The following is a 144179-nucleotide window of genomic DNA, read 5'->3' as shown; positions in this document are numbered from 1 at the left end:
AATGACAGAAAGTGAACACACCAGAACAGTAAATTGCCCCACTTCATTGTTTAGTCATTAATTACTGTGTTTGCTGTTGTAAATTAATTATATAGTACATAACATATAATTAGCTTTAGCAAATCGTATTTTTAGCTGAGTTGATTCAGTCAATCTTTCGTTTGTTTTTGTTGCTGCGGTAACAAGTCGCACCATCGTGCTCAGCGCGGATTTTGAAATCAATAAATAGGGGAGAAAGTGGTTCCCTGGCAACTTTAGGGAACAGCTTGCATCCTTGTCATATTGTCATGTGAAGGATAGCTGAGGGCCATCTCAACAGTCTGGGGTTGTGTGTCTGAATTATTCATCAAAGAAAGAGACAGTGACATTTCTACACCCTGTGAGAACGAGAGAGGGTGATGTCTCTCTCAGTGTTTTTCCTCCTCTGAGGGGTCGGTTTAAATATTTAATTCCTGCGTTTACAAGTTCAGAAGATACAGCGGTTTTCACTTTAAATGCAATGTATATAGGGCTCAGCGTGGAGCTCCGATTTATCTCCTCAGAAAAGCTGCTGAGCCATCCCATATATTTGCTCACCCCGAATGCTAAATATATTTGAGCAATAAGGTAATGCTCACAAGTTTTAGTGTTTACCATCGCTGTGTCGAGCCATTCAACACTGCTCCGATTGCTCCACTTTAGAGTTCTTTTGTTTTTCACGATGATGGGGCTTCTGCCGCGTGTAAAAGGTTGAATTTTTTTCCCCCGCAGAAGAGCTCCTGTTGAATTGTGAAAACATATTTGTGGAGTTGTTATGCTGCACAAACCGCTCCCGACAACACGGAATAAGACAGACGGGCTGTTCCATCGTCAGACATCAAGAAGCACGTTGAGTCTGAGCACCAGCCTCAAAGCTGCAGAACACAATGAAAGATCCTGACTCCCCAAGGTCACGAGCGGCCCCCACCGCTGCTGCTCTTTACTCAATACAGCCAGCACAATCTCCTGGTTACCACAGCAACTCTGAACGACAGGCCTCCTGTATAGTCAATCACCACATTATCAACACAAACGCGCAGATGGCGAGCAAAGGGTGGCTGCAGACGTGCATGCAAAAACACTGTACACTCTCTCCCCGTGTGTGCTTGCTCATTCATACTCTTGCACAAACGTGTGTGCATCGGCACGATTACCAACACTGTTCTTTTGATGCATATCTGCCAAATGCTTTTCTGTTTCCAGTGCGAGTGGCGTATCCTCTGCCGCTGAATGTTCAGCGTTGTCTCCTGAACAATCAGTCATTGTTATCTGTAAGCAGGTGAAAGCCGTGGAAAGAAATTGGCTCAAGAATTGTCTGGTTTTTGTTTTTTTTGAGTAAAGTTGGCTGTTCTCATCGGGAAAATCGGTGCACGTAAAAGTCTCAGAGACCTTTTTTGTCTGCATCCTCATCATCAGGTGTTTTTGTGCAGGTGGTGCCTGGATATCATATGATTCCCTTTCCTTTTATTCCAAAGAGTAATGACAAACAGTAATCTAATTATAGGGAGAGGCGAGAGGGATTTCAGGGGCATTTTATTGATGTCTGTATCATATCCTGCTCTGGAGTCACTGCACATATAGGTGGGTGTTGCTGACACGGTTTCAAACTCAGTTTTGCCACTTTCGCACTTGAAAGGTCACATCTTATATTGTGACCAAATAAATATTAGGAGGCTTTTTATTACATTTCCCCACTATGTGTCTTGAAAGCTCCCATATAACCGCACCCTGGGAGGCAATCCATTGTGATTTCCGCTCCATTCTTTCCCAGACACTTGACTGAACAGAATTCCCATAATACAAACTTTTTCTTTGTGAGACATGAATGCAATTTATTTCTGTATACGTGCATCTGGTGTTTGTGACATTTGAATAATTTGTCATGAAGTGCTAATGTCTGACTCATAACTAATAAATGCCTCGTTTGTTTTTCCAAGGTCATCACAATAAATAAAACAACGTCTTAGCTAAAATGAAAAAAGCACTTTGTTCAAGTTATCTGAGTTGTGATGAAGTTATTTGTCCCGCTATCTCACAATGACGGCAAATCTCTATTGCATCTGTTGTATTGTATCTCTAGTAGACAAAGAGTGGAGGACACAACGGGGGCTTATTTCAGTTATTACTTTTCTGCTCCCATTGTCATTTCTTCTCTTCGAGCCCCTCCTCCTCTTCCCTTTACCATTTCCTCATATGAATGTCAAAATGTTGAAGGTTAATGATAAGTTAATTGTGGGCGAGGAAGCTTTGATGCAGGACTCACAATCATGTGGCTTGACAACAAAGTAGAGGAACGTTTTTATTTTGGATCCGGGCCATGGCTTTTCAATTCCTAATGTCTATGATTCAATTACACATCCATTAGATCGCTGGCAATCATGTCTTTGCCAATAGATCAGAGTTTTTTTTCCTGGTGCGCTCTGTCGTAGCTCTCCAGTATTACCGTTCGGTGTATTCCTGATCCACCACTAATGAGACAGAAAACACTCCAGGCATGTAATCCGAAGGCAGGTATAGTTAGGATGTGATGAGGCTGCACCATGTTCATTGCTCTCCAAGTTGCAGCTGCAGATTTGTGTTATACTGTGGAGATAAAAGAATCACTGGAGCATGTTTCGCTCGCTTGATCTGGCCTGCTCGTTTCAAGATGTTTCTAATGCAGTTGGGAGAGAAAAAGAGCAGACTTTTTTATTAAGTATATTCTATGAACCAGTCGCTTTGTTTTGAAAATCTATTAGTTGCGGCCCAAGATTTGGTATTCATTAGCGCTGCAATATAACTATTTTTAAATAATCAATTGCTCTCCGAATTTCACAAAATAGTAAACCAATTCCCAATTTTAATATCCCAGTGCCCAACAGTCCAAAACTGCCAAATAATAATTGTACTATAATATATGGCAAATAAACATTTAGGAAGCTGGAACCAGGAAATGTTTGGCACTTTTGCTTGAAAAATGATTTGCTGTTTAATTTTCTGTCAACTGACTAATTGATGAATTGACTAATTGCTTTAGCTCTAATGATAATCATCGCTCCGTACATAAAAACAGAAATAATTACCTTCTCTTTCATGTAAACAGTCTCAAGCTGGAGTTCTGGGAAGAACGTCAATCTCTTTTGGCAAGATTTACTTCGATGCCAGAATTCATTGTTGTTGTGTGAGGATATCCCACTCTAAAAATAAAAGTCATGTCATATTCACTCAAGCACACACTGTATCATGCAGCACTGAGAGGGATGAAGGCTCGGTTTGTCAACAGCGTCTCAACACCGAGACCTCTGAGGTCTGCGGCTGACAGCATACCGATAACCGGTAACGGTGCTTCTCAGCTGCTTCTGAAACAATCACCTCCTCCGCACAACCTTCATCTCCACTTTTTTTACGGGATTTAACGCTCACAGCTGCAAGCTGAGATCTTCCACTTATCGGTCAGAACTGCCGCCTTTCTCTCCTGTCGTCTTGTTGTGGCCAGGTATCACTAACACCACTGTCTCTTTTGTGTATTTCAGATATTCACGCGCTATGGGAAGTGCTACACCTTTAATTCAGGCAAAGATGGACAGCCCCTCATGGTGACGATGAAGGGTGGGATGGGCAACGGCCTGGAACTGATGTTGGATATCCAGCAGGATGAGTACTTGCCTGTATGGGGAGAGACTGGTAAGCTTACCTTGAGGATGCAGCACATGAAACATCCCGCTCCCAGTACTGAAGACCTCAGCTAAAACCACAAGATTGCGGTTTGTGTTTGCCCTTAAGTGAGGTCTCTGAGTTTAAAAGAGATAATTCTTTTTTTATACCAATTAAACACCAAAGTAACTGGTTATTTTCAGTGTTAGTGCTCTATCCTCTCAGGGGGGAAATCATATCCCAGGGCTCTCTAATCCCTGAGCTTGAGGCCTGACTGGCTGCTGTATTGCACTATTGATGTAACTGTGAAACCCTAAATCCATTTAGTGTAGCGAACATGCATACTTGAGACCAAATAGGTTAAAGATAAATTGTATTTATAGCAAATGTATGGTAAGTTATGGAACCTGAAATATGAAATATTCTCTGAAATGTTCTCCACACTTTCATTAGTTATGACTGATGAGCTTGAAAATGACACGCTCTGAATATTTGAAATGCACTCTGTTCACTGGATGTTATTGACTAATCTTTATAAGGACAGATGGATATTGATCAGGAACATTTTATGTCATTGTAGGATAATTGTATCACTTGTCAGCTCGGCTTCAAGTCCACATGAATAAACCAAGAGCAGAACCATTTGCCAGATATGAAATCAATAGAGGCTACAGGCTCTTCCATTTCAGAGTCGACCCCTCATCCATACAGTTGACTCCTCAGTGACGCTCCAAGACCCCCTGAAACTTTGACTTGAATGCAGCTGCATATGCGGCTGTGTGTTTGTATCAATATTTGATATACTCTAGGCAATGAATGAAAAGAGACAGCTCAATATGGTCACAGAAACACACTGCACATGATCATCATAAAACATGAAGCAGAACACTGTGCCTCTAATATATGAATATAAAGCTGCATCCAAGCCTAAATGATTTAAAGATATTAATATTTAATGCGCTTTATGTAAGGTTATTTAATGATTAAACTCTTTTCCAAGAGAGGGTGTGATGGAAATCTAAGGATGCAATAACTGCAATGCACACACATTTACTTTACTCCCTTTTCATTATTCAATTTATTTTAATATTATTTAATGATTGTTTATGTTGTTGTCAGAGTTTATTTTTTTAAGGGGATTAGTTTGCAGGTTTTGTCATTATGCCAAAATGATGCAGATTGGCCATTGATTAGTCCTATTATAACAGCATTTAGTACCTGTTAGTTTCATCTGGCTGGATGCCGTGTCATGCATAACATGCCAGTTCAAACACCTGGGGCCTCTTTCTCAAAGCATGGAAGTTCTGAATGTGTGCGTAAGAGCCGTGCGTATTTATCCAATAAGTACACGCACAACTTCACATAATGAACAATGATGAATCTAACCTATTCAACCACGGCCTCGTTCCTGTAGAGGCTCATTTACATACAGAAACACCTCCAGAATGCCAAATATGGTCAACACTTCCCTCTGTAAGTCGTTCTAGCCTTAATAAAGAATTACTTTAATTTAGAGTTACTGTGAACAACAGCAACAAACAAGAAAGCGCTGCCCTTGGAAAGGATTTTTGATAAATGAATAAACATGATTAACTTCAAACATAGATTACAAATTTACTCTTAATTTGCTTCAGTTTCAGTATATCAGATACAATATGTGTTTGTTAAAACAATGGATGGATGGAATGGAGGATCAATGATCTATCAGATGATGAGGACATTTACAGACCGTGTTGAAAGCACCGCAAGCAAACATGGGCTTGTAAACTCGGTACGTGTTCCCTGACCGTGACGCTGTACTGCTCTTTTGAAAGCTTTTTGTTCCCCATTACCCCACTATGTACTGCCCACCTGTGGAGTTGCCACAGTGACAAAAAGGCAGCATAATGAATAATAATAATAAAATGTTATTATTTTTCTGCTGGTTCACCCTCCTCGGCCTGTTGCCCACTCTCTCGCTCTCTCTCTCTCTTCATCCGCTCATCAGTCTGTACGAGCTCTTCATCCATATACTCTTGCTCAAATATACAGGCGGCCATTGAATTCAAAGACCTCCTTTACGTTGTTCAAATAATTCAAACAATTAGCCATGACATTGATAATCCTTTAGATAACTCTCTTTACTGGCAGGCACTTGCAATTTCTGAACAAGACTTCTCACTGAACAAGACTTTTTCCATAATGTTATCAGACACTTTATATAATCTAAGAAATGTACTTCTACTTATGATACTTACATACTTATTCTTATGATAACAATCAGGGTGGAGAAAGCCTGTCAGTGGCAAAAACAAGCACTTTTAGTGGATGCAAATTAGCGCTGCCGAAGTGCCCAAACATGATAACATTACAGTCCGTGAGCTGCAGCTCTCTCACTCAACACTGCCGTCCTTATTAGTCAGTTTGACACAAAAACATGGGAAAATAAGGCTCAGGTTGAAAAATATCGGAGTTATCCTTTAGAGCTCCAAGAAGCTGCAGCGCAAGCCAAATGTAATATGAAAACTTCTATATAGATGTATATGCAGGTTATGTAATTCTATAAACGGTATTATTTCAGCCCTTCTCCCTTGCTAAGCTTTTCCATCTCCCTACCTGTTAGATGAGATGGAAAAGCTTGGCAAACTAAGATGCTAATTTAACAGCATGATTGGGGATATTACAGTCGAGCAAAGTTAATGTATTTTTTACAGACAGATGCACAGTCTCTTGGCACACCTATATAATATTTTTATTTTTTTTACTTTTTATTTTCTTATTTCTTTGTTTTTGTATTTTTTTTGTATCACCGACCGACCCCTCCAACCCCCCTTAATATCATAAACAGATCCTCTGGATCTCCTATAAGGTTCCACAGTTAAGTGAGAAACCAGTGGACAAAACAACATTAATAGGCAATAATAAAATAATTCATAAATAGTTTATGAATAATAATACAAATATGTTGTGGATGTTTACAATCTATCAATTATTTACAAGTGTGTATTTGTGTAACACAAAGGGTTTGTTGGTTCTCCTGGTCAGAAGGGGTTCTAAATGTACGCACATTATATAGCACAGGAAGAAAGATTAATAAAACAGATTCTGTGTGATGAAATCAGTGTACGCATGGTTGAAGCGCAAAACTGTGAGTGATTCCATCCATCCATTTTTCATGCCCACTTATCTCCTTCAGGGTGCCATGGGGCTGGAACAGGTTTCAGCATGCATTATGTGAGAGGAAGGTTACCCAGGAGCCTATGAGCGTTTCTAACACATGTCGACACTAACTTTCACACATACAGGCGATGTAAAGCTTTTACTTCACATGAAGTGTGAAAGGAAACAAGAGCAATCAGAGGAAACCCAGGCAGACGTGCAAACTCCTCACAGAAACAACACAGCTGGGCGCTTCGATTTCAAACCCCATCTTTCTGAGGCAACAGTGGCAACCCCTGAGACCCTGATCAAATAGTTCCAAGACCTCAGCGTGACGATTACATAGAGACATCCAAGAAAATGTAAGTGCGCAGGTGTAATGATGTAGTTTGATAAGAATGGGATTCCCTGCAGTCTTTCACTGACACGCTTGGGATTTTCTTGTGAAAACCATAGCAACGCTATGTCTCCAGGCTACATTTACTTTTTTTCTTTCAGATTTAATGCGTAATTGTTGCATATCTGAAATTATTTCACAGCAAAGCACAGGCCATGAAATAACTTTGAGGCAGCGTGACATGCTTGCACAGCGTCAAGTCTGATTTCCATTTTGTTGCAAGGTTCCGCCTGAATATCATTATTCCAATTGTACAAAGATGACAGATGGCAATGACTTAAAGATGACATGCGCGTTTGCGAGCAGGAGCTTGGGCACTGCTCGCGTATATGTTGCTGCTCCAAGCCTCAAGCATTAGTCTTGGTATCGGCGGAAGATGGCTTTGTGTCGAGTCTCAGAAGAGCGATGTGTAACAGTTAAAGTCTGTCGCTCCTTGTCGTGGCTCTCGTGCTGAATTTCCGTCGCATCCCTGAGCTCCTTAATTGAAAACAGCAAGAAAGCCTGGCACTTAGAGGACGAGGCCGTGTGACAAGCAGGGAGGAAAGATGGCAGGAAACAGACATTCCACTTCATCCCCGAGCCAACACTCAAAGGAACTAAATCTCTTGAATCCAGCCTGCCATGATAAGCAGATCCAAGCCTCAGACAACGTGATAGAAATATGTTTGCACAAGTATAGACTTGAGTCGCGATGTCATTGTGATGTTCCCCCGATGTCAGTATCAAAGAGGCCCATCTGCTTCATTTAAAATCTATACAGCAGTGCTGTAGCAAAGGAAGCTGTCAGCTGTATTGATTTTCCCTTTATCCTCATCATCATTTATTTATTTATTTATTTATCCATTTACCCCTGCAGTAAATATGATTTCTGTGGGGCGTAAATTGTCATCAACCAGTAATTATTTATCATTCCACTATATATTCCAGCAATTTCGAACTCCTGAATGACCTCAATGTGATCGTCATCCCTCGGAGAACATAGATGTAGCGAATGTATATTCCACTCCAGGAATGTTTCTTCTTCTTCTTCTTCTTCTTCTTCTTCTTCTTCTTCTTCTTCTTCTTCTTCTTCTTCTTCTTCTTCTTCTTCTTCTTCTTCGTCAGTGATGTTTTATAAATTCACATGTGTTTATTTCAATGTTTTTAGATCTTGTTTTTCACTCACTGACTGAAACATATTCCACCGCTGCAAAGCTTTGTCTTTGTTTGATTAGTAACAACTGCTGCTGGGTAGATCATGTGGGCCGATGTGTGCATACAAATCATCATCCCTGTTGTAAATGTCCTAACCTCTTCTTGTCAACAGACGAGACATCGTTTGAAGCGGGGATCAAAGTTCAGATCCACACCCAGAATGAGCCGCCGTTCATAGACCAGCTGGGCTTTGGAGTGGCGCCGGGGTTCCAGACCTTTGTCTCCTGTCAGGAACAACGGGTAGGTCTTGAGAAAGATGACAGAAATGAAATATAGAAAGTGCGAGAATGTATCTCAGCACATTTTGACAGGGAGAACATGTATGTCAGTATTGGCCTTTTAAAGTTGAGGGAGGCGATATATATTTTTTAAAGTCTCCTGTCATCATTGGACAAAAATACCATAATAACCTTTTCAGCATACTTTAATTCACGTAGTCTGAGAGAAAACTAGACTTCTGCACCTCTTCTTAAGTCTGTTTTTAGGCGTTAGAAAATCTAGACCATTACGGGAGACCAATCACAGATCATTTCAGAGAGAGGGCGTTCCTATTGGCTGCCCTACATATACAGATGTGTGTGCACAAGAAGACAGACGTATCAAAAATATTGAGAGAAAATGTTGCTCATAGTTTAGCCTTCTGCTCAGGGCTTCTAGAGCAGTAACTCATGGCATTCATCCATTTCTCACCATCTTCCACATAAACTCAGCTACGGGTAGAAGACATTTTCTCTCCATCTCTCTCGCTTAACTTAAATTGCCGCTTAATGGGTCATAATGGGGATGATGTGTACAATAAAGGACTGGTACTCGTACAGATTACTGTATGAAGCATGTCTCGGGTGGGAGGGGTTTAGGACGGGTGTATTTCCACATTTTGGTGTGTGTTTTGTTTTGCACCCCAAAACTGCCCACCTTGGGGTATCACTTGAAATGAAATATGCTGAAAGGTTATTATGGATTTTTTTTGTCAATAACCCCCATCTTTAATCTAATTTTGAGAAATTCAAAGAGATTAGTGTCTGCAAATAAAATACTCACTTGTATACTCCCAAAAGTATACAAATACAATACAAATAACAACAACAATAACTTAAAATATTTTGTATAGGTTGTTTTTCCAAAACATTACAAAGTTCTTTTTGAAAAAAAAACATAAGAAAAAGAACATAACAAATGAACAGTCTCTCAAGTTTTAAATCGAGATCATGGGACTGATAGCGAAAGTTTTCTTGCAACTGAGTCTGAATCTGAGGTTCAGGGCAGTTATATACCGGCACAAAAACCCACAAATGTATAAAGAGTTATTGGATACATAATGTTGTATGTTATCGCCATTGACATGAAATAATATTTATATTGTTCTGCCAAGCTTTCTTATGGCTGTGAGCCAGGTCTTGAAATAGAAACTGCCAAGAGTATATGTGTAGGTAGCTTTCTGTGAATAATTACTTCAATAGCAATGCTGCTCGTCTCTCTTCAGTCCTGATAGTATTTACTAAATAGGAACAAGCAATTGAGACCATAAACTCAATATACCCTGCTTTAGACTGTACATCCCCGAACAATTACCGCCTGACAATGCTGCCAGTTTTTCAATGGTCAAAAGAAATCTGATAGCTTTTTGATCCCAGATATCTGGGAACCACCTTGTCTCGTGTGAACATACATCAACTCATAAAGTGAGTGATCTATCTTTGGATCATTGTGGGTGTTTTGAGGCTTTCAACTTCAGACATCCCGCATGGCCCAGGTGACCTTACCGGGCTTGATCAAGCCCTGGACTAGGTCCCAGTACCACTCACACTCTACTGCTCACTCCCCTTGATTCTCAACCATCTGGAGGATGTGATGCCTCTGAGGCTCTCCTGATGGCTCTGCCCTTGTCTGCCCTCATCACTCCCAGCAGTACTGAACACTCACAGTCAGTAGCTCAATCATTTAAAATTAAACAGTGAGCACAAGCTCCTCAGTCAGTGAGCTCATCAGAAGCCCCCTCTGTGGTTGAATCCGTGTTGAGGCAAATGGGACACATTCAGAATGTAGCTAAAGCTCCACTGAGGGATATTTATATCAGAATTTTGACTCAAACGACTCCCTGTAATGTGAAAAAGTGGCTCGTGCTGAAACCCTTGAGATTTATAACCCATCTCTCTGCTCTACACAGACTTGCACTTCCTGGACCAAACACAGACTGCATGGTTCATTATTTCTTCCTCCATTACAAACATATCCAAACATTAACCTGATAATCAAACTGATCATAAAATGGAAGGTTACAGAGGATAATTGAATACCTGTACTTTACTTTAGCATTTCCACTAATACATCACAGCAGTTCAGAGGCAAATATTGTACTTTTTACTCCAGTTTGACACCTATAGGTTTACATAAAAACATATGATAAGCTATAAAAAAACAACGCATCGTGAAAGATTAAACCAGTTCTCAACCTTTTGGGCTTGTGACCCCTTTCAGAAACAAGCAGTGTTGAGTTTGGCCCCGTTGTCACATTTCAGAAGTCTCTGAGTTGTTAGCAGTTCAACCAAAAATTATTTTACAGTATTTTACAGACAATTCCAATAATGAATATAAATTTGTGAGCAGATCTCTTTTAACCATTTCTCGAGCCCTGAGACTTATTTTGTGACGAATAGTTTACGAATAGTTAGGAACCATTGAACTAGTTAAAACTAGCTCCACCTCAGCTATAGCAGTTAAATGCTACTTCATCATTGTTGCATCATAATTAACAATTTAATAGTAGCATATAATAATCCATCACAGAGGACATTTTCTGCAAAATGTTGACCTATTTTTACATGCTTAAATGTTCAAAGAACAAAATATCTTTTGCATGCTGTCTGTTAATATTCACCCGTTTCACAATGTATTATATTGACTACTTAAGCTCTGCTCCTTAAAAAAACTAGCCTGCTTTAAATGGCTTGAGAAACAAATATGGTGGACCTTTGCTAAGGTAGCAATAACGCCATCAGATGATATTGCGTTATCAGCTGTAACGACGGTATGAGAGCAGTGCAAAATAGTATAATATATCTGGATACTTCTTCCACCACTTAACAAAATGTTTCCTTAATCTGGGTGTTTTACAATTGTCAGGTGCAGGTGCATGTGCCTCCGTAATTGACCCACGGAGGCACATACCCGAGGGAGTTAGCACCCTAACCGGCCCTGTTCAAGGCTCTTATTGGCCCCTTGGGAGTTGAAATAAGGCGTCCCAGCGCAGCACTCTCAGGGCTGTGATGGGTTCTGAAGGACAAATGCTTTTCCGCCTTCACGTAAAGAAGGTTAGAAACATAATTCCAGCTGGGAATCAATCCTGTGTTTCACGGAGAAGGCAAAAAAGTCTGCCTCGGACCCATCAATAATGTGACTTTTCTTTCAGTTGAAAAGGCTGTTTTGTGAGCCGGAAATTGAACACTGAGCCCTCAGACATTAACCACCTATTTACCAAGCCCAGAGTGCAACTGAAAGCCATGTTCATGTTTGTGGGTCCTCGGAGACCTTCAAACATGAATCAGTGTGTAGTTCTGATCGTTACTAACTTGAGGCTGTAACATTATTATAGATATTCAAACTTTCTCCAGTCAGCTTTTGGAAGGCTGTTTTGCTCACTAAAAGGAAATGTATGTCGGTTATTCCTCTGAAGTGTGAATAATTCTGCAAGCATACAACCAGACAAATCATATACTCTGGCCCCTAATATGCTACAGAACCATGCATAATGAATGGAGGACAGAAAGGGATTTGGGAGTGATCTCAGTCCTTCCACGTCCACAGTACCAGTGAGTGTGTTCCAGTGTCGCCGGGCTGCAGCAGGATTTTGCATGCTGCCAATGTAGCGTCTGCAGGAAACTGGCCCTCTTTGTTTTTCTCTATTTCTCACAAGCTCTCTTACTTTTTAACTTTCTAACAGTCATTACAATTTCTCTAATACGATTCCTCTCTCTTTAATAAGATCCCCCCTTCTCTCTGTCTATCCCCCTCCCTCTCTATTTATTTCATGGGCTGGCAGGCTCTCTCTTCATTAATCTAATGCAGTTTGAGCCCATTTTTTCAACTGCCGTCTTCAGCAGTCCTGTAGTGTAAAACTGTCCAGTTCTTTTCAGCCTGCCAAACTGTCACTCACCATGTTCCCACAAAAGAAAAATCTGCAATTTCTCCCTACTTAACATAAAAAGCAAAACGAACAGAATGTTTCTTCCCAATTTTGATTGTCCGCGGGGACTCTTTTGCCTTTACCTTTTGTTTCTACAACCTACCCTTTCTTTTGCACTCTCTCACGTTAACAAAAGGGGGGATTGTTGTTTCAGTCATGAACATGATTCGTTTTCTTCATCGTGGTTGTTACTCAGCATGCCGACATGTCCTAATATCTCGCACACCAGGCTCACTTTTGTCCACACTTGCAGAATTAAGCTTTTGCAGGAGTTTAACCAACGGGAAGTAATGATGCCACAAGGTGGTTTAGGATGGCTGAGTAGAGCTTTTGAAAATAAGCAGAGAAATAGAAATAGCACAAGAGAGCCATTTCCCAGCCACATCGTCTAGTCCACGTGATGAGGTGAATAAATACACACGCACCTCCAATTGATTACCACATTTTACCCAGCTCTGATGGTTTTTATGTTCTGTTTGACTTTGTGAAACGTCCTTGAAAATAAGCAGAGAAACCGTCATAATCTCCTGATTAGATTTCATTCAGATCTATCTGGCTTACTTGAGTGTGCTGTACAGTATGTTAATGTGTGTGAATCCTGTATGAGCATGTTGAACATCGCCTTGGGTTATTAGTAACCCCCGCGGTTGCCTCTTGCACTTCAGTACAAATTGTAAAAAGCTGATCCCTAAATCATAACAGTAGCCTTTAATTTATTGCTGTGTGTTCACCCAGTGATGAACCCATGAGGTGGAAACACACAGGGGCTGTTTTATAGCATTTAATGCATCCCATTTTATAATTTTTTAAAGATATGTACATTTCTAAAAAGTGCTCTTTTTCTACATAAATAGTATGATGCAGTCTGAAAAAGACTCATTGGAGCTTGTTTTGGATTTGGAGGTTTATATGTTTACATTCGTCCTACTTTGTGTATTTTCATTTCTGCATTAATTCTTTGCTCAGTATTTTTTGTCTATTGCTTTCTGTCATTTTGATTCTAAAATGCTCAAATGCCCTGATGATGGAGGTCAGGGACTAGCAATGCCTCTGGCTGTGATCACTTCAGTATTCAAGTAACATGCACATCATTATCTCATCTTTATTCAATTGTATTAAGTTTTCTTTTTGAGTGTTGGGAATGTGCCGTTTTTCCGACCTACACTTCTATTTTATTGGTTTGATGGTCTATGTATATGCTGCTTACATTAAATGAAGCATTATGCTTTACTTTACCATGTGTTATGCATATTGTTCCAACGTGTTATTACTGACATTTAGAGAGAGCTGAAACAATTAGTCAGCTAATTAATTAATTAAGCAATTCCTTGAGCAAAAAAGCCAAACACATGGTATCAGCTTCTTTCGTGTGAATACTAGCTTGGTCTTCTTTTCCCTTTTATTAGTGTACTTTGATTAGTTACACAAAACAAGCAATCTGAATATGTCAACTTGGGTCTAAGGAAACTGTATTGTATTGGATTTGATATGCAAAACAATTAATAGAGAAGAATAACCTGCAGGTTAATCCATTATCAAAAACATTGTTAGATGCAGGCCTGGTAACATGGTCATATCATATTTTTTCGGAGCATTTTAATTGCCTCCCAGCAGCTCTCAACGTGACGACAGCTTAGCCAGCGGCTCCTAGCTAACGGTACGACCAGCGCTTGCAGTGCAAATTTAGGGGAAGTGCTGACAGAATTCACAGTGTTTACCTGAGGAGTAACCGAATGGAGGGTGCTACGCTTTAGCGACGACGCTGTGAGTCGGCGTTATCAGCTGTAACCACCGTATGAGAGCCGCGAGCTAACTAGCAAGGCACGCTCACATGCAATACAAGCACACACAGCTGGCCTCGCTATTGTCAACAAAGCACGGAAAAGGGGAGAGCAACTTCCATCTCTTTCCGTAGCAAATAGTTGTTTGCCGCCATATTTATGCTCTGAATCCCATATTTCCCACACTTTTAAAATGAACGGTGATATTTTTAGGACTTATGAAGATGTTATTAGCCTCTAATTTTAATTGCAGACTCAAAGGTGATAATGTCAACATAATTATGAAATGTGATTTTTAAAGGGTTTTCAAACTCAACATTTCTTTAAATTAAGAAAGTTTACTGAGTATATAACAGCAGACTAATTGCACATTTCTCCTACGACCCCCCCAAAACTGTGTTTGTACCTCAGAGAAAATACGAAATACGAAAAAATTATTGAATGTGGCTAGTTCTCCTAAATCACTCCAACACGCCACTTAAGAACGAAATTGTCCGTAAGAGCTTCTTGCGTGACGTCCATTGTGTGAAAAGTTCACCGTCCTCCAAAAGTTTCTCTGTATTTGACTGAGATGTCTATATATCCACATAAAGGATATTTTACGACAGCTTGCACCAGAGTCATAGAGAATGTACATTTGCGGATCAAAACAAAAGCAAGATGTCACCATGCAAAGCTATTTTAGAATGTAAACTTCAACATCACAGCTCCATCACACAGCCGATACTATTCAGTTACTGCCTGGCGAGTGGGCAGTACAATGAAAGCATCGAGGGAGACTGGAAATAGCAGAGGCGTAGGAGAGAAGCTCCCACAATAAGCACCACTATACACATGCATTTACCATGGATAAAGAATGGGATTCATATTCTGTGCCAAATACAATAAATGTGTAATGGCTTCTAATATATTAACAGAAACTACAAGGTCAAACGACCGCATTAACGGCACAAAGGAAATGAAAATATGCTCCGCAGCTAAATTGGTGATGCTCTGCCGCTTCTCTGTCTCTCAGCTGACGTACCTGCCTCCACCATGGGGGGACTGCAAGGCCACGGCGATGGACTCAGACTTCTTCAGCACTTACAGCATCACGGCCTGCCGTATCGACTGTGAGACGCGGTACCTGGTGGAGAACTGCAACTGCAGGATGGTCCACATGCCTGGTAGGAACCAGAAGGGCATCTCATTGCTGGATGCAAAGACTGCATATCTACATTTATTAATCGAGATGTTACAGTGTCTGTTGTCGTTGTTGAAGGTGCTTTCATTTGAAATCGTGGCGAAGACAATTTTGACGGAACCAACAGCCACTGCAGATGCATCAGATACTTTCACACTCCAATGGATCGGAAAAAAACTCCACTATTTTCACTTTGTGTTTATGCAGTGATTACAGCTGGCATTTTCTGTCTGCCTCCTCCTTTAAATCGCCCTGTGGCATCTCAGACGGAAAAGATGAAAAGCAGTTGGGCTCAGAGGAAACACTTGAATGTGAAAATGATTGTTAATGTCTGTCTCTTTAATCAGGGTCACTTTCAGCTCTGTGTTTGCAGACAATCTACCTGCGTAATAATCAGGATTAGCTGCTATCTTCTAGGGATTGTGCAGCGGATTAATGTGAGTCCAGAGAGAACTCCCTAGCTAAAACACTCCTATTCATCTCTGTCATTAGCGTGATTTTAAAAGAGTATGAAGCACAATGCAGTGAATACCTGGGGAAATAATTCCCTCTACATCTAGGACATATATTTTTCCTGTGTTGAGGCAGAGAATGGTTTAACTGCCACTGCAGAGAATGATGGAGAGGGTGACAGACTGAAAGCGCTGACGAGAGACGGCGAATGTACCAAAGATTAATGAAATCAATTACGAGATGAGATCACATTTGTGACGAATATCCAGTCCTAATAAGGACAACAATGACGTCCTGAGACTAAATAAATTATATGCGCAGATCTCATCATCCTTTTTTCCTCTTTCGCCCTCTTTTTGTTGACATTGAGAACATTGTGTTTCTCCTGCCTATCCTTAGGAGATGCCCCATACTGCACCCCGGAGCAGTACAAGGAGTGTGCAGACCCGGCCTTGGGTAAGTGTGTGTATGTGCGTGTGTGTGTGTGTGTGTGTCCTACTGTTGCTGATAACAGATAATAGTGTTCCTTCAGACTGATCGTAGACATTATCAAATGGTAAACCTCAGGCCTGGCGCTGCGGCGCTCCTTTTCACACTCCCCTGTCTCTCCATCAACTGATACCTTTCAGACCATTCATGTCTGTTACTTGTATTCTTATTGACTCGCAATCTCTCGCTCTCTCATGACACAGATTCACACGTCGGCCTTTGGCTGCCGCTGTCTCTCCCACTCTGTCGCCGTGGGGTCTTATATCTTTTATATTTCTTATAAGGGTCTCGGGGGTGTCTCCTTGTGGCGTTTTTTCACGAGTTTTCGACGCCTTTCACTCCACTGCCGTTGTGTTTGTCATCCTGGGGGTGACGTTAAATATACGTGTCTCCTCTCTTTCCATCTCCCTGTCCCCCCGTCTCTCTCGGCCTCTCTTTCTGCCTGATCTAATTTACAGACTTCCTTGTTGAGAGAGACAATGACTACTGTGTGTGCGAGACGCCGTGCAACATGACGCGCTTCGGTAAAGAGATGTCCTTTGTCAAGATACCCAGCAAAGCATCAGCCAAGTACCTCGCGAAGAAATTCAACAAGACAGAGCAGTACATAGCGTAAGTCCAGGTCTTGTGTCTTATTTATTCAATGATGAATGCAGATTCTTTTATCCAGTTTTACACATTATCACCGTGGTAGCATTCTGTGTAACCAGTCTCTTACTGCTGGCTGCTAAGCTGCTCCACATAAAGCAGGTGGACGTTATACTTGTAAATGTCTTTTAGGTCTATTTCCATAGTTGTGATTAAAGAACTGCCCATGTCTTAAGACATGTTTGATTAATAGTTTGTGTCCGATTAAAGGTATTCAATTATCTTGTATTCTTAAAACATATCCACTCATTTTCCCTCATTGGAAAAAACAGAATCTACAAATATTTAAATGTGTTTTTGTTTCAAAAGTGTATTGGTCGTGCACAAGATGACTCCTACTTCACTGTAAAGTAAACCATTATCAGGGTGTGTGTGTGTGTGTGTGTGTGTGTGTGTGTGTGTGTGTGTGTGTGTGTGTGTGTGTGTGTGTGTGTGTGTGTGTGTGTGTGTGTGTGTGTGTGTGTGTGTGTGTTGGATGTTTCAGGTTTTCCCATCATTACATGTTCGGCTAAGACTGGCTTACAAACTAGCTATGATGTTACAAAATCAGGTTTGTTCATACAACTCATACCAACTCATATTAAAGCTGAGCCCAGATAAACTTCAGCACATGAGACTTTTAGTGTGAAATACTCGGTCGGAGGGGGACTTTATGTGTTACTACCTTTTCTGGTGCTGGGGGACGATTCAGGAATTCAATTGTTGCTCATCAACTTTCTGTAGAATCATATTGAGATAAATGATACTATCACGTTATGGTTTTACAAAACTAATTGTGATTGAAGAATTAGTTCCTTAAGTTTTTGCTTTATTAGATGAAATGCGTGCATTCATAATGAGATTTATAGATATCCATTTTTATGATTATGTTTTCAGACATGATTCAACGACCCCGAGATGAAAGGAATCATTTGTTTCTTCCAGCTTTTGGTCATTTGTTTAAATTAGAGAAATAATTCGCAAAAGCGGGCCAAAAGGTAGCGTGTTGTGTCGCCATCATATTATGGCAAAATGTTGCTGCCGTTCAATGCTGATGAATCTCAAACGGCACTTTTGATCTTGTTTGTGAGGAACTTGGAGTAAAACCAGATGTTTTGTTCGTGTGTTTTTTTAAAGTGTATCAAACCTTGACAGAAAATGAACACAATTAAAGCTGCATTGGAAATCTCTTAAAACAAGGTTGCATCATGTGTCAGCGATCTACTGTATGCAGCAGAATTTAAGTGTTTTGAAGTTCCCTTCAAGCAGCTCGCTTAAAGGCTGAACAATAACTGCTACTTCACTTCCTCAAATTTGGATATTTTTTAGGCGCTTGCAGTCAGAGGATGATTTGATTAATCGGCCAAGAATGTACTCTTTCTTTGCCTCATCTAATGAAAGATCAATGGTAGTTCAAGTAAATGAGTAAAGGGTGCAATAATAGTTGAATCTTTTATCTATCCTTCCCGGCGGAGCTACTGAGGATGAGATAATTACACCATATGTAGTCAGAGTGCTGCAAAAACCTTTCACTTCTCCCTGCTGGAAGTTGTATTTAATTCCCGGTGGATAGATGTGAGTCTATCCAACTCGTGTTTTGAGAGACCATATTTCCAAGCAAAGTCAGTCAGATAAGCATTAGCTGGGAGTGTTCTGGTGTCTGGACTGCACAGTGTTTAGTGGTGTGAAACTGAAATCTGTGACAATGGACTGTCCTTCTACTGGGAGCCACTAATGCAGAGGGAGAGAGAGACTTTGACACACAGAGACAGCTTCACAGGCTGTTGACCACAGCTCTGATCTGACGTATTGAAGGTTACTCACTAAGCAAGGAGAACATCTGACAGTGAAGGAGCGTCATTCAAGCTGCAGGCTGACGCCTCAAACAAGTGGACCTACACCCAGAGAAAACACCCGGTAATGTCAGCAATAACCAAATTAAAAATTAAAAAACACCTAGATCAGTGATTCCCAACCAGGGGCACTATGTACCTCAGGGGGCAACTCCTTCTGCAGTTGCCAAGGATTACAGGGAAGGATTGTAGAGAAGGCCAACTAAGTACAGTGACATTGAAATAAATAGCTAAATGTGATGAATAGACAGTAAAACATAGATAGAGTATGGGTTGAAACACTGTAGTTAGGTAAATGTAACAGACAAATATATATAGTGTTTGATACAGACAGCTTTAAGTAAAGGAGCAGTGTGTAGGATTTAGTGGCATCTAGTGGTAAGGTGGCAGATTGCATACAACTCCACCGCACACCTCCTTTTCTTCCCGTGTCGGAGAACTACGGTCGGCTTTATGTAGCGTAATAATGCGAAAGGCTCTCACAGAGCCGGGGTTTGGTTTGTTCGTTCTGGGTTACTTCAGAAAGATGGCGGACTCCAGAAGAGGACCCGCTACCTAAGGAGATAAAAACGGCTCATTCTGAGGTAACAAAAACACAATGATTCTTAGTTGCAGGTGGTTATTAACTAATAAACACATATGTATGAATATTTTATTACATTTCGGTCAATAATCTTCCTAAATCCTACTGTAATAAATAATCAGTTGAAATAGCAAAAAGTAATTGATAAACAGTTAAAAAATAAAATTGTTAGCGTTTAAAGTAATGGATAAACAGTTGACATTTTTTTGGGGGGATAAACCTATCTTTAACTTGGAGGGACCCATTGAGATCAAGATTCACACAACTCATTCTCTATTGTACAATAAGAACTTTGATATCAGGCAGAAACCAATTCCCTTAGTTTCAAATCTTTTTGAACGTTATACCAAGTGAGAGGAGCCGAGCACTGGAAGTGTCATTCCCAGTTCAGTCCCTGCACTTGGAAGAGACAACAGTGATCTCAGGCTGTAACTACAGTCAGATTTCTGAACAAGTGCAAATGTCTGATGGGACTTTACCCAGAATGACTTCATAAATGGACGAGTACCAATAACTGAGCCTTTGAAATTATGTTTTAACATTAGCTAACCATTTATATTTTCAATTAACACATTTGTACTTTGACTTGCCAATGGCAGAAATTCACAGATATAATTAGCATTGATAAAGTCTATTCCATTTAGGTGAGCCAGGTCCAGGGTCCTGGTTTTGTACGTGCGTGTATGAGCCTGTGGACGTATGACAAAAAATACCACCTCACTCTGCGAGTAATTAGTGTGCGATGATTGTTTTTCATGGTGTTTACTAGGGATGTTTTTTGTGCTTTTAATAAAGTCTGTGCAGTCAAACTGCAGGGGCTGAACGTATATTTCTTACTTTGCATTAAACATTTCTCATTGGTACCTCCATCTCTAAATTATCAGCTGTAATTTGCATCTCAACTTACCCTCCGGCTTTAGCAGAGTTTCCTTTAAAACAGATCTTCACTTGTCTTGACTTAAATGTAAGTAATAAAGCAGTGCACCAAGAATGAAAAAAAAGAAAAACTACAAAGTCGAGTTACGGTTTTGATCTCATCTCCAATGGGGTGTGAAGTCTGATTTGTCCCACAGAGAGGATATTCAGGAATCAAAATAATAGTCTTTGCCCTGGGCCTTTAAACTAATCCCCATTCTTTTTCACTCTGCGGAATTCCCGAGTTTTAGACATTAACACAGCATGAAATCAAATAGCTGTCATAATCTCCCTTGTTTTCCACGATTATCGGTGCGTAAAGCCTGCAAGCTTTTGGTCAAATAAGAAGCACAGCTGCACGACTTTTCGGACGCCAACTGGCTACGGTTTCATAATGTAAGACTGGAAAACAACAACAAAGAAGTTCATATTGAATTCAAGAGGAGAACCATTAAAATGACATTTGTTTTAAAGCAACATCATTAAAACCAATGACAATTCACAGAATGAAGTCTTAGCTGTCAGGGTTGATACAATGCTGCGAGAAAAAAAAAGCATTAGGACAAATCCATCCCAAAAGCATCAACGACGAAACCAAGCAATTCAAAAATATTTGTGGCAAACATCCTCTTTTGTAATTGATGTTGCTGATGTATCACAATATAGATATGTTAGCTCAAAGGGAAATCCTGCAGATGAATCCTCCAGAGAAACTAACAGCGGGACGCTTCTTAAGCTGCCAGAGATGGGACAAGGGACCAGAGTTTCTCTGTAAGCCAGACAGAGAATGACCAAAACCTCACTTGGAAATCTCTGCGAACAATCCAGAAATCAAACAAGACATCACAATGAACCTCTTTCTCAACAATCCACTGAAGCGCACAAGGACTGTAGTCGACTATTGTTTGTCTTGGAGGAATCTGAAAGACTGCTGAAGCTCGGCGTCTTAAAGTAACAACATCACTCTTGCAGCGGATATGAAAGAGAAAAGAGAGTCAGAGTGTTCTGAGCAGCTTTGAAAAAGATCCTGGAAAACTAAAGGTTGAAAAAGAGATGCAAGACGAAAAAGCTAGACGCTGAGGACAGTGTTTATGTCCTGAGTATCTCATTCAGGCAGAAGGAGCAGTAGTTTCTTTCGATTAAAGACAAAGATTTAAATATGAAATATCAGTACTCATAGCTGGTATGAAGGGGTTTCAAAAGTAGCAATACTTTGTTCAAACTGTATCTGCTGCTGGATAATGGACTTCTGAGAGTAAGTGGCCTGAACAGATCCAAACATCCGATTATTCTCTCAGAGGACCTTCACACACCCACACTATTGTTACGACATATCCATGAACAACTCGGACATGGAGAAATAAATCACATGCAGGACTATCAAAGCTTACTTCGCTGCAAGACAGATCTTAATAGACTGTGTTGAGTGTTACAACAGCAGGGAAGGATTTGAGAATAAATAAATGGCAGACTTGCACCTGGAGAGGATTCTACCAGAGAATCCATTTACAGATGTGAGAGTAGACCACTTCGATCCTATAGAGATCAAGAGAGGTCGAAGTCTTGTTAAAAGGTATGGCGTAATCTTCACTTGCACGACAAGCAGGCCGGTACGTCTTGAAGTTGCAAATACACTTGACCCAGACTCCTTCGTCAATGCATTACGACGATGTATCTGACGATGAGGTCAAGTTTCCTCTTGAAGATCAGACAATGGCACAAATTATGTTGGACCGTAAAGAGAATTCAGAGAAGCACTTAATGGCTTGAATCAGGAGAAAATCCAGGGTGCTATGCTTCCGCGATGGATGAAGTGGTACTTTAACGTCACTTTAACCAACATGTTCTGGAAGATTAAATATTGCAAACTTAAAATGTGTGAAATTGAAGCAGTTTTAAATGATCAACCCAATACCAATATGTCCAATTATCCAATCCAAGCACTCACTTCCAGGTCCATCTTACTGAGCACTATATCTATGGAGACAATACATGACAGGCTTATATTGGAAGCAGTGGACACAGGAATACTTTGCCTCTAATCCAAGAACAACAACAGTGGTTAAAGGCAAAGAGAAGCTTCGCTCCAGCCAGGTGACATTGTTCTGGTGGCTGATGCCGCTGTACCACGAGGCTCCTGGTTAATAGGCAGAGTACTGGAGACCAAACTAGATGCACTGGGTCTTGTACGCACAGTTCGTCTTAGAAAGACCGAAAACAAGGATTTGTCTGCTCCAAGAAGCTGAGACCTAAGTGCAGCAAGGACTAGTAGCTCTAAAAATACAAAACAGAAGAAAAGACTATGAATTGGCAACACATAGTTCATACCTGTTTTATTGTAATATACACATTTTGTGCTGTATATAGCTCCTTTTATTATGTATTGTTAACTGTTTTGTTATAACCTGAAGACAAATTAGGAGCGGGTGTGAAGAGCCATTTGTGTTTGTTGATGGCATGTTATATATTTTGTTTAGATATACAGTATTGTGCAGTATTAGTTTGGACACTTGGTGGAATTCATTAGATGCACAATATTGTCGGCTTTATGTAGGTCCATAAATAAATGGGTGTGTATACAGAAAACCAGAAAAGGGAATTGGGAAACCCTGTTACGTTCATCTCTGAGTACAACTACAGTACCTCAATAAACCCCAAACTAAACTGCAAATAACGACTGTAAAAGTTGGTTGTATTTGGTCTGTGTAAGACCACTCCTACCAGTGGATTAAAGGCAACTGAAAAAAATGACATTTGCTATTATTTATGTTATTTTTCTTCTTAAATGTTCTTGTACTGGTGGTTTTGAAATTAAATGTTTAATTAAAGGACATCAAAAGTCAAAGTCATTACACCCACCTTGGAGAACTCTTTGACGGCAGATACATTTTCTTTAACTTGACGCATATGCTCTGCTATCTGCAAAAAGTAGCAGACTGACTTGTCATCTTCTCTGCCAGAGGTATAAACAAGTTTATAGAATATAAGCGACATTTGAATATGTGACTTAAGACTGTGTGCTTTTTTCTCTGTTTACAGTGATAACATCCTGGTTCTGGATATCTTCTTTGAAGCACTGAACTATGAAACCATTGAACAAAAGAAAGCCTATGAATTGGCAGGCCTTCTGGGTAAGGAAATAGCTGTCAAGTATTTTCATGGGAATAGATAATATGCAGTATGCAACATGACAGATGCCCTTTATTCAAAGTGGCAGTAATGCAAGCGCTTGCAATTTTATTATACGTGTTGAGATCCCAGAAGACACACAGAAGTGTTTCTTTAATCTATTGTGGCTTTTCAACTCCTTTTTTCCCCCAAACATCTATGTTTTCTGTCACATTTCTCATCTTTCAGACCTTAAAAAAAAGATGAAAAGTACATTTCAAAGCTGTATGAATGCACAGAAAAGTCATTCCTGTCTGTTTTGTGTGACGGTACATTTTGTGCTTTTGTATTCGTCATTTCAGGTGATATCGGAGGTCAGATGGGTCTCTTCATCGGAGCCAGCATCCTCACTATTCTTGAACTCTTTGACTATCTATATGAGGTAAAATATCTCCCATCATCATCATCATCATCATCATCATCGGGAGGCTCTCACTGACATGCGGTTTAATATATTGTGTATGGAAATGTGTACTGATCAGTATTATTTTGATTACTTACTCACAAACTGGAATTTTCCACACAATTTTACCATCTGCACAAGGACACGTTCCTAGTGAGCGTGACGAACGCTGTGCCCCTCACAACCTTACAGTCTGTCTCTGTGTGACACACACACACACACACACACACACAGCTCAGCAGCAGAGATTCTGAATACATTGACATTCTGGATGTATTTTATTTTAGATTAGTCAGGATGTCTTTGTCTGTTCTCATTAGAGTAACTGTTTGTTTCTTCCGCCATGCGTTCCCTTCTACCGGCAATGCAGAACGATATTTTTTCTGTGTGTCTATTTGTTTCACCTGCTCTTGTGTAGGAGGAAACTAATTTATAGATGCATAAAATGAATCTCTTAAATTCCCCTTTGCCGGATCCTTCAAACTCCAAACCAAAAAAAAAGCTGAATATTGTGTTTTGATCGCAAAAGGTCAGTAATGGCTGTCCTCGTCTATTTCCAGGTGATCAAGTACAAGCTGTGCCGATGCGTGAAGAAGAAACACAAAGGCCGCAACAACAATGACCGGGGAGCTGTGCTGAGCCTGGATGATGTGAAGCGCCATGTCAGTAGGCTGCTGATAAACTCTTTCACTGTGTCACACTGCATTTGTTTGTCAGGGACCTTCGCTCTCTTCTTCGTCTTCTCTGGTCTTAACAGCGGCCGGAGTGAAGGCGGGAGTGAAGGCGGGAGAAGCGGCGGCGGCCGTGGTGGTGATGAGGAAGAGTTAGTGAAGAGATGGAGGAAGCTATAGGGCGGGAAGGACTTGAGAGACAGGAAAGGGAGTGAAAGGGTGATTGGGTTGAGAGGGAGAAGAAATTGAGAGTGAGGGAGAAATAGGAGAGCGTAAAGTTGCTTGAATTAAATGAAAGCTGGTGGATGGCAGGGACAAGCTGGAATTAGACCTCTGGATGGTGTGACAGCTCACTTATTTCCAAGTGTAAATGAAGCCAGCTCACTTTAATTGTAAGTCTGAGCCCCGAGAAAGAAAGGAAAGGGAAAGTTGTGCTCCTCCTCTGATCTGCTCTCCTGCTTTACGTGGTAGTCTTTCCATCCAGGTTTATTATTTCCATCTTTCTTTTTTATGTCTTTGGGATCTATATTCTCTCCGGCCCAGCGTGTTGCTCATGTCATATTTATCTGGGAGTTTATGACTTTACGGATTTTCTCAAATGCATTTTATTTTCTGTTTGACTCCGTGTGATGACTCCCCCTCTGCTTGTTTGCCTCTCCTCTATCTCAACACTTCCTCTCCTGATGACCATTTATCTCCTCTATCTTTACCCTCCTCTCTACTTCACCTTGCTTGCCTTCGTTCTTTTTTCTTTTTTTCTTTCTCTCTCTCCTCATTTCTCTCTCAGGCTCCTTGCGAGAACCTGCGTACACCATCAACGTATCCTGGCAACATGCTACCTCATCACCCGGGCCAGGCCAACTTTGAAGACTTCACTTGCTGAGCAGACCCGAGTGAAGCATCAAAGTGCGTGTTATGCAACCAAAGCCAACCATACAACAAGAACTATCCAGCATGGGGGGGTTGTGAGGAGCTGATACAAAATCTAACAGAGGCACTTTTTACATGGAAAGAGAGTAAAGCGGACAAATCAAATATGACGAAGAACTGTCACCCGAGGCCAAGTGGAGAGGATATCCCAAATATAAAAATATCTGTTAATTTTTCCGGAGAGCATTTCATGCAGCACTCGAAACTCTTCTATCTCTGTGTTTTTCTCTGGAATACTGCCGCAAAGGATGCTCATGGAGGAACCTTGCCAACACGGACCTCTCTTTCAAAAGACGAAAAACACATAATGTAAAAATAAACAAGGGAACATGTACAGCTATCGCACCATAGACGGCAGATCATCAAAAGAGCCCCCATGCCTTTATATAACACAGCAACACGCGATGGTTTCACACAACACCGGCCTGCTAGTGGGACAAACGTTCATACTGCTTATTCCACTGTACATGTAGCAACATATGTAACTGTTGCAGCGCTCCATAAAACAACAGCTGGACTCTGTGTCGTCTGTACGAGAATGTATCCGCGTTCAAGATGAGGGTAGTCGGGTGTGCAGGGAGGTTTTCGAGGGGCTTTTGGTGGCAGTGGTAGTGGTGGAGGTGGAGGTGCATCATCTACCATTTAAAATGTACTGGTGAAGATTTCAGGTCTCATTATGTAAATGCATGCTTGTATTTGTCCAGTGCATGATTTTCATTTCATCTATAATTTAGATTTTTGTTGATAAATATATATATATATATATATATATATATAAATATATATATATATATATATACAAATATATATATATATATATATATATATATTTATATATATATATATATATATATATATATATATATATATATTTATATATATATATATATATATATATTTGTATATATATATATATGTGTATATATATATACACATATATATTACCACATTTGCCTCGATGATATACAGGACAAGGAAGATCATACTGTACATGATTCAATATATTTCTGCGTATGTGTGTAGCTGTGTGTGTGTGTGTGTGTGTGTGTGTGCGTGGGGGCTCACATGCCAGCATCACTGTGCAATGAATGAATGAGCGCTGCACTTAATTTCATTTTCTCATCCGTTCATTTTTCTATTTTCACGTGTGCCCGACGAGCCGAGGAGTTTTCATTCAACCTCTTTAAACTCTTTTCTCGACCGCAGGATGAAGGTGAGGTGAAGTTTTGTCTATCGGAGAGTTGATCGCTGAAATCGTTTTGCTTTTCATGGGGCTGTTAAAAAAGAATTTCTGTATCTGTGTTCTAGTTGCAAAAGTCTTATCAAAGCACAATACCGCCAGTATGTAGAGGTGATGTAAAAGACAACGTACTATTCTTCTTGATATATTGTCATATTATTAATATCGTGTTGATCGGACTGTTTTTCGGTTGTTTTTCTTTCTTTCATATAAAACATACTCGATATTGCCTGATAATCCTGTCTCCATCTTCCAGGTAATAGGCTGGTCTATTTAGTTATCAAAGCATTAATAAAATCTAAATATCATTTTGGAAATTGTTTTTCTTCTGAGTTTTATTTTTATCAGTTATTTGCCTTCTGAAGCCTTTATTTGTCATTTGATCAAAAGGTAATCAGGGAAAGCAAAGCATTTTTCAACTCCACATGCTGTAAAAATGTATATTTTGAATCACGAGTAGCTCTCATAAAATCTGCTTAAGCATTCCGTACTCCTTCTACGGGCATTGTGCTCTCTCCCTTTTTTCTAATCAACATTTTAACTTGTGTTTGGCTTCGTACAACATTTTCTTGGAATTTAAATCAGCATTTAGGTTTTGGGGGCAGGAGCCTCTGTATTAAAATAGATATTACTTATCTGCTTCAACCATTCATTTTGGCTGCAGTTTAGCAGCTGCAAACGCCACAACATTGGCCTTTTTGAGCTCCACACTCTTGAGATGTAATTACAATTTTTGCTGCAGTATGACAAAAGGATGGATGGGAAATATCCTGCACAGCCAATACAAGTTTTATCAAGATTGTCAATCAGCCAGCAGCCACACATTCTGACCGGCTTGCTCTCCTCTTCTACTGTACATCTGGTGCTGCCATCTGCCACACTTGTAATAGAAAAGCAGCCTGGTGATGCATGACTGTGAATATTAGAGCCCAGTTATGCACTCCTAAACATGGTCTGCCTTGAAATCATGTTTGTTGCTCGGCCGAAAGCGCGTCAGAGTCCACTGCTACCAGACACTGAGGGTTATTTGAGGACAGAAGTTCACTTTTGTCTAATGATTTTTTTCATGACTTTCTTTTAGTGGGGAAACCAAACATCAACTTAGTTCAACAAATGCAACTGTGCGTTCATTTTTTCCATCATTCAGAGGAGTGACCACAGCTGGTAACCGCACATTAATATACAGGTGTTAAAGCTCCCGGGAACCAGCTCCAACATCTGATGAAGGCTTTTCTTTTTTTGAATGTCTGAAACATGATGGTGCCCTCTGATGGTTTTATCATTTTGTGTTGTACCTGCCAAGAAGACACACATTAATCAAGACAATAAAAGACGATGCTGTTCATGTTTGTCTGAGCGACAGTCCTCAACTCACAAGAAAGCAGGGGAGGGGTCAGAATACAAGAGATAAATCCTGCAGGAGATGCGAGCTGCTTCCTGATAAGGCTCCGGGGCAACGCGGGTGTATGTGGGTTTACCAGCGGGAATTCAGATAAAACTTAAATATCTCTCCAAAAATGATGGAGTAGGAAATATTCCCTGCAGTTTTCTGGTCTTATTTCTGTTTCTTGTGATGTTAGCAGATCCAGAAACCTTGGCAACAGCGTCTCTCCTCTCTGAATGAGGTTAAATCACTATGTGCCCTCATTTAGCCCCCCAATATATGAAGATCAGAGTGGACTGCTCCCTCCTTGCTTTCACCTTGATGGTTGACTCGCAGCCAGTCTGAAGACAGTATAAAAGGAAGATGAATCTTTACTGGAGTCCGTCCCAAACTGCCTGCCCTTCTTAAATGGCTGTAACACCCTCGGCTAATCACTCCCAGGCAGCAGGATGTGATGGAAAGGAATGCAGGCAACCTCTAATGTTTGTTGTTTTATTTTAATGAGACTCGTGCATGTGCGTGTTTTCGCCCACATCTGCCAGTTTTAATCGTGCCTTCTGCTGTCACTGAACATGCACTCGCTCTAGATCTTTTTTTTTTGCATCAGAGTTAATGTCCTCCTAATCCTTTTATCACATCTCATTATCTACATCAACAAGGAGATTACGTTCTTTTTTAACAGTTTCTTAATGTGGCGCACAGTGTGTTGTCATTTCCAATAACTAGATTAACACACATAATTAAAATCACTGGGCCAAAATCTGTTCAGTTTTGTGCCAATTCACTGAAGCAGCAATGGATTCAGTGGTTGGCCTTACTGAGTACCAAAGGGTTGTTTTGACCCAGTGTTAGACAAATTCAAGATTTAACTTAAAACTGTTTGGAACACTAGGTAACATCCGACAGTGGTACATTTACTCATTGTACTGTACTTAAGAAGACATCTGAGGTATTTACTTCTGTTATTCTATTTTATGCCACGGCACAGCATATAAAGAAGTTAAAATTACCTCCACCTTCACCAACTGCAATATTTAAGTGGTGTTTACTCATGTATCAATAATAATCCAATAATATATGTTATTCCAAAAACGGCTATTTTGTATAATTATTTCCTTTTTGTAGTTAAATTGAAAGCAAGACTTCTGAGTACTTGCACACTGTGTTATTACTACTTTTGCTCCAGTAAAATGTCTGATTAGCTCTTCCACTTCTGCCCAACATTTGGAAAAATAAGACTCAAAACACCCCCATTGTTTTGATGTTCTCCCAAGAGGTTCTGGGTCGAGTTAACCCACATGTTGACCCAGAATATGGGATTTGTAGAGGCCTTTAGATTGTTTTTTGCTGCATCTTTACTGTACAGAAATGAATTGAAGCTCCAGCTTATCTCCGTGCTCTCACTCCTCCCAGTATGTCAGATGAGTCACGTTTCTGGTATAAATTTATCCTGTCAGATCTCTCAGTGCAATTAGGATGCTCAGCCATTTGTCATCGATAAAGCTGCAGCTCGGCTCTTCTGGGCTCCACTTTATATTCTGCTCATTAAGAGGATTGATAATTACAGCGCAACATTCTCAGCACCGAGAAACGCTGTATTATATTTCAGACTTGAGTCTGCCTGATTGGTCCTTTCACTTGTTTGAAGTATGAACCCTTATAATTTAATATCCAGCTGTCAGCCGGCTTGTAGGATAGACATAATCACCTTCCATCTATCTCACACACACAGGGCGTAAAATCTTCTCTGGAGATTTAAATCACAATGGAGCGGATGTGATACTTTGTTGTCCCATGAATGAATATTTTACCACATCTTGCTCCAATGTAAATAAACAACAACATAATGTCCTCCCTTGTATGCACTCACACAAGCGCACTCTGATCAAACACTAGCATGCTATGCAAATAGATGGAATTACATGTTTTGTGCTGTTATAACTTCATGCTAATTTGGGTGTAATGACATTAAAGTTCGGAAGCAAGAACGTGTTTGAGCCCCTGGCTGATTTACAGGACGTTAACCAAGCCAGAGGTTTAACATCCTTTCTCCAGATGAATAATGATTATATGCACTCAGAGTAGGTCAACTAATCCTGTCTCAGTTTGGAGGTGCTGCGGTTGTGAGTTAGATTATCTTAATAATCAAGAAGGGAGCTGATCTACTTATTCATGAACCCCTGCTGTGTTGAAAGAAGATATACTGTCTGTGATTTTTGTTATAAGTCAGACAAAGAGTTGATATTTAGGGGGAATACATGTGACTTTCAAGGCTTTAATTGATCAGTTACTTAAATAAGAGCTCCAAATGTTCAAAGTAATAATTGTCATCGATATAGTATAATATATATTAGTATTTATATTATCAGGAAATTTGGTTGTGTGTTTGTTTAATATCTTTCAGACTTGAATAAAAGAAAGATACTGTAATGTTGTTGTTGTTGTTGTTTTTAAACCTTTTTTGTTGTTATGGCTATTGATTGTTAAGATTGCACAGGTTAAAATACATACTTTTATTTCATTCATCCCACAATCTGATACACATTTCTTTGACAGTTTTCTGTAGGATCTCAAGATGCAGTTTTTTGTTAAATCAAGTGTTTTTGCAGGCAATGAACAGACCATATTTGCCACATAAAAAAAGTATGTTCAGATAAAGTGCAATTAGCAAAGTAAAATGAACGAAATACTTTATAGTATATATACATATACATTTACACAGTTTGACATCACTATAATATCGTAATACATATAATATAAATTGACTGTCTTCGAATGTGATCCAGTTAGATATTTAATGTATTACAAATGTGCTGTGTTTTGTATTCTTAACTTAATATATTTCAGGATCCTGTTATTTCACACAGTTTGGAATATTATGGTTTAACTGCAGTACCGCAGACACCCAGCAGGAGACGCTGTGTGATCGTCACCACCCTCCCACGAAAACTCTGTTCTCGCTCTCGCGGTAGCTCCGTGCCTCCACCGGCGGCGACATTCAGAGAGGAGATGGCGGCCAGAGGGGGGTTTCAGTCAGCACCGACTGTTGGTGGTGGTGGAGCAATGGGACCCGGACCACCGGTACCAGGCGCAGGACCAGGCATGGGACCCGGGACTCCCTCCGGAAGGATGATACCATCGTCGGCCGCGCAGAACCACATGTACCGCTCCCCGATGCCAGGGCCCGGGTACCCGGTGAGATATCACTCCATCTTTGCTGCTGACGCGCGAGCCAGTCCGCTAGAACAAAGCCTCTTACCGCTGCTTTGTCACGAGCGGCTAACGTTAACCGCCGACACCGGCTCACGGTAGCCCCGCCGGAAAGTTCCTCCCCTTCAGATACGTTTAACCCGTCCGCTCCGAGTGACAAGCTGCTGTTAGTCAGTTTGTTGTTTGAATTCGCAAACCCTCCCGCCCGCGAACGTTATTGTCAACTAACGTTAGCTAGTTAGTCACGGTAGCCAATTAGCTTAGCATGCTAACAGCGCTAACGTTAGCTGGTAACTGTGTTTCGCTAAGTTTACTCGTGAAAACATTATTAAAATAGCTTTGGGTGGTTAATAGACGATCCGTTGATTGGAGCCTTTAATGATAAACGACGAACATGAAAAAGTTCAAGCTTTGTTTGAATTCAAAAGTTAGCTTTTACAGTTCCCACGTCTGGTCCACTTTTGAATGAATCGGCTGCACGAAGCCACAGTTTGTATCGTTGTAGATTCTCTCGTGTATCAGATGATCACACCTGCAACCTGTGTGATTAACATTAGTTTGTTTGTTGCATCCCCCCTCCACCCCTACAGAGGCAACTTTGTGTGTCCTGGCTGGTAAAGGTGTTACACAACGGAATAAGTGAACCCAGGTGTTTTCTGAAAACTCACCTCAAACGTGGCAACCCCCCCCCCCCCCCCATGCATTGTGGTACAATGTTGATGATATAGCGTTAGGTCTGAATTTGAGATCATACAATTATAGTTAACCATGGAGGCTGTGGTCTAGAAGCACAATGTTTAAATTATTTGAAACACGGGAAGGTTTTCCATGTTACTGATGTCTTATATGTGGTGGTCAAACTAAAGGTGCAGCCAACAGTGATTTGAATTAATATGTTGATAGTTTGATTAAGTTATAAAACATTAAATGTCACATTGTTGGGTAATTCCAAAATGAATGCAATCTCTCAGTCCATATATTGTTGAATGCTTTTAGTATGATGATATAGCTCCAAGTGGTTGTTATAGTAAGAGTATTATACACTATCTAGAATTATGGAGGCTCCGTCTGATTGTTTCCAACTTGTGTGATCCAAACATTTCAAATAACTCCAGAATTTTTTGAAAAACAGATGGAATCATTTACAAAACCCACAATATTTAATTATTTAACAAGATATTATCCTAAATCCACATTTATTGGTGTTTAGCCTTTCAAAAACGTTTTCACTTCATTCAAAACCTGCTTGCTCCCCGCTCCTGCCTCACACAGTCAAGCACCTGCATTGACAGAGTGCTCTTGCAGCAATCTAACTGAAAAATCACATTTACATAACCACAACAGCAAAAACTGATATAAAACCATCTTTCAAAAACCTCAGTTGAAGCTTCAAATGTAAAAAAAAAAGAGATCTGGAACAGCCAGAGTTATCCTGTCATGCATGCTGCTACTAATTGATTTTGTAGATTTGTGAATAGACCCATGCAGATAATAATTTTTTTTAGTAATCCAATCTGTGGCTGTGTATTAGTTCAGTACTACCCTAACTGTATCTGATCTTGATAAAGATGTAGTCTAAAGAGACATTTAGCGTATATCCACGGTAGTTGAAGTGTGTGCTGCCTAGCTACTGGCAACCTGAAACAGTTTAGTGAAAGGATGTTACATCTTTTTTTCTCCAGTGTCCTTGACTGCTTTCACTCACACAAGCAGCCTTTCTCTTCATGGTCGAAGCGGCTTCATTTTCTCAATACTGCAGAACTCCGGTTGTTCTCCAGTAAACCAAGGTCGTACCGATTTATAGTATAAAGAGCACTAAATGATCGACATGCGGTTCCTCTGCCCACACTGCGACTGTGTGGAAAAGGCAGAGCACATTCATCTAGCTTGTATTGTTGACAAGTCAATGTCCGTCACTCTTCCAATCCTCCACCATATGCTGAAGCTGAAAAGTGTTTTGCCTTCATCTCACTCATTTGTGGAACGACTGCTGGAGGGAAAGCTACAATCAGTGATTTGTCATTTATCTGCTTTTCTCACCTGCACTCATGCAGTCAAATACGCGAAGTCGCCTGTTTGAGTTCTTAGCGCTGGGCTTGGTGAGTTGGAGTTTGTTCTGTATTGACTTGTTTGAAGGAGCCGGCGTGCAAATTGTTGCTATCTCTTGTAGGACGAAAGTATGTGGATCTGATGATTTAATAAGCAGGGTCTGTTTCTTCTGTAAACAGTACAGAGCTGCAATTTGTTTTCTTGTACTTGAACATGTCTAGTGCAAAATTTGTTTGGATTAGTTTCGTATGAATAGATTGACATCAGGGTGTAGCAGAATGTGTTATGGGTATTGCTGATGAGCAAGATTGTAGGATTAATGATTTCTCCGATGTGGGTTTTTTTATAAACATTGCAGTTTTATTTGGTGCTCTCATATTCGATTAATTAAACTGTCTTTGATTGTGGGAAACAAAATGTTGCTATAAACATTGCCTTTATGAATGGAACAAAATTACAGATCAGATAGACGTTTAGATTTTGACATTCATGTTGTTATGGGACACTGATAAACAAGATAATATGAAAATGGCACTTAGACTTGTCCGTTGTCTGTGGACAACATGCTTGACTCTGATGCCCCACGCCCACTCGTGCACAGAGCTCTGTTAGCATCTTTATTCAAAGTGTATTGGTATTGACCATGTCACATGTCCAAATTGCACAAAACTTCAACAATGCACGTCCTTGGGTCCTCAGCAATACATCTGCCAAATGTGAAATCGATTGGATGAACTGTTTACGACATATGCAAAAGACACACACACATATATACATACAGACAGAGATTACATTTTTTATTGCTGGATGCTTTTCAACAAAGCGTTCTTTGTTGCAATGTGTGTTGCAATGTTTCATTCAGTAAAAAGATCCAGTGCATTGTAGTTAAAGCCACAGCAGTAGATCTGCCCTAACAGCTGCAAAAAATTCAATTTGGGTTGTCAGGACTAAATAATTATCACCTGCCATCAGAGAGACCAGGGGTAAAATCATTTTCATTAGCAGTTAAACTTGATGGGTTTTCTTGATTGATCGTCGAGGTAACAGTGAAAAATGGCTCGGAATTTGCAATACCAAATGTCTAAATAGACTAAATATATTTAATTTATAGTATTATAATGGAAGGCTAGGAAAAGCATATTTGAGAGGCTAAAAAAAATTGCTTGGCAAAAAATAATGCTCATCAATTATGAAAAATCCTTTTTTATATATTTTCTATGTAGAGACCTGGCATGCCTCCATCCAACCGCATGACCCCGCAAGGACCAGCCATGGGCCCCCCGGGGTATGGCAACAGCCCAGTGTCCCGTCCTGTGATGCCCGGCGTGATGGACCCGTCTCGCAAGAGGCCCGCCCCCCAACAGATCCAGCAGGTTCAGCAGCAGCACCGCAACCAGCAGTAAGTCCCCACTCATACAGAAGATCAATATTTTAGAGCTTAACTTTTATTATGGACTTTGTTGTAATGGCATAGAAAATAGTGTTTTTAATGTGAACAACAGTCTCCAAGCCCGGCACCCTCCCACTCCCTCAGTCACGCCGTCCTGCACTCGTCCCCTGTCGTCATCACTGTCATCCAAAACTCTGGTTCCTATTGGAAATCTGTCTTTACTAAAACAGATTGAAAAGGGGGGGCTTTTTTAATGGGAAAAAGTACATTTTCTAAAGAAACGTTTTGGTAGAAGTAAACTAGCCTCATCCGATATCTTAAAACTTCCGAAATGTTTTCAGCAGTTTTGCAATGAAATGATTAATTGAAATGTGACTGATTACTATTTTGAATTCATTTCAATATCTTCTTGAGACCTTTTTTTGGGCTTAAAATCACAGGGATGCACAGCTAAATGCAGTTGTAGCACCTCTGTTACACAAGAAAAACAAAAACAGTACTGCAGCAACGTATACAAGTCTCTGGGCAGATAATATGGCCGACATCTTAACATAAAATATTACACTTTAGGAAAACACTGTTCCACTTGTTCATCAATCATTCTACTAGAGTCTGCGCGCTGTCCTTCGATCCTCAAGTGCAGCTTGATCAGTGATGCCGTGATGGAGCCTGGTCACTGTAAAAATGTGGGCACAACAGTTACTGACCTCCCATTGCTGTGTTACACAGAAGTCCCATTTCTTCCGCCTTATATAACTGCGACCAGACATCAGACAGCCAGGCGTAGGCTGGGTAGTGCAATAGCCTTAAGTTATCGCTGGGTTAGCCTAGCTTCCATCTTGACTCTTACTTTAATTCAAACTTATGTTGTTTCAATAATTTGTTTTTACAGCACAAAGAAGAAGAAGATGGCTGATAAAATTCTACCTCAGAGGGTGAGTCGTCCATGGAAATCCTTTAATCCTGGCCTTCATTGTGTTGGACCGATTACAATTGCTTGGTCATTTACATTTTTATTGAGGTGTCTATGTGTAAAGTACTGACAAGTGTGTGTTCCTCTGAAAGATCTCTCTTGTACACTCCCTGCTTTGTTGTGTTCTAGATCAGGGAACTGGTCCCAGAGTCTCAGGCTTACATGGATCTCCTGGCTTTTGAGAGGAAGCTGGATCAGACCATCATGCGCAAGAGGCTGGACATTCAGGAGGCCCTCAAGAGGCCCATTAAGGTGTGGATCAAATAAAGCTTTCACTCCTTGAATCCCTCAGTCACTCTGGTTCAGACCTGAAATTAATTACAAAGCCATTCAGACCCCTCGAGGCCTCCATCCATCCCCATAACTGGACATTTAAAAGCAATGTAATTCAGTAAAGGCTTGTAAAAATGTCTACAACACTATGAGTTTGGACATATCGCAGACATTTTAAAATATATATGTATTTTACTGTTGAACCGGGCTTTAACTCGCAAGGATTTTTGAAGTTCGCGGTTGTTGTTTTGTGTGGCAGTGTATCAAACGCTAAGTACATTGTTAGGTAGACAACATGCCTAGCAGATATTTCTATATAAGTTGATCGTCATCTCAGTGTCCGCCTTCAGCAAACAATACATTGATTTAATCTGAAATCAAGTCGCAGCAGAGCTATCTTATCTTTCCCCTGTTTGTGCACATGTGCCGATTATCAGTGTTGATAACAAGTTGGTGTTGAGTGAATAATAGCCCTTCAATTTAACGTTTCTTTTTGATTGATTGTTTTACAGCAAAAGAGAAAGCTTCGGATCTTCATATCAAACACCTTTAACCCCGCAAAGCCAGATGCTGAGGATGGAGAGGGCACAGTGGCATCATGGGAGCTACGTGTTGAGGGTCGTCTGCTGGAAGATGTAAACTTCATCATTAAAATATATTGGTTTATATGAATGTTTTCTATGTGTAAACTGATTTAAAAGTAGTTTAAATGTATTCCAGAGCACAGCTAATATAACTAACCAAATTGCAAATGTCTTGTTGGGCTACATTGAGCCAAAACTATGAAACCAAAAATCTTTGGTATAAAGTTCTAATGTTTACAGACACATATACAGAGATTATAATAATTTCATTTATATTCCCACTAACTGAAACATTTGCTTTGCAGACGGCTGTGTCCAAGTATGAAGCCACCAAACAGAAGCGGAAGTTCTCCTCTTTCTTCAAGTCTCTGGTGATCGAGTTGGACAAGGACTTGTATGGTCCAGATAATCACCTTGTGGAAGTAAGAATTTATTATATGCATCTTACTATACAAGCAGATATCTACCCCCTTTTTTTCATTGAAAAGATGACACACAACAAAAATGAAAAGGTTTCAAGTCCGCCGAGGGAAGAAAAAAAGCACTTTCAGGATGATTATTTCTTTGAAATTATGCAGCAATAAGGTCTAAACCTCTCCCAAACCATAACACAATATGTGAACGTTCTCTCTGCAAAGGTTGACTTTGATAAAGTGAAGCAGAACAAAGTTAGAGAGGGTTTTAGTACAGAACATGCAGGTGAGGTCTCATTGGGGCCCATTTGGGCTATTTGAATTTTCTCATGTACCAAACCATACATTTTACTTGTATATTACTTATGGTGTTCAATACATCCAAATACAGCAGTTTTGGGCTTTTATTTTTAAAAATTCATAAAACAACCTATAAATTACAGTTTTATATAACAATCACTCAGTTTCCCCCCTTGAAGGCTTTTTATTAATCAGACAAACAATCCAAAACTCAACGATATTCTGTTAACTATCATATAAGACAGAATTATATTAACAATATAGTTGCCAACTAATCATTTCAGCTTTGGTTAAAGCCAGTAAATACTTGTGTGTGTATTTAAATACGATACTTAAAAAATAATTATGTTATTTTAGTGGCACAGGACCGCCACCACCCAGGAGACTGATGGTTTCCAGGTGAAGAGGCCCGGTGATGTGGGTGTTCGCTGCACTGTCCTGCTCATGCTCGACTACCAGGTAAATGAATGCTTGGGCGTTTACTCTTCATCTCAGAATGACCTGTGATTTGATAATGTTGCCTTCAAGTTCTTTTTCAAACATTTGTTGTCTGTTTCATATCAAACCAACCTTTCTGTGTGCCAAACAGCCCCCTCAGTTCAAGCTGGACCCCCGGTTGGCTCGTATGCTGGGTATCCACACACAGACCAGGCCGGTCATCATTCAGGCTCTGTGGCAGTACGTCAAGACCCACAAACTTCAAGACCCTCATGAGCGCGAGTTCATCAACTGTGACAAATACCTGCAGCAGGTGAGTCGAGTCCTTTTTGTAACATAAGGCACCGTAAAATTGTCATTGAACTTTATTGACGCATTTTGTGATTTTTAGAAAGGCACCAAAAGGAGCCTCTTTGTTCTTCAAATCTGATAAATACAAACTGGCCATTGTCAGAATCAGAATTGTTTATTTTGCCAAGTACGTTGCACATACAAGGAATTTGACTAGGAGAAAGAAACATAAACATAGAATAAAACAATAAACAGTGCAATAATCAAGACATCATTTGTATGAAGCTGGACTGAGCAACAGCATAGTTGTCCCGGTTAACTCTTGATGTTGTGCAGTCCGTCTCTACTCTTCCTGCTGTCCTTATATGGAGTCTCTTCTTTCTGGGTCACTGACTGGTTTCCCAGTGCTTTTCTTTCTACTGTGCCAAGATAAACAGAGAATTGTGGAAAGCTGACGTGAGCATATCCAAATTTAAAGTAACTGGTTAGCTTAAAGTTTATTGTAATTACAACAGTGATTTGTAATGTAGTAAAGATGAAATAGAGCCATGACTTTAAAAATATCTACACCATCAGTAAACATTTTCACAAATCTTAATAGCAGCGACCAACACACGCGAGGACAAACAATTGAAAAGGACAAAGTGTATTATTGCAAATGTTGGCAATGTTGATGCTGAAACCTAATTGTCTTCTACATAGTTAAATTGTGAGTGATTTACTAAAAAAAAAAATTTAGAATACAATATCTTTGCAGGGTTTTCTTTCAATACAAACGCAAGCATACATACTGAATGTGAGGCGACAGGAAATTCAATGAACTCTTCCTTTAAACACAAACCTGCCCAGGTACTCAAGCCTTTTGGCAAAATAGAACGCATTTAAAATATATTGACATGAGTTAATGTGTATTGGCCCTGATGCAAAACATAATTAATAAAGCAAAGTAACTCAAACTGTTTCTCCAAAACTGTCTCCACAATTTGATGATGTTATACGCTTATTTTCTGAAGCTTATTTGCTTCATTATGCATATATTTGCATAAAGCATTAAGGTTGTTTTGATCGTGTCTATGGACTGCGATTGTGCAGCATTGGGAATGATTTATTTCTTGTTTTTTTCCCTGATGTTCTGAATAAGGCGGCTAAATATGTCTCGTTTTGCTAATTTGCTAGTGTAGGCTCTGACAAACGGGGTGTTGGTTTCATTTTTGTAGATCTTTGAGACTCAGCGAATGAAGTTCTCTGAGATCCCGCAGCGCTTGCATGCCCTCCTGATGCCCCCAGAGCCAATCATCATCAACCATGTGATCAGGTAACTTCATTACAGTGATAAATAAGGTCCCCTATCTGACAAAAGTCACATGTTAAAGTTTCCTGATCTCCTGCCGGCTAATTTGACATCCACATACAGCTCAAACTAAATGTACTGTATTCTGTTATAGCGTTGACCCGAATGACCAAAAGAAGACTGCTTGCTATGACATCGACGTGGAGGTGGACGACACACTGAAGACCCAGATGAACTCCTTCCTGCTCTCCACAGCCAGTCAGCAGGAAATAGCAGGACTGGACAATAAGGTACAAACGAAGAGCTTTTAGACAGACACATCCCCTCCCTGTGTAATGAAAAGGTGTTTTGTTTCCTGCTGTATTTCTCTGCTTTTTCTTTTTTGTGGGATTTTGATCTATTACATGACTAAGTCCCCACTGACTGTAGACCAACTTAAAATCAAACAAATGTCACACAAAGAGAGGAAGTATCTTTTTTGGCGTCATAAGAAATGGCATTTAATTATTTGTTACAACTTGAATCAGCCGTAGCTGCGTAAAGGCCATTTTAAGCACGCTCACTTTAAATGCAAAATTGGACCCTTGTTCCATTGAGTCACTGTGTAGTTTATTTCCTCCCATTTTGTGAGCCTCCTGAGAGGAATTTCATACTTAGCCACTCTCCCAATGTGTAGCCCGTGAATTGCCGGTTTCTTTCTCGCCCGTTTTGAGGTCAGTCAGGTCTTTTTGACCTCCTGCTAGCAGCCGTTACCTTTGCTGGGATGGCTGTAATCACATTGATAAGGCGTGGAGCCATTCCCTTAAAAGACATCCGCCTGTGTAGTCTTTTGTTCCGAGTCAACATTGTAAATAGAGAGAGCTTGTTTATAGGCGCCATTCATATTGTGACTTTGATTTGGGTTTGGTGACGATTATTGATATACACCCAGTTCCTGCCGGCCTCGTATCAGAAACGGTTCGCCGCAGAATTAAAGTGTTTCAGTTTTCTCTGTATGTAAGTAAGTAACGTTTATTTGTATCGCACTTATCACAGACAAAGGTCACAAAGTGCTGATGTATAGTGTCTCCTCATGAAATAAATGTGGTGCTGTGGTTTAAAACCGTTTTCAAACTGCTGATCTCAGGAATTCTTGCTGTAAAGGTTATTAAGGAAACACCCGTCCCACCGTTTTTCTGTGTCAGCAATGTTCCATTTAATTAATATCTTATTAATTACTTTTAAATTGATGACTCATCTCTTTATTCTCTTTAATTCTTTTCAGATCCATGAAACCATTGAGACCATTAACCAGCTGAAGACCCAGAGAGAGTTCATGTTGAATTTTGCCAGAGATCCTCAGGGCTTTATCAACGACTGGTTGCAGTCACAGTGCAGAGACCTCAAGGTGAGTCTGTCCTCTTGGCACTGAAAATGCATTCATCTGTGGTCTCATATCTCTACAGAAAGCATGTTGCTTCTGCATGAAAACAAACAAATCCACCATATTCCGTATATCACAGCTTTTTTGTCTTCACCATGCATCCCTAAAGGTCTTGTTTGGTGTGCTTCTAAATATGAGTGTAGGTAGATGTGTAGTTGATGTCAGTCATTCAGAATCCTAAGCATACTCATACCATGATGAGAAATCATCATGGATAAGAAGAGGAGGCAACATCATTACTATTGCTGCTGCTTAATCTACCTTCGTATTATTATTATTATGTTTCTCCATAGTGCAATTTCACTGTCACTGTTATCTGGACACACCTCACGGCATGATGTAATGCAGGGGTGGCCAACCAGTCAGAGACTAAGAGCCACATTTTTTACTGTGTTACTGCAAAGAGCCACATCATACCCACCCCCCCCCCGTGAGCCAAAAATTAAAATGTCTCTGTTACTACGACATAAATCCATTTAATTTAGGGTTAAGAAACCAACATTACTCTATCAAAGATCAAACTTAAAACAGATGAAAATAACAAAGTCAAAGATTAAACACATGTTATTATATTAACTTTGTTCAAAGCTTTTTTGTCACAGTTGAGAAGGACATAACTCTAAGAACATGCATGTGGTCTGGGGCAGTGGTTTAACTGATCTGGCTGCAGGACCCACCATCACCCTGAATGACAAGCCGCGACCAAAGCGAGGAACATTTTCAACTTCTCAATTTGATTTAATGAAAATATGGCACCTAGGTTTGAACCTGAGATAGTATCACAGCCGTCGCGCCTTGATTTCGACACCAGTAGTCTAAAGTATTTGCAAAATCAATAAAAAGATTTAAAAAAAAAAAAACACAAACTTCGATATGAACGCAAGAGCCGCATGAAACCAGGCAAAGAGCCGCATGCGGCTCGGGAGCCGCGGGTTGGCCAGGCCTGATGTAATGCATGCATCCCCCATCCTAGAAGAAATGTACCTTCTGCCAGGAGACTTATTCCTTATTTGATTCAAAGGTTTTAGGATGGAGGAAGTTGTATGCTGTTCAGATTTATAAAGCCATTGAGGCGAATTTATGATTTGGGTTATTTAAATAGCCTTGACAATCAGTAAAAACCCATTTATAAACCAGGCGTTGCAACAAAACATTGAGAAATGTAGAAAAGCAGAATAAGAAAGTGTATACAAGAGAAATAAACTTCTGCGGTGCCTTAAGTCACAGATACATGATAACTACTAAGAGTATCTCAGAGGGAAACAATGAAACTACACACTGACACATTCATGTCTGATATCAAATGTAAAATATCCGGAAAAGGGAACATCAAAACAACAATTATAAACATAACCTCTCGTTTATCTAAGCTTGATTCATATTAAAGGTTAGTGAATTCCTTGAGGTTAATAATATTTGATCCTACATAGGTTTAATATGGGAAGAGAGGACTTTGTTACATATACAAAATATAAATTTAACAAATTCTGTTCAAAGCTCAACAGTCAACTTTGTTCTCTTGCGACGACATGTTTGACTTCGCTGCGGTCGGCATTTTATTAATGTGTAAATGTGTCTTCCTCTATTTACAGACCATGACAGATGTGGTCGCAAACCCAGAAGAAGAGCGAAGAGCAGAGTTTTACTACCAGCCGTGGGCTCAGGAGGCGGTCTGCCGCTACTTCTACTCCAAGGTAATCCACTTTATTCCTCCTCCTATAATTTGTATTTCTTTATTTCTTCTTTGTTCCTAACTGAATTATCTCAATAACTATATTATGAATTGTCACGAAAGGTCGATGACTTTCATGTTCCCCAGAGGCTGAATCCTATAAACTTTAGTAAACCCCTGACTTTTCCTCTCGCGCCTGTGAGGTTGACATTCAGGTTTCTTGATATATCTCAACCGCTATTGGATAGATCGCCATGAAATTTAGTTCAGACATTAACGGTGCCCAGAGGAGGAATTCTAATGACTTTGGGGATCCGCTGTACTCCGCTAATTACGACTTAAACTAACCATTACTTTTATTGTTGAAAAATCGGCTGATTATTTTTGTCGATAAGAAATCACCCAAAAAACATAAAACTTGTTGGACTACAAGAGATCATTTGCCACCTTTTTTTATATGGATGCACAATGACTGTTGATGGTAAATGTAGCCCACTAAAAAAATAAGTGTTTGCTGTATTGAACCGAGAAAGCTGATTTCTCCTCCTGCAGAGCCGTTTACCAGAATGCATTGCATGCAATCAGCAGGTCTGCTCAGTTTCTGGGGGTTCCCCACAGGCACAGTCCTCCTCTGCAGCTGTAGCTTCGAGCCACTTCTCTTCGGCTGAATATAAGAGAAACCTTGTCAATGACATCCTCTACACTTTCATTTTGAGATGCCATTTTCCGCTGTTGGAAAATCAAAACAAACGAAGAGAATGAATGAATGAATATGTACTTTATTAATCCCCAAGGGGAAACTTTATGTCATCAGTAGCGCTTTACAACTTGAAGATACAAACACACAAGATAAAAGATCAAATATATAAAGAAGCAACATGGATGAAAGACATATACAAAATTAAAATATATATATATTTAAATATACACAATAGAATAGAATACAACTAACTGGAATGAAATATATGTATATTTACAGCCGCAGAGTGTATTCATTAATTAAGTAAATTAGATAAACAATAGATAGTGCAAAGTATGTATGTGTACAGTGATGAATTAATCCAGAGGAACTAGCAAGCGGTGACTTGTTATGAAGCCGTATTGCTGTAGGCAGGAATGTTCTCCTGAAACGGTCCTTATTGCAGCGGAGCGTGAGGAATCTCTTGGAGAAAGTGCTCCGCTGACCCTGCAGTAGGTGATGGAGAGGGTGGTCCAGGTTGTCCATTATGGACAAAAGTTTCTTCAGCGTCCTCCTCTCCACCACCTGCTCCAGGAACTCCTGCTTGCAGCCAATGATGGAGCCGGCCTTCTTAACTAGCTTGTTTTACTAGCTTGCTAGAACTAGGAGGTTTTTAGCGGCATTGCGCCCCACAACTACCGCAGCTGAAGAAGCACTCTGTAGTTCTTCTTGCCTTCAAATTCAAAACGTAGAACATCGGAGGGACATGCAGGTGTTTTCATGCTATATCCCCAACTCAATTAAATTTACTAACATACCACAAAAAAAGCAGAACATCTTCCCTCACCTTTTGAGAAGCTGAAGGCAGATAACTAAAACAGTAAATTTAATTATCAAAATAGGTAATTTTTCTGCTAATTAACTATTTAATTCATCTTAAGTGCTAATCAGAAACTGTTTGCGTGCTAACGCACTAAACTAAGATGGAAGATGGTGAAAATGATAAACATATCTTACCATCAGCATGGCCAAAGACTTGTGGTGTTTTCATCATGGCCATTGTTTACCTCATCATCGTATTGCTTTCTGGTGATTTAAAATCTTTTTTGTGTGTTTTCAGGTCCAGCAGAGGCGACAGGAGCTGGAGACGGCGCTCGGCATCAGGAACACCTAAAGCTATTGTATCCACGGACACGTGCTGTATGGTCCAAGACGACCAATGTGTGTGGGATGTTCAAAATGAATTCCTCCGAGAGTTTTCTAATAAACTTAGAGAGACATAGATACTAGATGGCTTTACCGTTATATAGGATGTCCTTTTTGTTTTTGTTTTAATTCACCCTGCAGCTCGACTACTGTTGCAGTTTGATCGCTACTTCCACTTTTCCACACCAGAGCTGCAATGTATTTTTCGCTTGCATGTCTAAGCCTTACCTGGAAGCATTCCTCTCATTTTGATACATGGTGCCCACACGAAAGTGCAGAAAAAGCAGAAGGCAACTTTTAATGTATTCTGTCCCTGAATCTAAAAATATTTTTGAATCGGATGGAATGTGTTGATTCTGCCTTGACTCTTTTTGGCCCCTTTTTCGGAAAGTAAACTTACATTTTACTCTCCCAACTTGGCTCCCGGACACTTGCCCGTTCAGTTAGATATTGATTGTCTTTGTAATCAATCGCTACTTGGTTGGCTGTTCATGTGTCACTTTGTCTTAAGCGCTCGTCGGTTTGTTTTGACAGTTTGTGCCACAGTCTGGTGTAGAAAGAGAGAGAAAGCTCTATCATGGCAAGATATACATCTCTTGTTGAGGGTGCCATTTAGTATGACGTTTTCCTTTTATTTTTTTTGTTATCAATGATTCTTGTTTTAAAAATATGTATTATATCAGTACTTGTCTTGTTAGCTAGTACAGATTATCAAGGAAGTAGCTAGTATGAGTACCTCTAGTCTATATAGTTTTGTAAATACTGAGCAGAAAAAAACTGAAGATGGATGTGAAGTAAAATTGTATCTTATCCTGGCAGATGTTTTTCTTAACTTTTTGTCTACGCTCAGATAGTTGAAGCAGTATTTATATTATTAATCAGCCCTTGCTGTCGCAGCACAGCGATCTAGCTCTCATCAACATGAAGATGTCACGTTGGACGAGTTGCTGCTCTGTGGGACAAAATGTACACAACATTCATGTCGCCTGCAAGCTGGGGAAAGTTAAATATTCTGCTTATAGTTTTGTGTATTTTTGATTATGTGCAGAGAAGCCATAAACGGTTGAAGAAGATTTAAAGAGTTTCTTCGTAGACTTCACACCGTGTTGAGTTTAATGGTTGTTGTTTGCCCGTTGAAGGTGAAGATGAGTGTCCTGGCTGAAACTTTAGCGTGCATTTAATTCACAAATTCCAAGAATACACTAATGTGGGTTTGGGCAGGTACATGATTTGAAGCAATTGGTGGGAACCTCTGGGTGGGTGGAGGGAGGGGGGCGACTGTAGTACTATTTGAATCTGCAGACTTTTTCATGGACCAAACCTATTTTTCTGTATGTTCTTATGTTATAATAAAGGATATGTAAAATGTACATGTCTGAAAGTGGTTTCTTTCTTTTTTTACCTTTGTCATGAACACTGCTTTGAATGTTTATGTATCTGGTTATTGGTCTATAATTTAAGTAAAAGTATTGGAAAATGTAATCTAAGTACAGCACTTTAATAGTTCCTTTCCACCACGGAATGTCATACTTGTAATGAAATGGAAATGGAAGATGTTTGGTATTTGTTTTGAAAACAACCTCCTTTGGTTATCCTAATTTTGTGTTGATTGATTAATAACGTTCGAGCTTTAGTTTATTGAAGGGACCAATCACTTATTCTGATACCATTTGTGTTGCACTTTAAGTTAGAGCAACGTCAACATTTGATATTTACAGGGTAAATATGTTTACGTGAACTTATTTATAATTATATGCATATTGCTCTCTCAAAAAATCCTTATGTCACTTCCTCGGTGTATTTCTGACGTCACCGTGGGGTTTAATTAAACATGCGGCAACACTAGCACTGTGGACTCTCTTGTATCTCCGTGTGGAGAGTTTGTCCCCAAGCGGCCGCAGAGCGGACCAACCAGCTGGACGGGGCGTGTCCAACCAGCTGGAGGGGGCGTGTCAGGTATAAATACACCTCGTCCCGCCGCAGTGTGTCTTCGCACCAGCAGCAGCTCCGTCTGGAAGGTCAAATACACAATGGCAGCGCCGAAGAAAATCTGTGTGATCGGCTCTGGTAACTGGTGAGTGGAGGGTCTAAATAATAAAAGGTGTCTGAATGAACTATAGTGACCTTTAAGATGTCTGAAAGTTCAGTGTTTTTTGTAATCTGGAGCAGCCTGTCAGTTGTGATCTATTGTAAGGTTGTACTCATCATAACGGTATTTTTGTTCCCTGGATTAGATTTCACACTCAGTGGACGGCTTTGTGTGTGAGTGCATGTCTTTAAATTAACAAACTTGGAAAAGAGAAGGCAACTTTAACCTATATTTTAAATGCAGATACATAATTCATAAAGTTCATCAAGTGGATTTTGTCTTTTGCAGAGTGGAGGTCTGCCGACACTGACCTTTGACCTTTGATGCTTAACACCCCCTAAATCTTTATTAAAGAAACAGCTCTTTTTTTTTTATTCAGCAGTATTTGTGCTGAGGCGGCTGCTGAAATGTTGTTGACATCCCTCGACCTGCATGACATTCAGTTCAGTCTGCGGAGGAGAAAGTATTCAGATACTACAAAACTAAAGTAGTAGATGTATTAGTGAAAGACCGGCATTCAAAATTGTACCTATGAAAAAGTAAGTCTGTCAGCAGCATGTAACCAGAGGTGTCAAGTAACGAAGTACAAATACTTCGTTACCTTACTTAAGTAGAAATTTTGGGCATCAATACTTTACTGGAGTATTAATTTTTCAGACGACTTTTTACTTCTACTCCTTACATTTTCACGCAAATATCTGTACTTTCTACTCCCTACATTTTAAAAATAGCCTCGTTACTATTTCATTTTAGTTTGTTTTCACTCCGGCTTGTCATCGTTCAAAAACACACACACAAAAAACCTCTCCTCCCCGTTGCCCACAGATACGTGCGCGCGCTGTGAGCGCTGAGCACACACACTAGCGGACAGAGAGCGTCGAAAAATATGTCGCGTGAAAAGTAGACCGCTAAATCTGCGTTTTAAACGCTCCCAGGGTGAAGATGCAACAGCAGCTCTCCTGTGAGGAGCACCGGAGTTCTCCTCGCACCGGAGCAGCTCTCTGAACCCGGAGCAGCTCTCCTGCTCCAGGTGAAACGAGCCAAAGTGCTCGTGTCTTCTACCAACAATGAGCTGCTGGCTTCACATATTACAAAAGTACAAAGTACACGGATATAAAACTAAGTCATTAATAAATACATATATATATACATGGACAAATGCCTGTACTTTCGGGTAAATGGTTACGGTACGCCGTTAACAGGTTACGCTTACGCATGCGCGATTTGACGCGACGCCGTGAACTCCGTGAGCTCGTCTTTTCCTGCTGTTGCGTTTCTCAAAATAAAAAACAGATCTAAGCTCAATATTGAGCATGAATTGAGAGAGGCCGTATCAAATCTACAACCCCGTTTATAACATATGTGTCAAGGAAAGCAGGTCACTGCAGCCACTAATACTGATACAACGTGATGGCTCACATATATGCACTCATTCTGTTTTGTTTGGCAAAAAAAATTAAAAGCTTATTGTTTTCCACAATGAGCTATTTAGTAGTAACTAAATATGAGTAATTTTTTGCACAGATAGAACTTACACAAAACATTGTCTGATGGGGCAATCTGATTTACTTGAAAGTGATTGCAATTTTCTTTATTCTGTTATTTATAAAAGCACAGATGAGTCACACAATTATGTTATTTACAGAAAAAGTTTGAGAACCACAGCTTTAAGTGTTTGTGTCGGAGTCGCCGCCGCCGCCTATTTTGCACTATTACAATACATATAGGCAACTAGTTATCATGTCTTCCGATCCATGAAACGCATGTTAATGCTCAGTAGTACACATATGGTACTTTAATGTATTTGCATTGTAATAAAATGTGATCATTTTAAATGGGCATATATGCAGCTGAAACGGGTAGCCTAGTGCATCCCACATTTTTCAACATAACATTTTAAAACATTATAGTCATTATGGCCTTTATAAAAATGATTGTTTTGGGGGAGGTGGGGTAGTGCACTATAGGCCCCTGAGAGGCTTAAGAGTTTGTCCTTAATGGAAAAAAACATTCCCCTTACAATACTTTTATACTTTTAAGTAGTTTTTAAACCAGTACTTTTGCACTTTTACTTAAGTAAAAAGCTTGAGTTGATACTTCAACTTTTACAAAAGTATTTTTAAACCATAGTATCTATACTTCTACTTGAGTAATGAATGTGAATACTTTTGCCACCTCTGCATGTAACCAAAGTATTAGAAATAAAATTAAAAAAAATACTCATGTATTGTAGTGGCTCTTTTTAGTAAATATGTACATTATTATCATCTTTATTATGGATGCATTAATATGTAAGAAGCATTTCAATGCTGTAGCTGGTTGAGAGAGATACTTTAAGGTTAAGTTATACACATTTGGGAAGTTTAATCTATAACAAGTCATGTGTTATGAAGTATAAAGTAGCATACAATGGAAATACTCAAGACAAGTACAAGTACCTTAAAACTGAAGAACTTGACTGAGATCAGGTTGTGACAGGTCAAAAGTAATAGTGTTCTTAAATCTTAAATAGGGATTGTGTTCTTGTAATCTTGAATAGGGGATTTCTCGCAGCTCTTAGTTTGTTATGATGTTATGATGTTATGATGACATTCAACAGCCTGTTATCAAACAAGACATTCCTCATGCCAACACAAAGGTCCTCTGGTATTCTCTGTTTCACCTCTAGTTTTATTCTGGTCTGGAAAAGTCACGTGACAGGAAATATCTTAATTACAATGTTCCAGTGTCACAAGTAATTTTGACATCTGCTCACTGTTAGGAGATACACTACTGTATTTAAAGCAATAACTTTATAATAAAGTAGTCATGAGACATCTAAAATATATTTTCATATATTCAAAAGTGTAAAAGTTGTATTTCTTACACACAGTGGTCAGTGTGCGACCTCCTTAATGTCATATTTGAGGCAAATAACTTTTTCTTATGTAGAAATACACAAATAAACAAAAAGTCGGTACCCGCCAGCAATATCAGAGAATCAATATAACCGGTCAAACTCAAGACTACATATAGATGACAACTGTTTCATCCTTTATTGATAATAAAGTATCACTGCAGCACCAGACCAGAGTATGAAATTCGTTAAAATCCATGTTTAAATTACATATCACGGAAAAAACAGAATATATTGAACCTTTTATAAGTTCAACCAGCTGCTGTCTCTGAACCCAGTATGATCACTGTGCGCCTCCATGTCCACAGGGGCTCGGCCATTGCCAAGATTGTGGGCGCCAACGCAGCCAAGTATGACACGTTTGACACCACCGTGAACATGTGGGTGTTAGAGGAGACGGTGAACGGCCGTAAACTCACCGAAATAATCAACACGGACCATGAAAATGTGAAATACCTGCCTGGCCACAAGCTGCCCCCCAACGTGGTGAGCATGAGAACAGTGACTCCTTGACGGCTTGCTGTTGGTGTCACATGACTGATGTTTCCTCCTTGTTTCCTCCCTTCCTCGTCAGTTGGCCGTTGCAGACTTGGCCGAGTCTGTGAAAGGAGCCGACATCCTGATCTTCGTGGTGCCTCATCAGTTCATTGTGAGAGTGTGTGACTCCATTAAAGCGCACATCAAGAAGGATGCTGTAGGAATGTCTCTCATCAAGGTCACAATTTTTTTTCTTCTTATATTTTTGAATTCATATCGCACCATATTGGTACAGGAATGTCACAGTGCACTAAAGAAGTAATGGTCTTGTGGTCTGCTCCAGGGTGTGGATGCGGGTCCGGAGGGTCTGAAGCTGATCTCTGAGGTCATCCGAGAGAAGCTGGGCATCACGGTGAGCGTCCTCATGGGGGCAAACATCGCCAACGAGGTCGCCGAGGAGAAGTTTTGTGAAACGACAATCGGTATGGACGATGAACAGACATGTGGTGCCTCCAACTGCGGGGACGCACTGACATTTGTCTTTTAGAAATTACTTGCTATTAAAGTAAAGTCTTAAATGCAATGCTTACAGGATACAATCACAATGTATTTTTTCCCCAAACTAGATGTATACAGCAATTTTGACTGTCGCTCCAGTTGTAGTTAAGGAGGACGTGACTTTAGATGTATCAATAATGATTGGTCAAAATGTATCTTGTATCTTTTATTGGCCTTTTCCATTCATTCATTTAAAGTGACTCTGGTCCTCTTTTTAAAATACATTTTGATGTAAAGATAACATAAACACATGTTTACATTACAATTGAGCCATTTTTATACATTTTTTGAATGACATCTTTAGAGAACATCTTGAAATTCAAACGTTTTATACAGTAACCCGTATTGTGCCATTCAAACTGATGATTTTTGGGTGGGGGTTATTTTTGGACACAGGGTGCAGAGACAAGGCTTTTGGGCCCCTGCTGAAGGAGCTGATGCAGACCATCAACTTCCGTGTGACTGTGGTGGAGGAGTCTGATGTAGTGGAGATCTGCGGGGCGCTCAAGGTCGGCTTTTCTCTTCCTTCCAAACAAATGTACTCCTTCTATTTTCTCTGGCATCTGAGCGCGAGCAAAACTGTTCAATACCGTGTCTGTGCTTCAGCTCATAAGAATACATAAAAGATTTCATAAGGGAAAAATGTGGCGCGGTAAAAAGAATTCCAGTCACTAGAATGTTTTTGTGGCTTAATATTTCTCCACATCTACTGATATATCGCTTCAAATTCTCCACCTGGTGAGATTTCTCTCATCGTTCAGACATCTTTTTAACTGGTACATTTAAAACCATTTTAAAGAAAACATTCATATACCACGTTAAAGAGAAACACCTGCTCGTCTTGCAGATGCAGCATTGTTCCGAAACGCTTGAATTATACATATTACAAACTAATAACTAATACTCTCATTGTTTTTTTGAGTTGATTGACATATATATGCTATTCAACAGGATGTGTGTCATGTGGGGCGACTGGCTCAGTCAATCAGAGGGTCAGTGGTTCGATCCCCAGCTCCACTAGTCCATGTAGGCAAGGCACTTAACCCCAAATTGCTCCTTTAGGCCTATGAATTAGTTTGAGTCCTGATTGGCCATCAGTGTGTGAATGGGTGAATGATGTAGTTTTAAAGCGCTTTGATTGGTTGGAAGACTAGAATAAGAACCCTTATGCAGTAAAGAGACACATCTAAAATAATTTGCTGTCCAGTTGTGAAAACATATCTGAAAATGATCTATGTGGACCACTGCTTTCTCATCCAAACAGTGAGATTCCTCAACGCATTGGTACCAACAGCCAGCATGTAACCAGTGCCACACACACATTTACCAGCATCCTCTCCTTCTGTTTGCTGCAGAACATCGTGGCCGTGGGAGCCGGTTTCTGTGACGGCCTGGGGTTCGGTGACAACACCAAGGCGGCGGTGATTCGCCTCGGCCTGATGGAGATGATCGCCTTCGCCAAGGTCTTCTGCACAAACTGCCAAGTCTCCCCCGCCACCTTCCTGGAGAGCTGCGGCATCGCTGACCTCATCACAACCTGCTACGGCGGACGCAACCGCAAGATCGGGGAGGCGTTCGCCAAAACAGGCAAAGTACGAAGAAATCGATTCCCATCGTCACTCCCATCTCATGAAAGCCATGACAACGTAACATCAAACACTAAAACGACACCGAACGTCTTTTTGTTTTAGACCATTGAGCAGTTGGAAAATGAGCTGCTGAATGGTCAGAAGCTTCAAGGTCCAGCGACTGCGTCCGAGGTTCATCAAATCTTGAAACATAAAAACATGGTGGAAAAGTAAGTTTGTCTTCTGTTTTATTAAGAGGATCTTGGTATTGATCCATTTCATTATGGAATCCTTAGTTGTGTGTATTAACATCATGGTTTCCATCGTTGTCTCTCGCCTCTAGGTTTCCCCTTTTCACCGCCGTTCACCAGATCTGCTTCAACGGCCACTCGGTCACAGATTTCATCAAGTGTTTGCAGGACCACCCAGAGCACATTTGAAGGATTAGAGCCTGAAGAACGGCTGGAAGTTTGGTAATGGACTCACTCTAGAGCTACTGTATAACCAAGGTGATTGTAGGGAGGAAGGTTAGGTGAAGACCGTACTGCCTGATTCGGAGTACTTTCATGTTTAAAACTCAAAAACAAAAAGACAACAAAAAAACACAAAGTTGCCTTCTCTACTCCTCTTTTGCCTTCCATTACAATACTGACAAAAGCACTGCCTTATGTTTAGACTTATTAGAAACAAAGTGTTGCATTAAACCTACCTAGTCTTAAAAGTTTAAAGAATTTACACAATGCTCAAACCCCAACCTGAATGTTGTAAAATGTTACGTAATTGTTTGGCTAAAAGCCTGAATGTGCCTTTTCACGGACACGCTTGTTATCCAATGTTTTAACAAAGCATTAAACACAGTTCCAACTGCCACTGTGTTGTTTCTTTCTTCCGGATTTGAGTTTTGGATTTTGGAATAAATTATTTAGCTTGTTCACTTTACGCCTGTGCTCATGTTTAATGTGTCCTGTTTGACTTGCTGGTATCGTCCTGCAGGATACACTCACACTCACTCTGCAGCCGCCTCGCTGCAACCTGAGCTCAGCCAGGCTGCCACTCTAAACTCTTCACCTTTACCATTTTCTAGAGCCTCTATTCAACCTTTCTTTTTAAGTTCACGCCCCGTCTCAGTCCTCATAAGTGATGACTGTGTTGATCAGTATGGGTTATTGATGGTACTAAGATTGTTTCAGTAGGAATTATCAACGCCGTCATAATCAAACAAGCATTCCTTGTGTTTTTCAACCCCCTTCACTCATTTTTTTGTTGTTGATTCATTCAGAAACATCTCTGAAGATGTAATCTCTCTCTAAAATCTGTTAAAATGCAAGAAACCGATGTGTGTTTATTCACGGTCATCTATCCGTGACCATATCTCATCAATGCTCAGTTCCTGTAAATTACTGGATAAGAGTTTCAGCTAAAGGCAGCATGAAAGGCAGCATGAAAGGCAGCGTGTGGTGTTATAAAACGTCTTTGCCAGTATTCTAATTGTTAAGACGCTTGAGCAAAAGTCCTCCCCACGTATACGCTCTTTGATCCCACAAATTAGTTTATTTTATTTTTTATATTTTGCCAGCTCTGTTGTTATGCTATGTTGTCGACCATGAAGTTGCATCATTTGCCACTTGTATTGAGTTGGATTCCCTTGCTGAAACCCCTCGCATAGTTTTTGAGTCAACTGGCCTATGAGATTTCTAATAATAACACGCTCTAAAGGGGAAAATGCCCATCTATAATTAGACACGGCGGGAAGCACTGCAGCTGCCGCATCCCTGCTTCACAACACAGATGGAGGGATGCCACCGTTTTGAAATACTACACCATTGTGGTGCCTTCAAAAATCATGACGTGACTGTCATTCTTCAAGCCACATTTATAAAATGTATATGAAATGAACAATTATAAATATCTATAATGTCTTTCAGTGGGGTATACATGTATGTCTGAGCTCTTGCAGAAATACAATACCTTGTATAGGTCAAGAAGGTTGCTTAATATAATATTCCAGAACAATTTGTAGTTGTAGTACACTAATGAGCCACTTGGAGGCGCAATCACATCGATTACAAGCCCATCACTCCCGTCAGTTTGATCTTCCTTTCATTCGGGACCTTTACAGAAACCGTCAGACGGATTACTGAGTGGAAGCTATACAATCTTCTCAAGTATAATACGTTTTAATAACCTAAATATTAAAGTATCTGACAACAGTGTGGCTCCTCCAGGAAATCAGCAGGGATGGATGCCGTACAGTCATGGGACTCATCCCTTTCAGCGAGGGAGGAGAGACTCGCCTTACTTCCTCAATTCCAGTCCTCATCTTAGGGCGGCAGCCAAGACTTGTCAAGCTGTCCCGTGACCACCATGAAATACAGGAAGCTGGGCTGCATTGCCTTCAAAATAAAAAAAAGGAGTCCAAAAGTTGAGTCTTAGGTCTTTGACGCTTGACTTGCATGTCAAAATCATAGGTCAAAACGTGCAGGTCTTACAGTTTGTTGAATGTCCAGCTGGATGTCGGAGCATGGCATTTTGCCTTTTTTATTTAGTTATTTAGTTATTTTGAATCTACGGTCAAGTCTTTGAGCATCTGGCCTTCACGTCTTGGCCACACCACCACAGTCCGACACAATTCAATTCTTAAGTTGAGAAAAAGTCACAAATAAATATTGTAAAACTCTTAAATGAACAAAACAGTCCGAATATATTGAACCCAATCATAATATGTAAATGTATGGAAGCCCATGTCCGCAGGTAAAATGCAAAAATTACGAGATAGAAAGTCATAATTATGAGAAAGGAAGTCGAAATTTCATGTCACGGCCATACTTATATATATTGTATATTTGGAGCAATGCATAGTGCACTTTATACACTGACTGTGCAATACTGTCATCACATTTTTGTGCCTTATTTTTGTGCAATACTGTTACTATATTTTGTGCCTTATTTTATACCTTTTATTGTAATTCTGTAGGTTAGTAGGACCCAGCAAAATAAGCATTTCATTGTACAGAGTAGCTGTCTGTTATCTATGCATATGACATTAAAAATATCTTGAATCTTGAAATTATGCGATAGAAAGTCAAAATGATGAGGTAGAAAGTCATAATTATGAGATAGCAAGTCGAAATTATGAGATAAGAAAGTCAAAATTATGAGATAGTAAGTGTGCGTGCGCTCATCATTTCAACTTTATATCTCATAATTATGACTTTATCTCATAATTTCGACTTTCCATCTCATCATTTTGAATTTCTATCTCATAATTATGACTTTTTATCTCATAATTTGTTTCTTTTACTGCAGAAATGGGCTTCCATATTATTGGTCACAAAGTTGAACGTGGGGAATCTTATTTTGAAAATGAGAACCGGAAGTCGTAGGTTTTCCACACATTAGTGCTGTAAAAGCCGTCACGCAAGTGGCCTGGGGGCAGGAGAGGCTTCCATCAAGTTTCACACCTCCTCTTCTTCCAGATAAGAAACTCATTTAATTTAACCCACCGGGGTCTGGGACACTGAGCAACATGGCTGCCTTTTCAGCCTGGTTCTGGAACGAGAGGTTCTGGCTCCCACACAACGTCACCTGGGCAGATCTGGCAGACCCAGCTCCCGGGGTGGAGTACCCCAAAGCTGGACACTTGTTTGCGGCTTTCCCGCTGGCTTTCGGGATTTTCGCCTTCAGGATACTTTTCGAAAGGTTTGTACTCGCTGCTTATGCCGGGAATTTTATTTAAAAAGTGAGGCAAAAACTCCCTAAAAGTACTTTTAACGACGGAGTGATGGGTTTGCTAGCGGTTGGTTGGTCAACTAACATCTTTTGATGTGTGAGGGGATTTCTTTTGTCCAAACTACACCATTTCCTCACGTCAGCTACAGTTCTGCCCACCAAATAATGTTCAAAATATACAGATATGTATTTTCTCAACTACTTTAAAAGGCACATGGGTGTTAGAAATGTCCTTTAAACGTCGTCTCGTGAGGCTAGCATCACGCGTGTGTAACCCCGTTACAACTCAACCGGCCCACTCCTTTCTTCTCAAAACTCCCCAAACTCTCGTCCTTTTTGTTTTGGTAACGCCAGACCAGTCTGGTCTTCATTGACCGTTATTATCCAGCCTGTTTTTGTCTATAGCTGCTTTCACAGGGAGAGATGATGCTGCTGCTTCTGTACTGCTGTGAAACCTCCACAGCTACTTATCACATGTAAGGTCAAGGTGTCCATCCGGTCCTGTGCAAAGATGGAGCTGTGTGCAAAAGTGGAGAACAATGCAGTTAGTGCACACACACACACACACGCTCACACTCACACTCACACACACTCACACACACCTCGGGTTGGTGCACACTTGATGGGAGCCACCTTGCATGGCTTGCTACACAACCAAGCGAAGATGTCATTGAGGCTTTATTTTTTGACAAACAGAAGCAGTGGATTTATGTAATGAGTTTTAGCCCTTTGTTGCCTGCGCCTCTCTCTCGACACAGATGAGTGCAAGCTTATTTCTACAATATGAGGAATGGAATTACACAGACATTTTTGGGTACCGCAAGCAATTGATGGATGTCAGTCTGGTGTCACAAACAGGGCAGACGCATTTGTCGGATTCTTCAAAAGACGTCACAATTCCTGTCTCAAAACAAAAGTGTTGGTGTCTTGTTCAGACTATTGATTTGGGAATGCCAGATGTGACGGAGGTACTAAAGATCATCTTGAGCAAAACCCATGAGGTCCAGTTCATCAACAGCTGGCATGAAGAAAAGGCTCTGCTGCTAAGTTTTATTAGTCTTATTCTATCAGTGTGCGGACACTGACAGAATAGGAACAGCAAAACTACATTTCCTCATTTGTTGACTGAGACTTTGATTGGATGGCTTGCTACATTGGGTTTTATTATTTGTGTAGCCATGTGCGTTGAGGGAGGTTGTGTCTGTTTCCTGGAGCTTCAAGATAAAAGTATCAAAGGACTGTTGCTAGATTTGACTGGATTTGTCACTGAATAACTTTCATTCTTTCACTGCTTCAGTAAACAACTGCTTTAGTATTTGGTTTGCTCAGTGTTGAAGTCATTTCAAGGTCAGAAAGATACTCTATACATAGAAAGTATTTGATCCGTATAGCCCTTCCCCATTTTTTAGTGTGCCTGTGGTTAAACAAGCTGTAAGTATCGTTGCGTATAATGAGGAGACGGTACACTTCCATCTCCTCCTGGCAAGGTGCAGCCCTGCTTTCACAACTGCTCATTACCAACGTTTATATTGTACGTCAACTGCATGGCTGTAAAAAGTGTTTTGATCTCGGTGATCTCTGATGATGAAGAGCTCGGTAATCATCATTAGCTAATTATCGTTGTTGAACTTTTTTTAATGGTTTTCTATAGTTTTCTGTTGACAAAGAGAACCGTACGAGGACTGAGCCTCCGCTGTAATACATCACAATGAATCGGGTAGATCACAGGAGATGACTTGTTGTCATTCAGGTACGTTTTCTAGAGTCGGCCCTTATAGCTTCTAACACATCGTCAGGCTTCCACTGTTTTAATTTAGACATGGTCAAGTGGCTGTTAATAAAGAGCAACCAGATATCAAAGGTGTCTCCGCAGAGTCGTGGAGGTCTTCATTGAGAATCTCACGGAGCTGAGCCACCTGTCTCAGGTGTCGGAGCTTGACCACATGTCCCTCTCCAACACAAGGCTGTCCGCGAGGAGAGGACGATCCACAGCGATGTCATCAGAGAGCGTTAACTCTCTCAGTGTCTGACACTGACTCGCTCATTCATTTATTTATCCGATATAAACATCACACCATGGCTTGTGTTCGTACTCTGCAGAAGCTAAACAGAGGCTTTGTTGATAGTTCACTTAATCAGAAAGAGAACCATTTATTGTCCTGGCGGGAGGTGCATCACATTTAATATTTAACAAGAAACAAAAAAACATTGCAAACACAGTGCAATAAATGGGGGCATGAATATTTACAATTGAGTCTACAGTAGAATTTAAAGTTAAAATAAAGTGCATGGAAAAAAACAGTTTGTGTATATATACTGTATAACACACACACACACACACACACACACACACACACACACACACACACACACACACACACACACTGAGCTCACACACCTCCAGTAAGAGGGGCAGACATTCATACAATCACACACTCATGAGTCTGAGATGTGATTGGTGTGTTCTCTCAGTCAATTATTTTGATAATCGCTTTAGTATTTTTTTTCTGCAGAAATGCCAAACAACTTCCTTGGCTCCAGCATTTCCAATGTGATAATTAGATGTTTTTTGTCCTATAGGAAACAAAATATATTTTTTCTCTCCTTGCCTCAGCAATTATAATGCAACTATTTCCTTTTTTTCTGACTTTTTCCTCAAACAAACGATTAATTGATTAAACGATGATGAAAATAAATGTCAGATTTCCGTTCTTCACCTTTGAACAACCCCCCCTTTTTAAAGAAGCTTCCCGAACAACTTCCACTGTTCATACACCTTTTATTACACTTCCATTTCATCTGCTATTTCAACTGCCTTCAGTATTTGTATTTCGACTGTCAATTCACTATAATTTGAAACGTATGAAAATGTAGCCTTTTCTAGTTGTAGTCATGCTGTCTTCGAAGCCACAGAACCTGCTTGTTTATCTTTCTCAATCTTTGTTTTACAGTCTTATCTTTGACAACTGCAGTCTGTCATAATCCACAAAAGATCATTCTTTTCGGTCAGTCCGGAAGAACAGTTACGCATACGGTGGAAACCTGAGAGTATTGGATATCTTCTTCCTCAATGTAGTTTATCAAAGTCTTGCCTTTTCCAGCCTCGTTCCTGAGACTTTTTTTTTCTTTTTCTCGCACATAATTATCAACCGCGTCTGCAGGATTCCCCTTCTACCTGATTAATACGACGGCTGTCCTCAACAACCCAAGCAGGCTCCGCCTCTTCCAGACCAGTTTGTACTGGTGTTTGATTAAGATCATCACGTAGCTCTTGGCAGTGACTTGATGGGGCTGTCAGGCTGTTTTGTGTGTGCAACTCTTGGCCCTTGGCCCTTGGATCTGAGGAACGGGAATGTTTTTGACGTTGGACATAATTCGATCAGCTTGCATCTCTCGCCCCTTAAGTGTTGCTCATTAAGTGTTTTATGCTCACAGTGCAAGTAAACAGTGCAAACTAAATTACTATGTAGATTACCCCTCAGTAATCTTTCAATGACAATATGCTACATACAGTAAAACCAACGTATCCAGTCTAACTTCTGTTTTGGACCAGTATGTGAAGTAAAACTGCTCTTTAAAGGTCATTTAAAGAACCATGTCAAATAAAACGTTGCTTAAAGACACATGTAGGTTTAAAAGCATTTTGTATTCTTTCAACCTTTAGGACACTTGCTAGATTGGATGGTTTGGAAATGATTTAATCGGCCTGTTTGACCTTTAAACATATCATCGCTCTAAAGGTAACTTCAGGGCAAACAGAAGGTGGTTGGAGGTAAAGCTGCTTATTACAGGGAGACGATAATAAAACAGGGAGGGCAAGAAGTGTGAGCGGTTTTATTTCAGACTCGAGGCATTGTTTTTTTCTTCTTCTCATAATGGAACAGGCGATTTTGTAGTGAGCGTCAGATTCCTCACCAGCAACCATCACCGCTAAGACAGTCCAGGTTTCAACATTTCAAGGATTCCTTTACGGTTCAATACTGGCTCAGTATTTCTTTAAATAATGACTTGGCACAAAACTGATCACATCTTCCTGATTTGATGATCGACTGACTTAAAAAGTAGCTGAACGCTGACAAGAAGAGGCTCAAGACTGTCAACAGTAGTTGACAGTCTTGAGAATAGTTGCACAAATTGTTGGAAGAAAATCACAAAAAGCAGGGTGAGAATGGACACTGTAAACATGGATGCACATTATTTCTGGGTCTTGAAGTCATGTTTTCCTATTGCTGCTATTTGGAGCCTCTACCCAGTCCACTAATTGTTTCACTCTGGTCTTTCTGGTTTAAAGTCAATACTGTCAAATGATGGTCACATGTCTTTCTGCATTCTTCTGCAAAGTGACTGGTTTCACTCTTCTTGCCCTACATTTTTCTCGCTATCTTTATTTGTGGAACTGTGTGAATGTGAAAGGAAAACCAACAAGACACCCAGAGCTTTAGAGCATTTCGTTAGACACTTCTGCATCATATTCAGCATCATATTCATCATGTAAATAACAATAAAATAAACCCAAGTACACATGTTAAGCAACAAATGAAACACATTTGAGATTGACCCCGTAGACTCTGAGCTTGTAATAATGCAGAACAGAACTACAAGCAGGGGTCAGACAAGGTCATAATGTTTTTCCTCATGAAGGACGCATCCTCCTGGGGATTTTAAGAACCTCCCACTCAGCAAGGTCATACTGTTTATTACCCTTTTATTAGATGTGAGCCAGCCAGACTTATGCAGCACATTAACTACGTCTTCCGTCTAAGTTTTCCTGTTGAAAACACGTAACGCACACAGCTACTCGGACTACTTGCACAGCCAGAGAGAGACGGAGATGAGAGAGGGAGAAAGTGTTTGTAAATAACATTTGAAAGTAACCAAACTTGACCTGAGCCTGAGGATTCAAACAGCTGATGTAGTGGTGGTAGCTCTGGCACTCTAGTGGTTGCTTTGTTGGGCGGCACAATATTTAAAGGTGCCCTGTGGCGTTTTCTTGTAAACAAACAAGTTATGTTTACGTTCAGTGTTTCTCACCATGAATAAGCAATGTATCCTTGAGGTCTCATAAACATGATGAATGCATTTCCTTCTTCACAAATCATTTGCAAGGCCCGATATTAAACCTGCTTTGATAACAAACATGTTTACTAACAATATGTCTTCTTTCCTTTTGCCTTACCCCCACCTGTCGATCAGTAGAATAGTGCGACACCAATTGCAGGAATGTGTATCGCTCCACCTTTGTGCATGAGACAAACAAAACGATGACCCACTTATAGAAAAACAGCTCTGTCGTGCTACTCAAGGTCTAAAACTCCTCGGGTTACCTTTTTAACTTTACAACAAAGAAGCTGTAAGTCATTTTGATGTGTTGACCAGTCTCTGGTCTTCCACTGATTTAATATTTTTACTGTTGAGAATCTCAAACCAAAAACATGTTCACAATGTTACTCTTCTTTGTATGCGTGAAGAAGGAACCCTGTTTATCAGTCTGATCACAGATTGAATGCTATTTTAAACTTGGGCCAAACCGATTTTTTTCAGCACGTTTTAACAGCATTGTGTAACCATTCATCACTTTGCCACAGGTTCATTGCCAGCCCCTGTGCCCGGAGTCTCCACATCCAGCCAGGCATTGGACGAAGAGCTCAGCCCAATGCTGTGCTGGAGAAAGTGTTTACATCCATCACCCAGGTTTGGCTTCTTCCTCCCTTTTTTAAAGAAAAAGCATTTGTGTACTGGAGTTTCAGTAACTGTTCATATCATCTGACAACTCAAAGACAAATCTATGATTACAGAGCGTTAAAACATATTTTGCCTCCCCAATACAACACTGTACTCCATTACATTTGGGTTTAGTTACTTGGAGAAGATGGATGTTTAGGCTGATGTGAGGCATCTGTTTTCACTTGGTTTTAAGGCTGTGGGACCTTTGTTGCACATTACGTTACATGGTCTTGACAATAATACTCTTAACTTGCTAAAAAAAAGCGTGTCTCAAAAGTGTTTTGCCTGCAAGATTTACAAGAATGCATATTGCTATTAAACAATATTGCTATCAACCACAGTGGAGGAGAAAATAAATAGATATATGTATCGGCTTCATTAAAACAGTATGGAGCCGTCCTGTCTTCAGTCACACTTTACATTGGTAACCATTGGTAACCATTGGTACCATTTTTTATTCTACTGTTTTCTTCTGTGAATAAATTTAGATTAAATCAAATGTAAATAGTCTACCCTTTAAAACAAACAACATGTCTCAGACATCATAACATAACATAAAATATTACCCTAAACTACAGTCCACACTCTCTAAGACCACTCTCCATCTCTCATGAAATCAGATGCAAGAGCTTAGTGGAAACTAAACGGTTGTGTGATTTAAATGGAGGCTAGATCCAGACAATGAAACATTTATGAAGTGTTTGTTAATAATTAAATTATGAGCAAGATGAGGGATTTAGTTTAGACTACATTCCACTGAAGAAACTGAACTGGAGTTCAGACACGTATGATGACAGTATTGTCAAGGGCACATTTCTTTCCCAAATGAAATGCTTCCTGATGCTTTTTGTATTTGCTGACCTGGCATGCTCCCATTGAGTGTGTCATCTTGAGAGATTAAAGCACACAATTGCAATTCGCTTGTACTGTAGGACCCAGACTCTCGCCATCTGGACGGCCTGTCCAAGCAGCTGGACTGGGAGGTGCGGAAGGTCCAGCGCTGGTTCAGGCACCGCAGGAACCAAGATAAACCCAGCACGCACACCAAGTTCTGCGAGAGCATGTAAAGTTAATCCCTGTTGTGTTCCCCGTTCACCTCTCTGCAGGCTTAAGCACACAATGGTTGATTTCTGTGCAGGTGTGGTGTGATGTTTGCTTTGAATGTATGTGCATGAATGCAGACTTTTAGTTATTTATTCTCCAAAGGCTGTTTATTGTTCGGACTTGGATTTAGATTTCAAATAAGAATCAAGAATCAGGTTATGTTAGAATAAGGATTGTGGCAGGTAGGGGCGAGTAGATGCATGCCGTATATTATATTTAATATGTGCTGATTCTCTCTTAAACCAGCCCTATGTTCTGGACCATAATTCCTTCTTCTTTACTTGTAGGTGGAGGTTTACATTTTATTTGTGCATATTTACCTATGGGCTCCGGTTTCTGTGGCAGGTGAGCACACGTTCAGATTAAGTTTGTATTAGAAGCGTAAACAGGGGAGGTTGGCTTTTGGCATTGTTTGTTCTTTCATTGATCATATTGTTTGATTTGCTGGGTATATTTCCAAAGATAAAAGCCTCAAGGATTTGTTGAACTAATATATATCTTTTTTTTTAGTGTCCTTGGATGTGGGATACACAACTTTGCTGGTATGGTTATCCTTATCAGGTATGATACAGATCTAATTTGTCTCTATATAATCTATAATGCAATCAAATACAACAACTACAGCCTCATAAAGTCCCTCTACCAACTACCACCAACTACCAAATATAACCAACAAAGTCAAGAAATGAACTTGTATTGCACGGCTATTGGTTTGCATGACTTTGTACCTAATGAACTGGTGCCCAGTTATCCATGAAAAGCCGTGCTGAGTCACTTTATACTCCAGTAAACGGCACAGAAGAACTATTGTCATAGTCTCTGTGCTTTTACGTCACTGCCTTCTTCCTGTTGTATAAACGATAACATAAAAAGCAGTCTGACAAGCTTAATCATGTAATTGTCTTGTTGCAGATATACTGGTATGAGTGTCACAGACAGGCCCACTGGTAACATTTTCATCATATACCAACTTAAACTCATGTTCACGTTCAGGTTACAGCTAAATACAGTTAAAGACGGAAATGAGGGATTGTATAGACCAGTTTAAGACACAATTTAGACACGATTCACTGGACAGCATCTCCGGCTTGATTGATGAAGTAACTTTGAACATCACGGTGGTTCACTGGGCCAAAATGGGATGTCGTGATGAGCACAGTGGTGGTCACACGTCATTCTTTCACTCTTAATGCTGTGGGATAGCCAGTGCACTTTCTGTTCGAAAATGCTTTTAAAGGTGCTTTATTCCAAATTCAGAACATAAATATGATTGAGTGATTACCTCCACTTACGCAACTTCATTGTTACTCCACTATATCTTTACATAGCAGATCGTTGTTTGCTGCTATATAAATGCTCTGAATTTCAAATTAAGCACCTTTTAAAAAAAAAAAAAAAAAATACAATTCTTATCTGAACTGACTCACTGAACTTACCTCACCTGTCTGTCTCTTCAGGTCATGACTCCGGGTCTTTACCACTACTATGTGACCGAACTGGCCTTCTACTGGTCTCTCATGTTCTCCCAGTTCATCGACATAAAGAGGAAGGTGAGCGGAACAACGCTGTCTCTGTTAGATTAGACCACAATGGACTAATCACCCCCCTCAAACAACCCTTGTGAAACACTCGTTAATCGGTCTACTGTTCCTCATTTGTCAGTGGCGTAAAATATGTGTCCATGTGTGACGCAAATCTTTTCAAATGTATGCAAATAAGGGCATCGAGATCAATTTATGGAAGGTCACATGTTTGTGTCTTTTGGGAGGGGGGCCGGGGCTCAGCTGGTGCTGCTCTTTCTGTGAATGCTTTGTATTTTCAGCACGAAGGCACCCACTGGCATGTGATCCCAGGATGGAGCAGGCCTAACTCTTTTAGAATTAGAGAAATTCCTCTGAATGCCAGCGTATTAGAGCTGGGGTTTGTGACATACGCTTGCCTTTAAATGTTTGCGATGTCTCAACCAGCAAATATCTGGAAGGGGAAGCAGGAAAAGTAGGTCAGTGCCACTTGATTGAATTAAGAGTCGAGCTGAACGCGAAGAGGCAGCTAATGGAGCTCCTGCTCAGCAGATTGTTTCACTAAATTTGTGTTTATCAAGCTAAAATAAATTCCTCTAAGCCTTTCTTAACATTTACCTTTACTCGGTTTGGTTTCTTTGTGATAACTTTACAGTTAGCTCCAAGCCACAAAGGTAGTGAGTAAATATGCACGTTAAAAGGTGTTGCTAGACAAGCAAAAGAGCCGGTATTTATGCAAACAGAGGCGTAGTGTACATATTTGAACTGGTCAACAGAGGAAGATTGACACATTTTAAGGTCTTTTTCGAGAGATTCTCAAAGTACTTCTATTTGTAACTTGAGTGTTTAGCTAATACATCACGGTCCAGCCTGAACCGTGGGGAACATTTGTATACGTTGATCCCCAGAGGGTAAATACAGTTGTTGGAGAAACACAAGGACAGAAATAAGAACAGACAACTTATAGAGTAAATAATAAGAGGTATATGAAACTAAAATAATCATAGAAGTGAAATTAGGAATGGTAACATGAAGCAAGTGAATGACTAAGACTGAATAGAGAGTTGGTTGGAAATATGGAGCAATAAAACCTCAACTTAATATATATATATATATATATATATATATATATATATATATATATATATATATTATATCTGTCAGATGCACTAGTCTCCTGTCTTTGCTCTTAAATTCCTGCACGTGTGTTTGTCTTTTTACTCTGTGAATCTCTCACTTCTATCGTCTCTCAGTCAGTCTGGCTGCAGGGATAATAATAATAATTCAATCTTATATAGCGCTTTTCTAAATAACCAAAGACGCTTTACATATTGCAGAGACAAACGGAACAAAACAAAAAATAGAAAGACAAAGGAGCAAACAAAACAAACAAACAGAATTTTTTTTGGTAAAAATAAATAAATCCAGCACTGCCTGTTTCTGTTCTCTCTGAAACAGTTGAACTTTTAAGAAACGATGATGATGAAATTCAGAGCATATTATCGTTGTTGTTCATGCCGGTACAAGAAGTGACCCCACAGCGATCATGTGACAGGAATACATAGTTGTAGCATTAATAACGGTGAGATGTGTGTGGCTGAGAGAGGGCATGAAGCAACATGTTTATTATTATTTTTAAATATCTTTCAGCATTTAGCTCATGCAGAATGCTGCAGCCAGACACTTACCATTCAACCATTCAGTTGTCTGGTGTCAGCAAACCTTTTACGTCCACCAAACACACCTCCGGTCCTTGGTTAAGGGAAAAGATGATTGTGTCTGTTGTCATGGCTCCCACACAAAAAAAACTTTGCGTCCACCATGACTCCTTTTGCATTTCCACTTAAGACATTTCTTTCATACATTTGCATCACCAACAAAGCTGCTGCCATTGATTTACATTTCCTTAACTTTGTAGATACAGCTATTTATTATGTGTAGTTGATGACAGCTTATGTCTTGAATCTGCTGTGTGTTATCGTGATTATTTTTATTTTGAGCAGAACTAAATGCTTTGTGTCGTGTATGAGGGTCTTCATCGTGTATGAATCTTCTAGTTCACCGGGATGCAGACCCCCCCCTACTCGTCAACTTTTAACTCTCAGTAGCATTTCCTTTGTAGCACAACAGTCAATGCCCTCAATGGCAAAAAAGAGAAGTGGGATTTGTGTAAAAAATACACTCCACAACAACACAAGTAAACTATCTGTGTACGTGTATGCTAACTATCCCTCCTTCTTTCTCTCTCCCTTTTTTAATTTCAGGACTTCCTGATAATGTTCATCCATCACCTGGCCACAGTTGGCCTGATCAGCTTTTCTTACGTCAACAACATGACGCGAGTCGGGAGCCTCGTGATGTGTGTCCACGATGCCTCAGACTTCCTGCTCGAGGTCAGTCAGACACAGCGATCACTAGTGTTGAAATTATGACACCGTAGCATGTTTTAAGCAACTAACTAAAAATCAAATATACTGTACTTCACTTTACTTCTGGCCATTTTTCGGTTATAGACAAACTGTAACTGATCCTTATTATTATTATTATTATTATCGCTAATGTGCTGATGCATTAATACTGAAGACAATGAACACGTGACTGCTGTTGACACAGTTAAGCCTAGTTCATGGTTCTCCGTCAGGAGCCGTCGACGCGACGCAGTCGTTGAGCATTCGCAGTTCTGCGTCGAGGGAACGCGTTGCCTGCAATTAACCGCCATGCCGCCAGGGGGGTGTGGCTGTGTGGTTTCAGGGGTTATATAGGGGCCGAATCCTTTTTCTTCCGGTCACAGTAAACAATGGCGTCCAAGTTGGAGCGGCTGCATTTGGAGTTGGAGCTCATCAATATTGAAGAGCAAATGCTTATATAATACTTATATTATATTGCTTATATTGCTTATATTGTAGATACGCCGTCGACCTGACGGAGAAGTATGAACTAGGCTTCAGTGTTTGGTTTCAACTCTTGCATTTACAACACTACAGTTTCCTCTTGGGGTGTTGCTCACTAGCCTTTTGCTTCACATTGCTTCAGTTGTTTTCTTAAACAATGGAGATGAAATCTGATAATTGTTTAGCCTTTCCAGTCACTTCCTCTTGGTTGAGATCCAAATAGAGCCGTGGTATGCGCCCAGGAGTTCAAATAGAGTTGATGGGGAGACAAAAAAAAAGAAGATGCTCTACATTAAATTGGTAATGAACTGTTACTGAATCTGTTTTTTGTTTTTTTTCCAACAGGCAGGTAAACTGGCCAACTATGCCAAGTACCAGCGCTTGTGTGACTTCCTCTTCATTGTGTTTAGTGCGGCATTCTTCATCACACGATTAGTTATTTATCCATTATGGTGAGTTCTCAGTTACTCTCAACTTGAGACTAAATATACTACTAAATATACTAAATAAACTACTCTGCCAGAACATTTATGAATGTGTTCATGCACAAGAGCTCATTACAGCATTTTTTTAAGAAATAACCTAGTTGGCTGAGCTCAGGTTGTCAAATGTGTGCATAACTGTCTTTGAGCTTCGCTTTTGTAAGAACATGCTCGCACAGAAAACAATGTAATCCTTCATAATCTGTTTTAGATGCACGGACAGAGATTGCCAAACTCTATCAAGGCTGCAGGGTGTTATTCAAATAAAAGTCAACATTTCTAGTCTTTTATTGACAAATTGTATTCATTTAAGTAATTTTTAATCCATCCATTATCATCATTTATTAATTGAGTGAATGTAGGATATAATTCATTGTAGGTAGCTAGTTAATGTTACCTTAATAACATTAAGTTGACCACTAAATATTTTTTTGTTTATCAAAACATAAACATTAAAGCTCAAATTAGCTGATGGCTCGTTAGGGATTACGTAACCAACAAATAATAACGGCTTTTTGATCATTTTTCACTTGTATTTTACACAGTTGATGTTCATCTGTTGCGTTTAAACTAGCGCATGTGCACATCTGTCGGTCTGCATGGTGATGAATTCCAGTCCATATCCTGTAGCTGTACAGTAGTTAGTAAACATTGGTCAGCTGCACACAACCTGTACTTTACAAACATAGATAAACCCACCATTAGCATGTTGAGAAACATTAAACAAAGTGATGCAACTATCACCAGATGGTTAATCAGAGGAGGCGCCTGACAGCTGACGGCTTCGTCGTCATTTGACTTCCTAACCAGAGCACTGGTTAAACGTTGGTTTGGATAGCAACTGTTCCTCGACAGAGACCTGTATGTCTAAGCGAGCTCAACCTCCAGAGAGTCGAACAATAGGGAACCTATCATTGACGAAAGTAACCCGAGCTGCTATATTCAGTGTCTTAGTGTGGATGAGTGATAAAGCTAGTGTTGCCGCTGCAGCTACCTGGACTGAAATCCATACCTCTGCTGGGAGAGGTGGGCCTGCTGATAACCTTCTGTCACTCAGTCGGACTTAAAGGAAGACGTGACCTCACCGAACATTACGGTTGAGCTGTGTTTACCCGCCTGATTGGATGCCAATGGCATCCAAATGGGTATGACATTGTTTACGTTTTATAATGGGCCTCTTTAGAAGAGGTTAATAATGTGTAAAGTACAGCTCGACTACCTTCACATCTATTTGTCTTGTGGTCTTCCAGGGTCCTGAACTCCACTTTGTTTGAGAGCTGGGCCATAGTCGGGCCGTACCCGTCCTGGTGGCTCTTCAACTTCTTACTGCTGGTCCTGCAACTGCTGCACATCATCTGGTTCTACCTCATAGCCCGTATAGCTGTGAAAGCTATGTTGCGGGGCAAGGTGGGTCACAGCAGAGGCATTACTGAGAAGTACTGTAACGTAGAGCTGAAAACAGATATTAGACTTCTGGTCACACAAAACGACGATTGAAGATTCATTAGATTTCTCAATGTTTATTGACATTTTGTTGACCAAATAAATTATTTCCTTTATTTTCCTCATTAGATGCAGCCTTACTGTAATGCTTCTTACACGTGCAAGCTCTCCTTGCACAAGAGCGATTTTGTTTTCAGCTACTAGAACCTGCAAATACTCACTTGTTAAGTTTTCTGGTGAGAAAACATTCTGTTTCTCTTCAGTGTGGTTTTTTTTTTTTTTTCATGAAGTTTAATGCAGTTCAAACTATCCAAAGGGCCCTAGATACAAAACATATTTTACAAATATATTTCACACAATTTTTATCACTTGTCTTCAATGTTTATGTGTCAGCAAAGATTAACAAAAACAACGACTATAAAATAAATAAACCAAATAAATACTTGTTTCGGACCAGAAGGTTTACTGAGCTGTACAACACAACAAGCTATATTGTTGGTGATTAATTATTATATATATTCGCCCAGCTGTCCCTGACTCTGTCTCGTTCTCTCTGCAGACGCGGGTTGTTTCCTCCCTCTGGAAAGAGAGAGGGAGATGCCGTCTGTCTGTCTGTCTCCGCTACTCTCTCGCTTCTTCTCCATTTGCTTTGTCCACTTGAAACCTTTACCTTCTCTGTTTCTGGCTGTAAGTTTCTGTTGACTCCCTCCGCTGTGATTCCTTTCACACATCTTAAATTAATCCGTCCTGTCCCTTTCTCTACGGATTCAGTTCAGCTTCAGTGGGTCTAAAATTGGACAGCTGTTGCGGTTCATCAACGCTCAGATTTAACAGCTCTTACAAAGGCGGCAGTGAGAGGAGTGTTGTAGATTATAAGTAATGCGGTAATAGTGGCGTGAATGTCAGGTCCTTTTTAACGGTTACTCATCAGGCAGGAGAGTGATGACATTGTCCAGCACCACCCCCGTGTGGTTATGACACCAATGATTTGCATGGATAACAACTTTGTGGGGCTTGAAGCTACACGATGAAATACACCTGTCATTAGATGAAAATCATTGGTTCCCAACCATGCACTTCTGAGTTACTTAATACTAATAATTAATAATTGTATACTACTTTATTCTATCACCACATGTCAGAGGCAAACATTTTAAATTTAAAACAACATTTTTATGTCACTGTATTTACTTTGCATATGAAGATTTAAAAAGCCTGCAATAAGCATGTACAATACAATTCATCACTGTACAGTAAATTAAACCAACAATATAATACAATTTTGAAAAAAGCTCTACAGCATCCATCTCCAATATTAAAATAAATCTTATGTTACTGCATTAATACTAATGTAATGTCATTTTGGCAGGAGTTTCTTTCTAGACTTTGAATATTTTTTGTTTTATTTGTAACAGTATTTTTTAAAAAAGTAAAAGATGTTAATACTCATTATTTGAATTTGTAATTAGCATTTGGTAAAAAAATATATATTATAGTTGTTTTTTTTATCAATACACCTCATCTACAATTAGGGGAAACATATCATTCACTCTTCATTCACTCAACTCCTATAAAACCCACGAACCTCATGTTGTGTCTGTAAAATAAAGTCACAACACAGCATATGCCAAAAAAATGAACTTCACAAATTCCACTCAAAAGGACTAACATTAAGTTTATTTTTCTTTAGCGTGTGCATTATTTTCTCGAAACTCTGTCGTGCTTATTTCTGTCCAAACAATAATATCCCGTTTCCTCCTCCATCTGCCTTCAAGGTGTGCAACGATGTACGGAGTGACATTGAGAGCAGCTCAGGCGAAGAGCCCGACACGCCCACAGAAGGCCTGAGGGCTTTTTCTCATTCTCCCAAGGGAGAAAACGGCACCAGGAGCCACTGTGTTGCTGCCAAAGACGGAGTGCAGAACCACAGCAGCTGGTGACAGGAAGCTGGGAGCCCCCTGCAGTCCGTCCCTCACAACGTCTTGTGAGCTTTGTCTTTTTGACATTCCCTTGACGTCCAAGGCACACACACACACATACTGTATATACAGTCTGATCACACTGACGACGAGTGGACACATGACGAGCTGACGATGGATATAAAAGACACTGACATCTGCTTTGAAGAGCCCTGTACTGACTTGTACGACACAACTCGAGATGACGTGTGAAAGCTGAAACGATATCAGTTGAAGAAAGTTATTTGCGTAGTCTTATTTCTTAATTGATGGGATTTATTTTGTGCCGAGTTTGGCTGCAGTTGTTTTGTTTCAATGTTCTCTCCCAGTTTTATTGGTCAGATGAACTTGTATTATTTGTGTTACTGTTAAATTTACACTGGATCACAAAGGGTAGAAAACACTACTCTCTGGAAAGTTGTTGCATTTCTAATCTGATGTTACAGTAGGTATTATACATATTTAACAACTGTCATAGCTGTGTTTTGTATCAGCTATTAAAGAAGGGCACCTACTGTGTGTATGATGAGCAGAAGTACACACTTTAAAAGGTGAACAGCAGCAGTTTCTGTCTTCAGTGATTTATTATGGATTTTTCCTTTTAACATTGTTTGGCAACTTTGACTTAACATTTTTCAGTTTTACTGTTTGTGTTTTTTTTACTAATTCCTCTGAGATTAGATGTTTATGAAATTGTTTGTCACTGCCTACAGAAGTATCCAGGTATGAGGGCTATATTAAATGTCTGGTATCATATTCTCACTTGAGTGCCTTGTGAAAAAAATATATTTCCAAATATATTATGTTAAGAGGCCGTACTTGTTGCAGTCCTGTTCGTAAATACAACATTGCTTTGTGTGGTTAAAGGCATTTAATATAATACAAACATACAGCCATCTTCACTCCCGAGACTCACAATATGGATCTTACACAGGCCATTGGAGCAAATATGTTATTTGTTGATTGTGTGGGCACACATCACACTAAATCACTTAAATGTCCTGAGACATTCACATCTTCATTGTTTAGCGACGGCAAAAAAATGGAGGAATGGGAAATGTCCACATCTGTGCAAAAACTAGAATACTCCCGCTCCCCCGATCAGTCATTGATGACTTCAAGATCCTGGTTCTCTGCTGCCAGCTTCAGGGCTTTCTGCTTCTGCACAAAGCGGTATCCTCGCAATGCGCACAGGTAGCCTCCGTAGGCCGTCAGCAGCATCATCGAGGCGGAAAACGTCCGGTAGCCGATGTCAGCCAGGCGCTTTCCAGACACCATGATGAGGAGGAGGATCCTAAAAAGACACCAGGAAGAGACAGACCGTCTGAGCAGGTTCAGCAGCAAAATAAAGCATCTCTGACTACTGGCACCTCTGACTGATGGCAAGTGTGACTAGTCGTGGCACTCCTGTGACAACTACCGACACCTAACTACATGTAAGGAGGAGTGGCGATATTATTTGACTATTATTTGACTAAATAGTTTTAAATTATATTAAAAAGGATGATTTATTTTCATTATGTTAGCCGATTAACTGTCTATAAAAGTAAATATTTGGAAAGGCTCAATGTTGTTCCTTTTTGTTTCAAAAACCAGCGATATCATATATAAATGATAAACAAAAGTGCAGGGAGGTTGCTCGAAGGATGTAGATAGAGAACGGGGGCTGAGTTGACGCAACTAAATTCATAAATATGATTTATGGCAGCTGGGTGCAACAATGGGTGCTCCCAGGAAATGTGGGTCCACACACCGCATCAAACCTGCTCACCATTTAACGCTGTACTACGTTTGTTTTATTGCAAAACTTTATTGTATACGATGCATTGATGAGATGGGGCTACTTGTGTGGTACGTCTGACTCAACGTTGACGTCCATAAAAAGTGAGCTACTTTGTTGTCTTTTTTTACTGCAAGCGCGCTAGCAGTCGGTCACCTGTCGTTACATGCATACAGTGTAGTACACTATTGTATCGACTTCTAAAAAACTCACGTCTTTGTCACGTCTCTTCTTATAGCGAATGATTAAATCTGGTCTCACCTTTTAATTTAAGAAGCGATAACAAGCACACAGGTTATTGTAGCTGTCCTCAATGTCAGCACACCGACTGGTGAAGTCAAAACGCAAGCGAGCTAACGTTTCGTAAGGTACGGAAGCTCAGAGGGGACACAACTACGAGCAAAGTTGCACAGCGACACCTACTGACCGGGAGTACTTCAGTACAGCTTCGCTAAAACTATGGATTGTCTAACCTGGTGGTATTTGTTGTACATTTTGTTATCTTGTATATATTTTTTTTGTGTATTTTAATGACTAAATTATTACTTATGGAAGCCCATTTCCTCCACTGTGAGAAAAAAAAAAGAAGATCCTAGAAGTCATGAGATAGCATCTCTATTGTGACTTACTATCTCATGGCTTAGTATCTCATAATTATGACTTACATAATAGTTACATTTGATGTTAAGTATGTTTGTGATAATACGACAGTGCTTATGTTAATCTGGTCATGGTATGTTGGTTTGTTCTTACTTTAAACGAAACAAAATAAGTCTTACACTATAATACAAATATCAAAAAATAAAGAACTGCCTCTAAAAACAACCATTGAACTTTCGCCACATTATGTCGTCATGATCTGGTGGCACGGTGGTTATTATATTGGCTATCTAACTTTTGTGGTTACTACCTGTAGAAACAAAAATGTGTGAACAGTTGTCGACGTCGGCCATAGGTTATATACAAAATAATGGAGATATTCAAACATCTAATGTTGCTCTCTCCATTCATTCAAATCGAGCTACACGGAGCTGGAACTCAGTCGGCCCTCCTCCACTGCAGCCCACTGTTTCCACCCGGATGTATTTTGGAGGCGCACACCTTACAATGGCAACATGTTCGACTAGTAGCGTAGCTGAGGAAGAAATAAATGACCCAGGAGCCGCTCCCTACGGCAACTTCATAAACTATTACACCTTCAATCCTCCGGAAAACCGCCTGAGCCTGATCCCCTCAACTTTACTGCAGGATTTAGGTCACAGCGACGGCCAGCAAAGCACCCTGCTCCTGGACGTCGGCTGTAATTCAGGGGTATGTGGCTCAAGTACTGCTTAAGATGCATCTTCAACTGTTTGGATTATTCTCCACTTGGTTTTCTCACGTTTCGACAGTATCAGATCTAGTGTTTAACTCAGTTTTCATGATCAACACTCGAATATCTCTTGAATACACATTCAGTAACTACCTAAGTACATTTACTCAAGCATTGTACCAATTTTGAGGTTTTGTATTTCCATTTCATGCTACTTTATACTTATACTCCACTAACGTACATTTTAGAGGGACATGTACTTGAATCCAATACATTTGCGTCATAGCTTTAGTTAACATGACTTCTACTATGCCATTTCAGATCAATACAAAATATAATCAACAAATTAGTTACGTTGTATTGATATGGATTTAAGATACCCGACAGTGTATAAAGTAACCCAACCTTTACCAGCACCAACATTAGTAATGCTTACACATTGCCAATTATAATCCAATTATATATTAGTTTGAAATGGGCCACTCATGTACTTTTACTTAAGTAATATTTTGAATGCAGGGCTTTTACTTGTACTATAATAGTATTTTTACACTGGAATTGCTTCTTTTACTTCTATGAAATATCTGTGTACTGTACACATTTGCCTGTGATACATATGGTGGTCAAGCATAACAGTTCATCTTCAAGATGCTGTCCTCACTGTTCTTTCTCCCTGTGAATGGCAGGACCTGAGTGTAGCCTTTTACAAGCATCTGGTTCAGGAGCCTATGAGCCAGGAGGAATCGGATAAGAGGAAAGTTCATCTGCTGGGCTTTGACCTGGATGAGCTCCTCATTCAGAGGGCTCAGCAGAATAACCCTCTGCCCAGCAGCATCTCCTTCATCCCCCTGGACATCACTAAAGACACCGACCAGCTCCAGGATTACCTCGACCAGCACGACGGCTCCCACTTCCACCTGTGTCTGTGCCTGGCTGTCACTATGTGGGTCCACCTGAACCATGGAGACGCCGGCCTGCTGCAGCTGCTCTCTCGCCTGGCCTCCATCAGCCAGCATCTCCTGCTGGAGGCGCAGCCCTGGAAGTGCTACCGCTCTGCAGCTCGGCGGCTGAGGAAGCTGGGCCGCTCAGACTTTGACCACTTTAAGACCCTGAAGGTCAGGGGGGACGTTGCCGAGCATGCCAGGGAGCACCTGGAGAGAAACTGCGGCATGGAGCTCATCCGGAGCTTCGGCAGCACTACATGGGACCGCAAACTGCTGCTTTTCAGAAGGAGATGAGACTGAGAAACGCCAAGAGTTCTTATCTGCTGCTGCGGACACACGATCAGGAAGAGCAAAGAAATCAACATGGGGAAGGGGAGAAAAGAGGTTTTTTTTCTTTTTTAGATCAACATTAATTTGCAATGATGACGAAGTATTTAAAAAGTTACTTTTCAATAAAGAAAAAAAAAAAAAAAAAAGCTGGTTCCAGTTTTACAATTGATCTTTGGGTTTTCGTTTTCTTGGTCGGACAAAACGAACAAATTGAAGATGCCGCTTTGAGCGCCGGCAACTGCTGATCTACATGTATTATATATTTCCTGATATTTTGTAGACAGATTAATCCATTATGACAATTAGGGCAGCATTTAAGTTATTGTTTTGTCTATGTAAAGAATGTCCATCAGTTTCCAGAGATTGAGCCTTCAAATATATTGTTCTGTCCAACCACCAAAAGCCAAAGATACTCAGTTTACAAATCATTTCTAAACTAAATAATACAAAACAGGAAATCAGCAAATCTTCACATTTACTTCATTATCAAAATGTATTACTAACTTGACTCATTGCAGTTCTAGAGTAAAGGACATTTAGAACGTTTGTGGCTAAAAACCGTGAAATACATTGTTTTTTCCCCCTCAATAAAAACACTGACGTGTGTATGAATTAAAATGTTTAAAAAGATAACCAGCTACACAACCATGTACTTTATGTTTACAGTCATTAACAAACTACAAATCAAAACTAGAGCACAATTTGTTCATTTTCATCATTTTAATTACAGAATACTAAAAATAACATTACATAAAATGTCTTTTTAAAAGAAACCATTGAATATTACAAAGGTTGTAAATTTTGTAAAGTTAGGATATAAAATCTTTGAACAGTGGTGCATAATTGAAAAGAAAAATAATTTTCATAAAATGTATATATTAACTGTTCTACTACATAAAAAATGAGATGGACACAAATCGCAGACAGACGAGATGAGTAGACACCGCCATTACCGCAGTGAGCTCTCCTCTCGAAGGAAGAAAGACTTGAGATGCACAGCACACCACAATCAGCTTAAGTTCTCAAGTTATGTCTATGTTCAAAAAAAAAAGGGGGGTTACCATTTACAACAGGAGAGAACAAACAAGCTCGAGAGACTACAAAAAGTGACTTGGTGACTGCTCCCAATATTCACACATCTCGATGGGTAAAAACCCGACTAAAACTGGCCTTGGTTCCATAAACACAAACCGTTTTCCACAGGTTTAAGCTGTACAAAAGAGTTGCAAAATGTCGAGAGACCTCATACTTAAATTCATTCCACCAAGACAGAAGAAATGATCAGGTGTCTTTCAGGCTCGTCACACAGCCATTCCTATATCCTACTGTACAACTGGTCAGTCAGATCCACTGAAAGCTACCATGGTCACATAATTCAACATCAGGAGGTCAACCTTAAGGAATCGGAACAGACTATACACAAGGGGGGGGGACAACACATGCATAATCCAACAGTGTGCTTGCTTTCTTCCTCTTTCTGAGATTTACGTCACCCTGTGTCACAAGCCCTTGTGAAGATGTTTTAGCCGACCGAAGATTCGCCCATTGAGGACATTCAGAGCCTGTTTGAACCGCTGATGTCCCTCAACACGAATGCCACACTGGCCAGTCGCTTCCAAACAGAGGTATTTTATTTGTCTCCTGCCGTGTTAGGAAACGTGTTGTGTCACATTTTTTGGTAAACAGACACAAGGAGGGGGGGGATAAACTGATTTTTACGTTGTTCTTTCAAAAACGTTGAGATATGGTTTTAATCAAGAGTTACGCTGAGTGGCAGAATCACTATTCCTTCTGTGCAGTAGTAGTGGTTTCAGTGGCCCATGAAGACCAGGTGGAGAAATGCAGAGAGTGAAGACTGTAGAAGGGAAACGGACGACAACCCAGAGGACATCTCAGAAGACAAAGGACATCTGAGACAACAGAGGCATTTTAGAGGAAATGAGGCAAGAGACACCAGCAGAGCTACTTGGTTTGGCTGGTTTTGTTGCGCAGACAGCTGGAGTTTTTTTTTTTTTCTTCTTCTTCTTCTTTTCACCAGGGATCCAGAAGCTGCTGCTTATCGTGTAAGGTAATAATGCTGTTTAGGTTCAGATGAGTCCCCCTGAGTTAGTGCACACGTCAGAGTCAGGCAGGCCTCGCCCGCTTGTTCGTTAAGAAATCCACAAAAAGAAGCATTAAGAAAGAAAAAAAAAAAGAAAAAAATCAATTCAGCAATTTTAAATCAAGCTTACAATTAGCTTTGGAGAAAGAGAGCCCGTCGTAGTTTTACAAGTCTGTGATTGGGGAAGGATTGAGTCGATGTTAGTCTGGAAGAGGGCGGGGACAAGTTCAGGCATGAATACGGCGGCTCCCACAAACGTGGTGCAGCAAACCTCTTGAGTCCTGCTCATTTTCTGAATACTCTGAGAAGTATGCATCTTATGTTGTGAATGCGATGTGCGCTAAGTAGTGCCCGACCAGAGTCTGGGTTGTGTCGTTTGAACATGCTCATACTTTAGTATTGTAATCTGATCCTCTGACATGATTCCCCAAGTGGTCGTTGGTGCAGGTCTGCTCAGCAGGCGAGTGGTTGGGGATCTGGTCAGGTGCTGGTGTTGCAGGTTACGCCGACTGTGCGTCAGTCCGACATGACAGGTAGGTAGACAGGCAGGTGGGGCTGCACTGGGTCTCGGGAGCGGAGGAGGCTAAATCAAGGGAGCCGTGTCCATCAAGCCTTTGTTGGGGTCCAGGCTGGAAAAGAAGCGGACGTCCCGGTCCTTGTCGGACTGCAGGGCCATCACCGTCTCCTCCAGCTCGTCAGAGAAGGCACAGCCGGGCTCCTTGAAGTAAGCTGGACACCAAACACAGGACTCTGTTAGTCCAAGGAAAAACATGCCAGCAAAAAGCCATGTGACGTGCGTAACAGAGAGAAGAGGCAGAGCATGCGGTTGTTTAAATCACATGAAAAGACAAAAAACACATCATTGACAGAGCAGACTAGCTAGCATTGTTAACCAAAGCCTGACATAATGTAGTCCTCTGTTCCTCAGCTTCATTGCGGTCCCAAAACTATCAGACACTGGGGGACATTTTCCTACATTTTAGATGATCATAGGCAATATACTATATGAGAGCCAACAAATACAGTTGTCATGTTTAAGTAACATTTGACAAAAAAAAGAGGACAAATTTAAGTAAATATTTGTAACCCAATAACTCCCATAACAAATAATAATAATTAAAAAAATAATTTTTAAGACACGCTAAGACATTGTTGATTCATTAATACTAACAAACATACAGAATACCTTCAGCCTTATCTTTAAATGACAACATAAATCATTTTCACAATACCTTTCTCCATGACACTCTGTCTTAGAGCCTTGGCCACCAGTACGCGGACATTGGCCACCGGGTCCGAGGAGAGGCTGAGCAGGCTGGGCAGAAGGTGCTGGCCAAACTGCTCCATGGGCATGCAGTCCTCCTCTACTATGGCCTGCAGACAATATGGAGAAAACACACAGAGTCACTTTGGTGAGAATGAACCTCCATTATAGTATGACCGTAAAACATAGCTGGAGAGAGACAACCTGATGACAGAGAAGAACAAACTTGATTACATAAATCATTCCTTTACTTTTGAACATTTTAGATTTAAAAACATTAAGAGTATGTTTTTCATGATATATTAAAAAAGGGAAATCCCTTTGACAAATGTTCCAAGAAGAATAAATGGGATTAACATTTAATTCCTGGAGCTCAGACAAGCATCTGACAGGTACACAGCTGTTTATGGGAGACGCTGATCCATCATCTGGGTAACGTAATGCGAGGTAAGGGTTGCACACCTGGCAGATGAAGGCAAAGGCCTGCCGCCCCACCCACTTGGGACAGTGGCAGAACCTGACGGTGAGCTCGTTGATGAAGTTCAGGCCCAGGTCATCGGCTCCACATGCATACAGCTTCTGCAGGATCTCCACAACCTGAGAACACAAGAGGAGATGACACGCTTAAAATTTGGGATTTAAAATGGCGATTAATCTGGAAAAGATTTTGAGTTTAAGGTGGTTAAGAATTAAGTTCAGAGGCAGACAATGAACAAACAAAAGATTAAAAGAATATGAGCAAACATATGAAATAAAAGCATGTGACGCTGTCTACAGTAGAAAATCTCACTGACATTTGCATTTTAACGCTTATTTGCTTTCTTTCTGAGAAAAGATCAATACTGTTCCGTTTAATATGAAGCCAGTTAGCTTAGCTTAGCAAAAAGTCTGAAAACAGTGAGCCTGACTTGTTTTTCAAGTATTATTGTCTCACTTAACGACAACACCTCCTGAAGATCGTTCATCAGTGTAACTCATTTCAAGTTTCCAACATCTTTCCTCTCACTGGATATTTTTTTCAACCACCCCAAAGAAAAAAAAAAAGCAAATCAATATTGTACACTTACCAGCTTGTACGAGATCCACCTGACCTCTGAGACTTTGTCAGAGCAGAGTGTGAGTGCTATCTGTCTGAGGTAGTCATACACGTCGTAGTGGCTGTACAACTCAATGATTAAGATCAATTGCCTGGATGGAGAACAGAGAGCGAGACTTCAGTCAGAAAAAACATGTACACTTTCCTGGAAATAGAAGTGCAATATACCAAAATGTATTTAACTGCCATTTTGAACATCATGTCACAGATGAAACTGAGGAAATTAGCTGATAAGGCGATACCGACAGTACATTTGCTGTAAAATTGAATCTACCCCGTATACAGTGTTAGGAGAACAAACTTCGGCCCACCATACTGTCTGTGAGCAAGACACTGATTAGAAGTCAGTCTGTTAAAACCTAAATGTAATGATGTCCTGCTTGGAAGAGGAGACGTACTCTGCCAGCTCATATCTGAATCTCCAGTTGCGACTGTTGTCCGTCACCATGAACTCCTGCAGCTGGTAGAGATACTCTCTCCTCTTGTCTGCGTGCAGCAGCTGCAACAAGAAGAAGACATGAAGCAGCTTAGTTGTCTGGTACCAAAAGTAAAGCAAGTGGATCCAACTGTGGTTTACTTCTTCAACTGTCAACCAAAACTGCGGAAAAACAGTTCACTCAAATTCAAACAGTGCTGTGAATTCTAGGGAGGATTTTTTTGTCCTCTCTTACATGAATATTGCTGACACGTAATGTCGCAAACTCAAGCTTACAAGCCTCCCACGCTGGAAAGGTGCTTGCATAATCAGCACTATATATAAAATAATAAATAATCTATAATCTCACCTTGAGGAAGTCGTAGAGGTGTTTGAGCACCCCAATGCGGACCTCATCCAGGTCTTTGAGGAAGCCGTTGAAGATGGGCACCAGATCGGCTGCCGTCAGCTGGTCTCCCAGGATAACCGCCAGCTCGTGGATGGAGAAAGCCAGTGTGCGCCGCACCTTCCACTGAGGATTGGGAAGTAGAGAGAAAAGAAACACAAAAACATTATAGCACAAGCCATTAAGTGTCTTGGTAAAAAAAAAAAAAAAAAAAAGAGGAAAATAACCACTTTATTGGTTTATTTTTACATGCTAATATTGTAGGAACGTTTTTAGACAAACAAATGTGTGACTGAGAAACTATCTGAACTCCTCCTTGGTCTGAGTCCAATGCTGCCATGCCGACAGTGACATTCAGTGCTGTGATGAAGCAATGAGCAACAGCATGACTGAGTGGTTGTCACGCTGTCTCTGCTGCTGTGAAGTGAAGCCCCGTTTCCCCTCGTACAGTTCCCGTTCTTTCATGCGTCATCAACCATGGCATCTGCACAACTAGTGCTTTGTTCCTCAAGTCAAGCATAGGACGTCAATAAACTAGGCCTGCATGGTTTGAGGAAAATCTGTATAATACTGAATTAAGTTTTTAAAGTCAGTATCAGTCATTCCTCCTGTGCTCTCTCCTCTGCTGATCATCTGTCTGGCTGCTTTGTCTCAGACAGTAAATGTGGTTCCAAGAATTTAAAGAGACACAACTAAGCAGTTAAGAATACATGCAGATAGCTTTTGTTTTAGCTGGTGTAACAGAGGGTTACTTTGCTCCTATACTCTATGAAGGTAATAAAATAAACAGATGATCCATAGTTTGTGCCAACTTTTTACTCCAACCATGTCAACAACAACAACAACGCATCACCGCTTCACTCCTGCCATTCCACCTTTCCCAATAACATCCTCAGTCACATGCACTTGAACATGGCTGACTACAGATAACATTAAGTCATGCAAAGCCTTCACTGAGAAGCAACTCAAAAAGAAAGCTCACACTTCATTGTAACAATTGGCCATTAGCCGAGCTAGCACGCTGTGCTTGTCTGCAACAGCAGCGGTTGACTGCAGAGCGAGCAAACTAGAATATCGCAGAGGGACGTTCGTGATATGACGGATGGACAATGAGAAATTCTTACAACAAAATCACCATCACTCACTTCATTATATTTAAAAATCCCTAAAACGCTGCTATACGCTCTCCCGGTATGTCAGCACTGTAGTGCTGAAGAAAACATTGACTCTGAAGAAAACATTGACTCAGCTGAAGAAAACATTGACTCAGTGAACACAGACTAGCCGTTGAAATAGGCAAACGCAAAGAAAACTTTGCTTTTCTCGCGGTAATAGACAAGCCGTTGATGCAGAGCCTTCACTTCCTCACTAAATGCACCCAGTATTCCTAAAAAAAGAGATTGATTTCTTCACAAAGCCAGCGTCATACGTCCAGAATCACTGCATCATACCAATCAGGAAAAATAGCTCACTTAGCTTTCATTTAATCTACTTTATCCAATCATTTGTGTCAATTAAACAGTACAATCATTGTACGGTTTAGAATGTGTATTTGTTATCTTGTGATTATCCATTTTGTTTTCTTGTGCGAAATGTAATTATTCAAAAAAATGTAATTTAGCTTTGGCAACCATGTAACCTCAACATTCATGCCAACAAAAGCTTATTTAAATTTAGAGTAATTCATAAGATTAGGGGTTTTCAAAGTCTGAGACTGTGGACCTCCCCCGACACAAAGCTTGGGAAAACTCACCCCACTTTACTCTACTTGCTTAGTTTTGCTCAATTCCTGAACGCTTATGGGATCACAAGGGTGTTATTTAAACTGAAAGACACACAATAATTGCGCCAAGATGGCCTAATATTGCTCTGTGACATAACTTCAGACTACACCAAATATATGAAAAGGCATTCATTAGTAAAAATTTCCCCAAACTACTCTCTCTAACCAAACCACAAACATTTAGGCTATTCTATGTGATGCTCTTTTGATAACTAATGTAATATGTTATCCTCCCCTGAAACTTCTTGGAGCCTGTCCTTAAAACATTTGCAATAGAGCGGTCACAAAGCAAAATAGATTTAATGAAACCTAAAACAATAAAACCCAAGAAGAACAAATCATCATCAATAGAAAATCCTACTAATCCTAATTTAAAGTTCCTTAGAGAGTTAAAGAATATTAACTGCTAAAAGGCATGGTTATCTATAAAGTAAAGCACTAACATCTGCTACCACAGCCAGTACACTATAAATAATATAATACAAAATACTTTAAATTTAACCTTCCATTAAAAAAAGGCATAGTTTGAATTTGTTTTCTTCCGTAGAGTCTGATTGCAGTCACATGGCTTAAATTGGGATTTTTCATCTGGGGGCCTTTGTGGTTTTGGTTGAGGCTCGTCCCCTGGGGAAATATTTACATTTAAAACTGAAATAATGAACCACAAAAACGGTTTAATTTCAAGATTAATTATGAATTGAGACTTAGTAGTTCTTAGTATAGAGTAGAAACTGAATACGTCACAACTTCTTCCCAAAACGGAGACCTCCTACAACCCCACTTCAAAAAAATGGTATTCCTTTAAGAGTGCTTATATGCGCTCATGTGGTTACGCCCTCATTTTAGAATCAAACCGCAAATTTAAACCCACATCATTTACCCATTTCTCTGCCTACCTGCACATCAGTAGCGAGGGTTTCATAGGTGTCCTTGAGGCAGTGCCAGTTCTGTCGGCCCAGTGTGAGCGCTACCCCCGGCAGGCTGAAGGCACAGTGTTTGGCTATTTCTGTGTCCACCGTCTGAGCCCGGGCCGGGTCCGTCATAGAGAGGTACTGATCCAACAGCTGCTGGGGGATAACATTCTGAAGACGGGGTGAGAGATTTAAGAGTTTGATGATTTAAAGACATTGGATGCACATGTCAAAGTTATTTGAGAATCCAAGTCTGTGCCCTCTCAACTATGAGGTTCTGATTCATATTTATGGGAGGTAGGACAGAAGTGCTGACTGACCTGGATCTTGGGCTTTTCCTCAAACATGGGGCTGTGAGCAGAGTCTTCCTTTCCCTCTTCCTCCTCCTCCTCTTCCTCCACACTCTCAATCAGTTCAGACTCCTGAGGAAAATATACACACACGCCCACATTAACGAACAAGTAAGCGCACCTCACATTAAAGTCTTACATTTCTCGTTACTCTTCAGAAAACTCAATCCCACAGATGAACCAGATAAAATGAGTTTTTACTTAAACAATCAAATGTTTCATTTTCAAACTTTTCACTAATATATACAGGGCCCGATCACACTCACACATACGATACATTTGTTGTGTCCTATGTGTTGCGGTGATCTCAAGCTGAGCTAAAAATCAAAACCTACACATGAATTTCTTGCAGAAATCTCATAAACCCTCTGCATCAACTATATATGCAGCATAAGCCCAGTATAAGTGTTGGTTACTGAGCACATCTGGTCAGCTGTACAACATACAACAGCTAACTTAACACGCTGTAAAGATCTGAATAGACTCGTACCAGAATAGGCGAGTCAGGCGGAGACTCTTCCTGGTCCTCCAGGGGCTCCGTCTGCGTCTCCTCGTCCCCTTGCTCCTGGACAGGGCTGGACTCCGAGGCTGGAGGAGGCTCCATCGTTTGCTCCTCTTCTGTGGGACTCTCTTCACTCTCAGACTGAACCTCCACAGATTTGCTCTCCACAGACGGGCTCTCAATGTCGTCCTCGGGATGCTCTTCTGGCTGCTCTTCTGGCTCGGGTTCAGTCAGGCCGTCATCCGCGGCGCCGTCTTCGTCGTCGTCTTCCTGGCTGTCGAGGTGTGCTGCTTTCAGAGCCGCTGACAACACCTGGACTTGAGCTGGAGGTAAATTAACACGCACAACTCAAGTCTACATGCCAATTCATTGACAAATATTTACAGCTAATCTTAGATATTCTGACTCTTTAAACCCACCTTGTACATCAGGGTCATCAATGTGTGGTTGCAAACAGTCTAAGACCTTCTGGATCTGGTCACTGGTAGTTTTGCCAGGGCTGGACTTGGAATCAGGGAAATCGGGTTCCTCTTCCTCCTCTTTCTTTTCCTTCTGCTCTATCCCCTCCTCTGAATCTTCACTATTTAACATTTCCAGTTCCCCACTTATGTCTGGTAAAGGAGATCTCCAATAGTTGAAGGAATTAAAGTTCTCGTCTGTCTGCTCCGTGTCTTTTGTGTTCTTAGCATTGTTTGTCGTCGTAGGGCTGGCGTTGCTGTTGGCGAACGTGCGGGTGAAGCCGCCGCGCATCTCTCTTGGAACCGAAGTGTAGTTGTCATCAAAGCTGTGCATTTCCTCGCCGTCGGCTGTCGACACGTGCTCTGGGGACGGTGTGGCGCGGCCATCCTGGTTGGGAGGGGTGTGAGCGATGGTTCTTCCTGCGTGGCAGACGCTAATCTCGGAGCAGTTCAGAGAGTTTAGGGAGCAGTCGCTGAAATTGGTGTAACAAAATGTATCAGAATACTCAGGTGGATCCGTATATCTAAAACAGAATAAAAGGAGAAAGGATATCCTATATTTCTTGTCATTAGCCTCTCTGTAAATGTTAAGAATAAGCTTCACAATCCAAAGCTGATAGTTACATTTTTCCAACTGCATCTGAGCTTGTCAACCTTAAAACGTCAACCTTAAAACCTGGTTTGAAGTTGGTCATACTCAAAGTGTAAATTAAAGCATGTATGAGGAAATTTCAAACTCTATAAACGTATAAAAAAAGATTTGTCTGTGTATTCCTGTCTCTGAAAATACACCTCTGAACAGAAATAAAAAAAAACTGGTCTGACGTGACCAGATCACAGCCAGTAACTATGAGTCATAGGACTAATGGTGCAAAACAGTAACTCTGTGCACAAAACAATCTCAGATTCATGTCGCACATTATTTTAGTACTGCCTGAGAATAAATTCACTAAAAGAAATAACAATACAATTTCTGCCAAAGTTCGAGCAATAAAGATCATTCATTGAAGATTTCGTGGTGATGAAGGTCAGGTGGTCTTACCTGTCCAATGTACACCTGGCGACCTCTAGTAGGGCGCCATCCTCTCTGAAGTGGAGGCCTGTGCTGGAGGGATTAGCGAAGGTGGAGATGAAACGCCCCAGAGACTGAAAAGCGGCCTGTCGCACCTAAAAGTGGAGCAGAGGGGAATCTGTCAGTATCACCATGACAGAGACTTTCCATAACTCAAAAGTCGATCAGTTATCGTCGCAACTCATTTATGAACAAGATTTTTTGCATGGGGAAGTATTTTAGAGGTTGGATATGGTCCAAAATAATAAATAGACAGAGACAGTGGAACAGCATGCAATTCTGTTTATAGTACGCTGAGCGTCTGCATACACAGACAAGATCCCACATGTCCATCGGTGCAAACGATCCGCGTGGTCATAAATGGACTCCACGTGGACCGTCGTAAACACGTGTCAATGCCAAAATGTACACGTGTCATTTTCAATATCATGCTGACACACACGGATTGAACTTTGAAAGTACGTGAAATTGCTCCGTTTCTCCGTTTGCCTATTTCTTAACATTTGCCTCCCACTTGTTTTAAAAACAAAGATTTTTTTTTTTCTCGGTATGACTTTAGATTTCAGAAAAAGACCGATTGTTAATTGTAACATTTGACTGTACATAACAACAACAACAAAATCGAGAAGAAGATGCACATTGTGGTGAGGAAAACAACTCTTTATCATATTATAAGTGTGCTTGTAATTGTATGCAATATAATTTCTCCTGTGTGTCTTACCCAGCGAGACTGGTCACTGATGAGGCTGATGAACAGGGGGGACAATTTTGCACGTCGCACCTCTGGAGAGGTAGAATTGGAGACCATCATGAAGCACTCTGCACAGGCTTTCCTGATGCCCCACAGACTGTCCGAGCACAGATCGAAGAACTTGGGCATCTAAACATAAAACCAAAGTCAGTTAAACCTGAAAGTAACAGTGAGTGAATGAACTGTGATGGAATTCATCAACAGCTAGGGTGCAAAGAAACTACTGATATTCTGAAAGGACAGCAATGTTAAAATTCCATGTTACATAATGAAGATTTTAAAAAGTGGAGTCTTGTTGAGTTTTCAAATCAAATAAAAAAGATAAGTATTGGCGCTTCTCACCAGTAGTTTTTCTGTGGCCTCCTGACCAACAATAGAACAAAACTCTCCGAAATTTGCAGCACAGACCTGTAAAACACAATACAAACAGTTTTGTCTTTGTCCTCTGTCCTGCGTAGTAGTAGCGCCAGGAACAGGCTGACACCGGTGTGGAGGACCGTGTTATAAAAGCAGTGTAACGGTTCTGCTTTCAGGAATAGCCCAGTACAGTGTCTGTGGTTTATATAGACAGACAGATCGATCACCGCCATGTGCAATTCTTTTGTGAGATGTCTTGAGTGGTTTGCATTTTCTTTTCATTCAGTATTTACATGACCTAGTGAGTTTCATTTCCATATCATTTTCATATTATTGAGTTTGCAACCCTGTGTATTAATGTAATTTTTTTTTTATAAAGTTTGGTTTGGCTCCAGAAAAAAGGAAAATTAATTCAACTACAACAGAAAGAAAGATTCTACAACATTCCTTACAGAAAACAGCGCAGTGTAGGCAGTGATGCGCAAAACAGAATTAAGGCTGACTGTGTTATTGAATTTATTGACACAATTAACTCATTTTAAAATAACTTTTCTCAGCTGTGTCTTATTGGTTCATAATCATTTGAAGCCATTTCAGACTGTTAAAAAATATATTGACCTATGAGGAGGTGATGAAAATGATTTGGAGGTCGTTCGTTACCTTGCGGACTTGAAAGAGTCTGGCATCACTGCACAGGTCACAGAAGCGCGGCAACAGTAGATGCTCCACCGTGTCTTTGCTCAACATGGTGACAACTTTACACATCATCTATAAGAGGAGAGAAAATGATTCAATTACATAACTATTTCGATCCGAAGATTTTAACCGAAAGCTTTACAGAAAGCTAAGAAATGGTCCACTAAGGGATACAATGAGGGTATTAAGCGTAGAGGGAAAGGGGAAGACTATGTGTGTGTGTGTGTGTGTGTGTGTGTGTGTGTGTGTGTGTGTGTGTGTGTGTGTGTGTGTATATGAGTTTGGAGAGCAAGTTTCAGTAGGCTGAACCTGGTTTGAGAAGTAGAATATAAATACGACAGAATATAAAAAGTAATATTCAACTTTGAGCAATAAATTTAAAATCAGGCACTATAAATTACATTTTTCAATTCATTCGTTCAACCCACGTCATTTTTGTAAACTTTAACAGTTCAATAACACATGACAAATTACAGTTAATCTCATCTCTCCATCCATCATGTGCCATCAAAATAGGGTTGTTTTTTTTTAGACTGGTGATCAGATAAAGGAATGGACTGATATAATGGACCGTAAGGCATTCAAATAAATCTACTGTGCCTCTCTACAGTTCCTCTAGTGCCATGTGGTTTTCAGCTAATATTAATTTCCCTGATAATAAACCACAGACCTTTTTCTTTTGATAAGGTCTCTTGCTAATTTTTTTTTGAAGAAATTAGGTTTCTTACTGAAACTGCCTCTATTTTGTAGTCATCATCACTGCTGGGTTCTGTGAGGTCTAGTAGAACTGGACACACTTTGGTCTCCATATCAGCTTTAGAGATGAGGCCCTGCTCCAACAGAACAAGCAGCGCTGCCTGGCTGGTCTTCCGAACCTGGAAAAGATGGGACATTAAAATCTATAAAACTCTTTCTGTGAATGAATTTCACCAGTGAACATATTTACAAAAAGCAGAGAAAAGTATGATTGTTGTTTCAACTGTAAGACATGAGCTAGAAAAGTGGTAGATTTGAAACCCACCTGGTTATTTGGATCAGTGAGATATCGGACTACAATGGGGACCAAGTATCTTGAGAAAGCTGCTGGGAAGTTGGGCCGACTTTCGTGCAAGAACATGGCAATGTTGGGGACCTGCTCCATCAGTTCGGCTCGCACTGTGGGCTCTGAGTACACACATTCAAATACAAGAGTTATGTGCAAACAGAAAAGGTGTGCATTAAATGAAACAAGCGTTATGAGCTTGCAACAAAGGGAAGATTAAATCCTGGAAGAGTTGCATTTAATAAAAACAGACAGAAAGACGACAACACGGTCAAAAAGCGTAGGTTTATACAGAGACATGACAACTAAATTGATGAAAAGGAAAATTCATCTACCTCCATCTTCTGACATTCTGGCAACTGTCTCCATGACACTGATAAAGTCATTTTCATTGTCACTGAATTCTCGAAGCACATCAAGCAGGCCGCGAGCCACGATCTGCCTAGAGAGCAACAGGAGCGTCACGTTAGTAGACTGCCTGCCAATACCTACAAGTGCTGAATGCACTCAGCGTGACACACCGCTCTGACAGAGCTGTCAAGTGCATTACACACAAACGCACACACGTATTGGGAAATGACAGGAGGGCGTGAACCCTGCAAAGCCGAGCATGAAAAGCATGAAGACGGGGAACCATGTTTGTGTGGGGTTAAGAGCGCTGTTAAATGTTTGCATAGGATTTCAAATACACCGGGCAGCCTTTTACCATGCTGAACGTACCACATTAAAAAAAATAAAAAATAATCTAAATGTGTCATCATTAATGACCTACAACAAACTGCTGCTACTATTGTAAACCTATTGTCATATTTCAAACAGACACCATCCAACCAGAGATCAACTTTAAGTATTTCACATTACTGCACTAGAGTTGAAGCTTGTATGTGATTAATAAATACACAGGAATGCACCATCCTTCAGAAGACTATGAAAAAACATGTCTGGAGATCACTTGAGTTTGGATGACGTGCTGATCTCACATTTACATTTTCTGATGTGAGGTTTCTGATACATTTTAGCCACGACTCAGTACAAATACTACTCTAAATATGAAGAAAATGACATGTTCAAAATTATCCCATTACTTATTAGAGACATAAAACCTTTCAGCAATGATTTAAAAATGTATACAGTGCAAATAATATGATTTAAAATGTACGCAATGCATACAATATAAAAACAGACCTAAAATTAGGTGCAAAAGTTATTGGTGAACAGTTTAGAACGTCTGATAAAGATCTTTTGAATATCTGGCCACAACTTTATCACTTTTTCTACAAGAAATAACAATGGCCAGATGTTTCCTTGATACCAAGTCCCACTAGGTTGCAGATGTTTCCTCGTTGCCGAGACTCACTCAAGGTAATGCTCGCAAAATAAATCCTAAATATTATGACCCGTCTACACAACTGCAGATATACATGAGCAACCGCCGCAAAATAAAAGTAAGCTTAGTGTAGATGGTAGAAAATGCATTTCAAATGTATTGATAATGTTGTGGAAAATTGTGGCTGGATGAAAACGTAAATCCGGCTAGTTTTAGTTTTTTGTAACGTGTAACTGTACATTTTCAACTTGTACAATCCAAGCTGTGTAGAAATGATTTTACTTTCAACCTCAGGTGCAGCAACCGTAGGTTTTTCATAATTTTATGTCTGAAAGCACTGATGTAATTTTTTGTCTAAACTGGGCTTTAGCAAGCAAAATGTTTTCTGTTCAACCATACGCATTTCACTACGAGTTTACATTGTACTATATAATTGTATATAGTAAATGCATCCTCACAACCCAAAAACTACAACACCAGAGGTTCCACTTACCTGTTGAAGACATTCTCGCTGAAGGCATACTTTTCTAGCCTCCCAAGAGGAGTTAGGTTGTCTTGTCCTGCATCGAGGAAGGCTGTGATGCGGATGCCGTCACACTCTGAACCATAGTCATCAAATCCAACTGTGATATGGAAAGAAATATTATTTTATCGGCAAACAAAGTGGAACCATCTCTGAAGCACAGAGCTGATAACCAATAAAAGACAAACAAGGGCTAACAGTTGCACCACACTAATCAAAGTGCCATGTTGAAAAACCTGAGTCTGGCTAAATCAGGAATGAAGATCCTTCAATCTGTGAATAAAGTAGAAAGCCTGAGGTCTTACTAATAATTCCATTTAACGGTCCAATTGTAAATACACACTGGCTTTGCAGTTGGATCCAGACGCTGTTTTATCACCCTCGCTAATGCAGACAACAGGGACTGTTGGCCTGTATGACAGCTAATAATAGCAAGGCGTAAAACCCTGAAATTCTATTGACAGCTTTATATTTCACATGAGTGAATGTGGTTGCCCAGAAAGATGACACTTGCCTACACCTCTCTGTAGAAGGGAGGGGAAACAAAGTTCCACACATATACAAGACATGAATACATTAATCCAGCTGCTGTTTAATGTGGTTTTGTTAGCAAATTCAAATCACTAAAGTACTCACAATCATCCAGATCGTCATGGCCATCTTCAAAGTATAAAGATAGACCTGCAAGGAGAAGGCAGTTAGAGGGAGAGTCAAACATGTCATGACAAACATGTCATCAACATACCATCACTTTATACACCGCACTCCCCCTACAAAATGAAAGGTCCTCTGGGTTGGCAGGTTTACAGGCTGACATTTACGAAGGTGCAAAGTCTCCCTCAATAAGATTGATGTACATTGAAGTGGTATTGCTGATAAATCACTTTGCAAAACTGAAACTATGACATTGTGAGTTTAGTGACGTGGAAGAGGAAGAAATCAAAACAAGTCAGTAAATATAAACGCTATGTGTTTTTTCTGGGCCGCGAAACTATCGTCTTGGTTGATTTTCTTTCAAACATGTCCGGTTCCTCTAGTCAATAAATCTGAAAAAATCTAAATGCGTCACGTGCACAAAATTGAAGTGATAAAGTGAATATGGTGTCACTGGTTATTTCAGTGTATCCACCTTCAAGACATGTCGGTTCAAAATGCTGCCAATATAAACTTAAGGAACCTCTGATTTCAGAGATACTTTTCTATTGTTTATGTATGCATCATCCCTATTCTTTCTGCAAATAGTATTGAGTACCTTTATCGCTTATCATGCTTCATCTTGAGTATAACAGTTGCTCATAATGTCTATATATTTGTATTTGCTCATCTATACTATGCATCTGTCCTTGCATTTCCATTTGTTGGATCACTTGGACAACTGTACTGCCTACAATAGTGACAACATACATGTATCTATTTTTTATTTTACAAATACTGCACAAAGCTACAAATCAGGTGAATTTGATGAACACGTCCTACTCATGTAAATACCTTATTTACAAAGTATTAACATAGCTATATGTTTGTGTGATAACGGCCGATACTACAAGAAGACTTTCAATACCATTGATTTAGGACACAATAGCCTCAGAGTATTGTGGTCAAAAGAAGGGAGTCCCAGAAGGACAAGCATGTGCTGGGACGGCTAATGCCAGTGTTTACAGCTGGGCATGCAGGGGAATGTGCTCCAAATATAAAAACAACTCCCATCTCGAAAAGACACATGAAACGTGGTGTTTTGCGTGCGAAGTAAATAACGGGACGGCTGGTTTAACAACACCCCACAAAACATGTTGGCAGAGAGCTACATCTCCTCTTTGTGGTGTTATAAAGGAGGATTTGATCAGCTTATGGCTGAAAATGACTTTAGCAACTCAGCTAACGTTAAGCTAGGTCGACTCGCTAGCCTTTGCTATGACAACGTTTCGGTAATAAAACACGGCTTAAAGCACATGGAGCCGTCCGACCACAGAGGAGAGTGGTGACTACGAGATAATCTACCTCTGCTGGGCAGGTATATGTCCCAATGTCGCATCAAAGGCACACATTTCGATACCCACGAATAGCTTTCGTTAGCTAGCTGGCTAGCAGTGCTAGGTCTGCTAACAAGGCTCATCCAGCCCTTTCGCTTGACTCGGCTCGCCTTTGCTCGCACTTTGCCTGCGAACAACGCGAATGCAGTTAAAATGGGAGCCGCCGTTTCAAATGCCTACATTATAAAGACCACAATGCAGCTTCATGAGTGCACACACAGCGTCAAAGTATGAGAGAAAACACTATTTTAAAAGTGCCATTACCTGCCATCTTGAGTCTCGGCTCTGCCGTCCCGTGTGGGCTGTCACCGCCGCACAGCTGTCACTCAAACGCGGCAGCAAACTACTTCCTGAAGCCACTTCCTGACGCTAGGATTCACCTGGGAGATTATATTTTTAACAACCCCAAACGTGTAACCGTTTCTCAGCTACGCGCACAAACTCAACATAACTGAGCGGAAATGTAAATAAAAAGAAGCCTGTGGGCTTTGTGTGTTTCTCCAAACAAAAAAGAGCCGATGCAGTCACGTGACCGCGGTCTGGAGTTCAAGATGGAGACAGCGATCCCGCGGCTTCGCTGTTAGCTCGTTTACAATAATCACAATATGGCTAATACGACGCACTGCTGGACGTTTTAAACGCCGATAGTGAGAGCTACAATTTAACCTGAGATGCGCGTTTCGTCAAGATGAAGTGAAGTGGTTTGTAAACATACAACACTTGAGGAATATTTCAGATTAAAAGGGAAGCAGAGGAGAAAAATTCCCCAATGGTCATCATCACAAACCAATTTTGAGTGCGAGGAGATCGATATGGCGCTGAGGGAGTTAAAAGTTTGTCTCCTGGGGGTAAGTTGGTGTCAATTTGTGTCTGTCACCTTCACTGTACATGTTACTGTACCTGTGGCATCAAATGATCCACCCATCAGGCTACACGCCATACTGATAGACAGGTGTGTTTAAAAGAGTTAAATGTGTTACATCAGTCTCACCAACAACATTTAAGCATGTCTAAACTGTATAAAACAGCATAAACCCATATTTTTAATACCAGCATCCATTAAACCATCCCTGAAATGAAATCACATCTCCCTCTCATAATTTACTAATAATAAGCTTAGAATAGAGTTGAAATTGTGGTTTAGTCGATCAGTAGAATATTAATCAGCAACAAATGTTTGAGCATATGCTGATTTATATAATTTGTTTGACAGACAAGACGAGGCATTTGAAGGTGTCACCTTGGGCCACTGGGTGTTTTTCACTATTATTGACGTTGTATAAGCTTTGGTTTCAGACTTAATCCTTATATAGCTTTTATTTAATATAATTACTGGTCTCTGCTATTTCAAAATAAGTCACAGTAACAATATGTAAGGGAAAACAGACAACAGGAGGCATCATTTACTTTACCAGCATCCTAGTGATACGATACTGAAGTAGCATCCGTCCTCACATCTCCTCTCCATCACTCGCTTGTACGATTTAAATAGAGCTGAAACAATTAGTTAATTTATTGTTTGTCGACAGAAAATCAATCGGTGAAAATATTCTATAAGTCTTTTTTCAAGTAAAAAAGTAAAATGCTTCTCTGGTTCCACCTTCTCTAATGCGATGATGTGGTTTTTAAGTTGATGCTTGGGACTATTATTATTTTTTTACTAAAATATTCATTGTTTTTCCAAATAATGACAAGTAGAGTAATGGGTGATGTACATATTCATTAGTTACAACCCTAAGGTTAACTAGGACATTTTATATATTTCCTAAATTACATTACTGTTTTTTGCTGCACGAGATAGTTACAAATCATTCCCAGGAACAACATTCATCCATGTCTATAACGCAGATGTCTATACCAACAGCAGGAGTAACAGTTCCTCTTCTTTCTCAACAAACAAGAATAAACAATGTAGGCGTAACTACGTCTGTCCTGTTTAACTATCTCAAAGTTACAGGCCCACGAGTGGAACAGGAAGGAAGAAGATGCCATGAAAACGCAATAATGTCTGGGCATGTGGCCAGAGAATGTGTATTTTGTAGTTGTGATTATACTTCTAGTAATTGTTTCCGACCATGTTTAGTAAGCATCCTCTTTATTTTGTCTCTGCAGGACACTGGCGTTGGAAAGTCAAGTATTGTTTGGAGATTTGTGGAAGACAGCTTTGACCCAAACATCAACCCAACAATTGGGTAAGTTCCTGCTGTCTCCCACAAAAGAAGTTATTCTGTGTTTAATTGCTTTGTGTGTCAGGTTGTTGCAGGACATAATCATGTAATCAGTTTATTCCTGTCTATTTAATAATCAATTCCAATAAGAGCTGAAAAGAATGGAACATTAATCAGTAGCAATTCTGATAATCAATTGATTGTTTAAATCACTTGCAAAATGCCAAAGGTTTTCACAGGCGTGTAGTTGTTTGGTTGCAAGCAATTTAAATGTCCATGGCATTTATTAATGTATTTGTTGACTAAAGTCTATAAATCAATCAAGCAATAGATTGATTCATTAGGAAACTAATTGGCATATTATTCAGAATGAAAACAATCGTGTGTTGCAGCCCTGACTCAAAATCCAATAATTAGGCATTTTATTTATTTAGCAAATAAAGACACAATATTTACTGGTTTCCATTTCACAAATACAAATAGTGCTTTGCTTTTCTCTATAAATTAAATACTTTGTTTGTTTTGCTGTAAGTCAAATCAAAGAAGCCACATTTAGGCTTTGTCAACTTGTGACACGCTTGACATTTGTAGACTATACAATCAGTCAGTACCAGAGCCCAACCAATACATATAGTCATTGCCAATATAATTTACCAATTTTAGCTTGTCCCAGATATATTTGTGTCAGTATTTATCAGCTGATAAAACACCAAGAAATGCTGATATTGTTATCGGCCTCAAATGTAATGCAAGTAAGTCCTATTAAATGTTTATTTGTGACGTTATCGTTCACTAAAGCCTGCAAATAATTTTAATTTAATTGATATTAAACCAACTGACGATCAAAATGAAAATGTTTTTGTTTTTTTCATCGTCTCAGACTCTTGAAAATGCTTTAGTTGCAGTTCTATTATTTGTATCATTTTTTTAATCGTGAAATCTAATTAGTGTTTTTGTAATGTGACATTGCACATCAATCATGAAGCAATTTCTTTTCACCAGGGCATCCTTCATGACCAAGACAGTGCAATACCAAAACGAGCTGCACAAGTTCCTGATCTGGGACACGGCAGGACAGGAGCGGGTCAGTAATATCCACTGAGGTTTTGGCCTCGACATTCTTTTAAAAATGGACTGGTGGATAATACACCAAGAGCAATATTTGCATGTGTTTTAAGCTTTTTCACAGCCAAACCACAACAGTTTTGATTTTGTAAATGATCAGTTTGACTTGGCGTATTCAAAAGTCTACTTATTCCTCCCTGGTGGTTCTGAAAGGAAGTGAGAAAGCTACCTACATGTGTGAATGTACCACTCCCTTAACTGGGAGAAAGTGAAGTTCTTCATTACCTCAGATAGGGGGCAACATTTACCTTCCTATAGGTAGAGTCCTGCCTGCTAACCAGTGCTCTTGGTTTAGGACCACGATTTTTAAATGAAACTTGCAATGTAATGAATTAGTATTGTTTAGATCATTGAGTGGCATATGTTTGAATTATTAGAAACATCAGAAACATCAGTGAGTCATTATTAGTCATTTCTGACACCTTTAATCTTCGTTCTGCCTCTCAGTGCTTCTTCCTCATTACATTCAGACCTTTAGATACACAAATAAAGGAGTGCCATTGGTTTCTTTTTGTTCTTTTTTGTTATCTTTCACACACGTCTGAAGCTTATTCGTCAACAGTTATCACGTCTGTGATCTTCACTCCTGTGTGTCCACAGCAGCAATAATTGAAATGCCTCATCAACGACACAAAGTTTAGTGCTAAAACCACTTACAGATTAAAAGTGACATAAGGAACAAAATATATCTTGGTGTTTGAGTACAATCTTAGCGAGTAAGTCTGTCTAAACATCACCAAGCCCCAGACAGTGATAGCGTGAGGAACTACTTTCTCTTCTGACTCGCACCCTGCATCCCACATTTCTCTGCATTAGCTCTCCTCGCCACTTCCCTTTTTTCTGTGCATGCCCTTCTCTTTTTTCTCATGCACAATCCTCTGTTGTTGTAATGTCTTATCCCTGCTGCTGTCCTCTCCAGAGAGAGGTGAGATAAGATTCCCCGTGTCTTTTATCCTACTTTCCCCCTGGGGGCCTCGGCTTCTTTGTGGCCTTGAGGGGACATCAATGCCGCCTCGTTTAAGATAAGATGAATGGATGAAACCCAAGCTCTCTGAGCCCACTGCCGTGTGCTGCCACTGTGTCTTATCCGAGAGTCACTCCAACTTTACATCCGAGGGTCCTCCTTCTCCCCTTTTTGTGTTTTCTTTTGTGAAATGTTTCTTTTCTTTCCTTTTCTTGGCAACAATCTATTTCTTCTGTGATTCTATTGTGTTCTGGACCACTTTCTCCACCTTTTTCATTCCCACAAATACACTTTTTTACTCCCATGTGGCCTCTCGGCTTCCTAACTGGTTCACATGCTTGTGTGAAAAAGTAGCAACATTCCTTTTGTAGGTTTTACGTGTGTGTGTGTGTGTGTGTGTGTGTGTGTGTGTGTGTGTTTTCATACAAAGCTGCTGTAGTATTTTGAAGCTTTTTGTGCCTTGTTTTCTAATTTTTGTGGAGCTTTGGCCTATCAAAGTCTGTTGAGTTGAAAAAGGGGATCACAAAGCGAGCCAACGCACATGGAACGAGAGACCAAGGCAAGAAAAAATAAAGCTCCGTGATTTCCAATCCATCCAACAATCCATATCTCGAAGACCAGATGAGCCCAGCTGTCAACAGCTCGTCAAGTACTCCCCCTCGCAAGGAATCTTGCATCCTATTAGTATAGGAAGGTTTCTTTCATTATGTATAAAACTTGTGGTTTTAGAAATTAATCAGCACTCGCAAGGCATCACAGGGGCTGTTTACTGGGCTGCTGTGTGGCCAGACGTCTGGCCTCGCTGTGATTGCTCTTTGGTTTGAGTCTGAGATAGACCACACAGGACTGGTGGTGGTGCAGCCCGACACTCGCCGATGAAACAGACAGCACTCTCCTCAGTGCCTCTGCCAAATATCCCAAGTTGGATTCCCGTTGGTGGACTTGGGGCCAGTAACAACTATAATTATGTGGAATGTGTGCTTTCCTGAGGTAACAGTGTCACTCCAAGATGGATAGTTTATTCCATCATATTGTAAAGGAAAATGAAATTGGCGGGAAGGCAGGGTCATTCCAAGTGAAGGTCGTTTTCAGACAAGGGTTGGTCTTTTAAATAAATATCCCTAGTTAATACATGACACATGGTTTTATTAGTCTGTTGAAACCCCAGTCCAGCAGAGTATTTTGAAAGAAGGCATACAAAAACAGAGTTGGTGAGGTAAAAAATTCCTTTTTCTGACCTTCATGTTTTGAAATATACTGAAGGTTTCCTTAACTGACAAAAGCTTCTGAAACCGTTACAATTTTAAAAATCCTGTGGATTTCTAGCATTGCACATTTTAAGAATTGAGATCAAGAGCTAATAGTTCATATATTTTTTTAAAGCATGCCTTCAGACATGAGCAGCGACTTGCTTCTATGATCTTTATAAAGTTGATGGTTATTGGATTATTGGTGTTCTTTGGAAAGAGGCAAAAAGACCACTGCCTGAATTGAAAATTGGACCCCAAAAAGATGGCCATGCTTTGTGAGGCTGTACTAATGATTAGCAAATTAGCACTTAACAGAAAGTACAGCTAAGGCGGATGGGAATACTTAGCAGATAGTTTGGCATAAGCCAAAGTATTGGAGGTGGAGGAAAGTCCGGGGATCATCAAAGTCAGTAAGTGTCATCCTTTAGTCACAATGAATACTTCTACCACATTTCTTGGCCGTCCATCCAGTAGTTGTTGAAATATTTTAGTGTGGACCTAACTGGTGGGCCGACCGACAGACTGAAATGCTGCTAGCATGGCTAAACATAACAGAGTTTTATGACAGCAGGCTAATTGTTGAAGCCAGGTTTCAATGAACACACACACACACACACACACACACACACACACACACACACACACACACACACACACACACACATACAGCCTCTCGGGCAGCTATGGATTTAAAAATGCACATGTTATTTTGGTTATGCAGGACTTTGTAATTTATTAGGATCAAATGTATAGCTTTCCATAAATATCAAACGGCTAACAGCCTTTGACACATTCTGCCCATCTTTCTCTTGATGGCTACCACATGTGTGAGGTCTTGGTGGAAAGACTTGCCATACTTCCATTTTAAGTAAAGCCACTTGGCTTATGGGCTCAGAACACTTGGCCTCTGGTTTAGTAAAATGGTACTCTTGAGTCTTTTTCGTGTGCATTTGTATACTCTGTTTTGAGTTTGTCACAGTCAGTGCTATGGAGTACGTCAGTGCTTATGAAACGCATGAAATCACCAGTGCCTATGTAACAGATTATCCATAGTCTATGAAAAGCCAAGGCACTGTTTCTTGATCTACGTGGTGTGAAATATGTAATTGTGTTATACTGCACTTGATAGTTTTAGTGTTCTTTTCATATACAATAATGACAAATTGGAGGGAAATCAAGGTAAACGGTCTTCAAAGATTAGTCAGAATATTTTTTTTTTCTTGATCTATAATCTGATCATCATGTTCAGTTTCAAAGCAATATGAGTATTATACAATGTAGTTTACACAGAGATGAAAGTCATTTAGAGGCTTTAGATACATCGGCCTCCTCCCTGTCCAACATCACTCATCATTGCTTGCTTTCTCTGTCTTCTCATAGTTTCGGGCTCTTGCACCAATGTACTACAGAGGGTCAGCGGCAGCCATCATTGTTTATGACATCACGAAAGAGGTATTATTTACATTTCCCCTTAACCTCTTATCCACAAAGTACGTACTGGAAAGTTTCATTGTTTTGTTTGTCATTTTTTATTAATTATGTATGCAGCCTAGCTCTGTCTAAAGGTAATGCAATCTGCCTACTCACAACTCTGAAGCTTAAAACTTATTAACACCTTTTATATCTTGTTGGTTTAATCCGTATATTAAAAAAAACAAGCGTAAAAACAACAATTCACCCCTTTTAAGAAGGTTATGTCGGATTATTTCTTGGCTTGGAGCAGCTGGCCGGCAACCAGCAGAGACTACAGGAAGTCTCTGTTGACCCCTGTGAAATGGAAAATTTACATTTTTAAACAACAAAGATATCGTCGTTTGTGCGCTTTAGACGTGTAAATGATTGTGTTACTATTGGTCAGAGCTTCCAGTCTTTATGCTAAACCAAAATAACTGTCCGCTGGCTCCAGTTTGCCTTAAAGACAAGAGCGATATCTGTCTTTTAATCTAACAAAAGCAAATAATCATATTTCCCAAAATGTCGTTCTAATCCTATAAACCTTCCTGGGAGGCACTATGTGCTTGTCTTGAGCTGTTCAGTTTTACATGTTTTTTGTCACCAGGAATCCTTCCAAACACTGAAGAACTGGGTGAAGGAGCTGCGCCAACATGGTCCTCCTAATATAGTGGTCGCCATCGCTGGCAACAAATGTGACCTGTCAGACGCCAGGTGAAGCTGAATTAGAGATAATTCTGCATTTGTCAGTATGATGATGCCTCCTCATTGAAAGTGATGATGGGATTTCAGATTACTGGCTCAGAAGGAAAAAAATTCTTGTCAGGAAATGTTATTACCTGTTTTAGTATCGGAATAAGATTTAATGTTTGGCTTTGAAATATCATTGGAATTTGCCGTGTCTAGAGCTGAAGTGGATTTTGCTCGGCAAGGGGGAATATGGGCTCTCGTACTGAAGTATTTGAAGATATTACTGTTGTTTTTCTGTATCTTCTACAAAATCTCCCTGACTCAGCCACATATGCTTTTGATAATATTATCCATGAAATTGGGAAATCTTCCACATAATAGCTGTGGACATACATTTTGATGGTTATCAAGTAATGCATGAAATTGTAGAATCTGTTCGCATATTGCCACATAATAATTTTGAAATGCCTCGTGTATTTACAGGGAAGTGCCAGAGAAGGATGCCAAGGACTATGCAGACTCTATCCATGCCATCTTTGTAGAAACCAGTGCCAAAAATGCCATTAACATCAACGAGGTGTTTATAGAGATAAGTGAGTATGTTTCTCCGGCGCCATTGTACAGGTTATTATTGAGCTGTGAAAAGTTAAGCATTGTACAGAATTAAGAGTATTACCTTATCTACCTTTTGTGTTTAAAGCAGATAGACTATGTATAACCAGTTAAAGGTATAGTTTCTAAATATTTCAAGCGTAATCATTCTTTTCTGTGACTTCTGACAGCAATGAGCTAGTTTGGAATAAGCAACAGATAATACCGAAGCAGAAAGCAGATCCACTTAATCATGTCGACATCTCGACATTTAACTTTGAATCGCACATTTGCAGAGACGAGGGTGAGTGGGATCCGTTGATTCAGTTCTGAGAAGCAAATGATAATCACAAAAGAGACTTGCTCACTAGTTGTGCACCAATTCCATACAACATATTCATTCTAGGTTGAGAATGTGGTATGTTCAGACAGGAAAAGCAGAGAAATTAAGGATATACATATATATTGTATAAATTCCCCTATCCCAGGACTATCTAATTAGCCATCTCTCCGTCCAGCGGGTCCGGATCTCCGAGATGTTTGGAAAACGTTATATTTCTATTCCTCTGTCTGTGGACAGATTATGCCACCGTGATGCAGTCACAAAACTTTACAGGTGTGTAGTTGAGATCAAAAGGAGGGTTGAGTTCAAAGATATCTATATTCAAAACTTGCTTGGAATCAGTAAGCTGTAGGAAACTGGAGCACAGCTTCAGTATTGCTGTCCGTTAATTGGCATGGAATGCTACACTGAAAACAGTCTGTATTTAAAATATATATGAAAAATCAAAGTTTTACATAAACGTGTGTGTCTCCTCAAAGGTAAGCGCATCCCTGTTGCCGACGCAGCAGGAGGACCTTCAGGGAAAGCTTTCAAACTGGGACGGCAGGCCTCAGAGTCTCGCAGAACGTGCTGCTGATGATCCCAGCGACTGTCCCCACATGACCTGTGACCTGACCTTTGCTTAACCTCCCTGGCCTGCTTCAGCTTTCAGCCGCCACACTCCCTCAATACCCTGCCGACACTGATCATCGGATGCAGAAGTGCCACTTTGATGACAATAGCAAATGCATTTTAGCGGCACTCGACAACAAAAAATCATCATATGTCGTCTGACAGTTGCTGGCTGGAGAAAAACTTCCCGTTTTCTGAGCATTGCCTGCATTAAATCTTTGATGACGTGTAAGTGAAAAGACTCCATACATATACATTTACTGGCTTCTATCATGGACATCAACCTCTGTTTGATGTATTCTAGCCCAAGGCTTATGAGAGGAACCTTACAGCTCCAGATTTATGAATTCTAACATCATTTGTACTTGTACATTTGTAAAAAATCGACTTCTCTTTCAACCAAGACATGGACTAAAAACAGTCAAATTTCACCAAATTATTTTGACAGCACTGAAGTTATCGCTTTTCACTATATGGGAGAGCTCTTCCCAAAGTATTTTGTGAAGGATCTATCGATACAGTCACCTTGCATAATCACTAATTTATTATTGATGAAAAAGGTTAAGCTATTCATCAGTGTTTGTACCAATCATTAGTCTCAATTTCTTTTTCTTTTGGAAGGATCTTTGGAGAGATGTTTGAGATTCAGTCAAGCAAGTGTGCATGCTTAATATCAGTTTTATTGTGTGATGGATGTTTTCATCAAGATGTATTTCAAGACAAAATATCAAGTGGGTGTTTGGAAGTTAATTACAATCCCACAGTAAAAAAAAATGCATAAATGAAAGGTGTGTAGGCTTCTACTTCCTTTACATTAAAGGAATAGTTTGCCTGGTTTTAAATGAGAATATCAATACTAATCTTGTGTCTGTATGGTAAATATGAAGCTGTGGCCTGCAGCCAGTTAGCTTAGCTTAGCATAAAGACTGAAAACACAGGGCTCCAGTAAAGTTAACAAAATCTGACTAAAGCTCACGAACTAACATGTTATATCTGACAGAGCCAGGTGTTTACCCGTGTTTCCAGAATGTAAGCTAAGCTAACCAGCTGCTAGCTGTTGCCAATTATATTTGACAGACATGAGAATGGTATCTTCTAACTCCACTACTATGTTACAGTAAAACAAATTATTCCTTTAATTGTGAATCATGCCAAAATCTCATCTTCAGTCCACATCTCCCAATGATTGTGCTTTAATCTCTTTAAGAGATAAAAGCACCATAAATGTATTATATATGAGAACAGTTCTGGCTGCCCGTCTGTACTCCACATTTCCACTTGTAATTACTGTAAAGGTAATAACTGAAGCCTAAGTATGACGTTTGCTATTACTACAGGCAGTATAGTTCTTTCACAATATCACTTTAGCTCTATTTTTCTCTAATCTTACTTTAACTGGCGAGCCTGCCTGTCCTCAATCCGTTGCTGCTCCTTCACAGTTTTACAGATTTTTGTGAGGTCTTGCCAATTTCTGTAATTGTCCCATAATTTTTTTTTATTTTTCCCTTTTTTGCACATAATCAGCAGCGACTCGCGCATGCAATGTTGTTTTACTACCTGGCCGGAGATGAAAACAGTGAGATCTGGAAACCAAACCTCGTTCAGAGGAAACTTGGAGGTCATAGGTGCAGAATCCGACGTGGCGCTGTGTCGACATGCTGACCCCTTAATGAACCTTCGTCTCCATTCTGCTCTGAATTACTGTATGTGCTTTGTTCCAAGGTCTGCCTTCTGATTTTCCTTTCTCACAACTTATTTTGCCTCATTCCTCTAAATTACAGGCACTTACTGTGGATCCAGCTTTCATTTTGTTTCAAACAAATGTAGGTCACTATAAAAGAGCTTTCCCAGAGCTTTATCATCCTCTCTTGCATTCATTACTGCGCTGTGATCCTTAGTGCTATGTTACAGTAGTTTAATTTGCCTCCTATATTGTCCTAATTGAGCTTCAGTTGATTCATAAGCCACAGACCTATTAATTTTGTGTAATTCCATGCTTGTCTGTATCTCTTGAGCCCTGTTAGTCCCAAAAGCTCTTTTCAGTTGCCAAAAAATAGAGATGCTGGCTTAATTAGACTGCATCTCCAGGTTCAGAAATTTGGATTGTGTGCTCTTCTGTCAGCGAAAGCCACTTAATTTCCCTTTAAGCATCTTAAATGTAGCTGTTATTGATGAATTGTGTGGGAAGCGGTGCTGCCTATATCTTCAGGATTTTCTTATGGAGTGCAATAGTTGTTATTATGTTTTTTTTAAGGTAAAAATGTGACCTAAACCAAGAAAACACACACAGAGGGATAATGTTCACACAGGAGAGCACACACTCGTGCAAAAATGTGATCTCATTCCAGCAGTCTCAAACAGATAATGACAGGTTTATATTTACCTCATTTAATGCTGTTTTGCTCAGACGTAGTTGCTCAAATGAGCAGTGTAATGAGGCCGACCAAATCCCTTGGAAGCCAGAGTGGCGTTCTAGGTCAAAACTTAAACTAAAAGGGAGTCACTCTGGTACTTTGAAACCTGCACTTTGACTGACTGTTTGTAATTGGTCCTTATGACTCACTATCAATCTGTCTTCTGGTATTATCTGCGTGAAATCACTTGATGAAAGATTCTTGTACCGGTGTCCGACTTCTTTAACGCTCCTCGATGTTATTTTACTGTTTGCTCAGTTCGTATAGCTTCAAAGAAATGGTGCCAAATAATGTCAATGCCATTTTACTACACCACACATGATTAACCTTTTTTATTATTATTAAAATTATTATTATCAATGTAATATCATGATTTAAAGTGCTTAACACAATAATTATTAACGATATTTGAAGTTTGATAATGACTAATGTTTTCCCCTTATTCTGAAACAGGAGGCATAGAAATTGTGTGCCAGTTTTGCATTGAAAAATATCAATAGTCTTGGGCTGGCCCTGGGAATGTGATTAATCTATATTATGTATATTTTTCAGTGTAGATATATATACCATCAAATTGCACATAAATCAGTGACTATATTCTACTCTTAGCCAGTTATGTGACCACGATAGACTTGTACACGGTTTGAAGTCAGCATTGTAGTTACCATATATAGCTTTTTACTATGTTTCATATTGATTGTAACAAAATGCCTGAAAAAACTTGTTCGCAGTGTATTCACAAATGTGTAAAAAGGGAATTGTCAATTTGTTTACTAATAAAAGATTGACAAAAGGATTTCTTCCTGTCCTGTTTTGTGTGAGAAAGTAGGTCCTACAAGTGTCTCATTTCCTTATGTTGGACCCAAGAGAGATGTCAGCGATAAACTTGTTCCTTGGGGATACAGTGACAATGTTGTTAGTGATTGGTTCTATTTGCAGTTGGCAGACAGCCGCCTGGCTATATATATAAATATGACACTTGAGATGCGCGTTTGACTGGCAGAGGGATTTTAACTGCACTTTGAATAGTGCTGAGAGGGCAGAACACTCATTTGACGTCCTCCTAATCCTCCGCTAAACCACTTTCTTTAAAAAGCATGTTTAAAAACGAATGGAAAATGTGAAAAGAAATATGTCCGTAAACTATTAAACCTATAATAGTGAAGGGCTCATCAGGTGTCAATATTATAATAAATTATTACATGGCAGTGTGAGAATAACATTGGAGCTAAACAAATTAAGATAGCTTGACAGGTACAAATATATTGATTTATGAAATTAATTAAAGGTACACTGACAGACACACTGGTACATTGTGACATCAAGCTGCTTTCCATCCAGGAAAACATGAAAGTGTTTCACAGGGTCTAACTGTATGCTGCTTTAAAACACGTGTAACTATAATAACATTAATAATAACATTAATAATGGCTGCATAAGCAGTTAGATAATCACATCTGCCAGGGCCCTTGCTTTGTGCATACTGGTTCATTGATCCACTTAATTGGAATGGAGCCATCATTAATTTTATTACTTACACCTATGTTTTTTTCTACTTCAAGATTTCAAAAATCTTCATAGTGAGATTAGTTATAAACCCAAAAGCTATTTTACTGTGAATGTGAATTTAAATGTAATAACAATCAATTAATTAGAATATGCTCAGAGTTCAAATTCACAGTCTTGCCAACAAGTCCCCCCCCCCCCCCCCCCCCCCCCTAAATTAATCTAAAATATGAATCAATATGGCATCTACTTTGTTTATATATATTTCAAGCTGGTTAAATTTAATAAGTTTGAAAGAAACATTATGTTAATAAGATAACGATTAGTTAAAAGCCAAGTCTTTCTCCATTGCAAGTTATAGAAGTGATTCTATTATGAGATAACATGTGGTATTGTCATCACCTCCTGTTTGAAAATACTTCTTATGGGTTCATGTTACTATGGAGAGATGAGGAAAAAACTAGCGTGCACTGGAGTAAGAGGGGATGTTGTATTTTAACGTCACAAAAGTAGTAGTGCCAATGATGGAATGTAACTAGGTGCATTTACTCAAGTGCTGTATTTAAGTACAATTTCGAATTACTTTACTTCAGGATTTCTATTTCATGCTACTTTATACTCCTACATTTTATAAGCCAATATTGTACATTTTACTCCATGCACTGCATTTATTCTAAAGCTGAAGTAACTAGTTACTTTGAAGAGTCACGATATTATTACAACATATAAACTAATAAAATATATATTATGGAGTAAGCTAGCCGTCACTATATAAATAGCTGACATTATCATATGATAACACATGCGCGCACACACGCACACGCACACACACAACTTAATGGGCTAAAGTAAAAAGAAAAGAAAAGTTGTATCCATGTCCTTCGACTCCTTGCACACTGGTTGAAGTGGGGGACCCACCATCCCTGCGGGTGCACCCTGGCGTCACCCATCGCCACCCTCCCCGCTGGGTGGCTATGCAGAGGCAGTGACGTCACCGGGCTGTCTCTCGCTCCCTTCCTGCTGCATCACAACAGACGTTAGTAGCTCGAGTAGTACTGGTTGACCGGGGGGGGCAGGATATCCAGAGCCAATTCATTGATAAAACAACTCTATTGACGGTTGCAGCGCTCTACGACATCCTAACACGGAGGTAACGGACAGGAACCGGTTGCAGTGCGATAACCCCGCTCCAGCTGTTGGGACATGGCCAGGCCGGAACAGGTTCTGCTCTTGGAGCCTCAGCACGAACTCAAATTCAGAGGTAAGAGGGGAGGGCCCGGCTTGGACGGGAGGGGGGAGGCCAGCGGGGTTAGAAAAGGGGGGAGGGAGGCCAGTGTTCCGCTAACAAACCCGGGGGAAGCTAGACTTCACATTTTTGACCACATTGCCCTCGTGTGAGAAGAGAACGAACGAAAGGACGGCAGGTCAACTGACAGCTAGTTAGCTTGTTAGCTAGCTGGATTAGCTTCCCATGGCTAACCAGGCTAGGCGGGCCCTGTCACACATTTCCTGCTGTAGAAACTGCCCTAAACGCGGTTTACAACTGCAACAAACAAACCACATGTCCGCTGGGAAGTAGCAATCGTAATAAAACAAATGTTACAAAATAATTTGCCTGCTAAATGTGTAACATTTCATTGCACATAAGCTACAACATCCCTAGCAGGTGCAGCTAGTTCACGTTTGCTCGCTCTCTGATTGGCTGTCTCGCTCTGTTGGCAGCCAGCTGTCATTTAATAACCTGACAGCTCACAGGACAAAATACCCGGGCCAACCTCTGCTACTTGATATGTGTTAACTACGGGTCATCAACGTGCCCGCCGTTCTTATCGTTTAGGCTTTACAAATGCGAATAAACATTTCAGGGAAGCTTTTTGGCTGCAAATGCCACGTTGCTTTAGGCCTAAATAATGTTACATAAACATATACATAGTACTCAACTTACATAGATTCGGCCACAAAAGAGTGCTTTATAAATACATTTTATTCTGTTATTATTACAGTGACATTTGGAGAGATCAGCTGTTGGTTTCCAATTACAATGTGGCCAGTGGTGTTTGTTGTAAGCACCCCAAAGATTACACTTAAAGGAACCATCAGCTCCAAAAAGAATATGCTACTGTTTTTCCCCATAAACTACTGAGTTCAAGTGTGGTTGGTTGAGCTGCAGTAACTTGCATGAAAAGATAGATTGTACTATGGCTATGATAGATCATACTTTGGCTAATATGACCAGTTGGTTTTACTGTATTTTTATGTGAACGGATATGAACTGAACTAATGTTCAAATGTGCAGCGAAGGTGTAACTAACTGGTGTTTTTTTACTTTAATTACAGCCTAATGGCACATTACAAATGTATTTAACACCTTATAGTGTATACAGTAATGAAGTGTCTGAGTTGTATCAGGCTCACAGCGAGCCTGTAAATTGCATTGGCAATAATATAAAATGAGGTGCCCTGATATATGGACATAATGGACAAAGCAGAAGCGACTAATGCCAGTACAGTTTCCTACACCATGTTTGTTATTTTCTCTTCTCTTCAACCTTTTAAGATGGCTCAAAGTCTAATGTACGAAAGAGAATAATAAGAAAATCTGTGTTGTAGTTGCTTCTAAGTCTGTTTAATCAGTGAGAATTTAGGAATAACAAACACTGGTGTTATTCTAAATGTTTCTTATCGTCTACAAATGCCATGGAAAAAAAATATATTGCCGCTTTATCCTTTAACTGTTAACTTGGCATGAAGCAGAAGCACTGTTTCTATAGTTGACTTGTAATGTAATATACTTTGCTCACTGATTTATAACGATGGTGAAACGATTTACTGTAAGTGTGTGTTGGTTTCCATCATATGATTTAAGTGGACACATACTAGACATTCAGAAATGAGCAACACACACATAAAGTATATATCAAGTGTCTAATTGAATTTGTTGATGCACTAGTGTTAACCAGACAGAAGGAACTATGTGCCTTCTCAGTATAAAAGACGATACCACAAATCACATGTCAATACTTAGGCCCCAAGTTATATGTAGGGAGGCATTGTGAAATGGAGAGGTATTTTAGTAGCAGCTTGTTAGGGTTAGGCTCAGACCATTTGTGGGCCTAATACTACTTTAGTGCCATTTGGGACTGGAGTTTTTCATTTGTATTCAATTTCATCTTTGTCAGGGGTAATATTAACAAATCTTAACAAAAAACTCCCTGCTCCTCACTTTTTATCTTCAACTTATAAAATCTAACCTTGAAAGACGACAGCTTCAAAGATTGGTTCCTTATAGCAGTTTTTAACGTCCGTTTGTGGTTTTTGTGAGTTGGACACTTTCCTGAAAAACCTTCAGGAAGTAGTATATCAGGTGTACAGTAGTCGGTGGCGTGAGTCCCTTTCATTAAAAGCCTTTAGAAGTCATGCCAAGCTTGTGAGGGTCTGAGTTTCCTCTCTGTCTTTGCTCAAAGGGGAAGGGAAGTGTCAGTTGCTCTGGATGTTTGCTGAGCTGAAACTTTATCTTGAATCTGGTGTATGTGCTAATTCTGAAACAGCTCCATGTTTTCATGCACAGTTTGTGGGCCTCTCACAACCGCAAAAGGTTTTGCTCACAATAATATAGTAGTGGCCTAATTTGTTAATATGTTAGAAAACTATACTTGATTAGAAAACCTGCTCTGGTTGCGTTTTGGACGTAATAGTAACATAAAATGGCGAGAGATCCAAATGTTATTTGGATAAACAGAATTCGGTAAACAAATGAATTCACTGAACACTAAAAAGAAGTCATGAGTTGTTTTCACAAATAAATCACCAGACCATCAACGTCTAAAAAAACAAATTCAACAAATATAGTAGATTTCTACAGATATACTGGCGCTTCAATAACTCATCATATTTACGATATTAAGAGATTTTTAATATGCAGAAGCAAAGTGACAAAAAATGTTGGCCTCTGGAAAATTGGTCCCCTTTCATAAACCTATACATTAATGATATAACTTTTTCAAGATACTGTAAAGTTCCAAAATGAATACGTAGTTTCCGTAAGTCTGTCTGATGTAACGTGTGTGGTATTTGGCACTTTATCAGCTAAGTTTGGGAAGTCATACATGAATTCGTCATGGCCTTTCACTTGACTTTGAATTAGCTTTGCTCTCACTAGAGGTCCTGAAAAAACACAGGAGTGACTAACGGCTGCCAGTTAGCTATCTGGATACTTTTCGTTGTGCAGTTTCTGGAGTGACCTGTCAATAAAGAAACGTTTGCCAGAAATAACAGGAATAAATTAAGGGACATGTAATACTGTGGTTTTGAGAGGGAGCACTTGGGTAATACATATACTGAGATTTGTTGGAATTTGCACGCCCTCCAACATGTGCTGATAATATCAAAGAAGACTCATTAGACTCTTGGCTTTCTCCAGGGTCAATGCATTAGCCAGATTAGGTTTTAGTACTTTTTTCCTTTTTACGGTGTACATTCAACAGATTTGACTTCTCTGCTAATGTCATTACCACTGAAGTAAAAAGAAAACCTAACACAACAGTGGAGATTGCTTGCTCTTGTGGCAGTATTGAATGCGTGCAATAATTATACCTCTGAATTGATCTAGTGCCTCTGAACCTCTACCCTCCTTTGATATATCAGTATTATTTGTATATATCCGTTCAGTTAGGTCTGGTGTTTAAACAGCCGAACCAATCTGCTGTTGATATTGAGACTATGTTGTTGCAAAGAAATTAGTTATATACAAATAATAGAGTTGTCTCCTGTATTATTTCAAATAAAATCTAAAACTAATAGTTTCCTTCAGTTTTTCTTGTATCAAGTAAACTTAGTTGACATGATCCATGTAACAATATAGACACTTAAAGAAATAAAGGAGAAACTATTTATTCATGACAAATAATTTAACTAATGTTTAACATTGTGTGTCAGATATTACATCACCAAACAAACATACGTTTCCTAATCGTGTTACATTGTCCTAATTTAGGAATGCCTGCAGTGTATTATAGTTATGATCAGCAGGGCTAAATGGGGGGATTTTCAATTTATTTAATAGTTAAATCACAAGTAGTTGAAACATGTCAAAGGAAGAACGGAAACAATAATACATACCTTTTTAGAAAGATTAGTGCCCCATCAAAAAAACACTGACAATCTACTGCTGCAGTCTGGATATAAACTCACTTAACCTTCGCTCACCTTTTAGTTTTGGCATACATTTGCATTTTGCTGTGTCTTTTGTTGTGAGGGTTTTCTGCATTATTGACAAATCTGTGTGGCTTAATGCATCCGGCCTTGTGAGCGCTTCAGAGATATGTGGCCTGCATCAACAATGATAGTGTAATTGGTTGTAGCCAAACGGCATCAGCTATTCTGATCATGGTAGCACTAGTGTCGTAGCAGAAGCCTGTGATTTATAGATCTGTACACACAGTTTACTCTTTAAAGATGTTGGTAAATTGATACGAGAACAGTTTTTGGGTAATCGGAAGGACAGAATAGCCATGTTGTCAACATCAATCGAGAGTGCAATGTGAAACGAAAAAGCAGATGGATTTACAATAATCCAGTTCTCACCAGATTGTGTTACTGAGATAAAATGTTTTGGGTTTTAATGTGAGAAACAGACTGGAATTATTTATCTTGAGGACAACTTGCAGTCAAACGTAAACCCTACATTAGTTGAATTGGCGGTAAAACCCTGTTTATCGAAAATGTCAGGTCAAATAAAGAAAATGTGCTGCAGAAGGTCAAATTGTGGGCAGTAAATTTAATTTGCTATAATTTAATTCACATCCATTCAGGCTTTGATAGACCACACTCAAACAATTTAATGGACGTCAAGTCAACCGTCTTTGATTACTTGTTGAAATGTAGCTAATTTAAGAGTACAGTCTCTGGAGGGCATTGTATAGTTTTAACTAAGAGAACTCAAAAATGTTTTCCTGAACCTGAAAGTGTTTACCATATCTTTCCTCGTCACAGGTCCATTCTCAGACGTGGTCACCACAAATCTCAAGCTCTCCAACCCTACAGACAGGAATGTGTGTTTCAAGGTGAAGACGACAGCGCCGCGCCGGTACTGTGTGCGGCCCAACAGTGGAATCATCGATGCTGGCACCTCAATCCACGTCTCAGGTATTGATTGGGACAGTGAGCCCTTAACGTTATTATTATTATTAACTTACAGGCTACTTTAACATGTAGCTGCTGCTGCTGCTGCCGTGATTAGTTAATCACAAGAAAAATGTAGTTTTGCTGGTTGCACCTTCTCAAATATGAGGATTGTGCTGTTTTTTTCCTTCTGTATAGACATAGTTTTTTTTTTGTCTCTCGGTTAGACAAAGTAAACAACTTGAATATAGTATTTCTGGTCAGGATTGTGTTGAGATTTTCTTGATAAAAACTTAAAAACTAAGCATCTGTGAGAAGTAAGCTAATCTATTATCTCTTTGGTATCCTGATTGGCTTTGCCCTTTCTACATAAACACACACTCCACTCTTCTCTTGTTACTCAGTATTCCCCCGTCCTCTTGCACAAGCCCCGCCTGGTAGGCCTCATTCCCTGTCGTGCACTCTGAGGGAGACAGGTACAGGCTTGTGTTTCCACACTGGGCCACCTCCGCCATTTACAGCCACAGACTCATTTTACAACTTCACCTATCTGGTGTCAAAAACTGCAAACTATGTTACTGGGGCTTACAGTCAGCAGTGGGCGACAAATCAGCACAATCCTCTCTGTCAGTTGCCTCCATTTTTCACCCATATTAGGTTGAGAAAGTTCAGAGGTTTGAGTCCCAAAAGGAGATCGCTTTGCAGAGAATAGAATCACTAAATGGAAACATATAGGCATGGTCTGTAACCTCTTTTTGTCCAGTTTGTCTTCAGGGAAAGCTCAAAAAGTGGTGTTCTTAACAAGATAACAAGATGATGTGGTTTCTCATCTTGCAGACATTGTGTTTTCTTTTTAAATTGAACACACATTAAGTTGCTTTGATGTGAAACCCAGGTTTATTAAAAGCCCTGCCACCCTTTATCTGCTGTAAGCTTTAGGTGAAAAAAAAACTCAGTTGTGTGTGTCTGCTACATTTCAATTCAACATGTAAAACAGCACATGCCGCTTATGCCATCTAAAATTGAAAGCTCTGTAAACAAAATAACATGTGTACCAACATCATCTTAAAATATGTAGACTAATGTAAATAAATAATCAATTTCTATTTCTATTTATATCATTTCTATTTATTTAGTTTAAACCCAGTATTTCTATATGGTAGCAGATACAGATTAGGCTACATTAATTGTATTCATATTATACTGTTTGTAGAATTACCAGCGGTGTCTGTATAGGATTGTCTCGGACTCATTTGATCCAAACATTTTCAATAACTCTAGAGTCGAATAGCCCAAAAGCCAAAGTTTTGTGAAACATTATTCACAACATATTTTTATCCAATAGAATACTCTGCTTCAATCTATATTTGTTGGCGTTTAGCCGTTCAAAAACGACATTTTCACTGTGGTAATAAAAAACAGTTTGGTCTCGCTTCCCAAACACGAATGGAAACACGCACCTATATTAACGGGGCGGTCTAGCAGCAATCTAACAGCATCATAAATTACATTTATATTACCGCAATAACAAAAAAGGAGTTTTTCCATTTGTAGGGTTTATTAGAAAACCTCAATAGAAGCTTTGAATGTAAAAAAAAAAAAAAAGAAAGACATTGGTTAAAGCCTAAGTAAAGTTACTATTCTATAAAAGCTGCCAAAAGATGAAAATTAAGGTTTGCACAGTATCTTTTTTTTACAGATTGATCATTATTAGCTTTAAGAGATTTAATGTCATACCTGCTATCTTGTATGCTGCCTAAACTCTATTTAACTGGAGTGCAGTCATATTTGACTATGCAACTGTGTTATGCAGAAGGAAATGCATGAATATGTGTAATGTGTTTTGCGTTACACTGAATGTAAGTGTGAATTTTGAAACTCCACTTGGCACTTTTAAGTGTTCTTTCTTCCTGGTCTTAAAAGCTACATTATGGATAAGTGATAACACTACTTGGTTGTCAAACAAACATTAATAATAACAAATATGTTGTTAAGAAATATTATGAAAGCAAAATAGTGAAACCCAAAATAGCATCACACTATAATTCTTTACGTATTCAGGTAAATATTGTGGTATTACATTTCTTTTCTTTTTTTCATCTAAGAGTATTGCATTGGATCTGTAACTTTTTGGCCTTTAATATTTAACAAAAACTACAATCCTGTTCACTTGCATCGAGGCGAAAGGGAACAGTCTGCCACAGGATACCTACAAACCCTGAGATGTGTCATTTGCTGGCTCAGCCGAGGATACACACAGGGCTTTTGAAGCTCAACCCAGCTGTAACTGTATATGTTCAAAGTAGCCATGACCACAGGAATGTTGTTGAGGTTGATTGGTGTTATGTAGCAGCATCCAGTGGAAAAATATGTGGCGTGAATGTTTCAAAAATCCTTGTATCCACAAATATTGAGCTTCTTCTGGGAATATGTCAGAAATGTGTCTGACATGCTTGAACTTGTTATCATTTCAAGGGAGGTAGATACCAAAAAATAACGTACCTCAATAAAAAAATTCTTATTTTGTTGCCGTTATCTGAATTAGCCTCATTAGCTTGCCCTTACACTCATTTATAGTGTGTCTTTTGTTATGACAGGGCAAGAAAGGCATTCCACAATCTTCATTGACATCCATATCCATAAAGCATTTCTGCTAATACGCTACACAAGGTCTGTTTCAATATTTAAAACTGTCTATTTGCTATTTTAACCACCAACTTAATTTCTTGCAAAAGAGCAGTGGATTGAATGCTATTGACTCCGGAGTTATTTCCCACCCTGGGAACGCTGGTTGACTTTTCTCTCTCTTCCTCATTCCCACGCTATATTGTCTCGGTGGGTTTGCTGATCTTTGACCAAAGTTGTTGAACAAAGTAGAGGGAGCTCACTTTTCTTTCTTTTTAGTTACCAGTAAGGCTTCTCTGAAAAGGTGTGGAAAGGTTACTGCTATTAGATGTGAGGTATAACAATGAGTTACATGGTATCATGTGTCATATCTTGTTTTGTGTCACATTGTGTCAAAACGCTAGTAATGACCTTGTATCTAGTTTGGATGAGTTCATTGTTTTGGTCATTGAACTGAAACTTTTATATTTTGTAATTATTATTACTTACTGCTAGGTGAGCAGAGAGCTTGGTGAGTTTCATTTTTGTTTGGCTAGATTGTATGAAATGTCTTACACAACGACTTTGAGCCAACTGCTAGCATACATCGCCGCTTGTTTTTGATTTTGAATGAAGTTTTGGACAGTATGTTTGGCTAAAAACTAACCTAACTACCAGTACACACACTTCTTTACCGCTCCGAAACTCAGCCACTGCTTTGCGGGCAGACACCTTGGTGAGTTTGATTTTGTTATTGGCAAGATTGTATAAAATGTATTATACAACGACTTTGAGCCTTTGACCGCATACATCGGTGCTTGTTTTTGAGTTAATTGTGTTTTATGGCGCCTTACAGCCCTTTGTTGTCTAGACGTGGGGGGTTAGCCAATTGTGGGCTGTATTCATTAACACACATTACAGCAGTGGTCGTTGTAGACACACCTGGCCCAGATCTGCACCTTTCTAGTTTGGAGTATGTGTTTTGTTTTTTTCTTCATTTTTGTTATATTGTCAAATACAGTTTTTGTTTTCGACTATGCTGTATTGAGGACATATCACATCATGATACCGTGCTTATATTTGGGATTGAGCAATGAATTTTGTCAAAGCTATAGAGAAGAGCTGAAACAAGTGGATTATTAATCAGTTAGTCAAATGCCAACGCTTGTGGTTCTAGCTTCCTAAATGTGATGCTTTGTTGATTTTGTCTGTTTGTTGATTTTTTTTTTAGAATTGCAAATGGTATCTAATTGGGTTTTTTAATGTTGGTCGGACAAGACATTAAACCATTAAACCATTTTCTGACATTTCATCAACTAAGCATTTAATGGATTTCTTGAGAAAACAGCAGATTTTTATTTTAATTAAATTATAGTAAAATTGATTAGTTGTGGCCCTGCAATAGCGAATCTTGTGCAGATCCTTTATTAATTATACTCCGCAGACTTCTGTAGGCAGTTAGTGGTTACTCTGTTGTGAGCATCTTGTCTCATGGGACACAATTCATTTGTGACGGGAAAGGAAAGTTGTCTTACCTCTCTCCCTCACCCCTCTAATGGTTCCATTCATCATCATCATCAACAAGCAGGCAGGCGATTACATCCTGCTTGACCGTGTTAAACACAATTAGCCTATGTGAGTTTCATAAATTATTGCCCAGCGTGAAGCAAAAATAATAAATCACGCCATTAGCAGAAGTAGCTTTTTGTAAAGGTGTGTTCAAAGGGCTGTTGATCAAAGATTATTTAAATACATGTTCCCCTCCTGTGGCTGTGGTTTTTCCATCTCAGGTTTTGGCTCAGAACCCTTTTCATGTTTTTCACTGTTGCTCAAAGAACTTGCATGCCTTCCTGCCTCCACTCTCTGGCATTGTCCCCTTGGACTTGAGGTAGATGGGTGTGCAAATTGGGTCTGACTGAAACAGGACGTTCTCAATCTGTTCATGCCGTCTGTTTCTGGTTTGCGATATTGAACTGCCCTGATTGCTGTAATGGTGCACTGCATCTCCGAGGTCTCCCACTCGAGGGAGAATTGGCATGTGCCATATATGAAAACCATCCTGATAGCCACACCGGCTTTGAAATTAGGAGGTCATTTGGCTTGTGCAAGCCAAAGAATCACGCAGGCATTGTAGATATAGTTGGCACTGATGTCAAAATATGCCTTTCAATTACACCCTCATTTAAAAGGTGAAAGGAGTAAAAGATCACCCATCAATAGCCATTTTCATCCCCTCTGCACTTCCACCCTTAACTTGAATACTGACATAAGAAAGTGATCATTGTAAATCATCATTACAGCTTTAAAATACCTTCTCAGTCGTTGGAATGACATCAAATAACACACCACCGACTTGGAGGACTGATGTGGTGATGGGCTAAAGTCATATTCCAACCCAACACCTGCTTTTTGTTAGAGCGATATGTAATGTTAAAGAAGAAAAAGACAGACAGGGTTGGAAGCTTTTAGAAAAATTACCCCCATGGGTATTTGTAGATCTGTCAGTGTTTTGCAGTCATGGTAACACAAACTTAGAAATATATCATATCCATCACTTTTTCCAAGCAGCAGGGGCAAGCCCAGAGCCTTGAAGCCCTAGTTTGACAAGCACACGGTTTTTGATTCTCCGTCTACTCACTAATTCCTATTTAATCTGAGAAGAGGACACATAGTTGAGGAAGGGAGAGAGATGGAAAAGCTTAATTGCTGGAGTTTGTTTCGTATTTGGGGCAGCAGATTATTATTTTCCTGCCTGTCTGCAACAGTTTGAATAATACTAACAAGACACTTTGTTTGACACGTTCTCCTAAGTCTCCGGAGGATGAGGTTTAAAAAAAAAAGAAGAAAAAAAAAAAGGAAGAAAACTGAGAGATGGTAATAATCATGTGGGGACTTCCTGTTCACTCTGCAACTGTTGTTACTTATCAGCCCCAATCCTCTCATGTTTATCTTGATTCTCAGTTGTTAGCTGGAGGGTAAGAAATAACCTGAAAAGATGTTGCTACGTAAAGTCTGTTAAAATCAGTAGTGACTATATATATATTAGTAGTACCACACATGACCTCGACCGTCATTTTGTATTTCAGTTATGCTGCAGCCTTTTGACTACGACCCCAATGAGAAGAGCAAACACAAGTTCATGGTCCAGTCTGTGCTAGCACCTCCTGACATGACCGACATGGAGGGAGTGGTGAGTGTATCATCTTCCTAAAATCAGTTTTCACCATCAATATGTTTTAGTGTTTGCCAGCGTAAAAAAAAAAAAAAGATGCTTTGCACACAGATAAAACACGTTCACTCATACAGCAGACTCTGTGATCGACAAAAAAAAGAAAAGAGTCAGTCGATTTGCACGTAGCAGTTGGGATGAGAGGTTGTGTCTCAGTGCTGACACAGCAATAGGAAACACAATGAACACCATTTTTATCGTGATCTGTCTGTGTATAGTCTGAAAGTCACCTTCGCGATCACTGGTAAAAAGAAAAAAGTACAGTAAATAATCATTTCTATACCAGTGAGCGTTTTAAGAATACCTGACAAAATATTGTTTTTTTCTTCGATGCCAACCATGGGATTGTAAACCTCATAAGGTCTGCCTAATCGGAACAATTTTTTTTCAGTGCCATTCAACAGTCTCATAGGCACTAACATATTCTGAAAGATTCAATCTATGTACTGTAAATACGTTACCCACTTTTGGTGATATATTGAAAACAAGTATTATTCAACATATACATGTAAACATTCTGGAAATAATTCAAAGATAGATTGGAGAGATGCAGTGACCCTAGTTCCGTCTGTTGACATTCTAGACATCACATCTAAAAAGTGTTTGTCATACTTGATTTAGAGACCAGAATATCAAAAATTAAATGGTAGATGCTGGCAGAATACATTATCATTAGGAGGTCAATTAGGAATGTATTCATCTCATAAAGAGAAAAGGGCATTTTGTTTTATTGGAGCCAGACAGTAAAGAAACCTGTGATTTATATTCCTAAATCAATGCTGATTCCAAAATCCAGACATTGTGTTGGAATATGTTGACTATGTCAGTCTTTACACAGCCAGCATTTAATAAAGGAGACAGCAGAAGGGCCATCTGAGCTTTCTGTCCTCCTGCTAAGAGTCGTTATCAGCAGCCTGTTGCAAATGGTCCCTTTTGCCTTGATCAATAATAAAGAAATAATTTGTTGATCCTTTTTTCTTTGTTTTTGGTCCACTCCTCCAGTGGAAGGAGGCGAAGCCAGATGAGCTGATGGACTCCAAGCTAAGGTGTGTTTTTGACATGCCAGTGGAGAACGAGAAAACGGTAAGCACATGCGGTTTCTCCACTTTCTACAGATCAGATATCGCATTAGACATTGCATTAAATTATGTGTAAAGGACATATAATTGGTCTCCGCAGCAATGCCGTAATGTTTTTTTTATTATTCATATGCCAGTAATAATGTATCATGCGGCTTGTTTTTACAAAACAAAACAAATGTAGTCTTTTTTTAAATTTTGTATTTAACAGTAAATCATTTGTTTACGTGTTCATTTTTGTCCCAAGGAATGTCTGCATTGTTTATGGGGCGATGATGTTTATCGTGGTTTTCCAGCTCCCGTCCTCTTTACTGCTCTGCTGTATCTCCCTTCTCTGTCTCTCTCCTGTCCCATCTCAGTCTTCATCACTCCATATTTATTTTTACTGTTACGCCCAGGCCACACTGTCTGTGTGAGCACTGTGTGTTTGTGTGTGTTTGTGTGTGTGTGTTTGGCGTTGTGTGTGTTGTTGTTTTTGTGTTTTTTGTGTGTGTGTGTGTGTGTGTGTGTGTGTGTGTGTGTGTGTGTGTGTGGCAGAATCTGTTGCTTTTCATTTTGACGCCCATGTTAACAGTTCTCAGCAGCACAGCTTGGGTGAGGCTCGGCGGCATGGTGACTGCGCTCATCTAGAGATTTGAGGTCTTGCCTATTTTCTTCCCATGTGTTGTGTTCACAGCAAAAAAATAGACAGTGAAAATTATCTTTTGACAGTATATTGACATCATACCATCAATATTACTACAGTTTTGATGTCTATATCTGTAGAAAATGTCACAGACAAGTTGATATACATTTTCAACTGAACATTTCCTGTTTCTCTTTGAAAAATAAAAGCCCTCTAGTGTCTTTCTGTAGACAGAATCCATTCATTTGTTAAAAAAGGCCTTTATTCTGAAATATTTTCCAGACACTGGTGTGGAAAATTGTTTTAGTTGTGGGTTGTTATTGTTATTGACAAATGTGCACACCCTTTTTAACCCTTTTCTGTCTACAGTTCAGCGAGGCGACCGTCAGTGTGGCTCGGGTGTAACGCTGTCCTAAATTCTTTCTATCCCCCTCACTCTTTTTCATTGTCACTTTTTTCCATCTTGTTTATGTTGTATTTAAATTGTAAGCATTAATCTTCATCTCTTTCCTCCATCTCTGCCAGGTTATATTATTTTGTTCAATCTCACACACAGTTTATTGTTGGGATTCTTCTCAGACCCCACACGGCTGTAGAGACATTATCTCGTCACGATATGAACCAAGTCTACTGGTTCCATGAACACGAGGAGGAAAAAAGGACCCTTGGTGGTTGTTTTCAATGCATTGTTATCCTGTGCGAAACTCATGGCTCCCAGTCAGCACCACAGAGTCCGTTAGACGGATATAATACTGATTGAAACCTGCTTGATCCACTTATGAAAGGCACCCCTGGGTGAACTCTCTCATAACCATGGAGATAGGCAGCTTGAGAGGATGCTTTGTTCATATATATGAAAATTAGCAAGCCTTCGAATAGAAACACTGCAGCGTGTGCCGTGTGTCAGCCAAGTCATCGGTCAGAATCTCCATGGAGACATTGTAGCAGCAAACACACATCTTATTGCGTTATAACTTTTCACCCTGTTAACTTACTTACAGCATGACATGGAGTCCAACAAGATGATGTCGTCTAGCTTGCTGAAGTCAGACTCCTCCACGCTGCCTCCGAAGTCAATGAGCTCCACCCTTGATGACGGGGAGGTAAAGAAGATCATGGAGGAGTGTAAGAGGCTGCAGATGGAGGCTCAAAGGCTACGGGAAGAAAACAAACAGATCAGGGTGAGTGGGATGACTCGAAGACCTCAGTCAGTTAATACATCTTTTTCCCAAGGCAGTAAAGACATTCTCACGGCTACACCTTTTGCGTAAGGTAGTAAAACACGGCTTGTTTCCCTAAAGTGTAATAAGCGTATAATTATACTTCATAAAATCGATAGATTTAGTGTAGGGTAGTGTATTGAAATGAGTAGCAAAAAAAACAACCACCATGGAATATATGTATTGGGCATATTTGCATACAGTGGAAATTACTATATAATTTACTGTATGAATATAACATAACCAGTATGTACTAGAACTACAACTAACAATTACCTTCATTATTATTACATCTGATCATTATTTTTTTGATTAATCAACTCATTGTTTGGTCTATAAAATACGAGATACTCTCAAAAAAAACTTACTGTAGTATTGCAAAGAAGCTGGCATATTTAAATCTGGTTTTATTTGACCAACCGTCGAAAAATATATTTAATCCAAGACAACTACAGAATACTCACACATCAGAGGTTAAAACTATTGTACTTAAGATAAATTATCAAGATTGTAGCTGATTGATTAGTTCAGACAGAAAATGAATCGACTATTTGTTTTACCTCTTGTTACACAAGGAATCATTCTTTCAACCAATCTATCTTCAGGCTCTAATGAAATGCAGAGAGCTGTATGAGCAATCACCAAAATTAGCAGATGACGTCACTGAACATGCAGAGTCACATTTGGTTATTTCTTTTGTACTGATTGATGTTCACAATCAAGATAAGCAAATTAAGTGGAAATTTGATTCACAAAAAGTGCTGGTTCCAAATGACATTGCGGTGTCGCTCCACCCTTTGCTGTATTTCTTTGAATAGAGACAGTAATTCAAGACTGAGGTTTGCATTAAGGGCAATGGCTCAGATCCATAATCAGTGGCAGACCTCAGCGTTCATAGCGCGTAAGGCAATTTAGCAAATCAATGAGTTCGCCATCAATCACAGCGATCAGTGAAGTGAGGTTAAATTGTGTTTTGTTCAGGTTGGGTTGGAAATGAGTCCCATGCACACACACCACAAACTGCTTCAAGAAAAGTCAAACACCACCGCCACCTCCTCCACTTTAAGTTTTTGCCAGAGGCAGAGCGGCTGTTGGCTGCTCCTGCGACTGAGATTAAACTAACAGAGAGCCCCCCCCCCCCACCCGCTGCTGGGAAATGAAGTGTGTTAAAAGCCTGGCGCCTTCTGCGGTCCTCTGAGGATTGGGTCAGATGAATTAAGCAGATCCTATTTCTTTAAATAGTCTTATCTCATTGACTGATTGACAAGCTGATCGTCTCTTCTTCATGTCATCTTTTTCTCTTCTTCGTTCCCTTTCTTTATTTCACTCACCCACACCCCTTTTTTTTCTTCCTAAACTCTTGCTTCATCATTTGCTCTTGCTTCATCCTAACAGCTCTGTTCTCTCTCCCACGTTTCAGGAGGACGATGGTCTGCGGATGAGGAAGAGTAACGTGATGTCATCTCAACACACCTCAATGGGCATGAAGAAAGACGAGGGGTTGAGCGCCCGCACGATGGCCCTCATCGTGCTCTTCTTTGTGGTGGGCGTCATCGTGGGCAAGTTGGTCTTGTAGATAGCAGAGCAGTTTGGTCAGGCCGCAGCATGCTTTCAGGGGGATGAAAACAAGCACGGGATCTGGGATTTTGGATCAGAAATGCTACATCCGCTGGGTGGGGGGTGGTACTAGTTTTGATTCAGTCTCATTTATGTAAAACAAAAAAAAAGGTAATGTATGAGAAAGTAAACAAAGAAAAAAACGATCCGTCATTACAGGTCTTGCCTCTACGTAATCATCACATAATCATTCTGGCCCTCTTTCCCAAAGTTTTATGTATAGAGATGACTGGTTGGGGAGGATGTGGGGGGTTTAACTGAAACACAATTTAATCGCTCGTGATCCAGACCAATTTTATAACACCAGCGAGGTAGTGTTGGTGCAACTGAGTCAGTTTGCAATTGTGTGAATGTCATTTTAGTGTATTGTTGTTTCTTTTTCTAAATGACGGAGGCCAGAGCCTATTCATATGTATACATATCTCCCCCCCCCTTCCACCATCCACCCCACTGTACAGTATAACCAGGTGTTCCTTCCAGCTAAACCCCCTTTAAGGAAGGAATTTACCAGAGCGATGATCCACACAGGCGGGGTTACACACACAGGGCTACAAAACTGACTCCTGCAATCAGAGGCTTTGTAAAATCGGATTGTCTTTGATTGTAGAACAACCTTGATCAGTGTATGAAACACGATACCATCGGTATTTTCTTTCCTTGTGTTGTTTTTTATTTTCACTCTACCTTATCCCCGTCACCTGTCACTCAGTGCTCACCACATCCCCAGTTGTCAGAGGGAAATGTTTGATTGCATGCGTTCACACACAGATTGTTTGAATCTAAGTTAATTGCTTTTATAATGGTGATAATATTATGTCATTTGGCTGTAGGTTTGCACAACTACATTTTCAGTTTTCTTTTTCTTTTGTTGCATTTTTATGATTTTTAGTAATTTTATTTTCTGTTCTAGGGTTTAAGCATTTAAGAATATTGCAGCTACAAGAAATGAGCTCCAGATTTGTAGGATTAGATCATTTCTGTAAATGTTATCCAGATGAAAGGCTTGCCTTGTGAACTATTTGGGCAAGTTATTCTCAGGCCAATATATATATATATATATATATATATATATATATATATATATATATATATATATATATACATAAACAAACATGCACCCACACACAGAAAGCATGCATACACGTAGAGAGAAAATGGACAGGAGATGCACGTAGAGACCGGTTATGTGTCTCCCTTACTTATCATCGACGGCAACACTAAGGTCCGGTGACAGTGTCCTCACAAAAGGTTCTTGGCCTTTTCCAGCTCTTTTAGTTTTCTCATATTTTCCTACTGAGCCATACATTTGTTGACGTTCTGTTTTGTTTGGGGCAAATGTATGTCGGAGATCCAACGAGTTTTCAAGCTGCCTGCTCCAGCTCTCCACTGCTGGTGATTCATGTTTGGGTTTTTCTTTAACTCTACTGCAGGCCCGTGTTCAGTTTTTGGTGTTTGTTCAGCATTTATCCGTTGCTTATTAATGTTAAATCCTCACTGCATTTGAAGTCGTGTTCATTTTGAATGCACCAAGATTAAGCGTGTCACTCCTTTGATCTTCCTGCAGCATAAATTCTTCTCAAGCAAGGGCCCCCCCCCCCCCCCCCCTCTTGCTTGAGAAAAACGCAGACAGACTAGTTCATATCCTTGAGGGGGACCACATGATGACATTGTACTGTTCCAGAGCCGATGGTTATTTTTTGGGTCTAAAATAAACAAAAACATAGCCTCAAATTGTTTCATCTCCAAATTTGCATGAGGGGTAAAATAGCAGTGGAGAGTATCATTCTGCTTTGCAATATTTGAAGGAAAAAGAGCAGTTGTTCATGTTTTTATCCCCCTATATTCACATTAGATGCAGGACTCCATTATCCATTGTTAAACTGTAAGAGAAATTAAATTCAACTCTCATTTCATATTAAGTGGAGGGGAAGATGATAGACGGTTGAGAGATTAAAATATACATGAGCTTGTGTTTCTACTGTATCTCTGTAAAGTTGTTGGGTTGAGGATGACTTGCTGCTTAGAGGGAGGGCTGAGCTACAGTCCCATCTTGGGTTATCAGACCTGGGTCATATAGTACTCGCAGAAAATTGTTCTTGTTCAATGAATCCTGGTTGGAGTATCAGAGCATTTTTACATAAAAAAAAATATTCCAAAGTCCCAGAATCTACTGACTAATAATTTACCACAGTCCTAATGTGGTACTCCAAGCAGGATTAAACAAACAATAACATTTACATTGGAATACTAACTGATCCAGGCTCGGTTGTAAACACACTACACTGACTATCACCGTGATCAATGTAAGCAGTCGGCAAACTGTTTTGTATGTATATAAATAAATAAATAAATAAGTCTATCTGAGAAGAAGATTCATATTCCTAGTTCAAGTAGTCTCTCTGGTGTATAAAAGCAACCCAACCTGGTTGGACTATGTAGCATCTTAATAAATTAAATGAATAAAGCCCCTACCAAACCGTGTGAAGTCATTTCCTGTTATACATACAGGCAACAATGTGGACATTTACATATATACACTGTATATATCATTACAAATGTTTTTATTGTACAAAAAAAGGTGACCCTAAGAATTGTGGAAGAAAAACAAGATCTCTATTCTGAGTGAAAGAAAGTATTCTCCTATTGATAAGAACTGTGCCGCCCTGCTGATAGTTGAGGTTGATTGATACGCTTAAATAAGTGATGAACGTGTAGTTAGGGCTATGGTTGTGTGATCTAGAGGTGTGTTAACTAATTTTACAAATACACATTTTACATAGTGGCCAAATGATCTAATTACAATTTCCAGATACATCACAAGATGCCACGGTGACTTCTTTTTGTTGTAATTTTCATTTTAGAAAATTAACTTTCCAGTACGAACACATGAATAGCCCTATTTAAATGATTATGTCCTAAATGTTTGTAAAATGCACTAATAGCTGGATACAGTTATTTCCCTGCCTCTGTTCATGTGAATGAGTCAAGAAGCAGGCTGGGCTGTGAGGCGGGGTTAAAGAAAAGGAGTGCTCGATTTTCAATCTTCAACATCTACAGTCCCAACTGACATTACTTGATCCAGACTTTACGCATTTAGAAATTCATCACATGTGAAGTAGTACTTAGCGAAAAAGGTTATATACACTTAAGCAACCTTTTGACACATTATCACTCCTCAATGAGATGAAAAAGTGATTTATTGAGCGAGGTTTTGGTGCGTGCAGCTATTAAAGGCTGGATCACATCTTGGCAGTGGCTGCTGTCTGAGGACATCTGAGCCACCCAACACACACACACACACACACACACACACACACACACACACACACACACACACACACACACACACACGTTAAACGACCTGTTAAATCCCTATCCAGCAAAGCCGTAGTTGTGCCTCATATGTATTGGTGTTACACACAAGTCACAGAAGTAAACATCAGTTTCTCATACAGACAGAAAACGCACTGATGTCTGGAAAAACCAAGAAGGTCTTCTAACAACACGTAACGCTGTTCTGAAGGTATTTCCAGAATCATCAAAGGCTCTTCCAAGCATCTGGCTTGTTAGTTGTTCCCACTGTGCTTGATTTGGCCGCACCACAACTTGCAGTGGGATAAATATGTTCAAATATATAGCTGCAAGGGAATTAATTACCCCTTGGCTTTCTACTGCTGCAGCCGTATAGTGTCAACGAGGAAAATAAAATCCTGGTGATTCATTGGGTGTTATTGTATCAGCAACAACCAGACAGTGTTTCTGTCTGCACCTCGTGGCCGGAGGCAGCAGAGCGGAGTTTGTTTCAGGAAACCCCCCGTTGTGCACCTGGGCCCGGTAGCTCCTCAGCTGTTTGGCTTGGCTGACGCCAGACACAGCTGCGAACTTAATGGTGGAAACTAACCAATATTAATTTACTTTTCTACATTCTGTTGGGAAATAATCTATTTCCAAGCTAAATCACACAGGAACGTTTCAAAAATGCTGGAAAGATGAGCATTAGAAGGGGTCCTGAGGTCTGCTGCTCACTCGTAGAGGTCAACGAAGCGGCAGTTATGTTTTTTTTGTCTTTTGCCGGGCAAACCAGCAGGAAGTCACTGCTCCTGGCCAGGAAATAGTCCGGCACAAATCGTGTTAATTAATGAGTTTAACCAATAGAACACCAACCTATTTTTAGGCCTTTTCCTCGAAAATTGCATACCCAAACTAAAAAGGGTGTATCTCTGCAACCACTAGGGCTATTTGAATAATTTGGGTGTTATAATTAAAAGGTACACATGCGAGATTTTGTTCAGATGTGTAAATATCTGTATATATGTTACTGGTTAAGAGTAAATGAAGATGACACACAGAAAAAATTTCAAAGCTGTAAGGTCCAACTCTAACCCAAATCACAATATGTGAACATTCTCTCTGCAAAGGTTGACTTTGATAAAGTAAAGCAGAACAAAGTTAGAGAGGGTTTAGTACAGAGAAAATTTAAGCGAGGTCTCCAAAATTTGCATTGGGGCACATTTCCGCACATTTGCGCGCATCTGTAACATTTTTTTCATGTACCAAACCATATATTAGACTTGTATATTACTTATCGTGTTCAATGCATCCAAATACAGCAGTTTTGGGCTCTTTTTTTCACAATACAAGCTATGATTTACAGTTGTATATAACAATCTCTCAGTCTGCCCCCCCAGTGGGCGGATTGGTTTTTAAAAGGTTGGTTCTCGTAGACGGATGTTGTTACATGTGGACCTCCTGTTTTCAGTCCTGATGCTAACAGTAAGCTAAACAGCTGCTGGCTGTGCCTTAATGTATACTGTCATGAGAGGGCTAACAGTCTACTAATCTCACTCTCAGCAAGAATTAGCATATTTTTTTAATATGTCAAGAGTGTAAACTGCACCTAAGCCTGATGTTTTGCCCCATTTACTTTGACTTTATCCCCTTTGCTGTGTGCTGTATGTGCATAATTAATAACCGTAAAATAAATCCTACTATTTTAACTTTTCTTCTGATTTTATTAAAACCAACTTTGTAAAAGTGATTACCTCTGCCTTTGTCACAATTAATGAATGTGAATGAACACTGAATGGCCATAAAGCATTATTACATCAAATAAGGATACGTTTGAAATTTCAGAGATGCTCGAACAAATATATATTCTGTTTGTTTGCAAAAAAAGGTTCATGAACAAGAAATGTTTGGCGTCAAATAGACCTCAAACTGGGTCTAACTTGCTTTTAAATCTCACATAGTACATACTACTCAACAATCAACAATCAAAATAGATAATAATGCATACATTATAAAAATAATGATATAGATCATAAATATATAGTGTCATTTTTTACAGCTGCAGTCTCTGAAACTCAAAATGGAAATGTCATGTCATTCTTTGTAAGAAAACTTCAAACACTTTCATCAGTTCAAAACAACGTTTTTGGCAATTCTCCCCCAAAAATCTCAAGCTGAAATTATTTTTTTATATATTTTTGAGCTGATCTAATGGGCTGTAAAAAAACATTTCGGTGTAGTGCCACATCTAAACACGCTCCTGTCACATCTTATCAATCATAGCAAAGACAATGCAATGATCAAAGCTAAAACTAATGAGACGAGACCCTCCACAAGTTCATACTCTGCGATACAAGGTCTTGATGTCCTAATTGACCTTTCCTTGACTTTATACTGAACAGGTGGTTCTTATTATGTATATCTACCACAAGGAAACCACATCAGTCACTGATCTCTGACCCTTGCTCTGGATTTATTTTATAGAGCACAGATTGTTTCTATCCTCCATCCAGATACTTTGACTGATCTTTAACCACATTGCCTCACCCCGCCCTGTTTCAGTGAATCTGGTGTTCAGTGAGGTCTGCACAATGAACCTGATGTCTGGCTGCGCTTCAACGTTGGAAAACATATAAAAGATCTATATGCATCAGCCTGACACTCTCCTTTTCTTGGTGTTTACTTTGTGCAATAATTACTTTTGGCAACGCGATGAGTATTGTTTTACGCTGTAGTTAAATACACTGAGAAATGAATCCATCTCCTGCTTCATCAACAGGTTTTACATATTTGGCACATTTAATATATATACCCTTAATTTATTTTCCAATGAAACAAAATACTCTGCACTCTGGCATAGCTGTTTGGCACACCAATAAGTCAAATTTCATGCAAATTTTCTACATACAAGAGGTCCCTGTGCGGGTTTTTGGGCCATAACTGTTTGAAAAGGACTTGCCAGAGAGGTTGGAGGCTGGACAACTGGCAGCCGAGGGGTGCAGTCTGGAAGAATCAGCCCTGTGGCAGATCTCTCCAGCAAAAGCCTTTTCAATCATTGGTGTGATTGTAACCTCGGAACAGAAACATGACCTGGTTTAACAAGCCACCAGATCTGACAGATAGCTCTTAAGGGAACACTTCTGTCCAAATAAGTCCAAAAGGCAACAAATACGTTAAAGAGGTTGTCTCATATTGGATGATGGAAGTTCCTGTTCATCTGTTATGGTTTTATGTGTGGCAAAATAAATTGTTTCTGGGCTTTATTGTGTCCTGCAACTGTGGAAAGTAACTTGTATATGTATTATACAAGTAGTGCACTTATGCATTTGTGTATATGTAACTTCCAAATTCTTCATTTTTTTACATTTTACTCTGCTACGTTTATTTGACAGCTATAACAACTAGTTATACATTTCAGAATAAGAGTTTACATTAAAAAGAAAGAAGAAAAAAACCCCGAGACATGTACATTGTTAAAAATTAAACCGGTGGTTCTTAAACTAAACATCGGTGTGTCTATTTGGGGCCTGTCGTCACATCTCAGAGGTTTATGTGTTTATGTTAATTGCACAAATTACAGTTTGAGGACTAAATAGGTAAATTAACCAATATTTGACATAAGCAAAGATTAGAGAAAAGTCAAAAGAATGAAAACTATTTTTTTGTTTCTTTTCTCTCTTATTAATGACATGAATGAAATTTGTCTATCACGATAAAGGTAATATCATAACTCAATAACTATATATATATACATACTTTGTGCTGTTGTTTTAAGAGTGGAGCGGAGCAACAAAAAAACTAAACAGAACTAAACTACGATGTTGGGCAATATTAAAAACACTTGCTGTATTTGTAAATGCATTTTGTTTATTATTGGGGTGAGATCAAATTCAAAACTATTTATTAGCAGCCCAAACATGAAAGAGAAGCCATTGAGTGAACGATTCAGACAAATCACAAAATTCAAATGATGATGATATAAGTTATTGTATTTTTTATTTAAAAAAGATATCTTGGCATTTGTAATTTGAATGACGTATTATCAGCTTAAGAAATTGGTTTGTTTTTAAAAGGTTAAAGCTGGTTAAACAGGTCATAATTCCCTCTCTAATATCTATATAATATTGCTGTGACAACACAAAAGCTCAAGTTTACAAAATTACATTTGAACACATCTTTTATAGCATTATAATGTATCTTCGCTGAATGGTGCTTGAAGGCCTCTGGTAACGTTAGCTGTTAGCCATAAAAAGGGTTTTAAGAAATTGAGGGTGACAACGGAAATTATGCCCTTCATCATCATCATCATCCTTATAAAAACCATAATAATAATAATATGTCAGTTACGGGCCATTTTTCTGAAAACCAATTACTTTTTAAAAATTATGGGCTGTTGGACGGGCAGGATCTGTTCAGTACTTGGTGTATAAGTATATGAGCATGAGGTCATGACAGAGCGGAGGAAAGTGCAGTCGCTGAAGTTCTGTGGGCAAAACACAACGCTTGGTTCATTTGTCTCAGAGCCAAGAGGACACAGTTTTCAATAGAAACTCATTTGTTTCAACTGAGCCCGCCAACTTAAGTCTGATGTTATCTTTTATGGGGCAGCTGCATCTCATATTCTCATAGAAATAATGGGATTTTCTCAACAGAGCCTGAAATTTGAATGAGTGAGAGAGGTTGGAAGTCACCCCCGTACTACTGCAGTGATGTCATCTCAATGATGTGTGTGTGTGTGCATTAACTGCGTATGCACGATTTTTATGGAGAGGCAGGAGATGGGACCTCTGCTGTATTTTCTATTCCAAAAGCAGCACTGTGTCTTTCTTTTACCAGAACATTTGTCAGACTAAACCACCAAATTGTTTGTGGTTTGGAAACTTGGTTTAGCTGAAAGGAAACTCTTTTGGGCTTGTTTTGTTTTCCTTTTTAAATTGTTTTACTTTGTTTTTTTTGTATATTAGGAACATTCTTCCGAAAGTCATATGAAGAGGTAGTGTCTTTTGTGGTCCTAGTTTAGAAAAGGCTACATAAAGTAGTTCCCTCATTAAATTTGACGAACATCATTTATTATTTCTAGTCAATTTAAACTTCTTGTTCAATGAATGAGTTTGGCTATTTTGTTTTTCTATCACCACGTGCCCCTTAATGTACAGCACAGCATATTTTTGTCCAAGAGGAATAGTTTGACATTTTGGGAAACACACTGACCTGCCGCACGTAACTCAGCGTTACTTAGATTACACTATTCGCCACAGGGGAAAGTAATATTAATTGGGCAGTAATGCATTACTGGATATATCCTTTTTGTCATTCTTAATGTTTGTTTACTTTATTTTATTATCTTACTCGTTTCTATGTTTTAGCACATACTGTCCTTTTGTATTTTCCCCTGTTTAAATGTCTTACTTTTTTATAAAGCAGATTCAGCTTTGAACGTTGCTCTATAAATACATCATTATTATTCTTATACTTGATCATATATTGCTCAAGTTTCAGTTCTAACAAAATGAAGGATTCACTGTGGACTTTCTCTGACTGATCAAATGAAATATCAGCTTCATCGGGACTTGTAATCATGCGTTTGCCTCAGGACCTTTCCCCGCTGTATTGTCTCTGCATCCGACACTTTTCAAAAGGATCAACTATTCAATGCTAGTCGGGAGAGATCTATATTTTAGGTAGGGACTGTTAACCTAGTGTAAACACAAACAAACCCATCCAGAATTCAAGCATGCTTGTCTTTTACTTCAATTTCAGAAATGTAGTTTTTAACATATGTCTATTTTTTGTTCAATGGATGCATTCAATAAGCCACCAGGCCTGATTGCTAACAGGTTGGCCCTGCACTCCTCCCTGGCTTGACAGTCTCTCTACTTTATGGCGCGCTACAGAAACCGCAAACAGACTCTGAGAAAACTGTGCAGCCCGCGGCCCTCCTCTTTATTTATCACCACCACCCAGCACACAACAACCTGAGTGGATACGTGCGGTTGCTGCTGGATTCACTGGTTCTCCATTTAATGACAGATTATGCACTACATTGTACAGATAAATGTCACTCTTCCACACTCAGTTATTCTTTGTTTCAGTGTGTTCATTTTCTGTTGGCTTGAGGAGGTTACAGATCTATATTCTCCATCCAAGCCTAAAGAATGACCTCATGGGGCTAACAGCTGCCATCACCATTCTCACAGGAGTTAATAGGAACAGTATGTAGCCTCTGGAAAGGACTACTTCCCCCTCTTTCTTTTTCTTCCTGTCCCCACTATTTGAATGTTGGAGAGCCAACTAACCTCATTTTGTCTTCATTATTCATTTGTGTATTTATTTAATTTTTATTTATTTACTCATTTTAAAGCTGCAGCACAGATGGTAGCCTTCAATGCTCAATTCTGTAATTGTATACTTGCAGCCGCTGAAAATCTTTCAGCAACTATAATCAATATTTGTTTATACTGTATAACACACAGATAATTATTTTTGTTTTGTTTCAGTCTCACATTTCTCATAGCACTGCCCAGCACCAAATGGTACATAGATAGGCGCCAACCTTCGGTTCTGAAAACATCAAGTGAATTCTCACTTGATGTATTAACTCAGTAAACATTGTAAACAGTGTATGGTCTCAGTTGCTAGTTTCTTGGTCTTAAAAGTCTAAAAAAACATGTATGCTTTAGGGCGTGGCTACCCTGTGATTGACAGGTTGCTACAAGAACAGTATATGTCATCTCTACCACGGCGTTGCTTCTCCACGGTCCAAATATGGTCACTTTCGTTCCCTGTTGCAAAAAATCAAGTTGGCGACAGCCAAAATCCAAGATGGCCAAAATGAGGAACTTGAGGCTTCAAAACCACAGTCCATAAACCAATGGTGATGTCACGATGACTACGTCCACTTCTTATATACAGTTTATGCATATTATCAAAGTTATTGACTACACTGTGGAGCATTTAGCAGCTAAAGAGACAAATATTTCCCACCGGAATTGGTTGAGACCAAAGAAACAAGCTAAAAGTGTCTAGAAACACGAAGAATGATAATATTGGTCCGTGTCTGCTGGATGTGTAATTAAGCAACTGTTTGCTAATAATCAGGACTGTGAGGGTGCGGTCGGATAAAATTGGATTGACAGTTAACAAATAACCCATCAGATTTTGATCTGTCTCCACACCGGGGGGAGAAACAATGAAATACAGAAATCAATCATGCTAATAATCTAAACTTGATTGAGATTGAGATCTTCAGGGCCTTTAAAACATTTTTGTTCCAATATCTTTTTAATAGAAAAATAGAAGAAACACTGTGAGGATTCGATTGTATTCCTCACTGGTTAAAAACTACAGATTATTTCCATATCAATTCTAAATATTAGAATATACCTAGCTGATTGTCTAAATTGAGTTGAACTGCCTGCAGTAATATTTTTTTTAAAGCCGTTGTCCATCTCGTCGCTTCACTTCACTCAGTCATAACGCTGGAAATCTGGAGCTACAGTCATCTGTGGTCTCTGAACTGCTTCTCTAATATTTATTGTCAGAGCGGCGGCGAATTCTATTTTTTTGGCCGAGGGCTGTTCACTCTCATGAAACACGGAGCACCCAATATGATATCCGTCTGTGTGCTTTCAGGACTTGCACTGGAATGCCTTGGGTAATGTGTGAACCATATTTATCAAGCGTCAGTACGCTCACCCACCCACTATCTGGGCTTTGAATCAGACCACATTCAACGCTACAGTCCCAAGTTTCTGTTTGATTGCTGAAATAAAACAGCAGCTTTGTGACAGATGAAACGTTCACTTTTAGTTGTGCAGGTCGGTCAACCACTTCGGTCCAGGCGGAAATATCTCAGCAGCTTTTGGATAGATTTCCATGACATTTTGTGCAGATTTTCATGGTTCCCAGAGGATGAGTTCTACTGGTAGTCCCCTGACTTTCATTAGCACCAGCATGAGGTTGACTGTTTGTGGGTTTGACTGACATATCTCAAGTACTATTTAATGGGCTTCAATAAACTTTGCTGCAGACTTTCATATCCCTCCCAGGATGAATTATAATAACTTTGGTCATTCCTTAACTTTTCATCCAGGCTCATCATCATTTTTCCACATCTTTGGTTTCAGACTTAATACCTGCAAAAGTCAGTTTTACTATGCTATGTTTGCTGATTAGCAAACGTTAGCATGCTAACACTCAAAACGAAATGGATGAGCATGCTAAGTATTTCACCTGCTGACTGTCAGCATGTTAGCATTGTCATTGAAAGCATGTTAGCATACTGATGTTTAAGTACAGCATCATAAAACTGTTAGCATGACTGTGGACTAATTGAACACAAGACATTTATGAAAAGCCATTTTTAATACACATAGAAAATAATCACTTCTTAAATGGCAAAACTAACTAAAATATTGGACCAACATTTTTTCTCTTTTTAAAAAGTACAGTATAAATGGTTAAAATAAATATTCATGTGACTGTTTATATCAACTGCTGATAGAAAAGCAGACTAATACAGAGAATAGAGATAAAGCAACAGTTCACACCACAGTGGCATTGGACCAATGGGGATGGCAGCTATTAGAGTGCTGATTACACATTTTCCACGTCCCAGCTTTCCTCTCCAGCATGTTGACAAAACTATGTTCTGTACAAAGTGCATTAGTTATACTGCATCTGGGATGAAAGTTAGCTCTGGTGTGAAGTCTGCTGAAAAGTTTATGGCTTTGAGTTTGGTGTGGAAATAACCGATCAACATTTCAACACTGTGATCCGATTTTGTAGTAATCATGTGACAAGAAATGAAGCTGTGACGTGAGAACATCTGATCCTTATACAAAAAGAAGACGTGTAAAAGAATATATCTTTACATACTGAAATGATGACATTTGTATATATTGGTGGTTTATATACAGATTAGTTTTAGGTAGAAATGCCGCTGTAGTTTAGAGTCATTAAAGTGAACCTACAGGCAGCATCTGAAAGCCAGATATCAAAATGTATTCAGCTCTCCTGAGTGTCTCATGATTTGTCTTGACCATCACACATGTTGGTCATCATCATATGGAGGAAGAGTGAAAGAAATCTGCCAGAAAACATTGTCCATCAATGACTTCAGCTGCGAAACAGACTTGATTAATGAACAGCGTCCCTAATAAAAACAGAACCAGCTGCACAGCACAGATCCCAGCACCAGTAACACCAGCTGTGCACATCTTGCTGTCCCACTGGCTGCTAACTGGACTTGCTTACTGTTAAAACCTGAGCCATAGCGACGTGAAGGCTGTGTCTCCCCCCCACTGCAAAGCTCCATGGGAGCCTGAAAGGAAGTGGGCCTCCTCTGTGGTCGGTCTGGACTGGACCCGTCAGTCGGCCTCTCTCCGATGAACAGCAGCGGGTGTTTCCTGTGATCCAGCTCCGTCTTGAAGAGCTCGTACTCCTTATGTGGCAGCTTGATGTCCAGCAGGGTGCACCCATCTGTTGGGGCCAAGTCTTGCTCCACACCGAGCTCCCAACCTCCTGCTTGACCACACTTTCCGGACCTCGTCCCATTCAGTAACTTTGCTGTGGACTCCTCTAGAGCTGTGACTCTCACCGTGGTGACCTTGAAGACGAACTCAGAGGCTCCTGAGACCTTGGTGGAAGGATTTCCCTGAGCGTAGTGGCCCGAGGCTCTCAGGGTGAAGGTGGGCAGAGAGCAGACGGGGTCCAAGTAGTGCCGGTAGACACCTTGCCACGCGTGCTGCTCGGGATCAAAGGTGAAGTCTCGGGTGAGGAAGAGGACATTGGGACGGGTTTCGCAGCGGTAGCTGACCCAGCGGCCGGTCAGAGACAAAGGAGCTGCCGGGCTGCGGTGCAACACTGGGGGGCGCTGCTCGGAGGAGCGGTACACCAGGGCGCACACAGGACAGGGGTGTATATGATGCTGCAAAGAGACACGGAGAGGGGAGACCAGTTCATTTAGCATCTAGTCAACCAGTCACTTATAAAATGGGAAATTTGTGATTGAAATAAATGTTAAATGTAAAGGTTTGCTCAGCCTGTCCTCACAAGCCCATGTAAAAATACAAAATAAACACAGTCGTGTCTCACCATGGCGTTCTGCAGTGGCTGTTGGTACCCTGTAGGTCTGTACTGAGTCCTCTGTGTCCAGTCAGTGTGAATGTCCCCCAAGAGCAGCTCCTGGACCTTCCCTCCATGGCTGTGGTGCTGCGTCTCCACCCGTATCAGTCCCATCTCCATCATGGAGAAGCCCAGCGCCTCCAGACACCCCCTCCCTGCCCGGGTGTTGTACAGCTCGTACGGCTTCCCTGGCACAACTCGCCCCAGGGTCAGACCCACGCAGGTCGGAGGCAGCATGGAGGCCAGCCTCTGCTTGGCTGCCAGGCTGTGGACCACGATGTCCACCTTGCTGAGGTGGTGTTCAGCTTCGGTGGCCCCGCGGGTGATCCAGGAGGCCTGGCGCAGACGAAGCTTGCCCCTGATCATCAGGGAGTAGGCCGGGTCCTCGCAGCTGCTGTCTGTGTAGTAGTGCTGCAGGGCCTGGAAGTGACGGCTGGGATGGAAGGTGTATGAGCGGGTGAGGAACTCTGGACCGGGCCGAACTTCACACCTGAACACAGGGGAATGAAATAGATGAATGAAAAGGCGGGCGTAAGCACAATGCAACATTTGACTTTCAAAGCTGTTGATCTTATCTAAATCTAAATTATTTTCCATGATTTTGCGGGCCAGCAAAAACATGTTAAGCCCATCACTGACATATCACCTTAAAGCGTTGATATGGCAAACTTATGAGCAAAGAGTTGCTTATTTACACATTCAATAATTAACATAAACATTATCATTCAGTTGAGTCGTGTTTCTGACCAATTGAGTCCGTCATACACTCTCTTTTAGCTCCGCTTTTGGTCTCCACCAACTCCTGATGGAAATATCCTGCTCTTTAGCTGCCAGATGCTCCACTATATTCACCGGCTACAGTCTCTAACTGTACCTGTCTGTCGTTTGATGCTAAACGGATGGTGTACAGCAGCCATTTAGAGCCTAAAACTGTTTCCTGCTGTTGGTGCTGGGAAAGAACACAGATGAAAGCTGTGAGAGTGAACCCCAAAAAGTTGTGGGCCAGTAAAACTTATAGCTCAGCTTCATAGAGGTGATTCTGGGCTTTACTACTACTTTCAGACAAGTAGGCATGTTATCCATTATTAATATCATTCTATTTTTATTATAGCTGCTTTAAATAATCAAGGTGCATGTTTTTTTTTGTATTGTGCTTCCGACATTAAACCAGGTCCTGAAAACCAGTCCCAAGTCTGCATTTTTGTGATTCCCGTCTGACTGAAGGCCACATATCAGGACAACAAGTCAATATCTGCTTCAATTCAAATTCTGGTAGACAATGATGTTTTAAAAAAAAATACAGATACCATTAATCTAACCCTTCATGGCTACAACAACTTAACTTAAAACTCACCTTGTTGACACCCATGTGCCATCCAGTCTTGGGGGGACGTCTGCTGTGATTCTCACTCGGTCCTGTAGGTGGCGGTACTGACAGTCCTGCTCCCACAGGCTCTCACTGAGGTTGGAGGAGGAAGTGAAGGAGGCTGTGGGTACCTCCCATAGCTTACTTCCTGTCCCAGCCACAAATACGACTACAGAGAACAGGAAAGTCAGTGAAAAAAACAGTGAGTAAACAGTATCCAATGGGATAGACACAGAGGCACAATTACACTTAATTTAGATTTCCAGACTGATTTAGGGTGGATGTAGGAAATGGGAACAGAATGATTCAGTTCAGAGATTATTAACGGCCGCCTTCATCAGAAAATGAAGGAAACAGATAACAGCCACAAGGGAATATTCACACCTTCTCCCTTTTGCATCTAAATACACTTCTGGTTGACTGCAAGCTGATCCAGGGCTGTAATTTTGGTAAATGTTCCATGTAATGAGGGGTGAGCGGGTGCTATAGAAACCATACATAGCTGTGAATCTGAACATTGGCCAAGATGCAGACAGTTTAAGCTTGTCACTCCAATCAGCCTGCAGCTGCAACACACAGGCCTTGCTTTGGGGTTTGCTTGGAGGCAGAAGGTGTGTGTGTGTGTGTGTGTGTGTGTGTGTGTGTGTGTGTGTGTGTGTGTGTGTGTGTGTGTGTGTGTGTGTGTGTGTGTGTGTGTGTGTGTGTGTGTGTGTGTGTGCAGAAGTGTATGCTCTTTGTATATATGCATTTCTATCATTGAGATAAACCAAATGGTGGGTCTCTGACAGCAGCAGGCCGGCCAAGCCAAACACATCAGTTGATAATATAAATCAAAAAAACCCTTATTATGATGAATATTCTCGCTTTAGTTTTCCCATACACTGACAGTTACGTTAATCTAAATGAAAGCATTATTCATATTCATCATTGTATAACATTTATTGATCTGACACGAGCACATCTGCATTCAGTCTGCCTGTCGTTGGGTCATCACGACTGCGCTCTCGGCTTTTGTTGTTGTGCACCGAGATGTGTGTGATGTCGACACTAGGCAAGGCTGCGATCTGGTTTCGGTTGAGACAAAGAGGATTTTCTGATTGCACACTCATGGCTGCAACGCGAGGAAACCCACTGGGGTTCGTCGGTGCAATGTGTGTGAAATTATGGCTTCAGGTTCATCCTCCCCAAACAATTGTCAAAAAGCAAAGGAGGATGAGTTCTCACAGACGCCGCCGTCTCCTGTTTTCTTTCTGGCCTCTTGTTTTTTCTTTCACATGCCTCCACTCACTTTTATACTTCAGGGTGAATTCTTGATTTTACATGTGCACTTTTTGTACAGATTCAACCAATGATGTATAACATGTTAAATAGTGAGCTTTAGAGGTGCTGCTAGGCGGATTTGTTACCTTTGGACAGAGGTAACAAATCTCTAAAGCTGGCTGTCTCCCTCTGTTTCCAGTCTTTATGCTCACATAAGCTAACAAGCGGCTGACTACAGCCTTATATTCAACAGACAAATATGAGAGTGCTATCAATCTTCTCATCCATAAGAGTAATTGTGAAAATCAGTATATTCAGCTAGGTTTTTCCTCTATTTCCCATTTTTCTTCTCTCTTGTTCCCTCTTGCTCCTCATGGCTCTGGCATTCTTGCTCTCACTTTCTCAACTTTCCTCAAGGTCATCTGTGGCAGACAGCTTTATGGGTGTAATCTCACTCCACTTCTCTCACATTTGACTTTAGATGCACTTGGGGAGATACATCACCTGTCGAGCCTCCAGTTGCGCTGGGAATTAGTTGTTGAGCCACAGATCCGTTTGTTCTCTTATAACTAAGCGGATTGAAGGGAAATGGGGAATTTGAATGGAAAGTGTCTGACGTTTTCATTTTTTCTTCTTCTGTAAAAGACTCCAAGATGGCGGCGGACTGATCGGCGTTTATAAACCTTGTTAGTGTCAGAGGGAGGATGTTTTTTGTTCCCCTCACTCCTGGAACGCTTCCCATATGCTGACCACAACCACAGACATGTGTGCAGCGCAGTCATTTCCTTGTCTCACCTGACACACACACACACACACACACACACACACACACAGACACACACACACGGATAAGGACACACGCTCATATGCAAAATTTGGATCGAACTATAAAGTCACAAACCGCAAAAACAGATTTAAGCTCAAGGCACATTTCTCCTCCTTCAAGCTGCCTGTCAATTTGCTGATATGATTAATACTTCTTATTCCTGTCAAAGGCACTGAAACATGTTTGCAATTTTCCCCATGCGCTGATGGGTTTGTTTATGCTCCATGTCACTGCAGCTGGCGAGGGAACCCGGTCAGTCAGACTCAGCTGCGCTCCCACGGGGGAGCTCGGAGCATAAATACTAATAAGGATTAATAAATTTCCACTGCTCCATGCAAGTCATCCAATCGGCCTGTTTTGGGTTATCCTCTCTTTGTAGCGGCATGCAACATGTTGCCAAAGTGGTTGCTCACATACAATGCAATGAATGGACAGAGGCAAGAGTCGCAGTGTGTGATGTGGTGTCATTTGGTGTGTCTGTTTTTGCCAAAACATTTCAATAGTGTTTCTTAAGGTCACTTGTCATCCACCCCTTTCCCTCGCTTGGATCTTATTTCAGTTGGACATATGGTTGCATTTACTAAAAGAGTACTCATAAAAGCAAAGCTTAGTAAAACAAAATTGCTCATCGTGGGTTTTTTAAGAATTCCTCTACAAAAGAGCCTATTGCAACCACAAGTGAGGCAATGTTGTAATACATATGATAATATCCAACCCCTTGCTCACTTTGGAGGAGATAGGGGAATGTTTTAGTTGATTCACTTCCTACATGGGCAGTCAGATATTATTAGTTTTACCCGTTCACAAGGGCCTATAACACCTCCCTATTGATGCAGTCTGCACCTCCCTGTCACAAAATAGTGCATCATTTAGAGACAGATTTTATGTATTTTTTAACAATAAAACTTACTGTAAAACTGATTAATCTGACGTAACCGAATAGTTACATTTTGAATTATACGCTCACATGGCAGATTATTAGGCACACCTAGTATAAACTGAGCTCCATAATACAACAGTACTGCTTTACATGAACTGGCACACGAGTGTACATATGTAAAATAGGTGTGCCGTGATAAACATTTAATAAAATGCTGTTTTACAACTTCGGGCTTTCTACGTCGTCGTAACTAAAACATAACAGGCAGAACTGATGAAGTGCATCGCTAAACCTTTACTCAAATTACTCCGGCGGAGGTTTTACTCAATTAAAGTTAAACCATGTCACTAGCCTCCATGAATTCACAGGGTCAACGGTCAATTTGTGTGTTTAGTTCACCAAAGCATTACAGTCTATGATTAGCACAACGTTTACACAAAAAAGGAACTTTGTACTAAAATCAGACTCACTTGAATTAATTAGGCTCTTCCCACATTAAAGGATAGTCTGTCTTAAAGCAATGCTCATGAACATTATACAAAAAAATTGTTTATCTGAAGCTAATGTGAGGCTTCAGAAGTAAAAGTTATTCAAATCAAATGGCCATTTTGAAGAGAAACATTCTTCGGGAGGCACAAAAAGGGAACTTTGTACTAAAAACAGACTCACTTGAATGAATTAACTTGGACTGAAGCCTTACATCAGCTTCAAGCAAACATTGGGATGCATTTCTGCACAGAACGAAGCCTGTGGATTGTGTTCCCCTTCACTTACATTAGGAGCTCATAGGGGTTCTCTTAATGGTCAGTCACACACTGTTTAAATGCTCATACGGGCCCCTGCCTGTTGTTTTATGTGAACCTATCCGCTAAAGAGAACGAGACACAACCTTTGATGCGCACATGCCGCTTGGGTTGCCACAACAACACACAAAGAGAGGTGACAGCCCGTTGTGATGGATTGTTTTGCTCACGTGGGCCAGGGCTGTTAATATGTTGATTGACAGCGAGATGGACCCATCTGTTTGTGTGCAAGCCTTATTTAAATTTGCGGGAAGTTTTAAAGCCGAATGTTCTCTCTGTCTTTCTGCCTTTCAGAATCAGAATCAGCTTTAATGGCCATGTAAGTTTACACATACATGGAATTTGACTCCGGTTTCACTTAGCTCTTCGTAGTTATACACAATATACAGTAAACAAGATCAATATAAAAAAGACGAAAAAAGACATTAAAGACAACAGTATTCCAAAAAGTGCAGATAGTGCAGATGGAGGTGTCTGATTAATTGTTCATCAGAGTGACGCTGCTGCAGTAAACCTGATGTCATCATCAGGAGCAGCTGAACAACACACACACATCTTGAATTACATAGGAAGGCAATGACAACGCTCATCCCCCCTCCCCCTCCTCCCCAGCCTCTCTCCCCCCCACCCCCACCCACCACCATTTGTCATCAGGCAGTATCACGACTCTCCCACAAGGGGTCAGCGCAGCGACCTGTGACCTGCGTGTGGTCTGGACGGTCAGTCTGTCGTCACCACCGGCCCTCGATTCAACCGACTGATGAGCGGCCAGACCTGTCTTTGAGCACACACACACACACACACACACACACACACACACACACACACACACACACACACACACATGCACACACGACATGCATGCACATTCACAAAATCACACTGCACACATTGATTTACAGCACACTGCAGAAGGGATACCATTTATAAAAGACCTCCAGGCTGCACTCTGTTTGTTTGTTTGCATTTGTGATTACGGTTTGGCAGCCTTCGCTCTCCTCTCTCATGTCTCATCCACAGTGCCAAAGTCAAAATACAGTTTTATGTACTTCTTTATTTGGAGCTATCCTGGAAAAACAAGAACCAGATCCCAGATTCGGGACTCGCAGCAGGAATCAAGTGCTTGACATTTAAGTCAACCGTGTGCCTCGTTCATTAGAGAGAGAGAGAGAGACACCTTTGTCTGCTGCATAGCTGCTTCTATTGAGGCGTTCATTGGAGAATCATTGAACCTGCCAAAGTGGAGGCAGTGATGGTGAAAGAAACATTTTTATTGGTGCACTGAAATAATGGCACAACAGGGCCAATTACTCCATGTTCCAGTATTTTATGGGTTTCCTACTCCTTTTTTTTTTTTTTACTACATCCTCAGCTCATTTCTTGCAGTGTGGTAACCCCCTGTGTCCCGTAAAGCCACTTTCTCATCTCTTTTTGCCTCAGTGCTGCAGAACAAAACCCTCCAAAACTGTCCCCGAAGTGCCCGTTACCCTCCTGGCCCGTCTCCCCCTCCACGGATTACCGCTGCCCTCCCCGGATGAAAAAGCCATGATGTTTACGGCTCATTTCTCCTGGATGGATTTCAGATTCCGCCCTTCTCTTTTTTTTCTTCTTGTCTTTGTCTCATTTTTTTTCTTCCTTCTCTGTGTGGCTGTCAGTGGTTGATGAGGTGCATGAAGTTGGTCAGAAGGGTGAGGGGGTTGGAGGAGGGTGGTGTGAGGCTTCTTCATGAGCTGTGATGACAAGATTAGTGAGGTGCATGTGTGTGTGTTTTTTCTGTGTGTGATGCTGCAGTAGCTGAGAGATCCTGCTTCCACATATTTATGTGACTGCTGCACATTATTCACTGTTCACAGCTGCTTATTCAGTCGCAGAGCTGTCCTCCAGATTTTGGGTCTTGGTGTTATAAGACAGTGATTCCCAACTTCATTTGGCTTGTGACCCCTTACAAGGGCTGTCTGCAGTTTACTCGTCACAAGATGTGTGTGTTGTTGCATTTGTTTTCACTTGGACAAAGTAACATTACTTTTTACTTTTGTCGCTAATCCTGCTTGTCAAAAGTGCCTTTGAACAGCTCCACATGTCACACATTCTATATTTAACATGTATAGAAATAGAAAACATTGTGGTTGAACACGCAGCCAGGCGACTGTTTCACTGGCCATCATCAGCTAAAGAGAAGTCTTCTTCTCAACTAAAGAATTTATTTAAAACATCCACAAGCACACACATCCAAACCAAAACAAAAGAGGGGAAATGCAAAAATTATGGTTGGGACTTTGGTAAAGAAGAAACACCATGCATTGCTGCCTTTGTTGGTTGATTGATTGATATGATGATGTGTCTCTGCTGACAGCAAACACATTGACCCATTAATTGTGAAAACGTGTTCGGATATGTGACTTTAATCAAACCTAATTGTACAATTTTGTATTGGGACTGCGGTCGGCAAACAGAAACCGTGCCCAGCATTTGTAAAGCATGTCTATGCTGCAGTGCCCTGCTTCTCTCTGACTCCCGCCCCTCCTTCCTTGTCGCCAAAGTCAGCCGAAGGTCAGGTTGATTTAGAAGTCTTTCAAAGAACATGAGGTCCGTTGTGTTATTCTAACCCTGAGTCCCCCTTTCTATTTTTTCTGGCTTGAACCCCATGCATCTCGTAGCCGGTCTCCCGGACCAGGAGTCTCCCTCTGTTCCCGGGGCAGCTTGCTCATGGTCGGCCGCTGTTGTCTTTTCATCACAGTGTAAGCTGGTTAATCCAGCGGCCTCGTTTATTTAGAGAAGGGATCTACAGAGGTTTGCCCAGCGGACGCTGCTGCCAGTTCCACTGTGGTTAGCGAACTCTGGCTCCTGTTTGCAAAGCAACAACACACACACATAGTCCTGCTGCATCTCACACCTTCACCGTGAGTAAAACAGCTGCCACATAAAGCCAACACATCCACCATTTTCTCTTAGCTTTTTTATGTGCTGCATCATTTGTGCTATTAGACAGGGAGGATTCCTGGTTATATTAGCTCTTGACGTGCATCGTGTGTATCTCGTCTTGATGGACAGCCGAGGCAGTCGAGATGCAGATGGTGGACGAAGAGAAGTTGATGGTCCGTTGATGTCTTTGCGCTGACGTTACATCAGTTTCACCTCCATCCAAAAGCTCGGTTTGGAGATGTTCTGGGAGATCTGGTCGGTGGCTGTTTCAAGCTGTTACATGACCACTGCATCCAAGGTTTGATTTATATGTTTATAATCTAGGGTTTTTGGGTAAAACAAAGTCGTGATAGTGGGATCACAACATGTTCCCATCCAGTCCAGTTAATTTCATAACTTCACTGTCCCATGACAGGAACTTCTTTTGTCCAAGAATCCCACCAGACCTCATCCAAACATTCACTGTGGTCTATTCCATGTGGCCACTTTTATCTTTCACTTCATCAAGTGAGGCAAAACTCAGAGAACTGAGTGTTTGTAGCTTCAACGATAAAAGTTTGGGTTCAAAGTAAAAAGAAACAAGCAGTACGCTGGCTCGGGAAGCTTTTCCCCTCAGAGAAATGACATCACACCTGTCAAAAATGTGTCTGAATTCAAAACAATTCCACTTTAAACGCTCCTGAAATTAACTCCTTATTAATTCCCTGGTCTGTCTAGGGTGAATAACTGCTCCGCTCCCTCTGACATCTGGTCAGGGCCAGCAGCTCAACCTCGCC

At 40.1% G+C, this 144179-nt stretch overlaps 9 protein-coding genes across 10 annotated transcripts in view; 7 read left to right on the top strand and 2 right to left on the bottom strand.

The window, feature by feature from the left end:
• Positions 1-25572, top strand: part of asic1b (acid-sensing (proton-gated) ion channel 1b) — a gene marked incomplete at both ends in the record, with an annotated part of 145521 nt that extends 119949 nt beyond the window's left edge. Inside the window, 9 exons of the mRNA XM_079217946.1 lie at positions 3531-3681; positions 8493-8620; positions 15360-15510; positions 16380-16436; positions 16928-17081; positions 23487-23578; positions 23918-23997; positions 24579-24680; positions 25477-25572. Coding sequence (XP_079074072.1) covers positions 3531-3681; positions 8493-8620; positions 15360-15510; positions 16380-16436; positions 16928-17081; positions 23487-23578; positions 23918-23997; positions 24579-24680; positions 25477-25572 — 1011 coding nt within the window. The remainder of the gene's footprint in view (positions 1-3530; positions 3682-8492; positions 8621-15359; positions 15511-16379; positions 16437-16927; positions 17082-23486; positions 23579-23917; positions 23998-24578; positions 24681-25476) is intronic.
• Positions 25573-31252: 5680 nt separating this feature from the next.
• Positions 31253-45745, top strand: smarcd1 (SWI/SNF related BAF chromatin remodeling complex subunit D1; the record flags this gene model as incomplete). Of its 2 annotated transcripts, XM_079217948.1 has the most annotated exons (13): positions 31253-31438; positions 34726-34901; positions 35785-35827; positions 35995-36117; positions 36651-36773; positions 37028-37144; positions 37793-37894; positions 38025-38186; positions 39382-39479; positions 39610-39745; positions 40720-40842; positions 42471-42572; positions 44350-45745. In XM_079217948.1, 13 exons carry the CDS (start codon positions 31253-31255, stop codon positions 44401-44403), a joined length of 1545 nt encoding a protein of 514 aa, XP_079074074.1. In that variant the 3' UTR covers positions 44404-45745. The 2 variants fall into 2 exon arrangements, with proteins under 2 accessions (XP_079074074.1, XP_079074075.1); XM_079217949.1 differs by lacking the exon at positions 40720-40842.
• Positions 45746-46451: 706 nt separating this feature from the next.
• LOC306736123 (glycerol-3-phosphate dehydrogenase [NAD(+)], cytoplasmic-like) lies at positions 46452-52893 on the top strand. The gene is made up of 8 exons (XM_079217723.1): positions 46452-46509; positions 49729-49906; positions 49995-50135; positions 50241-50379; positions 50852-50964; positions 51811-52047; positions 52147-52253; positions 52367-52893. Exons 1-8 carry the CDS (start codon positions 46466-46468, stop codon positions 52461-52463), a joined length of 1056 nt encoding a protein of 351 aa, XP_079073849.1. The 5' UTR covers positions 46452-46465; the 3' UTR covers positions 52464-52893.
• Positions 52894-55549: 2656 nt separating this feature from the next.
• cers5 (ceramide synthase 5) lies at positions 55550-71935 on the top strand (the record flags this gene model as incomplete). Its single annotated transcript, XM_079217642.1, has 10 exons — positions 55550-55722; positions 61338-61443; positions 62409-62539; positions 62868-62925; positions 63091-63141; positions 64038-64130; positions 66365-66493; positions 67337-67443; positions 68724-68880; positions 70692-71935. 10 exons carry the CDS (start codon positions 55550-55552, stop codon positions 70854-70856), a joined length of 1170 nt encoding a protein of 389 aa, XP_079073768.1. The 3' UTR covers positions 70857-71935.
• Positions 71936-73761: 1826 nt separating this feature from the next.
• On the top strand, positions 73762-75333 carry bcdin3d (BCDIN3 domain containing; the record flags this gene model as incomplete). The annotated part of the gene is made up of 2 exons (XM_079218049.1): positions 73762-73965; positions 74653-75333. The coding sequence occupies 2 exons, from the start codon at positions 73762-73764 to the stop codon at positions 75202-75204; spliced, it is 756 nt and encodes a 251-aa protein (XP_079074175.1). The 3' UTR covers positions 75205-75333.
• Positions 75334-77627: 2294 nt separating this feature from the next.
• On the bottom strand, positions 77628-91012 carry ppp4r1l (protein phosphatase 4, regulatory subunit 1-like; the record flags this gene model as incomplete). Its single annotated transcript, XM_079218281.1, has 19 exons — positions 77628-78070; positions 78574-78715; positions 79068-79202; positions 79673-79793; positions 80100-80200; positions 80487-80648; positions 83202-83387; positions 83537-83638; positions 84057-84391; positions 84488-84999; positions 85569-85693; positions 86320-86478; positions 86692-86757; positions 87367-87474; positions 88131-88277; positions 88424-88566; positions 88780-88886; positions 90265-90394; positions 90931-91012. The coding sequence occupies 19 exons, from the start codon at positions 91010-91012 to the stop codon at positions 77925-77927; spliced, it is 3009 nt and encodes a 1002-aa protein (XP_079074407.1). The 3' UTR covers positions 77628-77924.
• A 2071-nt stretch (positions 91013-93083) lies between these two features.
• Positions 93084-101484, top strand: rab22a (RAB22A, member RAS oncogene family; the record flags this gene model as incomplete). The annotated part of the gene is made up of 7 exons (XM_079218396.1): positions 93084-93172; positions 94437-94516; positions 95495-95576; positions 99212-99283; positions 99891-99997; positions 100457-100566; positions 101387-101484. The coding sequence occupies exons 1-7, from the start codon at positions 93137-93139 to the stop codon at positions 101482-101484; spliced, it is 585 nt and encodes a 194-aa protein (XP_079074522.1). The 5' UTR covers positions 93084-93136.
• A 5150-nt stretch (positions 101485-106634) lies between these two features.
• Positions 106635-121929, top strand: vapb (VAMP (vesicle-associated membrane protein)-associated protein B and C). The gene is made up of 6 exons (XM_079218695.1): positions 106635-106700; positions 111431-111583; positions 117250-117353; positions 118395-118475; positions 120098-120277; positions 121737-121929. The coding sequence occupies exons 1-6, from the start codon at positions 106643-106645 to the stop codon at positions 121890-121892; spliced, it is 732 nt and encodes a 243-aa protein (XP_079074821.1). The 5' UTR covers positions 106635-106642; the 3' UTR covers positions 121893-121929.
• An 11664-nt stretch (positions 121930-133593) lies between these two features.
• apcdd1l (adenomatosis polyposis coli down-regulated 1-like) overlaps positions 133594-144179 on the bottom strand; it is a gene marked incomplete at its 5' end in the record, with an annotated part of 11710 nt that continues 1124 nt past the window's right edge. Inside the window, 3 exons of the mRNA XM_079217667.1 lie at positions 133594-135149; positions 135317-135836; positions 136701-136881. Coding sequence (XP_079073793.1) covers positions 134376-135149; positions 135317-135836; positions 136701-136881 — 1475 coding nt within the window. The 3' untranslated portion in view covers positions 133594-134375. The remainder of the gene's footprint in view (positions 135150-135316; positions 135837-136700; positions 136882-144179) is intronic.

This window comes from Taurulus bubalis (assembly GCF_910589615.1).
Source record: "Taurulus bubalis genome assembly, chromosome: 5".
NCBI classification, from domain to species: domain Eukaryota; kingdom Metazoa; phylum Chordata; class Actinopteri; order Perciformes; family Cottidae; genus Taurulus; species Taurulus bubalis.
Note: the sequence above shows the minus strand (reverse complement) of the source record. Positions and strands in the feature narration are given on the sequence as shown.

Coding starts and splice junctions, on each gene's coding strand:
- LOC306736123 (XM_079217723.1), top strand. CDS start 46,466: ATGGCAGCGCCGAAGAAAATCTGTGTGATCGGCTCTGGTAACTG. Junction 46,510..49,728: donor GTGATCGGCTCTGGTAACTG/GTGAGTGGAGGG, acceptor CCATGTCCACAG/GGGCTCGGCCATTGCCAAGA. Junction 50,380..50,851: donor GTTTTGTGAAACGACAATCG/GTATGGACGATG, acceptor TTTTGGACACAG/GGTGCAGAGACAAGGCTTTT.
- vapb (XM_079218695.1), top strand. CDS start 106,643: ATGGCCAGGCCGGAACAGGTTCTGCTCTTGGAGCCTCAGCACGAACTC. Junction 111,584..117,249: donor CACCTCAATCCACGTCTCAG/GTATTGATTGGG, acceptor TTTGTATTTCAG/TTATGCTGCAGCCTTTTGAC. Junction 120,278..121,736: donor AAGAAAACAAACAGATCAGG/GTGAGTGGGATG, acceptor CCCACGTTTCAG/GAGGACGATGGTCTGCGGAT.